This window comes from Poecile atricapillus, chromosome 20 (assembly GCF_030490865.1).
Source record: "Poecile atricapillus isolate bPoeAtr1 chromosome 20, bPoeAtr1.hap1, whole genome shotgun sequence".
NCBI lineage: Eukaryota > Metazoa > Chordata > Aves > Passeriformes > Paridae > Poecile > Poecile atricapillus.
Window position 1 is genome coordinate 840367 of NC_081268.1, and position 137272 is coordinate 977638.

At 47.2% G+C, this 137272-nt stretch overlaps 1 protein-coding gene across 1 annotated transcript; it reads right to left on the minus strand.

The window, feature by feature from the left end:
• Positions 1-6993: 6993 nt before the first annotated feature.
• On the minus strand, positions 6994-90955 carry LMX1B (LIM homeobox transcription factor 1 beta). Its single transcript, XM_058853988.1, has 8 exons — positions 90400-90955; positions 89914-90100; positions 14006-14238; positions 11260-11438; positions 10806-10883; positions 10342-10408; positions 9320-9481; positions 6994-7636 (listed from the first exon to the last, which is right to left on the minus strand). Exons 1-8 carry the CDS (start codon positions 90536-90538, stop codon positions 7479-7481), a joined length of 1203 nt encoding a protein of 400 aa, XP_058709971.1. The 5' UTR covers positions 90539-90955; the 3' UTR covers positions 6994-7478.
• Between the last annotated feature and the right edge of the window lie 46317 nt (positions 90956-137272).

The following is a 137272-nucleotide window of genomic DNA, read 5'->3' on the forward strand; positions in this document are numbered from 1 at the left end:
GCACATAAATCAGTCTCCATTCTGTCTCACTGACACCAAAGAGAAACAGAACACAAACAATACACAACACCAAGCCCCAAATGTATTCATCTTTTTTTTTTTTTTCCTCCCTTTTTTTGTGATCCCTTTCACTTATTTTTGGGGGGAGATTCAAAAATGGCTATGGGCAACTCTAATTCTTCCTTCATGAATATTAGATGCACACAGAACATGAATATTTGAGTAGCTAATTCTGACTTAGGTGAATCCGATTGCTAATGGCAATTCATTTTTCCTCAGTGACATTCCACCAATAACCAGTGTGAGCGGGATCGGATGATGCAGTTTGGAGCTGGAAAGCAAAAGGGAATGAACCAAGGTGCAAAAATGCTTTATTGATCTAGTCCTCAGGTGGGACTTGGGGCTGTGCCTCCTCCCTTACCTTGCGGAGAGTTTGAGCAGGGAGATCTGTGCTCAGCAGTTACGTGATCTTTAAGAACAAAGTAGGGGGAAAAACTTTTAAACTGATTTTTTTATGTTGCTGAGATACTGCCTCTGAATATGTTGTGCTGTTTGTGGTGTGACCCTCATGGTGTGCAAACTGCAGTGGGAGAGACTCGGTGGGTGCCAGCAGCCTGGCCCTGGGGTGCAGCATGTCCTGGCTGCCGGGCAAGGCCTGCTGGGGCTGGGCAGCGGCCCCTTTCTCCAGGCAGGTGAACCCACCTTGCTGCACAAGGGCTACAGGGATGTGCTGAAAAGGCATGAGGGGTGGAAACAGGACTGTCCCCTTTGGTGATACTAGGTTATCTGTAAAACTGCATGCTTTGATTTTTATTAAAAAATATAAATTGTGACTTGATGTCCAAGGCATAGAAAAGAAACGTGGTGTTTCTGGACCTAGGGAATGGCAATGAGTAACCAGATGTGACCAGACCAAACCTCAGCTGAGGTTCCATGTTTATGTTTACATGGCCCAAGAGATACAGCAAGTACCTATCATTTTATATTAGTCTTGACTTTTCCTTGATTAGATGGATACTTTATAATCCATTGCTAATACTTACACACTTTTTTCTCCTTTAGCATGAGGCTGCCCTTGCATGCACTTTGCATAGGAAAGATCCCACTGGGTCTCTGAAATCAGCATGGAGCAGCTCCTCTGCCAGGGCTGGGTTTGGGCTTTGTGTCTGGCCAGCCAGCCAGAGCAGCCAGGATGTGTAACAATCTGTCACCATCCCTACAGACCAGCTCTCAACTGCAGAGGCCAAAAACCAGCGCAGAAGGAGCCTCTGCCATCACCCTTGCTGTGTCCCTCCACCAGACAGCCTGGGATCCAGTTCCACAACACTAAAACCACTGAGGCAGAGCTCAGCTGGCCCTGTCCCTGGGTTCTCCCACCTGTGAGAGCACTGGTGCCAGCCCCAGGACACAGAGAACACACTCTCAGTCTGCAAAAGCAAAGAAAGAACTGCACACTGAGAGAAAGTCCTGCTTAGTTTACAGGTTGCTTTTATTTACAAATATACTGAAGTGTAATCTCTCTCCTTTTTATCTTTTTCTGTTTTTGTTTAGACTCTGTGTGTGTGTGTGTCTGTGTCTGTGTGTATGCACGTGCACATGCACGTGGGAAGGAACATGATACATGAGAAACTCATGGATCTCAGCTGCCAGCAATGGTGGCAGGAAAAAAATTGAAGTGAAATGAAATTTAAAAACACTAATAAATAATTTAATAATGACAAATAATTAAATTAAAAAAAAAAATCCAATCTACATACATTATGGTGGTTTGTTTCCAACAGGGAGGGAAAGGAGCAGCGAATCTACAGTGAAAGGAGCTGGTTAAGTATGAGAGAGCACAGTCATTTTTTACAAGTTAAACAAATTGTAACAGACAGCTACAAAATACTACATTTCAATAACATAAATACAGAATATATAAATATACAAGTAATACAGCCATACACAGCTAAAAAATAGGGTGTTCACCTAAAAACAGAGTTCCCAATGCAAAGTATCTGGCAGCCCCTTCCCAGCTGCTGCCAAACAGAACCAGAGTGCACCAAGCCAAAGTGATCCAGGCTGAAGCTGCCAGGAGGGAAACAGCCGTCAGCGTAGTCAGATTGGCCCCAGAGAAGCAAGACCACGTTGAAAGCCCACCAAAGCCAAAAGACTTCAGGCAAGCAAATGCCCAAGCATATCCCTAAGCAAGGAGTACAGGGGCCTGAAGCCTTGGCCTCGTGGCTGCCCTGTGCCCCTAGGCCACAGAAGGGGGCTGTGGAAAGACTGCATGCTAGGGAGCAGCTGCTGGGCACAAGTTCGTGGGGTGAGCTGGGCGTGGGGTTGTGTAAAACATGGTCCAAAGGACTGAGACTCCAGGTACTGTGGCTCCAGCTCCCACAGCCGTGTTGTGCTTCAGCTGCCTTTGTCCTGTCACGGCTGTGACCCAGCTCCAGCTTGTGAGAATCCTGCCCTTCCTCATGATTCTGCTGTTCATTTCTAGTGACTTTCAGGGAGAACCAGAATTCTTATGACAGGGTTCATAGAGGTGCTCTTGTAAACCCCAGCTTGCAGCATCCCAGAGCTGGGTTCACTGGGGTACCTGGGGCAGTGACTTAGGATGTACCTCTGACCCTTAGGGAAACTGGAAAGGAGTCCTGAGCACAGTAGGAAGAGGGAAGTGGGTTCACATCATCTCTGAAAGGCTTGCTGGCATGAAGGACCTTCCCCATGACATGATGCACAGCAAGGTGGCTGAGTAATGACCCCTCAAAGGACCTGGTAATGATCATCTGAGTTCTGCAGGGTGGATTTGAAAAATCCACTCAGCAGCCATTGTGCGACTAACGTGAGCCACATCTCAGGCACGGTTAGCTGTGACTGGGCCAAGTGATCTGGATGTTTTTGATGACAAAGTTTAAAGACAAAAAGGAGACCAAAATGCCCAGGATGATGTTTCAATATAAATGAGTGCAGCCACCACCATTTATTTACAGCAACTTAATTGTCATCAATATTGTGACTGTGAAACATCTGCCACCAGCCCCAGGGTTTACCCCCCAGTGCAGTGACAGGGAGGGTCTGTGAGCAGCAATGCACAGCCACAGTCATCCCCTTGGCAGTGAGCCGTGCCAAGGGAAGGTGCTGCTGCCTGTCCCAGAGCCCAGCTGGGACCCAGCACCAGGCAGCTCAGTCTCCCTTCGTGGGTGCTGGGAACTCTCTGCCACCGTCACTGACCTGCAGCTGCACAAGAACCTCTGAGCTCGTACCCAGCATATTCATTCTGATCTCACAATCACCTTTTTTATACATTATTGAGCACACTGAAACCTAATCAATCATCTTTTACTTAATTGCATCTTGTCACCACTTTAGCTGCACACGTATTCCTTGATTAGCCAAAACAATATGATGGAAACACCATGAAGAGCTTACTTGATGCATTTGTGTTAGAGAGGGGTTAATATCCTAGGGAAAATGATCAGTGTAAGGTGCATGTAATAAACTGCTGTCATGACCTCTAACCTTTGAACTCCCATATGAGCAATCATTGTTTGTGGTTTCCGTGGAAGTGCCAGATGCTAAGAATTTTTGGCAAGAGTTTATCAATTTGACTCAATATAAGATATTACTGTGATATGGCCCATTAAACATTCTGCTTTCACCTGACTGGGGACATTCCCTTGACAGCAGAAGAGTAAAGCAGAAATCAAAGAGGTCAGAGGTTGCTGTATAAACTTTTACTGCAAGGTCCCAGGTTAAAACCACAATGATCACACTCCAGTAGGATAATTTATTCCACAAAAAGAAAGTGACATTTATTTTGCTTTAATGAACTTTGGCCTTTGCCAGCTATTGCAAGCCCACTGGAAATCCTGCCTATGCACTTTCCCTGGATCAGCAGCAGCCCAGCTGGCATGGAAAATGTTACACATGCCAAGGGCCTGAATGTCTGTGTGTATGTGGCTCCAAAGGTGGCATAACATGGGGCAACAAACAGCTAAGGCATCATCATATGACACACCAAGGGAGAGGAGATAATATGTACAAGCATGAAAAAAAAGGTGGCAAACAGTAATCAAAAAATCAGCAAAGAATTATACTTCAGCTATAAAATGGGATGTCTGATTTTTTTCCCTTGGAGATGGATTATTTTTCAACATCCATCCCAGATGTGGAGGTAGAGTTGGGACAAGGCAGTTCTCCAAACTGTAGGTCAGGTTATAGTTCTCATATAAGTCCCTGTAAACACCAAAAATGCCATTTTGATCCTGCCAGTAATGAGATATGAAGCAAGGCTGTGCCTGTGTGAGGAATCTACAAACTGGTACATCTGAGAGGCTTTTCTATGACTGTAAAGTAGAACAGCAGAGGGGAGAGGAGGGAAACAATGAATCCATCGAGATTGGTGGTGCCAAATGACAAATGTCTACATGTGCCATATGAAACCTGCTTGCTTCTGCCCTGCAAGCAGTGAGGATCACCTGAGTTCTTTATAGATGTTGGCTATCATGCAGAGAGAAAGGAAATTGTTATTTATTTTGATACACAAGGAAAGGAAAAAATACTTGAACAGGATGGTTAAGAAAAGAAAATCCTTTAAATTTCAAAATGTATCCAGGGGCTCACAATGCTTAGTTGAAACCACATCCTTGCCAGAAAGCAGGAAATGGTCATTAGGCAAAGCATATGGACACAGCAGACCCACGTTCCTGGGGATGGCAGCAATCAGAACCTACACTGACAGGGACAGGGACAGCAATGTCCCCTGGAACCCTCACAGAGCCACCAGCCCCTTCCCTGATCAAGGCTGTGTGTGGCACTCAGGGGCTGCTCTGCAATTCAGCAGTGGGGGGTGGCCCTTGGACTGTGCTCTGCCCCCCGCACCATGGGCACACAGACAGACAGACACATGGACACACATCTATGTGGACACACACACACACACACAGACACATGGACACACACAGACAGACAGACACATGGACACACACACACACACACACAGACACATGGACACAGACAGACACATGGACACACACACAGACAGACACATGGACACACACAGACAGACACATGGACACACATCTATGTGGACACACACACACAGACAGACACATGGACACACACACACACACACAGACACATGGACACACATCTATGTGGACACACACACAGACAGACACACAGACACACATGGACACATGGACACACACACAGACACATACGCACACGTATGTAGACACACACAGACAGGCACACACAGAGAGACACATGGACATACACAGACACACATGGACACACAGACACACAGACACACACACACACACATGGACACACATGGATACATGGACACACACAGACACACAGACTCATGGACACACAGACAGACACATGGATACACATGGACACACACTTGGACACATGGACACACACACAGACACACACAGACTCACGGACACACAGACACATGGACACACACACGGACACACACACACGGACACACCCATGTACACACATATATGCACACACACACAGAGCCTCATCCACGGTGCTCTTGTCATCTCTGGAGCGAAACCTATGCACTTACCCTGCAGATAAGACTTGGCTTTCTCAAGAAACCTCCAACATGCTCAGTGCACACTTCCATGCTGGGGGAAATGGTATTTTTCCCCTTGGACCCATCATCCAGTCCTTCCCACGGTGCCTCTGGAACACCAGGAGGACCTCTTGCAGCAGCTGATGGGGGCTCCTGGCAGGGCTCCCGTGGCTGAGCTGCCAGCTCCAGTGGGGCTGCTCCCTCCCTGGGTGCTGGGGCTGCATGGGTCCCTCTCTGGCCTCCCCCTCCATGGGACACCCACGTTCCCACAGAAGATGCCAAGCCCCACAGGGACACTGCGATTCTGGCCTGGTACCAGTCCTCAGCCTGGAGGAGTTAGATTAACCAAAGCTTTGGACTTGTTTTTCATCTATTATGGTCAATATATTAAAGGTATTTATTTAAGAAAGTGCCTATCCTGCCAATCTTTCCCCATGAGCTCTATTTTGAACACACCCTATAATTACTGGTATTACCCTGGCAAATATTCCCCATGAAGTTTTCTCCAGTGAGAGCCATGACTGTACTTGTCTGCTTCTCCACATTATAATTATCACCAGGCAATATTTATAGCTATACTATTATTATTTATGGTATTTTATGCCCTACGAAAATCTATATGACATACGCTCAAACTTCAGCGCCAGAGACAGACTTCACTGGGCCATCCCCTTCTGTCGGTGCCTGTTCTTGGCAGCGCTTGCATGGATCCAGCAGCTGGCACCGCAGCCAGGAGTCCTGGCAGTGAGGGGATTTGCAGGCCAGGTAAAATTTCAGCTCAACATACCTGAACTTCCCATCGCAATTTCTTTCATAGTTTCCTGTTCCTGGCTGGTGCACATTTCAGGACTCCTGGTGTTTCAGGCTAGAACTGTGTATCCTTGGTTCTTGCTGAGGCAAGGTAACTAAAGGAGTGCTTGATTATTCCAGATGGACAATAGAGAACCGCACATTTATGCCTCATGCAAAACAAATAAACAGAACAGAATGAAAAACACTTGTTTGCCAGTCATGGTCTAGACTTGAAATTTGGCACTGCAATACTTACAAACAAATGTAAATATTTTAATTCACACTCAGAAAAAATTAAATAAATCTGTCTCGTAAGCACCTTTAGTTTTAATTATTTAAGATCAATACTAACCTATATTCCTCTGCCCCTAACATGCATCTCCTCTCCAGGATCATAGACTTTTCTTACTCTGAAATCACTGGCTTTCTCCACAAATACTGTTAACCAGTTTCCCCAGTATCATATGCATAAGGGATATAAACTAATGAGCAGATCTAGGTTATGTAGAAAAGTGTAGAAAGGAAACAAATGTTGAACGTCACATTTACATTAACTTCTCACAGTTCAAATGGCAATTTATCCACAACATAGTATGAATCATGCAGTAAGAAAAGGAGGAATCTCCAGTTTCTTTGATTTATTTGTCATATGGTTGACTGATGTCAGTATCAGTGGCTTAAAAAAAAAAAGTTTAGACATCCAAAAGAAAGGAGGAGAGAGAGGAGGAAAAGGTCTAACTTTCCACAAAATCCATTTCCTTTAAGATGATGAGCTCAAACCAAACCAGATCAAAGGCTGAGGACGAGCAGGTTCTTCTGTTCCTTCCGTGCTTGTCTCGTGGTCTGGCGCCAGCTGGGAATCAAGGGTATGGGACGGGTGGATGTGTTTTGTATCTCTATATATGTATGTATGTATGTAGGTATTAAAATATATATACATACATACACATATATATGCAAACAGGGATAGTCTTCCTAAAAAAATGCTCTTTGCAGTCCAGAGGCAGCAGAGTCACTGTGAAGGAAGAGCTGGGCAACATATGGCTGTAGAGTCTGCACTGGAAAAGTCACTGGCTAAACAGACGCCGGCTGTTAGTTCTCTTTATTTTCATGAGGCGAAATAGGAGCTCTGCATAGAGTACAGCCTGTCAATGGGATTTCCTACTCTAGCCTGCATGGAGTTAACTTCGGAAGAGGCAAGAAAACAGTCGCTCAAGCTAGTTAAAGAGGTATCACTGTCGATATCATGAAAAATGGAGTCGTTTCCTGCAAATGAAATGTACACGTTAAGCGGGATGCTGCACAGCCGGGGAGGCACAGTACACACGGGCGCTCGCGTGCTGCGCCACAGCAAACGGGAACGCTCCTGCTTCTGCGGCCACGTGTTAACCTACTTTGGCTCTGAGGGTCTGCCCTACGTGGAGGAGGGTTTGAAATCAACCACAGGGGCCAGCTGGCAGCAATGCGCCCAAACCCGCCAGGGTTTCATTTCAATTTCAGTCAGCAGCACAAAACAGAGTCTTGGCTGACAACGAGAGCAAACGGTGCTGGGGAGGAGCAGGGACCCAGCTTCTCCAGGGCTCCGGCACTCATGGGAGCACCGGCACTGTCAAGAAAGTTGGGACCAGATATCGAATGCCCATGACAGGGATGCATGGTCTAAGAGCCATAATCATACTGGTCTTCATAGACATACAAGGTGAAAGTTCTACCAGTGTGACAGGACCCAGCAAGAGACCCAGCTTCCCTGGCCTCAAGTGAGCTACAGCTGTAAACATGCTCTCCTTTTAGAAAATTCCACTCTTTTAGGGCTGGTTTGGAATTACTTCCCTTAGTAACTAAGATTTCAGCTTACTTCAACACTGAAGGTACCAGAAAAAGCTCTAGCTGAAGTCCTGGGGGCTCTGAAAAAGTGTTAGTCTGGTTCTTTTTCCTCACACACTGATTCAAAAGGGCTTTGTGCCATCCCCTGCATCCCTTTTGGATCACAGAACCTGCTTCCCAAGGAGTTTTACTCAGAAAGCCAAGCAAACCAACAAAATCACAAGCCACCTAATGCTCGAGGGCATTTCATATGTCCTCAGCTCCTTACAGGACCTCCCAAACTTCCCGGTGTGCACCATGGACTTGTCTCAGTGGCAAAAGTATTGACACAGACCCAAAGCAGATTTCCTGTTGGCCTGTGCACGCTGTGCTCAGGACAGTGATGCGCATGTGAGCCTCTACAGTGAAGTGCTCCTGGTCAGCAGAAAGGAGTCAGAAACAGGCCCTTGTGGGCTACCGCAAGGCCGAGAATCACAGTCTGAAAAATCCTCTGAAATTCTTTTTAAATGCCACACTGCAATTGTCCAGAATCAATAATTGAGCATTTAGTGCTTGTAATGCGTTTGATGTGTGGTCAAGCAATCGTGAAAGCAAACCGTCATCTTGATTTGGGACAGAGAATAAAACTATGCAGGAGAAATGTCCTGTGGTAACCCATCTCTTAGTAGCTCAAGAACTGTTCTTTAACAAATCCACGCATCCAATCTGAGTGGTCTTACAGGGCTGCTTATTCATTTTGTAATGAATAGATTACTTCTCTTTATTGAAGGCACTTTTTCCTCAAAGCTTCTAAGAAAAAAGGAAAAATTTGTGAGGGAGCTAGAATTTGGTAGTGTTTATTTTTCAGTGTCTTGGACAATGGTTTAAAAAAGTGGAGCTAGGAGAGGTAATGTTGCTTGCTTATAATTTATCAGAATTATACTGTGAAATAGTTTTGAAAGGTGTCCAGAGCTTGGGATGAGCTCTGTTCTACCCCTTTATGTGTACAAGAAAATACACAAATAAAACTGACTGGTACAAATCCCAGAAAAAATATTCTAAAAGCCAGTAAAGCTGCTGCCCCTGTGTGTGATCCAGTACATGGATCCAGCTACTTGGGATGTGGCAGAATGAGGCATGCCTTACCATAGGGGTTCATGTGGTCGCCTGGCATTTGTGGAGGGGTAAGACCCTGCTGAAATGGGTCTGTGCCATAACTGCTTTGCTCCATTGCTACAATCTGCTGCTGTGGTGGTGCAAGTGGTGTGTAAGATGTCATCATCCCTTCCATTCGGTTGGACATTACTTCTGCAAAGCAAAGAGGAGGCACAGTTACTGCTGGGGAAAGGGCAGAATCAGTGACAGCAATGAACCCTAGCAAACACAGCTAGGGTATCCTGTCAGTCAGAGAAACTTTCCAAATTTTGTCTGAGGACAGAACCCTGAGCAATGAGCTTGTAAATGTAAATGTGAATGTAAATGTAAATGTAAATTTTAAATGTGAATTGTAAATGTAAAGACTTGTAATTTCTGACTACATAATTTCTGGAGCTCCTAGGTCCTGGCCCCTATCCTCCCAAAGTCTTTATACTCTGTATGAGTGAGCCCAGTTATCCTCTAACTTCTGCTGGTCCCAGTTTTTCTGCTCTGGGTAAAATGGAGGATTTGAGGCTGAAAGGTCTTGGGAACTGGAGATACTCAAGAGTACCTCCAGAGCAGCAGAGCAAGTCCCAGTGCCTTTGTGCAGTCCGACACTTGTGGGGGCACGGGGGGCTCTCCATGCCTTGGCTGGGGCAGTAACACTGACACCTGTGCAGATTCCCAGCTGAGCACTGTGCCCCTTACTGCAGAAGAGAACAAACTGGAGGATCTGTCTGGAGCAAGCCTCCTGGAGATTTCCTCCAGTGCAAACACCTCCCCGTGGCACATTTCTACTAGAAACCAGGTAACAGCTTCTGTGTGAGCACCTCTGGGATCTGATCCCACCAGGAGAACTTGGGGTAAGCTGGCGTGGGCACTCGGACCTCTGTGTCCTTCCACTGCTGATGGCACATGTCACCCACAGACCTGCACGCGCCCTGGATTGCTGTATTAAAGTATCATGTGGGAATAGCACTTCCAGACAGTTGCAGATTCTTTCTCACTTTGCTTTTTCACAAATCCCCTACCTTGTCCTAGTCGCTGCGAGTTCTGTTGCTCCTGCTGCTGTTGGTGCCTTCGTGCTAGCTTTTTCATCTAAAAAAAGCAGAAGAACAGAACAATCTTATAGCTCCAAATGCAACAATTTTGTTTCTTTATAAAACTGTCTGCAAACATGTTATCAGTTAACACAGACCATTTATACTTATGCACACATTGTTGTGGGTTCAGTTTCAATTCTAAGCTTAAACATTTCAGTTTCCAGTTCAGATTTGCATGCAAAATTTACTCCCGACCCTGAGCTGCTTTGAGCATATTTAATTTAATGTCTGTATTTGGAAGTCGCCTTTCTAGTGTGGATGTGGAGAGCAGAGCAGGCAGAACACGTAGAGCTCAGCCAAGGGGCTTCTGCAGTGTGAGCTGCATCCAGGGCAAGAGCCCATGTTGAGGCACAGCCTGCATTTGACTTTTGAGAATGTGACAAACAGCCTACCTTTGCTCTTTGGTTTTGAAACCAGACCTGGACGACTCGCACGCTGAGCCCTGTTTCAGCTGCCAATGTTTCTCTGACCTGCAGGAGGAAATGCTTAATGATGCAATTTTTCATAAGTTAAAAAAAATCCCAAAAAACACTAATCCGTTTTGTTAGGAGGAACATTTGTACTTACAGTAAAAATTGAATGTATGGAATTACTTTTAAAAATTCATCATATTTTTGCATAGTCTCGTCAGGTTCTGCCCCTGATAGAGCTACCAGCTCTGTAACTACTGAACAAAGAGTGTGAGCTAAGGAAAATGACACTAAATTTTACCCATAAAAGACTTCTGTGCAAAAAGAGTGCTCTGCTCTCACTCCAGGAGAACTGCTATTGCCCCAGGAAGGGGCAGGGCTGTCTAGGGCTGTGGCCTGCTGTCAGAGATGACTTGGTCCCTGGTGAAGCACCTACCTTTCTGCAGGGCTTAGAAGACACTTCAAAGGATGCTTTGAATGCTCGTCTCTGCTGTGTAGTAAGTATAGTCCTTGGTCGTTTAGGTCTTCTTGGGTCCTTCCCATCATCGCTTCCTTTTCCTTGGGTTACTTGGCCTTTGGTGGGCTTAACATCTCCATCTTCATCGTCACTTTTGACTGGTGAAAAAAGCATATATAGTTGCAATTGTTCCACCAAGAAAACAGAATGTTTGAGAACTGTTCTTCAGTCAACAGGCTCAACTATTGTCCCATGGTTATTTGAATGCCTAAAGCAGCTGCAGGCAGGAAGAGACCAGCTTTGATCTGTGTGCTCTGCCTAAATCAAATGCCACAAAAGCATAAAAATGTTTTCAGTTTTTAACTGAGGACATGGGACTGATCAGGGGATGGAAATTCATAATATGCTTCAGTATTTTCAGGAATTGGGCACAGAGAGACTTTGCCCTTCCAGCACCTCTTGGTCCCGTGTGTTCACCTGCTCCGATCTCACCTTTAAACACCTTCACCTTCACAGCTAAACTCCAGCTTCTCCTGGAGCATTATCTGCAGACAGGTACTGCTGCCTGCACTGCTACAGCAGCACAACAGCATAAAGCAAGTATCACACAAATATCTCAAAGCCCATCTAACTAAATATAGTGCAGATTCCAGTTATTGAATACTGTTCTGAATGTTTTGAAGCTCCAGAGATAATATGAAATATAATCTTTGTCATCTCATTTATTCTTCCCACAGAAAACATCAGTAATCTTCCTCTGTGCATTAAAATGTGTCTGAATGTACAAGCACAAACTTCCCTTTCTCAGTAAATACATACAAGTATCTATGTGTTTGTGTAGACCAAAGAGATTCTTTATATTTTCTATAATTAAATTCTGAATACTTGTAAAATCTGGTGATATTACACGTGTTAGTGTACTGTCCTGGAAAATCTCAAGCACAGTGGCAAAGGTTGAGGGGTAAATACACATTTTGTTGTGAAAATCATCTTTTTAACTCAGCATATTTTATTTGACCAGACTACAGATTTTTCTTTCAGAAAACACTATCACAACATTATTATAGGGACTTCAACCTGAAGAAACACACTGAATTTTTTATGTACTGAAAGACTACATTGGGGGAATCAACAAATTAGACTTAATTCATTTTAGGGTGTGATTATTATGCACCTAGCAGTCTAATCACCTTTTACTTTAATGAGCATCTTTGGCCTAATGATTAAAGGGAAGTTCAGTCATTTTAATAACCATGACATTATTAACTTTCCAGCATGCCATTTCTAAGGAAAGGTGTATGAGGATTAATACTGCTCATTGGAGAGTTACTTTTGTGTCCAGTGTTTGATTGAAGCAGGACACATTCTCTGCCAGGGCTTTGCAGATTGTGTGCTCTCACACAGACCCCTGGGAGATCAGTGTTTTCACTGTGTTAGACAATGGGAGACAAACAACTTGTTTAATTTGCCAGCTTGTTTTTCAGGTTTGGGTTTGGCTAACAGAGAATAATGAGGAAAAAAAAGCATCTCCAGGAGTAAGAAACTCCCCTTTGTGCCAAAGGGAAATGAAATTGAAACCAAGACTGGTTTGTGCTACTGTGGTAGTTCCTCACTGCAGATCACAAGCCAGATCTGGTCCCGAAGAGGAGCCCACCCCTGCTGAAAGCTGATGCCAAACGCAGCTGCCAGCACCAGTTTGTGAGTGGGACAGCGGTGGGGGAAGGTGCCTGTGACCAGCCCCAATGTGGGGACAGCCTCGCGTGGACAGCTGGTCAAGGGCACTTGGTGGACACCAGGCAGGTGCACAGTGGGTCGCTGGAGCTGGTGGGGGGCAAGGTATGCTGAAAGTCAGGGGGGGAACTCCCACACCTCAGGCACGTTCACCAAAAGCCCAGAGCCAGTACTCAAGGCCCTGCAAACGCAGCGTGACAATAACTAAAACACTGCTCCAAGAGTGGCTGGTCCCACACATTGCCAAGTCTTTGTCTTGAGGCATTCCTGATGTGGAAATACAAATTTTAGCCATGTGGAGACTATGACTCTCAGATTATAGATTAAGGATAATTTCTGCTCCCAGTTAAAATGGAGTAACACATTTTCCTATAAACCACAGGCAAACATATCATTTGTAATGGAATGGTAGCTGTTGATTTTCTTAAGTATTTTCTTGGGAAACAAGTGTGCAATTATGATGGCACAAACCCACATCTCAGTTACTTTCAGATTCTCTTCAGTACTTCTGTGTTGCACTTGCAATCTTTCTTAAAGGTACTATTTGTAATTTGCAGTGAGATTCCCCCTAGAAAATCATATTACTGCTGCGCCCATTTTCCCAGTTTAGTGCTGAAATGGTATGTGCAGAAGATCCCCTGAAAACTATGTTAGGAGGATGGAAGAATGTCTATGGAGAACATCATACTGATGCCTCACTTGAGTGAGGCCTCAGGTAGCTAAAGTCAGCCTGATTCATGCTTTATGGTCTTGCAGAAAAAAACTTTGATGGAAACAAAAAGATTTTGTCTTTTACTAAGCAGGAAGTTAAGGAAGGGAGTCAGGTTAGGGAAAGCAGACTGCCAGTAGGAATGTTTTCAGCTGTGCCTGCAAATTTGCATAGGTGCCACATGCATATAGATGAAGTGGATGTGAAAATGGATGCATTTTTCTATAAGAAAGCTCACAGACTCATGCAGTTTTTCCAGTCAGAGCAGGTGTGGGAAAAGCTCACCTGAGTCTGAGTCGTCTGGGCTGACCGAGCTCAACAAGTCTTTCTCTTTCTCATAGTCACTTTTGCAGAGCAGCTGCCCTTCCTTGAGGACAAACTCGTCCCCTTTCCTCAGCTGGCGCTCGCACACGCAGCAGCAGAAGCAGCTCAGGTGGTACACGCACTCCAGGGCGCGCATCACGAACTCTGTCGGAGCGATCTTCTCCATGCAGCCGCTGCACTTCGCAGCAAACAGCCTGCAAGGAAGAAGCAGCACAGTCAAGGGGAACGTCAGATCATACCCTGCGTGGATCTAAATCCAACAATGTCTGCACAGATCAGCCTGGCTCACGCTTCTGCACACTGCAAGGTTTGCATCCTTAGGCTTGGAAACATTGTCAGTGTGCAATTTTTTCAAATCTCAATCCCTTTGGTCTCGAGACAACCTAAACTACCTTTCCTTAGTATACAAAGCCCACAAAGATCTGTCCTTATCTCAGTGGTTTTTTTCTTTTCAAAATGAGAAACAAAAGGGAGCTCCCAAAGTTGGACAATTGCTTAAACCCAAATGTATTTTAATTCACCTTTTGGAGGAAGGACCAGCTCATGCATTGTTTTATGCAGGGCCTCTGGCTTCAGCACTTAAGCCCTATTCTGAACAGATTTCATTACTCTCCATTTTTGGTATTGTCTGTCTCTGAGGAGACTGATAAACACAGAAATGAGCATGAAAGCTATGCTTTTGCTGAGGCAGAGCACGTGCACGTACACTCATGATTGTACACATGCAATCAATAAAGAGAGGAGTGAAATAACACAGCTTTTCTTTGGATGTTGAGTTATTCCAAACAACCTGTCTCTGAAGGAAGTACTGTGCATTTTAAATGGTGTGAAACATCCTTTGGCAGAGATAGGCAGTGATACAATCTGTCAAATTACCAGTATAATCACAAACCCTAGAACACACACTGTATCCAGACTAGTTCTTATTAATGCTCTATAAACCCTTTCTTTCATCCATCATTAATTTTCTAGGTTTAAGTTAGAATTATTTAGATTAATTTTATTTTGCTTTTCTAAGGGCAGCTGGGAATGACCCTAAGTGAGATTTCAGAAAAGGGCTGTCTCAAATAAAGAAGAATTGCTGTTACATCCCTGTGTCACATGGTGTGCTGGTGATTTGAAATTCAGTGTCTTTTATGGCAATACATCACAGTGCAAGGTGCATGAACATTTACATTTCAGAAAGGAAGCGAACACCACTGCACCAGTATGCTCACAGAAAAAAAAAAAAAAATTAGATTCTGCCTTTTAACATGGGGTATGCTGACTTTTTCCTATCATCAAAATTATAATTTTTCACAAAAAAGGCAATTCTCTCTGATTTTAGAAGGCTAAGGCTGTGGTAGTTATTAATTCCTCCAGAGCCTCCATTTTGTCTGAGCTGAGAAGTGCAGGAAAATGGCAGTGCGAGCCCTCAGCAAAGGGCTGGAGTCAGAGTGGGCAGGAGGGAAAAGCAAATGTCAATATGGTTGCACACAGCATCCAGAACACAGCTGAGGGATGGGAGCTGGGAGTGACTGCGCCGGGAGCCTGGCTGGCTCAGTGCACACCTTTGCACAACCTCAAGGTAGCTGCCATGCAGGGTGGGCTGAGTGGCTCTTTTCCAGGTATGTAATGAATGAAATCCATCAAAAGGAAACTGTTGCCACACAGGACCCTGGGTACTGCCATGAACAGGATGGCTTATTCCATACACTCAGTTTGCTTTGTCCGCAAGGTTTTCCTTACAATGCTTTAGCCAGCAAATTCCTAGAGCAGAAAATATTTTTATCTCTACACGATTTTATAGCTGAAAGGATTAACACACAGAGGGGAAAAAAAAAAAAAAAAAAAAAAAAAAAAAAAAAAAAAAGGTGCACTGAAAAACCGGGAACGGTTTTTATTATTTAACTGCTTTACCTTATTTGACTCATTTAACCAAGCCTGGCCTCTCTGTCCGAGGCACACCTGGAGAGCTCAGGAGCGGCAGAACCGGTGCGAAGACTCTGTGCCCCATCCACCCCCACTCCCCGTCCCCGCCGGCCGCGGCAGGGACGGCTCGGCCCCGGGATACACCGGGATCGTGCCGGGGTGTACCGGGATGTACCGGGGTGTACCGGGATGTACCGGGATCATACCGGGATGTATCGGGACCGTACCGGGATGTACCGGGGTGTACCGGGATGTGCCGGGATCATACCGGGACCGTACCGGGATGTACTGGGATGTACCGGGATGTACCGGGATGTCTCGGGACCGTACCGGGATGTACCGGGATCATACCGGGACGTACCGGGATGTCTCGGGACCGTACCGGGATGTCTCGGGACCGTACCGGGATGTACCGGGACCGTACCGGGATGTACCGGGCCCGTACCGGGATGTACCGGGATGTACCGGGCCCGTACCGGGATGCACCGGGAGCGCGGGGCCCCGCTGCCCATGGCGTGTCCGGGCACAGCGCGGCTGGACTGGGAGCGCTCGCTCACGGCTCCAGGGCCCCGCTCGGCGCGGGGAGGTCGCGGAGCTCTCCCCGGGGAGCGGCCGCGCAGCGGAGCCGGCGGCTCCCGTCCCTCACCCATAAAAGTGCGGCGGGGCCGCTCCAGGGTAGGCTGCGGCTGCCTCCCGTAGTCTCCCAAGCAAACCACACGATACGCCACCGTCAAGTGGCAGTGAAAACACAAATGGAACACAGATTACAGGTAATTCCAAGAAGAGAAGCCCAGGAAAGCACAAATCCCCTGCACCTTCCCTCAAACAGGTACACGAAGATAACTTCCTTGTCCGGTGGAACGTGTTGTTTTGCTGACTTGCACCTTTGCTGTCACACTGCCTTAGTGTCTTTTTACTTTTCTTTGTAAAATGTTTTTACTTTTTCTTTGAAATAAATATATCTAATGTGAACAGAAAATACTTTCTGTTATTTACTGACAACCAGCTATTCCCGTAAAGATGGTGCTTTTGCAACAGCGCTTCCCAAGGCAGCCTTTTAGCTACAACGAATTACACTGTCATCAGAGTCATTCAAATGAACATTAAATTGGCCTGACTGCACGGACTTCATATCCTGAATTTAATTCTTGTCAAGAAAATTCCCTCCCCTGTACACAGGTACTTTGTATTAGAACATCCATTCACACAAATACACACACACAGAGCAGTATGTTGGGTTGAATTCTGAGATTATAAAATCTTCATTAAACCTATCTTATAGGGTGTTTATAGGTATTTTTTCAGCTTCCCAAGAGGAACACAAGGTTATGCACTCTTTTTGCACAAGGCAATCTCACAACAGGAAACTAATCTTGACAAATGACCAGACTTTGATAGCTGTGATCTAAACCACTGCTCGTTAGACTGTTCATTTTATAAATGAATGGTAATAAACCTGTTGGGAAGTGTAGGATAGCAGGAATACTTTACAGATCACCCCTTTACAGGTTTCAATCAAAGCCATAAATTTGAAGGGGAGCACACAGATATTCTGTGCTGAGACAAAGACTGTCCCACACCAACCACATTTAAAGGAATATTTTAATTTTTTTTTTCTTTCTATACATTTTACAAATAATTTGCATAACTCTGGCTTTTTAGCCCCATGGCTGATTATCTCCAGCTCTCTTACGCTAATGTCAAACCTCAAAATCCTTGGATGTGTTAAAGTATGTGGAGAGTAGAAATCAAATGCCTTTATTAGAAGCCGCAGGAAATCTCCGACTCCTAAGCACAACGAAAACATTCCAGAGAAAACAGTTCAAAGAGGACAAAGAAGAAAAGCAGAACAAGAAAACCTTGTTTTGAATCAATGATTGCAGAGTTTTATAAATAAATTCTGTTGCCTGGACAATTTTGAAAGACAACTCAATAGGTTTAGGGGTTTTTAAGTGTGTTTGCCTCTATGCCTGGAACACTTGGGGGACTCAGCCAAGCTAAAGCTCAGAACAATGGCCTGTCTGTCCATCAGACTATTTACAATAAATGCTGTGAAGCAACTTTACAGTACTAGATAATCAAAAAGCCTTTACCAGCTAAAACTGTGTGAACTTAAATTAATTTTGCATATGTGTCAGGGGCAATGCAAATGCTAAGACATGTCCTGACTTTAACCAGTAGATGAAAAAGTTCGCCAGCGGAAGAGGCCATAAAGATTTTATTTGTTAGGATATCCCTGTGAAGGCAGGCTGAATCAGTAATCCTTAGAAACAACCACAGTTACATGATCCACTGTGCCTTCCTGCATGGCACAGCCATCTGGAGTGCAATACGAACCCCTGATTTATTATATCCCGTGCAGTTATCTCACAGTAAGTTTGACCCTGCTTTGCTCCTGAGAATCACAGCTCTGCTGTTTACTCTCCTGGTGCCCTGACAACCCACCCTTTACCTTTCTGTGGCTCAGCCAGGTCCTTCATTTCCTCCTGTCTGTGGACAAATAGATTTTAATTGTTTTATTATAACTAATTTAATCTGTGCTGAGAGATGTCCATGTGCAGTGTGAAATTTGCCATTCACATTAAGCATGGTTCAAGAGGTTTGTTATACAGGACAAAGGTAGAAAAATAGACTAATTCAGTCAGGTTGTTTATTTACTGGGCCTCTGCCATGAAGCAGTAAATAGGAAGTTATTAAGCTGTGTTTGATGTATGCAAGAGGACAGATGCTGCTTCCTACCTATCAGAGACCTTCAGTCATTTCCCTTTCTGCATTATTTTGACATTATGTGTTGCAACAACCACAGCAGATACCTGGCTTTTCTTTATTTGATAAACATGCAAAGGCAGTGGTCACAGCTTTTGTAAGCACTCTTGGTGCAGTCTCTAAGTGCGATGCTTTTCCCTCTGCTCACAGCCTGGACCCCTGCTGGCCTGCTCTGATGCTGGGAGTTCATTCTACACTCCTGCGCTATGAAACAGGGTAGATCTAGTGTAAAATATAGTATGTTTTCCACACAACTGAGTTTTATTAAGAGAAGAAATTAAATTACTAATGAAAGACATCTGTTCCTGGTTCTTTGGGATAAATTTTGATACTTCTTTCTTCATATGACGTAGGATTGCAAAAACAGTATGCATGGGGCTTTTCTACTGCAGGATTTGAATGTATTTTGTAGTGTCTTACAGCTCATCGGCACTTATAAAGTGGAAAAACTGTTGTTTGGTTGCACTCAATTAGGAATATACAAAACATCCTGAATGCAGTAAAGCAGAACAGGAATATTACAAATTTATCATTTGAAACCCCCACCCGCTTAAAAAAGAAATAATCCATTTAAATTATTTTCCCTGCAGAATAAATAATGACATTGTTTATTAAAGCAAATTTCATAGCTGAAACTTCAGTATGAGAAAGATAATTCCCTTTCACCAAGTAGTAATAAAATGTGCAAAATTTAAAAGTTTCTAGGAAAAAAACTGTAATATTTAGAGAGAAACTAAAACAAAGAAACCTTTTTCTTCTTCAGGGAGAACTGAAGAAAATATTTATTAACCCTCTATCCACAGGTGCTGTAGTATGAGCACCAGGCACTGGTGAAAGCTTGTATTAAATCTGCACTTCACAACGTGGATTTAGACTCACAAATTACATATTGCCTATCTTGGTAATGAGTGACTTTTTCTTCATGTAAATATTTTACCTGTATTTCCATGAGGAGTACTGTACTCCCCTGCCACGACAAGCTGATGGCTGAAATAGTGATAGGGACCACATCTTATCCCAGCCAAATCTTGCTCTGAAGCTGGTGGGACGTTGACCATGGGCACTGTCAGAGGCACCAGCACCCACTGTCATGGTGCCCACCAGCCCTTGCTGGCCACCTCAGACCTGTGGGCACCAGCAGCTCTGGGGTGGAACTGGGATGCTTTGACAAAAGCACAAAAACACACAGAATTTAAAGCTTACAGCCTAATGCAACTTGCTCAAGTGGGACCAGAATGACCTAAATAGTTACATCTCCCTTAACTATAAAGTACAACATAAAATGCAAAGTGCAGAGCAGTTTCTCGCTTTGAGCAGAATGTGACAGAATGAATTCTTCTCTTTGCTTAATTTTCATCCCCTAATTGACCACTTTGTTCAACTGTCTTCCATCACTGCCATGCTGTTCTATTTTATAGCATTTTTCCATACAACACTTTGATGGAAAAATTTATGAAGAATAGAATTATTGCTGTTAGAAGGGAATTAAAACAATTTTTCATTTACAAAGTCACTGATATTGCTCTACTGTGCTCCACCTTTGGGAATCCAATTGCTCTTCTCAGCTACTCCCATTCCTCTTTATAGCCCGGCAATTGCACTGTACAGATTATGGCTGCAATTTTCTCCTAATCTTTTCTGTAGAACAGAAACTGTTATAAAAGTTAAGGGCACCAATTGAATTGATAAAGCTGGGGCTGCAATTAAGAAGACTTAATGAATTAACAAAACATGATGATTTTGTTAGAATTACATTTCTAGGCAGTGCAAACATTTGTGAAATAATGTTATTTTTGTCCATGAGTTTCAAAGAGGCTAAATAGGCTTCTGCTGCCGTGTTTTTTGCATTCTCCAAATCCCACTGATGCGCTATAAAAGCATCTTATTTGTCGTGGCTTTTGTGCTTCTGCCGCAGCTCTACCTAGCTGGGGGGCAGTGGTCACCAAAACAAACCAGGAACTCCCTTTTTTACCTTTGGGTTTTTATTCAGTTATTTAGACAAATTATATTAAATCCACCTTCATCTTCTCCCTTTGTGCCCTTGCCAGTATCCAGTGGGTGAAGTGGCCTGTGCAGGGGTGCCGTGGAACAGCCCCGCTCGGGGCCAGGATGCCAGCTCCAGCCTCTGCTCTGACAGACATTTCATCCTTCTTCTTCTCTAAATGGCACACTGAATTTACATCACCAACAACACAGGGAAAGTCTGCTAATGCAATTTTTATACCAGATTTCACCCTAAAGGCCCCATAAGCAGGGAAATTGTACTGCTGTGATTCAGTGGCCCAGTCTTCACTTTTACAGAAAAAAATAATCATGTCAAAGCAATTCAAATGTAATTTCTAAGTTATTTCTTGGCGGGCAAGAATGACTTAGGGAAAGAATTTACACAAGGCTTTCCTCGCAACTAAGAACATTGAAAGAAAGAAATGTTATTTGCCAGTATAAAACAAAATCACTTCCTGTGCCTGCTGCAGTGATGCTGGTGAAGAGCTTGTGCCCAAACTCATCAGCACAGCCAATTTAGCAACTGATTTGCAAGGGAAAGATACCTTAGTCCTGTGGTGTTAATGTCTTTGCAGTGGGGGGTCTATTGCCAGCTTCTCCAAACTCATCAACACAATCTATTATTAATACCCAGAAAGGCTTTATAGTATCTTTATAGCACAAGGCAATGAAAGCTCTGTGGTGTAATATGTTATCTATATTGCAAAAACATGTGAAATAAAACAAAACATAGACACTTCATAAACAAAATGTTTCATCTATTATATCTCTCTGCCTCCCCTGTATATAAAGCAGTGGGGTGCAGGAAAGGCATTCAGAGAGATTTGCTGTTAGATGTGGTACTGGCTCCTTTTAAAATTCTATTTGTATTGTGACAAATTTTCCACTGAATGAAAATTTCTGCTTCTTTCACTGAGATGGAAATATTCAAATATTTGCAAAATTAGGCTGTGTATTGTCAGTAGAGCAAAGGGGATTAGGAGCAAAATACAGCTTCTAAACTCCTACAGGAAAACTTTGACACAGGGATGAGCTGGCTGAGCCAAAGTGAGGAGTCAGCTGCAGCAGGGCGAGGAGGGGGCACGGCCTGCAGCACGGCCAGGTGGAGGTGTCAGGGCATTGCCATGGCATCAGCTAAAGAATTTGTCTCCAGTAAGCAGCAGCAAAACCCAGTGCCCACTGGAGGAAGTTATTTCCCTGGAAAGCATTCAAGAACAGAATCTGAGCAGAGTTGGATCTTTTCCTCTACTGTTGATACGCATGACAATATTTAATATTGAAAAGCCCAAAATTACCCTACCTTAAGTCCCTAGGAACAGACACAGTTAGAGACATAATTTAACAGCTAATAAATAAACACGCAGTTTAAAACCCAAGAAGGTTTTATTTCAAATAAACAGCTTGTGGCAAAGGTGGAACTGAGAGGGAGGCATGAAGCAGTTTTGTGTACTTGGTGCATGTATGTTCGCAATACAGTACGAACCAAAAAAAGTCCTCAACAGAGGGCTGTGTCTTATTTCCCAGATGCCTTTTTATGTTCTTTGCCTGTTGAAAATAAATTGTTCTTTTGTAGTGTTTGTCTTTTCAGTCCAACTGTCAGCTATTATTTTTCTATTTCCTCTTTTTGTCACTTAGCATTATTTTTGGTGCTGTAATTCCCATTTGTTCCCACTCCTATCTTCCTCTCTCCCATTGTTCCATTTTTTAATCCCCAGTTTTACTCTTCTTTGGCTCTTTTTTGGCCCATTCTCAGTAGGGTTTGAGAGAATACCCAGGCGTGACTCCCTGCTATAGCAACCACACCTCCCCAGGAAAGCCACAACAATCTCTTTGGGAGGAGGAAAGTCTTTCACAAGCTGGCAGCAAAAGTAAATCCTTCTTCAAGGAACAAGAAGGATTAGCAGGGAGCAGTGGGCTGCAGACTTAACCCTACCCTTCATTTCTTTAAAGCACCAGTCACTCAGAACCCTGCTGTGATGTACAATTAAACAGAACCCAAAAAAATCCTGAATGACACAAGAGCAGGATTGTGTAAAGGTTTAATTCCACTTTAATACCTTTCCAAGTTCAGAACTCAAAGATAGCAATTTAACCCAAGAATCCCCATCTGAGCATGAAAAGTTGCTGCTTGTCTTACAAAGTTCCAGCTATATTCTGCTCAAAATCGTGCTCTTTTAGGCTGACCCTTAATGGATCAGATTTTTTTTCCTCCAATCATCTCACATGGTTTCTCTTTATAGTCCTTCTTTCACAAACTTTGTTCTTCTGATAAAAACAAAAGACTCTTACCAGAGGCATAGAGCTTTGTAAAAAGGACCATTGAAAAAGGAGAAGGAACACTAGAAAACCCCTACTCAAACCCCCAAAACTCAGGTAACTAAATGTGTCTGCTGCAATGCCTAAGAAAGGTAATTTATTCTTGTAATGTGAAGTGACTCTGATTAAGCTTATGTCAATTACTTACTATTAATATTAGGATGGAAAATAAATACTCCTCTTAATACAGTGTTTTTTTAAGACTTGAAACATCTGATTCATCTTCTTTAAATTAAAGAACAGATGAGTCTGGTTGTTCTAGTATGGATGACTACTAAAGTTGCTCTATAAACTGAATTTTTAAGATTAGACACAGAACTATGAAAACATCCTGGCTTCTGTAAGGCTGAATATGGTTGACAGAGTCCTAAAACTCAGCTATCAGCATCTGTGTTTGTATTCAGGCTTTAGTAACTAGATGCTCTAAACCCAAACAAAGAGATTTATCAGTAAGCAGGGCCCTACAGCACACCCAGACCCTCCTCCTGCCTCAAATGCCTGCACAGGTTTTAAGTTATTCCAGCAGTCAAACATTTATAACACAGGACACTTCCACATGTGTGAAAATGAAATCCCATTAGACACCAACAACATTATTAGGCATGCAAAGAGGATTACTCCTTTAAGCTCACGAGACTGAAAGGTTTGTCTAAACATTTTATTAACTTTTTCACATTTATTTTTAATTAAATGAAAGTTGTAAGTAGGTCAAAGCTGAAATACTTAAATACTACTTAACTTTTGGTTAAGTGTATGCATATATACTATACACACACAGAGAAAAAATAGAGATGCCTGTTAGAGAAAAAGTGTACAAAATCCCCTCATATCTTATCAGCACATACCTTTCTTTCAGCAAGAAAATTTGTATGGCTTGGAATTGTTCTATAAAAGCACCAAAATGCTACATGGTGTTGATCAGAGTTCCATATATGTTTCCAAAAATGAGATGCCTCGTTGAGTATCTGATTGAAAAGAAATCCTGCTCTGGTTGCACTGTCCTTTCTACAGAGTTGACAAAGCCCTTTTTTCCAAAACGCAATATTTGCTGAAATGCATCAAAGTTTGCTCACCAAGAGCTCTGATGTTACTAAGATCATCTGTTAAAGGAAAACAAGGGAGGAGAAGCTGTGTCAGCTTTTGCTCCAAGTATGTGAGATGCAAAACTCCTTAGGAAGCATCAGGAACAGGATTGGGTCCTCTTTCACAGAGACCATGACTTTAGAAACATCAGCTCCATCGTCAGTTTGGTCCTACATTTTGGCATTTAAGGGGTGTTCACAGTATCTCAATTGGTTATTGGAAGGAAAGCCATTGTCTCTGGATCGCACACCAACACACATCCCGAGTCAGAGAGCAGCCTGCCCTGGGAACGTGAGGGCAGTAGGCAAGATGCAGCACACGCTTGTCCGTGCTGGTCACAGTGTTCCGACAGGCAGGACTGACCTCCACATTGCTCTTGTCACTTCCCTGACAATAGGCGTTAAAATATTTAAGATTTGCTTCTAGCACTGCATGGAACAGGCAGGAAATGTAGAAGCTTGGGTGTACAAGTTAATGAAATATGGTTGGGTGAACATAAGCTCTTAATTTAGACAATAACAGTTACCGCCACAGTGTCTTTGTGCCCGCTTTATGAAAGTCATAAACTCTCCAAAGAAAAGCAGGAGCTATTTCACCCTGATGGTCTTTGACTCCCTCTCACTACCTGCTGGCACAGTTAGAAAGTATCAACTGCCTTTGAACAGATTAGGACCAAGTTAAAGTGTGACAACATCTTAAGCTTTCTCCACATGTTGCCAATGATTTCCAGCTAAAGATGTTACCCTCATCACTTCTGCCACAATGATAAGAATCTATAGCCGGCTCACTTGAGGAGATAAAGGCAGTTTAGCAGGAAGTATAAAGTACTCCAACTTGCTAAGCTAAGTGACTGGTTGTCCCAAACTAGCTGAATTTTTTCCTCTACAAAGCACAAAATCCTTATCATTAGGGACTTAAGCTGCTTTTTATTTTGAGACAAAAAGAATACTGTTTATTGGCATCCAACTCAAACCAGCTGTAAACAGTTGCTTTGATGAAGAAGCAGCTACAACTTCAGTGTGCCCGAAGGCACAAACCCACCGAATGTCAATCATTAAGGGAAGAATGTAAGGTGTATATAGGGTCAAAAGAAGGCCAAGGGACATTTGCAACCTCAGGGATCTTGGATAGCTCACTTTGCCTTTAGAACCAGAAGAGGAATTGAAGCTATTCTGCTGTGTGACCTCTATCTCCAGTGGCAGCTCTGGGCTCGGCTCAGAGTTCACCCACAGGAGCAGCAGACCTGCAGTGTAAGGCTTCTCTCCCTAGCACGACTGTGGGAGCCACATCATGGATTTTGATTTGACAGAGCCTGAATGGCTCCAGGATGCTGAACTCATGGCACCCATGCAGGACCCACACAGAAGGCTCTGGCAGCAGGAGTCCTGTGTCATTTGAATCACTGATGTGCAGGTAATTTTAATTCTTCTTGTAACTTACTTCTTTCATCTAGAAACAGTTTACTGGTTGCAACAGCTATTTAAATTCAGATGTCCCACCAACATTTGTGGTGCTGCAGCCAGACTGATGTGGACCCTTACAAAGTTAAATGCCAGCTGCTCTGGGCAGCCCAGGAGGGTGGACTGGCATCCACTGCTGGCCCTCCTGCCATCTTTCTTCCTCCTCACCCCTCTGCCTGGTAGATACTGATGTCTCTCAGTTGTTCCAGGCTTCCTCCCACTCCCCATCCCTGGCACGGCATCAAAGCTTTCCCAGAAAGAGCAGCAGCACAAAGGGTTTCAGCACAGAATGGCAGTGCTGGCTAGTGGGGCATGGGGTTCCTGGTCCTTTGTAAGATCAGAGTGGCTTTTCAGTGGGAATTCAAAAGCCAGGTTGCACATGCAAACCAGCTCTCACTCATGCCACATGAGCTGGGATGTTTTATAGGAACATGTTGTTTCTGCAGAAGGCCCTGGTGCCACTAGAGCTGTGGCTCCTCCAGGTACAGGCTCAGCCGCTCTTCCTCCTCCCGATGCTGAGCAGATACACACCAACATTACCAGTTCCTCTGGCAGAACCCGGGTGCATCTCCCTGCCCACATCCTCACAGACACCACAAACAGTACCTTTGGGGGACTCAGTTCAAAGCTGCTGCTTGGGTGTGGAGCCCTCTCCCTGGCCCCATCTGCACCAGCAGGCAGAACTCTGCTGCCCAGCCACACTGGGAGCCAGGCTGCCACTGCTGCCCAGCCACACTGGGAGCCAGGCTGCCACTGCTGCCCCACCTCTTCACCCACCGCAGCCTGGGTGACACCTCCGGCCCCTGCTGGTCCCTGCCTGCCTTCAGCTCCGGGCATTGCAGTGCAGCGGCTCCTCCCAAGTACTCCAACATAACTGGAATTGCAGGTATTATTTCGGGCTCACATGACAAGCGAAAGGCAGTAGAAGGTTTGCAGTGCTGTTAGATTATACAACATTACATACATAATACAAAAAGAGTAAGTCTTTGTAATTTATTCTGTTAAGAAATTTTCCTATATAAAATCCCAGAATTATTTTTTTTAAAGAGACAGTGGTTCATCTTTATTGTCACATTGATATCTTTATAAACTTACTCTAGTGATCTACAAGAAAAGCAAACCAGACAGCGCTGTATTTATGAGCATATTTTAAAAGCCTCTTATATTTAACAACTGCATTTAGCTGTGTTAACTGTGAGTTGCAGTAATAAAGGCTCTGCACACTTCGATGCTAAATTAAAAAAAGTTCTGCTGTTCAATAATACATAGATGCTGGTTTTTTCATTACTCTTTAATATCATTTCCATTTAGTTTATAAATAATTGTAGCTAGCTAATGAAACGAAATAAAACCTGCCTCCAACCCATTCCCTAGAGCAAACTAAACTCCTCTTTTTAAAGCTTCTTAATCACCGCCCAGTTCTTACAAAATTAGCATAGTAATGGGCTTTAAATTGAGCCTCTTTGTTTTTTAATTAAGCTCCCAGCAGGTAAAAATAAAACAGATTATTGAAGAATATGCCAACCCTAATAGCCTGCAACTCTTTTGACAATTAAAAAGATCCCACGTTAACCCTTTTGAGGAACCCTGCATGCTAATTAGTCACTCTGAGGCCCAAATCCATCAATATTCCATCCAGACACCTTGTAAAGTTGAGATGGCTTGTCTGTGTCCATACCTGCCCCATTCCCCACAGAAGGTGAGGAACCAGCCCTTGGTGGTGGCCACATGCCATGGGCAGCTGTGTGCCAGGACAGGATGGCAGGAGCAGCTGGAGCTGCCACCTCCTCACGCTGGCCAGTGCCCACTGAGCTCCCAACCCTGGGCTGCAGTTTGGGGCTGCCCCAGAGTTCGCCTCGTGCCCAAAGAGCTCTTCTCCCACCCTGGAAACTCCGGCACAATCTGGCAGTGCCTCCTTGGAGCCTCTGCCTCGTTTGAACAAAGGGGCAGAGCAGCCCCCAGTCTAGTCCCGGGGCTGGTTTGAGTGTGCACAGCAGCACCAGTGCCCCAAACATGCCAGACACACAGTGATCGTGTTTTGCTTAGCAACATTGAGCTGCCTCAAAGGCAAAGGTAAATCCTGAGCAGAACCAGGGGGTTAAGAAAGTGCAATGTTGGAGCCATGTTGAAGACAGCAGCGATTCTCTGGGAAAATTTACTAGACACTGCTGGCAGCCTAGAAATAGGAATAGTGCCGTGCTTCCCTGGCAGTTCTCTGTCAAATATTTGGAAAGCTCTGTCTGAGTCCCACGCTTTATCTTCAGTGTCTGCTCTGAGCATCAGTGCAAAGGGCTGGCTGCCCTCCACTTGCATGCAGCCAGGATGATGAATTGCCACGGCTGGAGTGTTGTGTCCATCCAGAAATGAAATCATCAGCATGAAAAGCCCATTCATTTCCACAGACACTGGCCATTTTGCCTCCTTCAGAGACTCCCAACAAATGGGGCTGAATGCCCTTGTGTGCCCAGAAGGGCCCTGGCACATCCCAGCAGCTGCAGAACTACTGTCAGTTGCTGCTTTATGTTCTACCTTAGAGAGCAGGGGTCACCATGATGGAGTTAGGGGCCCACAGAGAATGGGATCAGATTTAAGGGCAGACTCCAGCCATGAATATATGCTGCCTTCCTTCACTGAAGCATTTGGGAGCCTCTACATGTACTGACATTGTGCTTTCAAAGATAAATGACGTTTGTTGTGTCTCTCAACTGATACCAGTAAATTTGGAGAAAGAAGGATGCACCTTGCTTAAAATGAATAGAAATTAATTAGGCAAAGACCTTCATTTACCCTTTTCACAGGGACAGGCCTTACTTACTTTACAGAGCCCCTCTGGACCATGCCCTGTTACAAATAAAAATTGCCAGCAGAATCATTCAACACAATGTAGATCCACCACAACAGAATTCCCTTCCCCTGAGCTATGCTGGAGGAGATCACAGACAATGTACATCAGAACTGGGGAGGCTGGACTGTGAGATGGTGATGGTGACTTGAAGTTTCTCAGGTGGGATCCTCAGTCCCACAGCCCCCACCACTCACTGCTCCCACTGTCTGCTGGACAGACAGCTGATATGTACAAAGATGCCAATTCCTCCTGTGACCATTTCAATGATGGGAGCCTCTCCAAGAATATATTTGTTTTAAAGCAAAAAGCTGTGATGCTCAGAATAAGCTTGCAATATTCCCATCACAACTTGTTGAGAACAGCTGGAGAGGCAATACTGGGTACAAACTTCTCTATTCCTGGCTTGAGGTTTGTCAGCTGTTGGTGGGGCTGCAAAGTGGCTGCAGAAGAGCAGCAACTTGTGAGGCATGTGTTTCCCAAATTCCAAAAAACTGACTTTAGAGAATGCAGTATCCCCTGCACCAAACAATTGCTCTCCCACCATTTCATGCTGGAAAGCATTCCATCAAACTGAAGACAAAAATTCCCTGTGCATATGAGATTCATATGACAGATTCCAAGCTGAAAAGCATGCTTTTACATTGTGTGTTACATACACCATGCTATGTCACATGAAACAATATTCTACTGAACTCTTCTGCCAAAACCTCTTTGGAAACATGCATTCACACCAATATATCTTGGGAATACAGAATGGTGCATTTAAAAATGCTTCTGCCTTTTTTTAAGATTTTTACCAAGCTCAAAGACATCCCTTACTCTGTGAGGAGCTCCTTCTCTACCGTAGCATCAGTCAAAATGGAAGAAAATTTTTTCCATGCCTGATCCTGACTGGTTTTCAGCTGTGACTGCAGAAGGAGCTAAAACGAGCCCACCACCTTCTGCTCTGTGTGCACAGGCTGTTATCTCCACCAGCTCTGACCTTTTGCAAATGTGATCCAAAGTGACCTTTTAGTATTATTGCAGCACTAAATGCAGTTTTTCAAGTAATCCTCAATGGAGCATGTTCTACATCAGTAGTTGGTATGCACTGGAAAATCCAACCTTTCTGCTGTGTTGGGTTTATTATTGTGGCCATGTCTATGGAGGTGTATGATTTTATATGAACCTGGCATTTGTACTGCCAAGCCATTGGCAAGCAACACCTTTGAATGGGCAGTGCAGCTGTCCAAACAGTGCCTGGTGTACCTGGACAGCATAGAGGTACTTGTTTACTCTCTTCCAGAATACACAGAGGTAATTCTTCTGGATTTCATCACTGTCCATTGTTTTATGCTTTATATTCAACCTCTCAGGAAATCAGAGGAAGATATTATTTCCTAACAAAAATATCTGTCATCTGATTGCAGCTGGCAGCCTCTGCACCCCAAATGTGGGCTTTGGTTTAATGTCTCCTTGTCAGGAGTGTGTTTTATACTGGCACAGTGTGATATGATTTCTTTTGCATAAAGGAAGCATCAGTGACAAAACTGCTTTCACCCACCCTTGTGGGTGAGGACAATCACACTTCCAGGGGGCTAGGGGGCTTTGAGAAGCAGTTTCCAGGTATGTGCTTGCTGCAGCCATTTGCACTGTTCATACAGGTAAGCAGATGAGAGCAATCCTGCACCATTAACAACTCCACTTCATGCTTTCTTACCAAAAAATAAATGTAACTTGACAGCAGCAAGGAGAGGGACAGGTCAGGTGTCAATTCTTTTGGTCATGAAAACCTATGTTTGCTAATGCGATTAAATTTTACCATTGACCAAATTTATAAGCTTAACTGAAATCTGATGCTTTCACATGAGTAAATCAATACAAACAAAATCATTTGGCACAAAAATGCTAAGAACAAACACAATCAGTTCCCCTTCCACTTTAAGACACACCTCTAAGTGAGATGACCAGTGGGTTGAACCACTGGAGTTGCAATCTCATTTGGAAAATATACATTAATTTTTATTTCCAAATTCTGTCAGAACTGGAAGAAAGACCGTGCAGGTTTCACAGTTAATGGCAAAGCAGAAATCAGCATTTTCCAAACACAAGATGAGCCAGATGTTGAAATATCAAGAGAGTGTGTAATAGTCATCAGGAAGAAACTTCCAGACTGGTCAAGAAAAGTTCATGTCTCTGTGAGTCAGTGCAGGAGGAGCTGCCCCACGGCCATGCCCCATCTCAGGCACTCAGAACCCCTGGCTTTGCCTTGCTTGGCAAGAGCTGCTTTGGTCATCAGCTGCCAAAGGGCAGAACCCGCACAGAACACAAATACCCAGGGCCCAGCAGCGAGCCCAGGGGTGTCATTTACTTTGGTGGCTTCTCCTGCTCTCCGCATTCCAGGCTCTGACGCCTCACAGAATGCGTTGGCCACGACTATCACAGAACTCCAGTAATAAATGAGCCCTTGGATAAGGGCAAACTCTGGCTCTGGTCATTTCAGCTGAATCCAACTTGGAGAAAACCAACTACATTTCAAGCTGTCGTTTCTCATAGTGTGACCATTTCTGCCTGCCCATGAAGCACACACGCTACATCCTCTAAAGTCCATCTTCCACCTCACCCACATCTTGGAATTCCAGCAGTTTTTGTGATTCCCATGAAAAAAATGAAACTCTGCACAGTTTTGTGCATAAGGCAGTAACTTTGCAAATAATTCTGTAACCTGAAAAATATAATTAAGTTAAAATCAGGAAAATATTTGCAGGCACTGTCTTCAAATTTTTCCTCTTATTTTTAAGCAGTATTTTCCAATTTAATTTTTGTCTATTTTAAATTGTTTGAAAGTGAGAGAAGCTAATATGAATATTTTATTAGGCTTGGTGTTATGCAAATTAGAGGAGTTTGGATTTAACCGTAAATTACCTCTCAGCCCCCAGAGCACTGTTTCCATGATTTCCCACCTACTGAACACTGACCCTCAGCATTCTTCTGCTCTGGAGAATCTCAGTGCAATTCCTGATTTCACCCTGTATAGATAAAGTGAGGTAGGTTGGGACTTTAGGAGCCAGCCTGGAGAGCAGAACTCCTGTGGCTGCTAATAGAAGTGCAATTGTTTTTAAAAACCTTCCAGTGTAAGTGACAAACAGCAAAGAGGCAGAAACACTCTTTGTACAAATCCCACACTCTAAAGCAGTGCTTTTAATTGGGCTCATAACACTGTAGTATTTCAGTAATTCCCACCACTCATCTCACAAATAGTAGGGAAATCCATATTTAAAGGCCTATTGAAATGCTGAATTCCAACTTTTTGGACTCATCTGTTCCTCCCCTGCAATGTAGAATGTGAATTAGAGCAGCACCCATGTGCAAGCACAGCCCCACAGTAACCAGCAGCCTCCTGATCCAAAAAGTGGAAGGAAACAGAAAGGCATTTCTTAGGGAAATGATCACTACATATAATGCACAGTTTATTTGCAACTACCAAATACCCCAGGCTGGATGAATCTCCAAGCTCTTATTTTTGTAACACCCCAGAATTAGAAGTATTATATGCTTAATTTAAACCACATTTCTCCAACCTCTAAGTGCTCCAACAGAGCTGAAAAGTTAATTTTCCCAAGAAAACATTTTTATGTCATTTTTCTATCAAGAAATTCACAAGCACTAATAAAGAAACTGAAAACTAGGTTATGAATGCATTTGTACCAGTGTATATATTCTTCCTTTCACCCATGTTTTCCTGAGCTCACAGCAGACTTTGTAACAGCAGACTGCAGCATAGCAAGATGCATTTTGCTACAGGTATGTAACTTAAAACTGTTTGTAAGAAACATCCTAAACATGTCCCTTGCTGTAAATGTGACATCTTTACAGCATATGCTTAGTAAATGAAAGCTCTGGGAAAAGTAGGAAAGTCAGGATACCTCCCATATAACTGATTGTAAATTCTTGGGCACCAGGTTTATATTCTTAATAACCTACTAGTTAGACTTAGTGTGTCTGTTCCATCTAAGTCAATTTAAATGAGGTGTACCAGATACAGTACATAAAGTGTTTCATACTTGTGGAGATATGTTTAAGTATTGTTTCTTTAGGAAAATCTAATAGCTAGCTCCAGTTAATCACTGTCAGATGTTCTACATACTGCAAGTGGTAACTTCCTTGACACAAACTGCTTTTAATCAGGAATCTCCAGCATATCTTGCACACATCTCAGACTGACTTTAGCAATACATTAAAAAGCCTTTATAGCATTTAGTTTTTGTTCATGTTACCCTGGTCTACCCTTTTCTTTACTGTGTAGGAAACCCCCTACAAGATAACTTCTTTCCTTGGAAAAGGAGATGAATTCCACAGGGTTTCATAAAAATTAAACCACAAATGCAACCCCCCTGCCTCCCCCTCCAATGGTGCTCACCACACGTAGCTGGAGTCAGGGTTATACAACCAACCCTGTGAAAGCAGTGCCAAGCCCAGCCGTGGGCCCAGGGCAGCATTCCTGCTTCCCCCACCCCCTTCCCAACCCTTGTTTGTAAACATATCTTGGCTGAGAGCACGCGGATGGAGCACTGATAATAAGAACCTTCAAACTATGTTCTTTAACTTCTCTGACTCTAAAAAGGCAATCAAAGCTACCCCGTAATGTGTGATTAAATATACGCAGGGGATAATCTCTCCTTCGAAAAGCTGGAGAAAAGGTGGTGTTGAGACTGGTTTGAAGTGGTCTCCTTAATAGAAAAGGACGGTCCCTTTCTGCGTACATCATGATTTGCTTTGGGATTTCTGTTGTGCCCCGTAAGCCTACAGGATATTACAGCAGCTTTTGTGTCGCTGGTGACCCAGCTGTTCATTATTGAAAAATTCCACTGCTTGATGCTAAGGGCAGGAAGGCTGACCCCTCATCTTATGGACGTTACTATCTTTCAAAAGATACAGGATTAAAGGGCCGAGCAAAATCTGGAGGAAAGCTATGTCTGGTTTTCTGTGTTTTCATTGTCTTTTGCTATATTGGCCCAGAGAGGGATGTTTGTACAGGATTTAATTAGTTGGAATCAGGCTGAGATTATTGTTGAGACTATTTACTCAGCAAATCTCCAGTCTGAGCTGGAGCTTGAAATGAGTCTGAATAAGAAAATCGAGGAGTGCTCAGCCTTACTGCTCATATTCTGTAAGGAGCAGCAAGACAGACATGAAGGGTCTGCTTATGTGAGGTGCTGAATGCCCTTCATTCCCACTGGGATCAATAAACTGTGGGGGGAACTATCATTATATCACATGATTGAGCCCTAATCGACTATACATAGCAGGAGAGAGGATCACAGAGGCCACCAAGGTTTAAGAACTTTTCCTACATTCTCTTAAGGAGGTACTGCACCAGTGCATGATGCAGGACAGGAAGCAAAAATAGGCATGTTGCTATCACTACTGCAGTTGTGGAGTTCCACAATTTTATACAGAACAAATTTTGTAATAAAAAGGTTAGAAATAGATTTTTTTTACATACTTTTTGTTTTTAAATGAAAGCATCAAGATTTGGACATAAGACTTGACCTATCAGCTTCAGTGGAAAAGAAGACACCGCATCTGATAGGTACAAGTAAGGCAGCTAGAAGAGCCATCAGTAAGGAAGAAAGCAAGTTCTGTGTTCTGTGGCAGGACATGACATCTCTGGGAACACAACACATTCACTGCCTCCCCTAGTTCCAGGAAAAAAAACTCTGGCAGGAGGTTCCCTGGGATTCATACCCTAAACTCCTCAGTAATTCCAGGCCCTTTGCTCTCTGCACTTCAAAGGGTAGGCAGTAATTCTTAGAAAAGATTTGTACAGGTCATTAAGCTGCTGTTCGTACTTTGTACAATTGAAACTGGTACTTCAGGCCAGTGTGCAAATGCGGCAATACTGACCAGGGTACTTCTGGAGCTCTGGAGCAAGAGTGGCTCCTCCATCTGCTCTTGCAGTAGTGCTCTTCTGTGCAGTGCTCAGGTGATATAAAGTCCCACATCTTCATTCCCTTGTAGGAGGACCTCTACCAAAATCATGAATAGCTGCCTGCAGACACAAGCAGTCACTGTCCAGTGATTAGAGGAGGCATTAAGATTGCTGAGAGAAGAAAAAATGTGTGCGGTCAGCTCCCCTTACATAGGTACAACTCATCAAAAAGTTGCCCCTTCTGATTTATTATGCTTGAAAACTTCATGATGAGCTAGTCACCAGGACGTATCTTGAACACTAAACCAGCCAACAGTATTGCTGCAGCAGCATGCCAGGGCTAGCTAGAGTGTACAGGGAGCAGAGGGCTCCAGGTGAGGGTGTTTCAGGTGAGGTGGCATTGCTCAGCTTGCACCGGGTACTGAGCCTCAGGCCTGGGCTCTGCAGGCATTTTGGGCTGCAGATGTTACATTCACAAAGCTGCCCTCAGCAGAGGGGGGAAGCTCTTCCTGCAGGCCAGAGGCCCCTTGTTGCCTGGCTGTGCTATTTCAGTCCAAATAATATTGTTTTAAACTTTCTAAATTGAAGAGTAAGTGATAGAAAGAGCAAACATAGAACCACAGCAGATTCTCACGTCAGACACCAGTGACCTCCTGCTCCAAAGGACAAAAGCAGGTTCTTACCCAGCCTCAGAACAGGAGACAGGAGGCATACTCAACATCTTCTCAGCCCCATAAAATTAAGATTAAGCAAGAAAGTAGAATTCAGTGCTGCTCTTAGGTCCCAGCTGTGACTTTTTACCAGGTTTGAGCAAATTCTTGGCACTAGCTCAAAAGGCTTTTTGTGAGCAAGCATGTTGTCAGCATTTTTCCTTAAAAGACATATAACCTAAGGTAAAAGAATAAAGCCAGACTGAGATTTATGCTGCAGCTTTCTTCCCCCCCTGCCCCCGACTTTGGTAAATTACTGATGTTGCTGCATCAGTCAGCTCTGAGAGCTGGGGGCACGTGACTTCAAAGGCAGAGGTTTTCCCTTCCAGGAGAGGGGATGGGATGAACCTTTCCAGCGCCAGGGGTGTGGATCCTGCAGCTGACCAAGGCAGAAAGGCATCTTATCTGTAGCTGCTGTGTAGCAGTGGGAACTTCCCAGGCCCTTGCCAACTGCTCTCAACATGCCTGATGGATCACAGGGCCTAAGGAAATCATTGCCATGTTTATATTACATGGTTATATTATCTGCTTGCAGAAACCACAGCCCCTTTGTGCACTCAGACTCTTACCACTAAAGAAAGGAAGAAAATTTGAATAGAATAGAGTATGAATAGCAGGGAGATGCAGCAGACAATGAGCACAAAACCCTCTTTCAAATATTTTGCTGGTGATTTTGTATGAAACAGCAAGTCTGCATTCCTCCCTAAAATGCGCTGTGAGCTTTCATAAACAAGGATTTTTCCGAAAGTTCAGATTTTATAAAATTCATAGTAAAGAGGAAGAGCTGCCCGGCCCAGCTCCCAACCAGCGCTTGGGGAAACCCAGCTCTGTAGCCGGGGGGATTAGGCTTCAGGAAAGAGATGGCAGGCCTGAGCTTTGCAAGTGTTGAATAGAGATCCCATCTTGTAAAAGTGGGAAAACTGTTCATCTCCTCCAAGAGGAAAATCATATCTACTCACAGATTTATTGAGGAATTAACTAGAAAAGCCTCTTTGGTTTTTTAAGTAGTGGAAAAAAAGGTTATTTTAAACAAGCAAAGGCCCTGCAAGGACTGACTCCTTTAAAGCAGCCATGCCTCAGAGGCTTTCCTAAGTGTGAGCTGCAGTGAAACTCAAACCCTTTTGTTTTAAACCTCCAGAGTGTAGCAGAAACTATGTGGCCTGTGAGCATGTCTGCAGGAAGCACTGGACTGCCAGCACAGGCACTGGCTGGACACAGCACCACTGGAAAATGACCTGAGAGAAGGTTTGGGGATGGGATACCTGGGGATTTAATGTGCTTTGCAAGACACAGGTTGATCATTGACTCGCTGCAGTACCTCAAGGGCAAACCATTTGAGTTCTGTACTAGTGATGCAAATACTGAGATGCCGCTAAGCATTCTTGGAGCACCACAGCTCCATCTCCAGTCACAGGCTAAGGAGCACCAGACCTTCACAGTCCCTCGGACAGTCAAACCACCCCACAGGACCAGCAGCATCAGGATGGGACCCCTGGCAGCTTTGGGATCCCCTTCCCTGGACAGCCAGGTTCTTTGTGCACATGCCAGTGCTGAGGACCAGGGCTGTGTGGCATGGAGGAAGGACAAAGGACAGACAACGGTTCTCAGCATGGCACCAGCCCCTGGTTCAGCAGAGCACCCACAGCACTTCAGCAATGAGGATGCAGCAGCTTGGCTGCAGAAGGACTTCCATGCAGGCTGTGGATTCTGCATCGTGTGTGTCTACCCATAAGATGACAAGAAAAGCACTGCAGCTAAGGTTTGTTTGGCTCTGCAGCTACTGTCCTTTCTTGAGAGACAGCCACAGAAGCCCAGTGCCAGGCACAGGCACAGGCACAGGTACAGGCACAGCCCAGTGCCAGGCACAGCCAGACAGCCACACACAGAGCACCATGAACCAGATCTGTGGAAGCCCTTCCCCCTCTCCCCCCTGTCCCCTTCTTTTCACAAAGGGCGGGTGGATGGTTAAAAAGCCTTGATCTGATAGCTCTGTCCAGGCTGTGTCTTGAGAGAATGGACATCCAACCTGCTGACAGCCCTATCAGCTCATCCTCCCATGGACAGCAATCAGGGCCAACACTTCTGGTGATTCATAAAGAAAACTGTTGTCACAGACACAACGTGAAAGACACAAGCTCTAGATTACCACCAAGATTAGCATGCAAAAATGTATTTGAATTTCTGATCAGCAGGAGGCTTCAAAGGGCCCAGGCTCAGATTAGCAGGTGTTACGTGAAAAAGGAGAGAGAGCTTTTGTGCTACAAAGTTGCACCAGCAAAACAAATATGTCTTTCACTTTGAAGAGCTGGGGAGGAATTTGTGGCCATTGCCATGGAAACTCAACAGGCCTTACACTGCAAAGCCAGATTTTAGACACAGAACTGCTCTTATGTCTGTATGCTGCTGAATACAACGTGTCTTTATCAGAAGGAGGCTGAGAAAAACGAAATGACAATGTGACACCATTATAACACCTTTGTTTGGTTCAGATGAATTTCCATTTTTTGGAAAAGGAAAGAGCACAACAGGCACTTGCTTTCAACAGGGGATCCCTTGAAACTATGTTATTTAGAAAAAAAAAAAAATACATAGAATTCAGAGGGTCTTGATTATCACTAACATCTAAATAAATTTTCTGGGACAGTATAGTCCAGCCCAAAACCAGTGTAGGAACAGTCTTTGGTTGTATGATTTAAAATTCTTTTTCCACTCCTTTTTTCATTCATCCTATCTCTGCATCATAAGTGAATGGCCTTCACCTGAAGCACAAGACCCTGGCTAGATACCAGTGACCTCCAACCAAACCAAAGCAGGCTGGAGAGGATGCTGCTGCTGTTCTCAACAGCCTCAGTGACCTCACTTGAGCTGTGACAAGCCCACCTCCTCGAGCCCTCCAAACGGTGCTGTGCTACACAGCTGGCCATATGGACTGGTGACTTCACAGGGCTGTCCTCACCCACCGGGCCCTGGGGCCATGAGCAGTTGAAATGTCCCCAAAAGGACATTTGGGGAAACAAAGCCTCCTCAGGGTAGCAGGGAACAGGAGCAAAGGGCCATGCAGCAAAGGCAGGAGGCAGTGGAAAATGTCCTCTCCAAGGGATGGTAGCACTGCAGGCTCTGGAGCTGCTCCTGCCTGTGTGTTTGCCTTTGGCTGCCCAGTGTACCTGACCTGGTTACAGGTATTGTTTTATAAACAGAACATATCCACAATTAACCAGTTAGTCCACACTAATTCATCACCATCAGCACGGTTAGAACACACAATTAAATAACTGATGCCAAGATATTACACTGAAAGGTCACAGTATCTCCCCTCTCCCTCTTCAGTTCAGCCCTGGCTCATCTGGCAGCGTGGCAGGGCAAAGACGAGGTCCCTGCCCCAAACCCCACCTGGGGGGCACAGACCCACACGGCCACAGCCCTGAAGCTGAGGGGCACAGGGTCTCTGTCCCTGGAGGGCACCCAGCTGAGGCCTGCAGCCACAGGAGGTCTCCTCACATCTGCTGCCAAAGAAGGAGCCAATGAAGGCAGAGGTTTCCTGCAGGGAAAGGCACGGCTGCTGGCACTGCCACGTGTGCCTGCCCCCACAGCTGGGGAGGAGTGACTGCTCCGAGCACCTGGAAGCACTTCACATAGGGTGCAACTCATGAAGGCAAAGAAAACTGTGGAAGACTCAGCCCCAGCCCCAGGCCAGGGTCAGCGGGATCATGGCAGAGGGTTCTGTCTCCAGGCACCTCTGAAGGTGTCCAAGGTGCTGGGCAATCCTCCCAAAGGACAGGTTCCCCAAGGACTTTTGAGCTTTAGGGTGCTGAAGGGCAGGCACAGGGCAATAATTCTTAGCCTTGCTCCACTTGCACCTGGCCTTTCTAGAACACCTCAGGCAGAAGGATCCTGGCATCACATCAGACATGGAGCCATCTCCAAAAGCCCTGCTCACACTGGGCAATGCTGCTTTTTTTGCTGTCAGACAGGAGTGTCAGAAAATACTTCTTGGATGTACAAGGTTTTGGTTAGTCTCTTCCTGTTGAAAATCTGAATTGTTATTTAAAAATATTAATCCACTGATATCTAAGTGAGCCTCATACAAAACTTAAAAGGCCCTGCTGCATTAAATAAGAGCACATCCAGTGAGAGGCGATGCAGCAGCACTGTCCAGATATTAAGATATTAACTACCAGTGAAAAAAAACATGTAACAATAGTGTAATGAGTGTAACGAAGAAACTGGGAGCACTTGAAGCCCAGTATACTTGCTAGAACATGTATTCACTGTCTTAGATCTCATTTTTAGCTTCCACAACTCCTTGCATAAGAATACCAACTTCCTCTCCAGCCTGCCACACCTTCGCAGGCTTCATTCACATTTGCAAGAATGCATTTTGCCCCAAGAAATCTGGCAGAAAATGGAACTCCTGTCCTTCTCTCCTTGCTGGCTACTTATGAAAAGACTTACCGTATTGAAAGCTAAAGAACTGGTTCCACAGAATTCCGCAGAGATAAACACACAATTTGGTGCAGATACCACCTGAATTTCAGTGCCATTTGCATTCAGCTAAGAGGGAGCAAAGACTTCTGCTCTTCATCACTAACCAGTCACATCCCTGCATACACAAAGTAAAAGGCAAACAACACTTGCACATGAAAAAAGAAGCATGCTTTAAAATATCCATCCTTGAAGCAAACTTCATATGGGCCAAGCACTTCTACACTAATTAGGTACATCTAGGTATTTTTTTGAAAGCTGGTAAGGCAATATTTAGATCTTCCTCCATAGCATGGGTTTAGGAAAAAGTATTTCTTCAAGTGTAAACATAAAAGAAATATGCAAAGACATATTTTATCTAAATGAAATAATAAATCAAAAAATGAAATCCTTACATTTATAGCCTGTTTACATTTCTAGTTAAAAATATTTAAATGAATATTTAAGTCAAAGATATATATGACACAATAAATATAATCAAAACAAACTAAATTAAAAAAATTTCAATGTATGAGTTGTATATGCTCAAAGATTATTCTGAATGAAGAAAGAAATTTTATGATAGAGATCTAGAAGCTGAGGGAATAACTTACAATCAAATGCCAAGGTTTTACACTGTCAGTTATGTAAAACAGCATAAGACAAGGCAGCTGAATTTGTAACTCACAAAACCCTGACAAGTGTGGTCAACCTCCTGAAAGCAGTAATTTATTATCAGAAATGTCACGCCTACACAATAGCCTTATTGTTGATTCATTAGGTAATTTCCCTTGAAGACCAGCTGTTTCTAGTGTGGTGGGATGAATAATGAGAAAGATATTTAATGTTCAGGGTACAAATGACAGACATAAGGAGGTTCTAACACCACCAGCGTCTCACTGCCTACGGCACCAGCTCTGTTCCAGGGGGTAAAGGTCCTACACCTCCCACTTGCACAGAAAACCTCCCAGGTGTCAGATATGCTCAGAGGGCAGGTTGCTGCGCAATACCTTCAATAGAATCAGGAGACCCATGTGATATGGCCAAGCAGGCCTTGGGCTCATTGTCACCTTCTATTTTCATTGACATGCCCCAGGGGTAGATACTTTCCCCTCCCAGCAGACTCAATTTATTCCCAGGTGCTTCGCTGAATGTCTCGCCACCAGTGCAGCTTGCAAAAGACAGTCCCCATGGCTGTGCTCCAGGCAAGCTTTCATCCTGTTTTCCAGAAGTGCCTCTTTTTTAACCTTAAGCCAAGTACAATCTATGTAATAATTATTAAACTATAATTTACTACAGCTAGTAGTACTATCTCCTAGTTGTTTGGTTTATTTTTTTTAATTTTACACAAATATATTATTTGTCCCTCAAATGATCCCTCTGAGGGCTACTTCTCCATCATGTTAAGTAACACTGCAATTAAAGTGAGTTAAATTCACCAATAAGCAGACAAGCACCATGTGCTGTATGGCTGGTGTTCATTATGCTCAGTACATTAATGCCAACAGTTTGTCACTGCTTCTCCTGTTACAGCCACCTAAACTGCAAGAACCAGGGAAAAAAAAAAAAAAAAAAAAAGGAAAATTTGTCTAAAGGCTGCAATTGATCAGCCCTTTAATGTGATCCTGGGATACAAGAATCAGGTGGAACCATTTCTTTGCCTTTCAGAATGTATTGGTTTGGAAATACACTGCATGCCAAGCTGGACCACAGTGCTGCCCAGAGCAGGCTCCGAGGGGAAGCGCTGTGGCTTTGGTTGTGCTCCCAGAGGCTGCAGCAGGACCGAGCCTGGATGTTGACACGCTGGCAGCCACCTCACAGCCGAGCCAGGAAACATAACAGTGTGCTGGTACAGGGCCCAAAACTTTCACTGAAATGTCAATAGAAAGGAAAATAACCCTGCTCTACCTTGTCTAGTGACAGCTTAAGCTTTGAGATGATGGAAGGACAATTCAAGTTCTAAAGGCCTGTCACTTGCAAGTGTCCCTATTCCTCCTACATTTTGCCTTAAGTTGCAATTATATCAACACTTTCAATTGTATGTGGCTTTTGGAAAACGAGCAGAAACCCCAGACAGTAAATACACCTTCAGTATTTCTTTCTAAGGCCAGCTGCACTGACATGGCACTTCAAACATGATTGTTTTTCAGTGACAGCACTATATAAGGTAAATAATTTAGTAAATATCTTCCTCTCAGATCTTACTTGTGCTGCAGCTGAGATCAAAATCAAGTTATTGTCCTTCTCTACCTATGGGGGAGTGTAATAAAAACCTGGATTTACAGTTAATCAGATCTGCTGACTTTGTGACTTCTGTCTGCATTTTAGTACTGCACCACTGCTGAGTAGCTCTGTATCCTCTGACACCAGAGGAGGTGTTCTCTGTCATCTCAACCACACTAGTAATTCTGTTGCTTTTAAAACTGTTCCCCTAAATGCTTTAATATAAATCATATTCAATATTTTTATTATCAGAAGGAAATATCTCTGAAGATCTTGTTCCCCTCACACTTGCCCTTAGTGCAAGCTCCCCACTCTCAAGTTCTATATCTCTTCCCACAGAAAGGTGCCCATTGATTTGGGTGTTCAGGCCTCCCTTGGCAAGCTTGAAACCTTCCTCCATGTTTGAAATCTCCTAATTTCAAGAAGGGTTCCCATGATCCTTAAAACCCTGGCATAAGTCACAGCCTGATGCTATTCTCCATAGTAGGGGTTTCAATTTGAAGTTACTAATTATCTAAATGTAAATAGAGCTGAGAGAACTGTTTTGGATTTATATTGCAGAACCTTGCCTTCATATTCCCTTCAGCATGCCTCTTTAAAACCTGGATACAGATCCTGGTTTCCTTCAGTCACTGGGAAAAGCCCAGGCACTGGTGAGAGGGGGGCACCGCAGCTCAGTTCTCCATGCCCTCCGCCCCAGGGAGGATGGGAATGCAGTGCTCCAGAGGCATCATGTGCTCAGTGCTGTGGACAGTGGTCACTCTCATCTCCATATAATCTTATTGCAACTAGCAATATGTATTAGCAGTCATGTACTTCTTTCTATCAGACATTTGTGATCACCAAAATCCCAACCCAAGGGACCTGTCTGCCCTTCTGAGAACCTCCCATGGCAGAAGCATCCCTTCCATCTTGGTGCAAGGCTCCTTTCCGTGGAGGATGGAGCACGCTGCATCAGGATCTGTACACATTAGGAACCCACAAGAGCTGAGGAACATGTCCCTTGGCTCAACAGTCCTACAGGGACACAAGCCATGATGCCAGCTGCTGTCATCTCACTATGTTTGAAGGAGGGGACGAGACCTCTTTTCCTATTTTTTGGCCCATTAGACTTTCAAGTGCAAACATGGAGATGCGCTCAGTGCAATTTCTTCATAAGGAAATTCATAAACTGTGCCCCATGACAGAGTTCTGCCAACAGAAGAGGTTTCACAATTAGCAAAACCTTGTTCACTGCTCTGTTTTAGAATCTGATTATTGTTCTACATCTATCTTACGCAAAGTGGCTGACAAATAACTGCAAAATAATGTGATAAAAACCATTTATAATGCCAGGTTATTCCAGGTCTTTCTCCCTAACTATTTATGACAAGGTAATAATGCTGGTTATGCATTTGTCTGTCTTTAAATTGGTTACTAACAGCCATGATGGATGAGGGGAAGGATCGCCTTATTCGGAAAAGCAGCTCCTGATTTCTGATCTCATTCTTGCAGGTAATGAATTATATCTAATTAGTAGGTTCCAAATCTAATCAAGAGGTTGTGATGTTGACCCAGAGCAGCAAAAGAGGGCGAGGAAGCCTTCTTCCATGTTTTTTGCTTATCTTAAATAAAGAATACTTCCCAAATACAGTTTTCTGTAGAGCACTGATGACACTGGCTAAAGATGGAATCAATTCTAAAGTCACTGTTTCAGTTAACAGTTTAATGAAACTCATCTCCACAGATGTATTCTTTCCATTAGGAATGTAAACTCCTTATTCCCCATTATGGTCTATTTATTTTATTATTGAGGAAAAATATGAGAAATTGTGGTTGTGAGCAAAGCAAGCTCCAAGTGAAATAAATTATTTTTCATATTATGAAAAAATTCTGTGAGTTAAGAAAAATTTCCATCAGAATTCTTGAGAAATAGACAATAATTAAAAAAAAAGAAAGTATAAAGGAGCTGGAGTGGAAAAAATAGCACAAGGAATGGACAAATTAAAAAAATGTTTTTCAGTTTTACATCTTAATAGCTGCAAAGCAAACAGAGCTCCACTCTTAATCACATTTTGGTCTTATAAGCATAATTTTCCCCACCTGAGACACCAAACAGAATACAGGAGGAAAAAAATCTACTCTGCAATTCAGTCAATGAGTCATGTTTGTTACTCTTTGGCTTCACACTTGACCTAAGCCCACTATTTAACACCTAAACAGGTTCAAAGGTACCTTGCAATGTTAATACCTATGCTGCAATTAATCACTTGCCCAGCTCTGCTTCTAACAGTGATGGGCCTGCAAGAGGATCCATGGCCACTGCCTTGAGCCCTGAAATGCAGAAGGACCTTTCACAGCTTCTCTTATTTTCCTTTTACGATTATTTTTATATTCTCTCTTCAGATCTTTCAAGAAGCCTCAGTTATGAAAAGAAAATGAGCATTTAAAAGACAAATATCTTCTGAATTAGTAATCCAGATGTATACTGTATGGTTTATGTTCATAAAAAAGGACAATATTTTATAGAAGTCCTTGAGATGCTGTAGCTAAAGCTAAAATAAATCTCTGTTTTAACTGAAGTCCTAAATAGGACTACAATTTTCCTAAATATTGATCCAGTCCTTCTACCTTAAACTTACACGAGTCTTCAGTCTAGCAATAAAACTTAGTCTAAAAAGGGCAAAATCCTAACCCCTTATTTATAATTTGTGGATTTATGCCTATCCACAGCAAGCTCCAGCTGAATATGACCACAAGGGAATCCCAGCCAGCCAGCCCAGGGGCACGCAGGCAGGGCCACCTTTGGCCATGAAGTCTGCTGGGGGAGAGCTGACAAAGTCAGGGCAGAAAGTAATGTCCAGAAAGGACAGTGGCATCAGGAAATGCCCTGAGTGCTGAGCTGAGCCTGATCCTTCCACGGGTCAGACAAACTGCCTGGTGTGGGGGAAGGTGCTTCCCTGGGACCGAGCCCTGGGCACAGCAGCCCACCCTGTCCGGGCTGGCACAGCCTCTGCCAGGCTGGGCTACAGGGCTGGGCCGGCTCCTTCCATGGGGCAGGGAGCAGGAGAACCTTTAGGTCCTTCTGGAGTCACAGCTTCTGCTGCATGTGCCAGGGGTGGCTTGGCTTCACTCAGTTAGGACCTCTTGCTCTGTGGATAAAATTATTCCCCAGAGAAGGATTTTGAGTGCTGCAACTACACTTCCCCAAGTGTCAGTCAAGACTGATAAAAGGACAAAACCCAAAGTGCAGCTCCACACACGATGGGCTGTGCTGTAGCTGCAGTGAGTGCTTTGGGGTACCGAGCTTTCCTAGGGTGACTCCTAAACCAGGACACAAGCCATCAGGTCCCCCTGCTTAGAAGGGATCACAGGATGCTCAAAGAGAGAGCTGAGGCAAAGAGCTTCTGATTCATTACAGCGTAACTTTCTACAGCAATATAGCAAACCTTAAGGCATACTGAGGGGGTGTGAATCCCTGTGTTTGTGTGGTTACACTGTGGGCACAGAGCAGCTCATGGGAGCAGCTCAGAGGACACACACTCCCTCCCTGGCCCGGGCAGCTGGAGTGCACCAGTCTCAGGACTGCTGGCTCACCTTTGCTTTCCCAGGAACAAGCAGAATTTGACGTGATCCATTACAAGTTAAATAATCAGAAGTCTTCTGGTATTTTTACCTGCCAGAGTCACTATGTAACCCTTACTTCTTGTTTTGATGCTAATTTGAGAATCTCTTCAGTGCACATGGTGTTCAGATCACTTCCCTCTTCAAGGATACTTTTTGTGCCAAGCCACAAACCAGCTTTGTGCAGGCAAACAACACAATGAGACATTTAAAACCCCTAATGATTGCAAAGGGAGAGCTGAACAGAGTCAACTAGAGCCATCCAGTGCCCTGCTTATGTTTAACACTGCTAAGACAATCCTACAGCTTGATTAGCATGTTACCAAGAGGAGCAGGGCTTTATTGTTTCATAATGTGGCACCCATGCTCCCAGGTATTATGTCTGCCCAGCTCACCTTGTTCCAGGGCACTGCAAACAGTGTTGTTTGGGAAGAGGAGCATTTACTTGCCAGGCAGACTAGTAAAATGATGGATTTATAGTGCTCTGTCTTTCATCTAATGAGGTTAAGTGACCAGTTCCAACTACGCCTGCTTCTCAGGCAATACCAGTTTTAAGAGCTCATTTTTAAAGCCAGACAACTCTACTTCGTGTATTTACTTATTTATTTATGCATTTCCGAAGATCACCACAATATATACTCTGTTATTAAACTCTGTGTCAGGCACTAATGGCCTGTAATTATCTTTGAAATTGGATTTGATGTTGCAAAGTTACATAGTATAGACAAGTGTCCTACTGATGTCAGTTTCATCATGAGAAACTGTTCTGATGCTGCAATTTACTTAGAAAACACACCTGCCATGCAGCGCATATGAAAACAGATCAACAATGAGCCTGACTTAAAAGCTAAACTGGAGCCCAAATATCCCAAATTTGTATGTCAATCCACTTCAAAATGGCCAGAAAAAAACAGTCACCCATGCTCATATTCTACTACTTGTACCTCCCTGCACAAACATATTACTACTTTTTCTTATTTAACAAAATAGTTCACAACATAATTCCACAAAATTAGCATAAAAACAAACGTTTGTGAGTGGTATTTTCTTTGTTCCCTTGAGCCTGGCCGAACTAGCATATTCTATGTCATTCTTTCTTGTGAACAAATGGCTGAGAGCTATCGCCTCCAATTCCCCATTAAAGCCCTCGCCCTCACTCATTCTGTCTGCAGAGAGAGCAGAACCCCCCCAGCTGCAGAACCCGCTGCCATTAATTCAGTTACCCAGGGAATTTCACACCTTTGCCAGGCCCTTTACGGTTCTCATTTTAGTACAACCTAATCTCCAATGGATTCAGAAAGCTGTGAAGAAGGGCAGCTCAAGCTGAAGGCAGCAATTAAATGATAATTAGGGATTTACTTCATCTTGTGATTGATAGAGGTTCACTGGACCCAAACTGCATCTTGTCATGTGCTAATAGGCCTGGCAAGATACTCCACTGCATCTGAAGGATTTTGCCTTATCTCAGGAGAGATAATCTACTCAACAAGTAATCTTCTGCCTGTGGTAAAGTGCCACTGTATATTTACCAGGCCAGTATTCTTCATGGTTGAGCTCTGAACAAGCCCTAGGACTTCCTTGGGAGCAAGGAAGCCAAGGCTGTCCTTCCCTGTTTTCAGGCTTCTGGGTGCCGAGGTCTTGGGTCTCCCAGTACAGCTGCTCCGTCTCCCTTAAGTGCATCCCTCACCAGCACAGACCCTCGCTGGAGCCACCACCTTGGGATCTCAGCCATGGAAAACTTTTGAGCCATTTTTAGTCCATTTGCTGTTCCTGAGGAAGTGACCTGTCCTGCGGTTCTGAGCCAGGCGTGTGGCGAGCGGGAGGCAGGAGCCAATGCCCACGGTCCAGGGCTGCAGCTCCAGTACTCCTCTGTGTCTTTTGGGCCTTTGTCAGCCCAATTACTTATTATAAACAATACAGTTTATCTTTATCAGAATCATTATCTAAATTGGCTACATGACACATGCTGTTCTCCTAACTGCACTCCCGGGAAAATGTGCTATAAAATCTGTGATTTTGTACTTTGTAATTATCCCTCTATGGGCTATAAAGCATTACTCTGGTGTTTAAAATAGGTATAGCTAGCATTTTCCACTCCTCTGAGTGGAACATTTATTCCACCTCAGAAAATAAAATGCAGCACAATATTTGGTGCAATCAAGCAGAGGATTGCTGCAGCCGTGTCCTGACTGCTGAGCTGACTGCACACACAAAGGAGTTTCTCATGACGTGTTCCATTTTATTATGGAGTTTCTTTTTCTCTGGGTAAGACAAAGATGACCTAAGATAGTGTGAAGTGAAACATGGCCTTAGCTGGCATTTTAGTCTGGAAATGATGAGGTGTCAACAATAATGGTTAACAGGATCATACTCCCAGTGCCATTAATTTTCTCTTTTCAGTATCCTCCACATTTCCTGTGGTAAAAATGCTGGCCCATTCTTCCCTGTTGCTGACTTTTGTTTTTCTTACTGTTTTGAGAAATTCCTCCTTCCTCAGGATTTCTAAATCTATTTCACACAGTGCCAAGCCAGCAGCTCTCCCCATGATTAAAACAAAACACTTTAGTTCTAAAGAGCAAAGACCTCACCTCCCATCTTGCACAACATGAGGTGTCCCTGGCCTCCCTTTTTAGCTGATTCTGCTTGCTTGATGCACTTTCAGAAGTTCAGTAACTAGCAGTGGAGGGGTCATGTTTGCCCTCAAGTTGCTGCTTTTCATGCTTGACATGTTTTTCTACTGTCCAGTCCCTTAGCTGCATCAGGGTCAAGAGGATGGAGGGAAGGGTGGGGGTTACAGAAAGAGTATTGTATTACACAAACCCCAAAAGGTTTCGGTTACAGAACGTATATTGTCCATGTCTGTTGGGCTTGTGAAGAAGTATCAAGTTCACCACATTCTCATTTAGGGACTTTGATCCTTTCAGTTAAAAAGAAGCTGCTGAGAATTACTCTGCAGAGCAAAGAAATGAATCAGTTGTACTCTCTCACCCAGCACTGAGGAATGCCAATATTTCTGTTAGCCAGCCCAATCCTAGGGAGATTTACCCAGCTGCAGAGAGGCTGGAAAGGGCTTAAGTCTATCAACACAACCATAGGCTCCCCCTCCTTTCAGAAGGGCTCAAGCACCTCTTATGCTGCCTTTCAGTGGTGTGGAGCCCATTCTCTGGGTTTGAACATTTTTATGCTCCTTCTGCAGCTAAAGCAGCCATGGGAACAGCAGCCACATCTCATGTCTTCTCTCCCCATCTCTCCTTCTCGAGCTGATCCACCATTACCCAGGTATTCCTACCTGGGTAATTTATTCGTCAGATTAAAATAATTTCTGCTGCTCTTTCCTGTTTCCCTGAGAAAGGCTGACGTGTCTCAATGACATTTCATTCTCCCAGAAAGTATGAAATCTGTAATTGTCTTTTCCCATAGGAGTCCCTGTATTTTTTGCCTGGAACTTATTTATGTGTATACTGTGCACACTGGCATTGCTAAATCAGGGAGTCCTTACCTATATATGGGGGTTTCATCTGCAGGTACTAAAATAAGGGAGACTCAGAGCCACCAGGTGTTTCAGGATCCATGGCTGAGCATTATCCTGAAGACAGAACCTACTGATGACCTAGACAGGGACTCAGAACCTGCCATAATACAGAGCATGGGAGTGTTAGAAACTGGCTTTCCTTTTGCTGTGAAACAGTCTGTTTCCTCTGGGCTCCCCCTGACCAGGACACAGGTCTGAGTTTTGCTGAGGAGCTGCAGGGGCAGCGTTTGGGCTCAGTTTCAGAGATACCTTTCAGTATTCCAGGATCCCAGGGAGCAGCCACATGGAGCTCAACTCTTCTGTGTGAAGTGATGCTCCCATGAACGGGGTCAGAAAGGACCCAGAAAGACATCATGAGGCCTTAGCTGATTTTTCAAGGGGCTCTGTTCTGTTGCATTAACAATTTTCTACAGCATTAAGCCGTTTCATGGTACATTGTACAGCACTGCCTGAGATGGGACATAGACTATTTTCAGCCCAGAGAGGTGACAGATCATGCTGGGAGAACAGCAGACATCTGCCATAAGCTTCCACCAGACCTGGTCTCCCTTCTCAGACCTGCAGCGCCATCAGAGCCCCACTCCAGACTTTGGCAAGTTGCTGCCTCAGTGCCTGGGAAATTCCACATCTTCATTAATCACTACCTGGGCCTGTCTAGCCTGTTCTCTCACCTTGCTCCTTTCCTTCATCCTTTCCCTTCTTTCTTCCTTCTTACCTTTTCTCTTTAAACAGTCTTCATCTTCTTTTCTATTATCCAGAGATATTAATAACAAATAGAACAGCTTAGATATTTGTACGGTCAAGAGCTTTCCTTTTATATGACAAATATATGTATTTCAAGAACTATTTCCAGTTAAATTTAGATTTCCACTTGTCTCTTGAGTCCTGTCACTGGTCATGAGAGCAAAGAGATTGGTACCTGCCCCTCGCTTCCCCTCATGAGGATGCTAAAGCCCACAACCAGGTCTGACCTCATCCTCCTTCTCCAAACAAAGTGTCCTCATCTGGTCCTCTCTGATTTGAGATGTGTCTGCAGGGCCTTCTGCCCTCAAGGGAGTTGGCTGTTCCTCCCAATTTAGTGTCATCACCAAATTTAGTATTGTTTTTGAGTCCTGTGTCCAGGCCATTAATGAAGATGTTGAAGAGCCAAGGATGGAGCCCCACAGAACCCCTCCAGTGATGTCAGCCTCGTGTCATCCCAGGCACTGTAACTCTGTACTTGATCCATGAGCCAGTTGCTCACCCATCACATCACATGGTTATCCAGCTGTGAGATGGACAGTTTGTCCAGAAGCATAATATGAGAGTATCAAACCTTTGCTGAGGTCCCAACAGATTACATCTGCTGGCTTCCCCTGGTCATCTAGGTGGGCTATCCTGTTGTAGAAGGAAATCAAGTTTGACAAGCAGGACTTTCCCCTCATGAAGCTGTGCTAGCTATGACTGATGACTGCATTTTACTCCATGTGTTTTTCAATACCTTCCATAATAATCTTTGCCATGATTTTACCAGTAAATGTTACGTTCCTTGCTGCCTTCTAGAAAACAACTTGACTAAATGGAACTCACCAAATCCAAACTTCCCTCCCAGAACAGTAGAAGGTTGCTTTCTTTGCTAATCTACAAAAATTTTCATGAACTGTCAAAGGACATAACAGGCAGCCCTCCCTTCTCAGCCAGATAAAATCTGAATAAAAGAACACATTAAAAATCATAGAAAAGCATATGTATGAAGGAAGAGCTATTCACTGGAAAGGAACACAGATAAAAAATCCCTGGAAATGTCATCATGCCCTGTTTGTAGGTACAGCTGTATCCCTATCTCTAAATTACAAGTGATAATGAGGTGTAAAGATTTTATCAGATACCTGGCCAGCTCGAAAGACCTTTGTGTGCTGGCTGGTGTAGTCTCATATTAGGTGGTAGGAATTCTGTTTTCTTTTCTAAGTGGAACATCAGATTACACAGGTCTTATTTCACTGTTGATTGCAGTCATCCACTTAACATCTTGACAGATATTCAAGAATGGAGCAAAGCTGGTGGTGCTGCTGAGTGAGGTGCACATCCATCCATCATCTGCTAGCAGATCACTTGGAGGGCCAGGCCTCATGTCATTAGCCTGCAGCACACCACAACTTGGTGGCTTTTTTTTTTTTTAACTCCTGCTAACTAGGTTTCTCAACAGTTTTGGGAGGGCCTGTTAGCCGTCATTCCTGCAAACAGAAGCATCAGCTGAAACATCCTAGGCCAGAGCTTGAGTAACACCGTGGAGGTTTGATATATTTTCTGGAGATCACACAGTTGTATGATGGTTTAGCCTGTTTCCAGTGAGCTATTTAGCCTAGTCTTTTTTTTAGCCCACTTGCCACTGCACAGTCTGTGTATCACCAAGTAGTCTCCAAATGCTTTGTTTCCTTTTTACAGCAGCAGGACTCCTGTCACCTAGTGCGCCATCTCCTGCGCTCCCCTCCCTCTGCACCTCCTGTGGCAGAAGATGGGCTCCCAGTTGAGCCTGTGACTGTCATGGGAGGCCACAGCAGAGACGAGGGCAGGACTGTGCTCCCAGCAGCCACAGTCCCCTGCTGAGGTCATGCCCCTGCTCTCATCTGCACTTCAGTGCCCCAAAAAGAGTTGCTGCCTGTGATCTGATCCCCTCCAACCCTTGAGTGGCCTTCCTGCAAAGCAGCTTTCCAGAAGGGTCCGGCCGAGGATCTCTCTGACTCCAGGTCACCTCCACACCACCTCTCCTGGCACAAGCAAACCAAGTGCCCAACAGTGCTTCAAACAAGTACAAGCCAAACAAGGACCAGAGAAGGGCTTTTTCCCCATTGGAAGAAATATGGCAGTTGACACTTTCTCCTCTAGATGATCACCTGTGCTCTTGTCACTCAAGAAGTTCAGAGAAAAATTGAGGGTTTTTTTCAAGCAAAATTTATTTTGGGGAAAGTTCTGAGATAAGTTACAAATTAAATCAATGTTTCCAGTACCTCTCACTGCACAAGTGGAGGGAGCACCCCTGTTACCTTGCTGTGAGAGATACTGGAAACCTCTACATCAGCAGATGTAAGAAATCATCCAGAAAGCAAACAGGCCAGTCAGCCCAACACTGCAAAACACCCAGCTGAATGTTCTATATTTATTTATTACTGCTTTTGGCACCTCATTTGCTCCTTTGTGACTCCTTTTTTTTATCATCTTTTCTACTTGGTTACATTAAAAGAACTCTCTTCAACTTCTTTTAATGTTCTTAAACTCATAAACCACAAAGCATATTCTAGTTCTGTCAGCCTGTAAGATGTATTACACAAACTGGACTTGTGTTCACCTCTGTTGAAAGACAGAAACAAATTCTTCAGCACTCAAGAAAAAGAATCATTTCTTGTCAACATGCCACTGTGTAGTTTGACTTCACTGGACGTCAGAGGAGACTGACATTTCTCTCTAACACTGTTCTCTGTGAAACAGTCTCTAACAACAAGGAATGAATTCATATACTACCTGCCCAAGTGAAATGGTTATCACGCTGTCTTCTTTCATCTAACAGTGAAAAAGCGTGTTTGCTTCTATTTGGGAAACATTCAGGGAAATCATTAAAAACCATGGATGAAACCATATCAAATAGATTTGTATTTTCTTGTCCCAGAATACTTGACATAACAAAGGGCATATACTCCTTAATGTAAATAGATCACACTTGCCCAACACTATTCTAAATAAATCTGGGGCTAATGTAGTTTATGAGATACACTGAGGAGGTTAAATTGTTTCTGAGTAGGTGGTTAATTAAAGGATTTATTTTGCAGTTGCAGAGGACCCATAACTCATGAGTTACTGCACAATAAAAGTGTTGTAGATGTGTAAAATAACACCATGATTAACTCCTCCAAGCAACTCAGCCCCACACAGTTTTGTGTGCCCCTTCATTCTGCCAACAGCCCCGACCCAAAACTCAACCACACTGTGGCTTGGGATTGGTGGTGGTGGTGGTGGGTTTGGGTTTTGTTTTGGTTTTGGTTTTTTTTTTTAGTGAAATAGATGCATCTACTCAAGTGGTTGGCTCAGGACTTCTGTGAGCTACAAAAGAGGAAAAAATATACATGGAGGATTAATTATCAATCACAAGTAGTCTGGAACAGAAGTGAGAAACTGCCAGGAAAGACTTTTTAATCTAATAGCTCTCATTCTGTTTCTCTCTCACAAGGCTGCTGAGGAGCTGTGAGCTGTGTGGTGAAGGTTCCAAAATGCAACACGGTGCACTTGTGTTTTGTTTGGTAAGGTCAAGCATCTGTTTCACCATTTCCTCAAAGTAATCTTAATATTTAATGGAAAGTGACAAAGAGGAAGTGTGAAAAAATACAACATGGTTTTCCTTTTAGTTAAAACTCTGTTCATTTTGGTCCATATTAAAAAAATTACTTTCCTATATATTTAGCCCTCTAAAATCCATGCCATTCAGCTACCAGCATTAATGATGTTAGGATGAATTATACAGAGAAATCAAATTTTCCGTAGCATTTGAACGCCATTAAAATGCCAAACAATAAACTACCAGACTGCAAATTAGATCACTGGAAATATCAAACACATTGCGGTATAAAATCCATAATTGCATTTAGCGCTTTGGCTCCCAGGGGACAGGCTGCTAAAGATCATCACCGTGCCACATATGAGAAGCTATTGACAGAACGATAAAAATCGACAGGCTAACCAAATAAACACTGCAGGCTTCATTAAATATTCAGCAACTGAAATTTGACTATCATGTGCCTTTTTTCCCACTAGATGTGTCGTGCTGCAGCGCTCAGGATTTCACCGTGGCAGCGACGTGGGCGGCTGTGCCCCTCAGGGCTCGCGGCCGTGCGGCGCAGGGCATGGGCAGCACCAGCAGGTCCTGGCGCCATCAATAAACACACTGCAGCCCAGACAGGGTGATTATTCTCCTGAATACATTATTAGTCTTGGCCCCAGGAATACCTCCAAAGACTTTAATTAGAGGAAGCATAATATCTACAGAAGTTTAACACTCCTGCTAGGAGAACAGGGACATTTTGTCCCTAGTGAAGCTGAGCACTAAATGGCCTCCTGTGTAGCCCCTTCTGCAGGTGGGTGCCCCAGCAGCTGTGGGACCCTGCACACCCTGAGACACAGGCATGCCCAGCTGCTCAGGCTGGCCAGGACTCCAGTGGGCACCTGTGTCTGAGGAGCACAGGGCACGGTGCCCACCCCAACAGCCTGACCCTCAGAAGGCACCCACGGGCACAGCCTCTGGGGTGCTCATCTCTGCCTAGCTCTGACCTGGAGAAGGGTAATCTGCTTTGTGTAGCTCTGTCTGTTACATGATAAGAGGGACGCAATAGAAATGAGTGTCCCTGGCAGAAGACAGGATGGTGCTAATTTTAAATTTCACTAACCACTTATTGTCTGTTGTTTTCTTGGATCACTTGCTGGCAGGAAGAGCACTTTTGTGGCTTAAACACTCATTCTTTCTGATGACAGTAAAAGAAATAGAGCTACAGGACAGTTGGTATAGGCAGAGGGCACAGAGCCTTGCCATGTGCTTGTGGAAGAAAAAGGAATCTAAGCAAACCCAGTGTGCTTCAAGGAGTTCTAGAGCCCAGCAGTACTTGCTGTTTGTAGACCCAGTCTGGTGAGACTGTAGACCAAATGGTGAGAGACTGGGACCTGGAACAGAGCTTGCCTACTACACTGTTTAAAATATTTAAAATATACTGTTGTATTTCTTGAAATTACATTGAACACTTCAGATCCTGGAATTAATTCCCACAACCCTGTCAAGACACACTTTTGCCTGCTTGCATGCTCACACATGCAGAGTGTCACACTTACTGCTGCAAGAGAAAAGAAAACAACAAAAAGGTTGCATGTTTCCTCACTCTATTCCTACAGGCCTTGAGTCTGAAATTAGAACAAATAAAATGTATAATGCATGCTCTGGAAGCACCCAATAGGGTTATAAGCAACCATTCCCTCTTCATGGAGAAAAAGTTTATGTAAATGACTGATGACAGTGTTATTGTGTGAGGAATATCAATGGAGTAATTACAGTTACATAGCTTGCTGCTGCACTGCTGCTCTAAGCCTGTGTTAATTTTTCACACCACTCCCCTGGGAAGGATCGCAGTGTGCTCCTAAGAGCAGAGCTAATAATCGGAGCTCTGAGCCACTGCCGCTGAAACTAGCCCCAAGGTCTTTCTGAGCAGACTGCTAAACACTGCCTGTCTCCCCAGAGAGAAGAGAACAGAGATAAAATGATTAAAAACTGCCAAATTGGACTGGCAATCACTTGGCTATACTGTCAGCCCAAGACAAGACAAATCTCAGTTATTTCTCCTTTTGTGAGTTGGAGAACAAGGCCAGCACAAAGCAGCACGACTGCTAGCAGAGCAGTGGGCTGACCATGTTCCAGGTCCTCACCACTTCTGTGTCAACATCTACAGACTCAAATGATACATTAGTGATTTTATTTACCACCAGCACAAATCCAGAATCTGAGAAAACCAAGTTCTATTTAGGCCTACGGGGACACGTACTAGAAGTCAATTCCACTTGTTTGATCCCAGGAATAATTTCAGCACTGAGCAGATCACATACCCAATAACTACATCTTCTTCCATATGAGCAGTTCTTTGAGGTTGGATAACATTTGTCCTGAAGTTCTAGACAAATGACATATTCCTTCCAGCTCTACACAGTGAGGTGTAGTACAACTATTAAGAGACAGAATACATGTCAAATGTGTAAATTAAAGTAAATGCACTTTTAAAGACTCAAGTGAGGTATCTACACCTCAGCTGTGTGAACACTGTGAGACAGTCTTAAGCCACAGCTGATGATCAGTAACACAAGGCATCACTTCCTACAGGCTTGCAAGAAATACTTCACACCAAAAAAGAAAAGTGGCCACAATTAGCCTATCAACTGGAAACCAGCAGCCCGCATAAAGCAAGCTTGCAGTCCTGACAAAAACCACCTCACATCGGTGCATACACCTTTCTCGGTGAGGGGACAGGCAAGAACAACAGCCAGAATGGCTGTGGAGAATCCCATTGACCTTATGCATGGCTGGTCCATAAGCCCCATGCCAGCTAAATTTCCTGCGCAAAACCTTTCAAAATTGGTCAACATCGCTTCATCCCTGTCAAGGGGCAAAAGCTAGGGACCTCTTCTACTGCCCATCACAGCATTTTATTTTGAGTTCACTGCATGAAATCATAAGTGTGGGTTATTTGTGTAATTACCTAGCCAGATCCTTTTCCAGAGTCCAAATGTCAAGTGGCTCATGCATATTAATGACAAAAGTTACACCAGTCTGAACCTGGGGCTCCCCGACCCCCTCCTATCTATCCACAGAGAGGGGAATGACACAGGGGCTTTTCTCCTATACCTCACAAATTTCTCAAACATTTGTTTGTGATTAAACCATTTGTTTGTTATTAAAAATACTTCAGCTAATACCCTTTTGAAGCAAGAGGAAGAAATCTGGCAAGATTGAACACTAGCAGCTGGCTGGGATAAACGGGCTACAGAAGGCAACTTGCTCTGATAAATCCTCCAATTTTTCTAGTTTTCACTGAAACATCAATTGCCAGGCCTGCTCCCCAAATATCTTGTTTACAGGACAACATTGGAGTTTCACAGGGATTAAAATGACCTCTCACCTCTGTTTCTCTATAGGCCTTTGGCAGTGCCCCCGGGGCAGGGCTGCCAGGGCATGCACATGTGCCTGGGCACCCCAGCCCTGCACCTGGGGCTCTGCCTGCCTCAAAACCCTGCCTGGAGCTGTGCCCAAAATAAGTCTCATGCACAAGCAAACCAAGGTTTGGTCCTCCATGTACCAAAAGAGATTTGGAAACAGGACATTAAAAATCTGCAGGTGAAGGAGGGAGAGAAGAGAGCACTCCCAGCCTGGGAATTATTTTACTCTGTTTCCATTTCACAACAGTCCTGTTAAAATGTTTTTGCTTCCATCTCTCCATCATGTCTGGGGTTGGTAGATGGGGATTCATGACAACCCAAGGGGTTCACAAGGGGAATGCCTGAAGCAAGCCCTCCTTATTCCATCCCAGAGGGAGTGAGTGAGAGTCATGCCCCAAGAGCTGCCTGAGCTGGGGGCACTAGGGACCCCTCCCCACCGGGGCTCAGTGGTGCTGCTGAGCTGGGCAGCCTCTCCCCCAGGAGGGCAGCATGCCGTGGGCTGGACCCCACACTGGTAAATCAAAACCACATCTGAGCAAGTATTCTCAGTTATTAAATAGGTTTTAGTTTATTTCACTGATAGCTCATTTTTAGCTGATTGTTTTTGACCTATCTCAGTGTCTCGTCTGACATGCCTTGTACTTCTACCATGGCTCACTCTGGCTCTGTTGAAATAGCCCCATCCCTCTGTACAGCTTCGGTTTTCATCAGACTAAGATAAACTGAATCCTTTTCACCTATTCCAAAACTGATCTTGCACAGAGACCAGACAACATGACACCAAAGTCTGCAAAATCACATTTATTACCTCCCAGTTATCTATCAGTTAAAGAGAACATTTCCTCTGTAAAAGAAGCTGTTGGGGAAAGTCTCTAAAGTACAGTCAGGAATGATATGACCACATCTACAACCCCTTTACACTCAGCTGGACACACTGCTATTCAATTAAAGAGAAACTATTCAATTAAGCGAATCTAAAAAGGCATGCACTTGCAGCCTGGAAAAGTTTAAGTTGCTGGAGGTGTCTGCAGGGCATTTGTGGAGTGGAAATGCTTTAGGCTGCTGCAGTTCAAGGATAGTGAGGATGTCTTTGTGGATGTGACACAGCCTGGATGGACATCCCTCACCTCCTTGTCTTCAATGTAACACAACCTTGCAGTCAGCTAACAGACATTTTCCAGTGTTAACAACATGGGCTTGCTTACTGTGTTTGTTTCTTCATTTCCAATCCTAAAAAAACAAAAAAAATCACTATAACTTTAACTTTGGTGCACAAAAATACATGTTTTTCACACACTAAATACATAGCCAATGCACACCAGAGGCATTTCACGTAGTTATTGTGAGCAGAGAGTCATATTGTAAACAGAAAAACAACTTTCTACTTCAGCTGCTCTAGATCCAGATGCTTTCTCTGTTCTGCAACACTCCAGACACTTATGATTAAACAGAACATACCAGGTATTACAACTATTAAACTGTTAGATACAATTTACAATGGCAATAACCCCCTTGTCGTTGGTCCTTCCTAAAGTTAACCAGAAGTTTGACAGATATTTAACAGCTCATGGAGCAAACTGAGTTTGTGACTTGTTTCACAGAAGTTTGGTCAGTTATTTCTTAAAATCATCAGCTTTTGGTTTAACTCAGCTTGTTCGAAAAGGCAGCAGACTGGCCTGAGTGAGGTACTTCCCTGGCCTCTAACTGCACCAGGAGATGCAGAGCACAGCTTTGGCATACAGTAAGGTGGACAAGGGTGGTAGGACTAGCCAAAAGACAGGAGGAAAACAAGCATCCAGTGGTGTCCTCATTTTATAAGAAAATTAATAACTTTACTACTTTACAAACCAGGAAAGCTGACAGGGCTCATACACTGAAAGTAATGAGGTTTGACAGATTTTTCTCAAGGATCACAGGTTATAGGCTCCCCTACTCATCAGAAGCAAGATGTTGTCAGGGTGGGTGTCTATCTTCCCCAGAAAATACGAACAATTTAAACATGTGAGAGCATGTTGAAAGTCATCATACAGTTACTGTCATTTGTGTCCCTGCTAGGGTGAGCACTGCAAATGCAAACCAGCCTGACCTCAGGACACCCACCAGCATCATGCAGCCCTGGGAAGGGTCAGCAAAAGCTGAAGATGAGAAAATGATCAGATTAACATTTTCTCACTACATGTCCCCAAGCTGAGTGTCTTGCCTGCCACCTCTGGCTAAGTTCACCCAGAATTTAGCCCCAAGCTTTCTTGGATTTTCAGTTTAGCAAAGGATCCCTGGGCTTAGTAACTCCACCAGATGATAAGAGCAGTTTACAAAATGTCTTAGCTTTTCTATTTCTGGAGAGCTGATAATTTAGGGCTTGACACCACGTGCGAGTCTTGCCTGAGCAGGAGCCCTGTGTGGTGTAATCGCTTCCTGCTGCACGGGCACAGTGTTTGGAACAAGGCTCACAGCTGACATCAGGCACCTCTCCATGCCTCGGCACACTCCTGAAACCATTCCTCGCCAGCCAGCTTCCTCTTTCAGTGGCACAAGTGGTGTTAGTGTATGAGCTGAATATTTTGATTTTGGAATGATCTGGGAGGTGCAGATTTTATTATGCTAATGAAATAAGAGCACAATAGTCCTCTGAAACATGCAAGCCAGAGGCCAGGGCCAGCGCTAAAAACTTCTCCCACAGGAAAAACAGATACAAGGCTGGCTTTGAGAGTGGGCGTCTTCTACACTAACCACTGCATTGTCAGAAACCACAGCTGTCCACCACATGAGCGAGCTCAGACAGGCCTGCCTTGGGCGTGCTGACAGGTCAGTGCCTGCAGCGTGGTGCTCCCCTGGAACACAGGGCAGCTCCTCAGGCTCTCAGCTGGCAGCCTTGCAGCCCAGCACCCCTGAGGACACGTAGGGCACCAAGCTGAGCTGTGCCCGAGTTGCCCCGTCTTCCTAAAGGCAAGGGGCTGGATGGCCTCCCTGGGCATTTCAGACACAGACATTTACACACACACACTGCTGTCTGGCACTGTTACACGTGGCAGGTTTTACTGCTCTGTGTCCCGCAGCACAGCATCCATGTGAGGCTGCAGATCAAATCTTCAGCTGAGCACCTGCACAACCCCTGGCTGGCCCAGCTTCTGCGGTGCTGTGCATGGTCCTTCTCTCGATCCCTTCTTTGCCCTGTCATGCTCGTACAGCACATGCAGAACAGCTTGGGTCTTCCACGAGAAAAAATGCACAACAAGCCATTATTAAAATTAGTTTAGTAAACAATAATCAGAGGAATAGTTAATAAGCACAGCTTTGCTGTGTTAAGTAGGAAATTAGATCCACTGCCCCATTACTATTTTGAGTGAGAAAGCAATGATGCCTTTAATTATGCATAGTCTGCTTTATTTGAACTGTGTTGGCTGTTGTGAAGGAAATAATCAATGTAAACGCCTCCTGAGGTCGCTCCTGAGGCAGCCGTGAAATGAACTAAGTGAGAAGAGCAGTGCTATAATCATATCAAGCAAATCCCCAGGTACCAGCTTGAGAAACACACACATATGATTTATACACTCTCCACAACTCAACACTGACACCCCGAGCCATTTTAACAGCAGAGCCTGCACATTGCTCTGAATTCTTACCTACACGTGACAAGTCAAATTTTTGAAGCTGGAATTAATCCTGTTCATTTTAAAATTAACACAGCCTACCCTGAACACTGTGGGAACCCTACTTGATTAGAGATTGTGGAACACAACTCCTGCTTAAAACCAGTTGGTATACTAGGGACCTTAAGCAGAACTCCCCAAAGAATTTCTGCACACTAAAGTTAATCTTCAGAAGTTCAACATAAAATAAAGTTTAGAACCAAACTCTGCTGTAGTGAGAGGGGCAAGATTCAGGCTGGAGGAATTATCTTTTAATTTCTGTATTCATTTAATAGCAAACTTTTACTTTAAATTTGTTTACAAAGCTAATCAAATTTTTATTTGCTGTTTTTCACATTTTTGAGTTCACGCAAACATTTTAATTACAAATATCCATCTTTAGAGGTAATTGGCAGAACTTGTGTTATACCATGAAGGAGAGAACGCAACACCCAAACAACACTTTCTGTGTAGGTTCCTTCACCAGCCACCTTTCGGTGACTGTGCTGCCGTGGTAGTGTCACACCTAACCCCACCCCTGCCCACATTTCACTTCTGTGGAAATGCTGCAACGAGAAACTTACTTAAAAAAAGAAAAAAAAACTAAAAACAAACAAACAGGAGAAGGGGAAATTGTGCTGTGATTCTGAGGATCACAGCTTGTAGGGAAATGACGGTGTGCATCACGCCCTGGAACAGCAGCTGGAGCCCCTTGCTGTGCTGCAGAGAGCAGCACAGAGGGGTCTGCAGTGCTCACAGACCTGCACAGAGCCAGGGGTCTCTGTCCTGCAGATGCTCCCCCTCTGAGCCACTGCGTCCTCACCCGTCTCGGTCTCTGCTGAGCTTTCACACTGCTGCTCCCCCCACAGAATAAAGTTTCTCAGCTGTCTCATGCGAGGCCTCCTGCCCCAAGAAGCCCAGAGGGAAGGTTTTTTCCTCGCAGTTGAAGTGGCACAGAGTTTGTTCAGCACAGTTCCCTGACACCTTGTCGCTGCCAGGCAGGAACCATGTCACAGCACCACGGAGCTTTCCCAGGACACGTTTGATGTGCACAGACATCTGCTCCACACACGGGATCTCTGCAGGTCCCTCACTTGCGCTGGAGGGAGTTTGGGCTTTCACTGAGACATGCACTGGCGTGAACTTCACCCTAAGGAGTTAAATCAGCTTTTGCTATGGAAATTCACATAAAAAAAAATAGATCCTCCTGCTCTACAGGATCTGTAATGTGTGTGATTTAAGGGCCCTTACTGAAACCCTGTGCACTTTGTTTTTGTTGCATAAAAATCATATTTGTCAAAAATTCCTTTCTCTCCCCAAGATTCATTTGAGTAGGTGATGCTGTATGGGCCTCAGAGGGAAAATGCAGCCTTTTTTTCCCAAATGTAAAATGCTTCTTAGCATTTTGTCAAAAAATAAAAGTTTTAAGGAGTAAAAGCATATGGTCGTTCATAATTTTTGTATAACCCATCCCTAAGCATGCTAACATAAATCTTAACAGTAAGTCTGAATAGAGGTATCCAAGATCATAAAGCAGTATTTTGTGTGACTTCAGACTTTTCAAGTCTACAAACAAAACAGCTATGTCCAAAACATGCCAAAAATTTCCAACAGGAGACTAGGGGCTATTGTTTGCATTCTTTGATGGATTTAGCTATTTAATCTCTTAAAATTGAAATGCTATAATGGTGATTCTAAAAAAATATATTCACCCTCATGATTTCTGAGAGCTGGGTAGACACAGAGTTGTGTATCAGGACCTTTTTTCAAGATTAATTGAAATATTGTTGATTGATTTTAGTTTTAAAGGTTGTTTTGAAGAGGGCTGTTCTGGTCATCTGAAAAGGCACATCTAGTCACTACAGGCAGGAAAAAAGCAACTGGCATGAGCTCTGAGAGAGGCTCAAGGCAATGATAGATGGACTGTCACCTTAATACCTGCCCAAGCAGCACTGTGCATTGAGGATATGACATTTTTGAATGAGGTAGAGCATTTCTCATCCCAACCTATTGCTTCACCCTTCTGTAACATGTACAAGACATAAAAGCCCTCTCTCAGCAGTTTCTGAGCACCATGGAATGTTGCTCTGGTCACCGTGGTGCTCGTGCTGGCCTGCCAGCAGGACTGGGACCATGGGCACTGCCAGTGTGTGCAGCCACAGAGCCAGAGCTGCTTCAGCAGCCTTGGATGGATTTTTGTGCCACACACAGAGCTGGAACAACCTGGAACTGCTGTCCCCTCTCTTGAAACCATAAGGGCAGATGTGAACAAGATTCCCAGAGTGGGGTCTGCCTGCAGGACCACTGTCACAGCACTGCCACCCCCTTCACCTGTGGGGCTGCACTGCCCCGGGGGCAGTCCCACAGACCTCCCCTCCAGGCAGAACTTGGGGATCACACAGCCATGCACACATGTGCATGCTAACACATCTGCACACACTCACATTTTCCAGCCCCTTAAAGAAAATAAATCGCATGAGCGTCGTGCATATTTTAAACTGATACCCTGGGGGATTTTCAGACCAAAAATGCTTTAACCAGAAAACTTCATGTTTTCCTTGCTCTCAAAAACTCAGAAGAATTCATATACAAACGATGACAAATGCTTCATTCAAACAGACAGTTACTCCCAGAGCAGAGGGAATACGGCCAGCTCAAGTAGTTCGGATGGCTGCATGCAGCTAGGCCCTTTGCTTCAAGACCACAGGAATTGTTTATCACTGAGACTCTCCCAAGCTAATTGAAACCAGCCCTGACTTTTGAACCTGCCAGCACTAAAGAAACTTTAAGTGTTTTCTCCTACTGAGATTTGGCCTATGGGGACTGCTCACTGCTCACCCCTCAGTCATTTTCAGTTCTTTTTATTTTCACCTTGAATGAATCCTTGGACTAAAAGATGCTTAAGCAATTCTCTGGAAAAACACTTCATTTATATGACAATTAAATTTTGAGACCGTGTTGCTCATTTTGCATCTTTAAGGACATTGAAACCAAGTTTAGATTCATCATTAAGAACTCCTATTATAAAACAGTTTCAACAGTTTGGGGTTTTTTGTGGTTTACAACTTACAAATGTGACTTATGCAAATGGCATTTGCAGCATACAGCATGCTCTCACTTAGGATTTTCACAAGCTCTTGGTAGCAAAAATTTAAGTAAGGAGTTGGAAAAACAGTCCAGTTAAACTGAAGTTGGTTTAACATTTTCTAAAAATGTTAAACTGAAAAACATTTCTATCTGAGGGCAGACCAGCCTGGTATGTGCTGCACTGGACAGGTATGCTGGCCTGCCCTACACAAATGGGGAATCAATTTTATCCAGTATGTATCTTCATTAGGATGCTATTTTAACAGGAACACCAGAGTCTAATGCTGCCTTCCAAAAAAACACTTGGGAAAACATTGCAACCATGATGCTCTACTGCTAGCATGCAATCCACAGCCTTATCATCGACAGAGAAACAGATACAGGTCACAGCACCAGATTCTGGCAGCCTGACATCCCAAGCTTTCTTCCAGCCTTCCTAATTCCCCCAGGACACTGTTTGGTGCATCACAGATTAAGTCAGGACAAGCAGGCAGGCAGCAGCACATTTATCTTCTCTGCAAACATCAGTTCCAAGAGAGATTCCACAGATAAGACAAGTTCATTCAAATTCATTCATCTGAGAATAGAAACCTAAGCCAAAACTAACACGCATTTTATGCTTATTTACAGACCACCAGAGACTAAAGGATTCACCAAGAAACTCACAGGTACCTTGTCTGCAGCAGCAGCAAAATGCCACAACTCATTCTCCTGGGAGGTTTCACCACACACCAGCCTGAGGTTCAGCCTTTCCCCACAGTTCTTCTCCTCCTGTGGTCCTGCTCCTGGTCCCGAGCTGACCTTGGTCCAAGCAGCAACAAGGAGGGCACTCTATGCCTGGTGGTGTCTGAACAGATAATCTACCTTGGTACCACAGCAGTCGAACAACTTCAAGCCCACAGGCCCTGAGAAACACTTGCAATGGGATCACAAAAATAACTTCTCTGCACTCTTAGACTTAAGCACATTTATCTGCCCAGAAACTCAGGGTGCCCTGAAGAGCAGCACCACTCTTATGCCTACAGCCAGTCCAGCCCTGCAGCCCAGCCCCAGGAAACAGCCAGGGTGGAGTTGCCATTTTCAAACTTCTGGGGAACTTGGCAGCAGGTGAGTCCAGTAACAAGGAGCTATTGCCCTCACCTGTGCCTCTTGGGAGGAGAGGCACAGAGGCTCAGGGAAGAGTAATGAAACGGTTAAGTGCTGTCCCCAGGATGGTTCCAAGATGCACTCATGATGCTCCACTGGATCCCTTGTTTAAAGTCCCTGCAAAGATCAGCTCCATTCCTTCCACTTTCTGTATGTGGTACATTCATTGCTTTGGTATATGGAATACAACTGATGGCTTGCAAAAAAGAGGTAAATAGTTTCATCTTTTGTTTAGGTTGTGTCCAGAGGAAGTCTGTGCCCACATGTTGCCAATTTATAAACAGTCAGTATCCAGGTCGTGTCATAAATGAGTAAGATAGTGATGATGTCAATGAACAAGAGAGAAGAAAGCATTTTCTCAGTGAACACATCATTATCTTCTGCAGAGAAAAGGAAAATGCAGTGCTCTTTTTCCTGTTATGTACCTTTTCCCAAACTTGTCTCTTGAATGTGTAGCTGATAGTCTGAGGACTTCATCAAAGAGGACACAGCAACCTTACCTGTCCTGATGGGAAGGACAGAGTAGAGTAAACAGCATATGACAGATGGCAGCCACAGAGCTGACACACCGTGAGATGATGTTTGGCTCCAGAGATTCTAAGCACTGAGACATTTACCTGCTACCATCAGGAAGGTGAGAGGACTATGTGCCTTTGAACTCCATATGTGCTGAGACTCAGCCATCGCAGCAAGGGACTGCTGGAGCAGGAGCTGGGGACACAAAGCTGTCCACAGGTGCAACAGGGCTCCAGAGAAAAGGGCTGCATGGGCTGGAGCGTGTGGATGCATGGACATGAACCAATATAAGCCCCATATTCACAGTCGGGGTCCTGTTCACACAGCTCATGGACACCAGCACACAGGTTCAGACGAGGAGGCTCTTGGCTATCCCCCTGCTCACCTTGTGAGCACCTCTCCAACAGGCTGCCAGCAGTGTTGGTGCACATCAGCAGGAATTACAACTTCCAGGAGCTCTCCAGACCACAGAACCAGTATTTTCCACACATGCCAATACTTTCCAACTGTGGGTACTCCTTCTTGACAGGATTTGGGAATGCTTGGGGGCTTTGGATTCACTCCTGGAGCTGGAACAGCCGTGTCAGCACGGCACTGTGCCCAGACTGAGAAATGTGGGGGTGTAAGAGTCAAGTTTATCTGGAAGTGGGACAGGGGGTACAACAGCTTGGGAAATGCTGACAGAGGCTGTTTGACACTCAACCTGTCCTGAGGAAGCTTCAGGAATCCTGCTCAGTATCATGCAGGGATCAGCCTGGCAGGCTCACACGTGCACACCAGTTATTTCCCCCAGGACTGTAGCAGCAGCAGCAGCAGCATCCCATCAGCTCGTGTGTGGGAGCAGTCCCGGTGCCAGTGTTGATCCAGGTGGAGAGTCACCCCCAGCTGGCACCAGGCCATCCTGCTGAATCGTCTCCTCACCCCACGCATCCTCAGCCTTTAGGAAGGGAAGAGCTTTACACTGCACTCCTGCTCTGGTTCCGCTGCGGGCAGGGCCGCGTGTGTGACATCTCACAGCGTGCAGCACACAGCCCTTCCTCTGCCAAGGGGATGGCACCTTCACACCACGTGTGGACAGCTCCACACAGAGCTGAGAACAGTGCAAAGGGGCTGCTCACTCCTTCTTGGTAGGACACTCATTAATGTATGTTATCTTACAACACTGCAAAGAGTAATTAGGGCTCAATTGCGTGGTCCTATGGAGAGGCCTTTGCCTGCAGCCTGCAAAAATGACATTTGTGGACTGCAAGTTTGTGGGTTAAGGATGTGGGAGGCATTAGCTCTCCCCTCCCCTTCAGAGATTCACACCTTTCACCAGCCTGGAGAACACCTTCACCTGCGAGCTAGGGGGTGACAGGTCCCATCTTCACCCTCCACCAGCCAGATGAGTCCCCGGGGGCTGCTGTGATCGGGGTGGGCAGCAGCGAGGACACTCATCCACCCAGGGCTACAGGTGCTCCAGCCTGCCCAGCGCCGTGCCCAGGCTGCTGCCAAGGGTAGGAGGAGGAGGACACCACCGGCTCCTCCTCCGGCAGTGCTTTAAGAGAAGATTTTGGCTGCCGCTGCATTTTATGCGAAACCTGATCTTGTCAGCGCGCACGGTGAGCTCCTGCATGCCTACCGCGGCGTCGAGCCCCGCGGGCCCGGGCGCAGCAGCAGCAGCAGCAGCAGCAGCAGCAGCAGCAGCAGCAGCAGCAGCAGCAGCAGCAGCAGCAGCAGCAGCAGCAGCAGCAGCAGCAGCAGCAGCAGCAGCAGCTCCCCTTGGCGAGCGCTCAGCTGGGAGCGGGCCAGCTCCTCGGAGCGCCCGATAGCCCCGGCACCGGCGGGGTGCTGGGCTGGCACACACGGGGTGCTGCCCTGGCACACACAGAGCACTGCCCTGGCACACACGGGGTGCTGTCCTGGCACACACCGGGTGCTGCCCTGGCACACACAGAGTCCTGCCCTGGCACATACAGGGCGCTGCCCTGGCACACACAGAGTCCTGCCCCAGCACCTGTAGATCGCTGCACCAGAGCACAGTCCCAGGCTCTGGCACAAGGGACCTGTGCCCAGAACTTGCTGCCTCTGGAACCAACTTGACAACTTTGGATCAGCGCTGATTTGGGCCAAACTGCTCACCACCACCAAAACCTGTTTCTATTCAGTTAAAACTATAAGACATCTTAATTATAGCTATTAAATGCTACTCTATATTTATACTTAATAAAAGCACCTTTACTGGGGGCTTGAGAGTTCACACTCATCTGACAGCCCTGTTCTGGAAGGTCTGAGCTAGAGGAAGTTGCATAAACTTTGCACTAGTTTTGCTCTGCATCAGTCAAAGTATTTTAGATTTACACTACTGCCAGAAAAAATTCAGATGTAAAAATAGGAAATTACAAATCCAGCCTCTACAAATCCTACCGTAACACAAGCTGAATCCCTGTGTCCTGACACAAAATATTTTCTTTTAAAAATCCTTACATTTTTAAGCAGGAATCCATTCCAGCCCATGTGACTCTCGCTGGCAGCCAGCTTAGCACTGCTCCCTACTGTCAGTCCCAAACCCAACAGGAATTTACAGCCTTTCTTCCACTCAACATTGTCACCGAGCAAATTGCTGAAAATGAACAGTATTCCTCACCACAATTACTCTGTCTCTTTTTTGCACATTTTCCATGTTCTAACCCTAGTATTTGTACTCTGGTCATTATCCACCATCAGCCACCTCACCCTGCATCCTTGTGTTGCTTTAGACAACCTCTATTCCCAGCCATTCCAGCATTACTAAATGCACATCGTGAGATTAATTTGGAAGAACAAACAACAGTTTATTTGTTTTGCTTTTCACAAACACTTGTACAAGTAAAGCTTAATGGTCAGTCCACTTCAGAAACAGGATGCAAAAGCATATTGAAAACAACTGCTTTAAAATAAAAAGCCAAGGGAAATGTTCCCCCTGTTTCCCATTCACAGGACACAGGGAGTGCTGCCCTAATGTCCCTCAGCAAGGAAGTCAGGATCATGTCCCTGCCTCTGGCCACTTGCTTCCTTACACTGCAAGTTTGTGACCTGTTTAGAGGAGCAGAGATGGTAAGAAAAAGAGAGAAAACTGCACCTAAGGTGACACAGAACAGCTAAATGCTCACATCTGCCTGCTGAGCATCACTGACACAGAGGATGCACACGGATTCACTCCAAGGGGAGATTCAATTAGTTCCCACCTCTTGGTACAGCAACTGGCTAAATGTGACATCAGCCTGCACCTACCTAAGTTCTGCAGATCAGCTAACAGGAGAGTGTACCCTTTGGGCAGGAAACAGGGCATCAACATTTTCTTTTTTATTTTTCACCTCTGCAGCACCACAATTTGGGTGTTTCAGCAGCGTTCCAGCCCCTGTTCCCTACCCAGTCATCTTGGCAGGAATGCTAGCAGAGCTAAAACACAACAGCACTGATGCTGGGCTGTGACTGACCCCAACTTGACAGTGCCATTTTTTTCACAGAGGATTAATTCATAAAAGATTCCACAGCTCCACCTAAAGCTCCTTCCTCTCTGAATTTCCTCATGATGCAATCCATTGAAGTTTCAGGATGGCCTTTATTACAGCATATGCTGAGGCTTCAAATGTAAAGCAACATTTTGAAAAGGCAGCATCTGTCTGCAGGCAGGAAACCTCTTTTGTTGCCATATTGAACTCTTAGACATAGAGAGGGATGCAGTGCAAGCAGTAAACTCTTGATCTTCTCTCGAAAGTCTCTACTTTCACTTATCAGCCTGACATCTCACAGTGGGGCCACCTGAGCAGACGATGGGGCTGGCTCCAGGGCTCGCAGACTGGAACCAGACCTCTGAGGGATGGAGGTGGCCAGCTCCCTGGGACCCTCCAACACAGTTCAAAGTGACATGTTTCAAACAGCCCTCTCCTCCATACCCCATGGCCTTCAAAGCACAAACAGCTTTATTGCCTGGAGCACGTTGAGGAGCTGCTCGGGGGTGTGTGGCAGTCGCTGAGCGAGGACAGAGAGCGGCTCGGCGGGGACCTTTGCATCCTGCGCTCCCAGGGCTGTTTGTAAACCAGTTTAAAGCGACTCCACTCTTTGATTTCTGACATCCTATTTCTGCCAGATCTTTGCAGTTCTCTGTCAGAGCTCACACACAAAGAATTTTAAGCAGAAATACAGCAAACCCCCACATTTTTTTAAAAAAAAATTGAATAAGTAGATAAATAAGTAAAAGCTTCCCAGCAATTGGACTCTGAAGTTCAAGGTAAAACTTCTCTGAAGTAGAAAATGAGTTAACACATAATTAGGGGTTTTCCCAAAGAGACTGAATAATTTATGGAAGGTTACCGACATGTTCCTGACATGTTTGGTCCAGTTACATCTTTGCACAATATTAGGCTGTGACATCACAGCACCAAAAGACAATGCTTAAAAAAAATTTTTTTAAAAATCAGTTATTATTAAGTAAACAGAACAGAAGCTACAGAAACTGCTAAACTTAGACCCTTTTCCTAAATCACTGTTTTATAAAAGGAAAACATTCCTAGCTGTGTGCAATGTGTGCAGAAGTCACAGGATCCCACTTGTAACAACTTTCCTTCCCCTTGTCACAGCTCAAATTAATGGCACTTGGGAGGCACTGAAGTGCTCTGCCCAGCTCTTCCAGCAATTTCTTACATGAACTGTTCCTAGAGCAGAGGCTTACTCACCACTGGCCAAAGAATCACTCTATATCCAAACAGACAAATTTTCCAATACTGATAAATGGATTAATGGACCATGCATTTTGCAGAGACCTTCAGGAAAAAAACTGTCCCCAGACAATGTGAGGGTGCAGCTCTGTGTGAAGACACAGACACTGTTTATCTAATGGCTGGAAAGTTTACAAGAAAACAGCAAACTTCGTGCTGTGGTTGTTGAACTGAAGTAGTACTTTACTAGAACCAGGTTTTTTCGGTAATTTTGCGGTTGTAACAACTATTTTCTTTACATACTGCTATAGAAAAGGGACTCTTTTTAATTTAATTGAAGACACTATCAAGAATAAATATACTGGAGCTTTTAATAAAAACAGTATGAGGGGAACATTCAAAGCTAAATAATCAGAAGCAATTTGTGTTCATGAGTAGAATGATGTGTCATTTTTTTTCCTTGCACTGCTCTGTACTGGATCAGTTTTGAGACTGTGGCAAACTTTAAACCTATCTTAAAATAATGAACAGCAGTGAGGGTTGAAGATAGTTTGAAAAATACACTGGAAAGAGAAAACATATGCCACAGAGTGTGGTGCAAAAGTCATATTTCATGCATGACTTTAGAGAATGTTAATAAGGATTAGAACCATACTTCAGCAGAATAACAATCGGTCAGAGAAGTGTAATTAATTTTTCTTTAGATCTCTGTTAGACAAAAATACAGGAGAGATAGTAAAGTTGCCTGTAGATTTTGATCCAGTTAAGAAATACAGCCCTTAAATACTTGTTGCAATTGTACACTGTAACTGCAGTGCAGTACATGACTCATCTGCTTTATAGTTGTTGATTTTATAATATTATGAATCCAAAAATATTTTAAAATTCAAGGGTTTTTTTTGCTTTGGCCAATAAATATGATTAAGATAATACATCCAAAAACACATGTAAGCTGTGTTTGTGAGACATATGGAAAGCAGATGTGTTCTTAATTTACATATGACCTAAAAAAATCAGCTGATTACCAGAGATGGTACTTTGTGGAGCTGTTTTGGAGGCAGAAGCTTTGTTGCTAGCTCAGCACCATTTTAAAGTAGGCAGCTTGCTTCTCTTGTGCCTGAAAACCCAAAGTCAATGCAGCAGATTGCATCCCTGGAACAATGATCATTTGGCTTCACACAGACCAGCCCAGAAATGGAAAACCAAGGTCATTTGTTTCTAAACATGATTGTTATTGAAAACCTCTTTTTAATATCTTAAGCGTATGTTCCAGCATATGCTTACAAAACTCCAGTTGTGCCTGTAACAATGCTCCTTCAACCATAATGACAATAAAGGCCATGCTCAGATTCCATCGTAAGCCCAGTGCTGAGTGCCAAAGTCAAAAGGCAAAACTGTGTCTGTCCCACTGGTGGGGAACCACACTGAGGTGGCAGCCACCTCTTCAAAATCACAAAGTAAATTTTATCACAATCACAGATCACAAATACGGCTTTTCAATTAAACCCCCTGTGACAGAAGTTCTCTGGGAGCGAAGTTCTGGTTTCATTTTTTTTAGCTATAGCCAATAAGAAAACAGTAACCAGCTGTAACCATCAGCTACAAAAGGCCAGAAACACTTGCCTCTCGATAGCAAACACAAGAAGGCATGTTCCCATTCCAGTTAGCATCAGAAGTCAAAGCTGGGCTGCAAAAGGGAGCACCAGCAATAGGCAGTTCCTACACTTTTTTAAAGCAAAATATTATCTAGTGTTTTCCTCAGCAGAGGTGGTTCAAATGGCGAGGGAGACTGTCGGAGCAATGAGACAGCTTTTCCAAAGCTCAGGCTAATTGAACTCACCACTGATAAATAAACACACATTTTTTTCAGGCAGGCATTTGTCACAGTTAGGAAATTCTCACTCTTCTGCCAGGCTCCAGCTTGGCAGCATCCACGGGAATAGTTCCAGCCAGAGTCCCCTTGGCAGCAGTGCCAAGATGCAAACCTGCTGCTGCTGCCTTGCCCTGGCAGCCGTGGTGCTCCAGCCCTGCCTGTCAGGGGCTGGGCAGGGTCAGGTGCCAGCACCGACCCCACTGCAGCCCCTTCCCCATCCCCTCCTGCAGCGGGTGCAGGGCACACCCTCCTCCCAGCAAGGCAGATGTCAGGAAGGCCTTGAAGAGCCTCTGCACTCCCCCAGGCCAACAGTTGGCAGTTGGCTTTTTTTTAAACAAACAAACAAACAAACAAACAAGCACACAAATAAACAAACAAACCCCCAATATTTTAAGTTCTGTATCCTATTTTCTCACTGCAGATGTAATTCGAGATTTGCTGCTGCAGCAGTGGCTGCAGGACACCCAGTGCGGTGAGCCCAGGCCCAGCCCCACTGCCCACATACTCTGGCAGCAGCACAGGATGGGACTTTCCTCCATGGAATCAGGAAAAGGTGCCCACCGTCACTTCCAGCTGTGTTGGGACTGACTGGTGAGAGCATGAGGTGCTTGCACCCATGCCTACCTTGGTGCTCAGGCTGCTCTCTTAGGTCTCTGAGGCATCTCACTGTGATTTCTGTCTGGGAATAAAGCCATCCTCAAGCCCCACAGGGCCTCTGGTGCCTCAGCCCTACTGAGCTTGGTATGGGCATGGTCTCTGACCAGCAGAGATAACAGCAGGCACAGCAGGACTGGTGGCTGCTGTTTCTCATCTATTATTAGAACAGAGAGAATCAGGGTTTGTTTCTCCAGCTTGGGCTACAAAGTCTGTGCTGTTCTCCTGGTGCTTGAACACATGTTCAGTACAGAATTCTGGCCTACTTTTCCACCAACCTGGGTGTCAGACTTAAATGCCTCTTTGGCCCAGCAGCAATGCTGAGGGATGCTTTGCCCTGGATGCAATGCAGGTTCAAATACCTGTGCTGGGGCCTGGTCCCAGAGCTCCTGTCCACAGGGTGGGTGCTCCCCCACTGGTCCTTCTCTACTCCCCCCAAGGGCAGGAGCACCAAGATCAACAGGCTGGGACTGAACAGAGCCAATATGGCAAGTGGTTGGTGCCTAGATGTTTAGCAGACCTACTGCTGGATTGTGAATGATTTATCCTCCTCCTTCTCCTCCTCCATCAGTATTTTACTTTCCTTGTTCCAGACCTTTCCTCCTTCCAGAAAATCTCTGTCTATATCAGGAAAGACAATGGGACATGCCATCATTGTTGGACTCTTGTCTGAAAACTCTTGCTCTTCTGGCTCACCTCCATTCAGCCAGCTCTCCATGGGCCGCTGTCAGGGCTGGCAACACACACAGCCCAGCCCCATCACCACTGCTCTGGGTGCCCCTGCCACCACCCAAGGAGCAGAGCAGTAACTCACTTCCCAGTGGGAAATTAAAATCCCACCCTGCTCATCAAAATTACCTAATGCAAAAAGCATCAAGACTTTTCCATGATAAATCCTAAAAATGTAATCCTGTGAGATATGACAACATTATACCAAGGAAAAAGGGCAGCAGAGAAGACCCCAGCCCAGAGGCTGTTAGGGGCATTTTTCTATCATCCTCAGAGACCTCATGATCTGAAACATCTGCATTGTCTTACACTGGTCATCAAACCCACTGTCCCTCTGAACTCCAAATGTTTCCCTTCTCTGCTGCTTGATGACTCCCTGGGTCACAGGACCTGGCTCACAAATCATTTCAGTCTTCAGAGTGGGCTGAGAGTAAGGCAGGGAGGCTCTGAAATTCAATCCCCAAAGGGGGGGTTTTGTTGGGGGTTTTTTGGGTTTTCTTTTTTTTTTTTTGGTCCAAACGAATGTTATTTTTCTTTCAATGAGAATGCTGAAGCATCAAGTGCTGCTGATGCAGGAACACCAGCCCAGACGCACTGTGGGTGGATGTTTTTTCTCTGTTTATTGAGCCTCTTGCTCAGAGAAGGGCAGGACACATCAAGGAAAGCAAGAGGAGCTGTTCTGTGTAGTGTCAGGGCACACAGTGAGGCTTGGTTCCCTCTGGAAGATGCAGAATATGCTTTATTTCCTGCACCTTTCTGCAACAGACATGTTCAGTGTTAGGGCAGGACACTCCATACTGGCACCATGGCTGGCAGAGCTCCGAGGGGAGGGGTAAACAGCCTTCAGGTTCAAACCCGGGATACTAACACGATCTCAGCTGCTTCCTGAGGTCCCCTTCTCTGACATATACACAGCCTCATATCACATTGCTTCTGCTTGCATTTAACACTTCATATCTGTTCAACACTCCAGTATTTCAGTACAGCTTTTGCCAATATTATGATTCCCTTCACAGTTTTACTGAACCTTCTCCCCAAGCTCACCCTGACATCAGACTGCCTGCTCAATTCATCTATCAGTTAATTGACCTAAGAAGTTTACAGACATGCATGGATTATACCAGCCTCGTGGACTTCCAGGGCACATAATGCTCTGTTCAGCAGAGCACCTCCAGCCTGTGCATGCTGCGGAGGCCACAGCAAACTGACACCAGATTGCACTCCCAGGTTCCCAGCAGAGCTGGCTGTTCAAAGCAAACATGCTCTGCTGCAGGAAAGCCGCAGCCTTGCAGGTTCCTTTGTGTGCTGTTTTTTAAAAGTAAGATCCTGTGTATACTCCCTTTTGCACTTCATGTTGGCAGCTGCTGGTGCTTGCAGCGGAAAAACAAACACAGGCAGAGCAGCAGCGAACGGCTCCGCACACCCCAGACATGGGAACGTTCCCATCCTGGCTCCTGGGGCAGCCTGGTCCTAAGAAGACATGGGAAGAAATTGTGTGTCCCAGGGATAAACATGCCTGGGACAGGCCCCAGCCTGCAGGAACCCCAGGCAGGTCGCTCTGCAAAGGACTTTGACATCTGCTGGAGGAAAGCGCCACAAGAGAGGCAGCATCTGCCCAGGATGGGACGTGAGCACCCACCGGGGAGCACAAGGTCGCCAGGAGCTGGGGCGGGGGACAGGGGGAATTCCTGAAGGATGACTTCTTAAAACATTTAATTAGCACTGACTTTTTGCATCTAAAATTACTTTAAAAATGTGCACAGAGATGAAAAATATGGAGGAGCTGGACATGCCTTCTCAAACGGGGACTGGTGAGTAGTGCTGACAGAACCAGCTTGTAGCAGTTGAGTTGGAGGAAGTTTGATGCAGTTTTTCTGCCAGTGGTGCCAGGCTGGATGAAAAGAAAAAAATCTGAAAATTTTCCCATTACATTGCTTTTGATTGCAGCTTGAAAAAATACTTCATGCAAGGAAAAAAGTAATTAATTGAACTATGCCCCAGAATGCAGCATTCTTTCAAAATTTCCCAGACCTCTGTTTCAAAAATTACAGCAACCATTATAAACTTCACAAATCCACTGAGGAGGCAACTCTTCAAATAGCTGCGGTTTCCCACATTTTCCAAGGAAAACAAAAAGATTTATAGTTTCTCATGTTAAATCTGAGGGGCTAAACTTTGAAAGATGTAGTTGCCCACCTGCTGCACATGTATTAGTTCTAGCTGAAAAGAAGTCAATAAAAATGGAGAAAGAAGAATTTGCAGAGCTGGTTAAGGTAATAAGATTTGTTTCAGAGCATCTGATCTTTAGACTAACAGACTTCCAAACAGTTGGACAAGTAAATAAAGCACCACAGGGAACCGCTATTTGCAATAGGTTACCGCAGGGATACGCACAAAGGAATTCCTACAACTAAGAAAGGGCTGGAGCTATGAAACTTATAATACCAGCACTGGGATCGATTGCTGACTTCTACAACATTGATCCTATGCTTCTGAAAAGATAGGGGTTTAGTTCCACTTACTCTTTTGCCTGGGTGCAAAGTTTGAAGAAGCTCAGTGAGACATTTCACTACATGATCTTCCAGACACAGCACAAGAGGAAGTATTCCCTTTAAAGGTCTTCTGCTCTTCAAAGAAATAAAACTAGAATATAAACAAAATCAGATAGCCTGTAAATCATCCTACTGACTCTCAGGGATTCTCCTGCCCTGCAGCCACAGTTTGCCCAGGCAGCAGCTGTGCATGGTGCAGGGCAGTGCTGGGCAGGACACGCCAGCGCCAGGCCCAGGAGCAGGGCTGCGGTGCTGTGGGCAGGAGCACGGCACAGCCAGAGAACAAAGCGTTCCATGTCCCATGTCCATCCAGCACCAAGGGGGTGGAGGTGACACTGTTGTAAGATGCCATCTGATCAGAACTTCTTTTCTGTGCCTGACATGAATAAGGGGATTAGGACGGAGAGTTTCCGTGAGCTCACTCTATCGGACAAAAGGCCCCGAGGTTTAGTGTCACACTGCCTGATAAAAGTACAGGAGGCTGTCAATCACAGGCTCCTAGGTACTTGTGTCAGTGACATAATCTTATTAGAAGATAAACCAGTGAAATCCTTTTCATGATGAAAAGTTACATTTAATTGCTCCTTGGCTTTTCTACTTTTTCTCTTATTCATTTGTCCCTTTAACTTTCTTAATGTTTGCTATTACAAGAATATAAGAGCGTATGGATGCCAGCCATCCCCATCACAGCCACGCTTCAAGAACAACCGAGGGCATTGAGGGATGGTGGTGTCTGGGCAGGAACAGCACCAGTTGGGATCTTTTAAACACAAGGTCAAAAGAGTTACTGAATTAATTAGCACAAGTGCTCATGCACAGGGATAAAGTTAAATGTTTTGTCACTTGATTTAATACCAAAGAAAGCTGACAAAAACACTAAAACATGGTAAAGCTCAATATCTGTACAACAAAGGGACTTTTAACATCCTCTTAAGGGAGCAAATCCATATTAGCTTCAGTAATGCAACTGTTTCACATTCAGATTGCTTCTTTTCAGTTTCACAAACAGGCAACTGATGCTGAGAGCATGAATCACCTGAGAATGAATCAGGAGAAACTTCACGGAGCCAGGAGGGGCAGTTGAGGGAGGATTGGCATCTGCATCCCTGTGTGCCTTCTGCAGCCTCTGGGCCCCCCATGCTGCTCTCTGGGCTCAGCCAGGAGGGTCAGGGTCAGCCTGCATGGCACAGGCAGCACCGTGCTCTCCTGCCTGAGGAAGGCTTGAGAGGACACACACAAGGTCTGCACAGGACTCACTTCTAGGACAGAGGAGGACAGGACAGGACAGGACAGGACAGGACAGGACAGGACAGGACAGAAACCTCGAAGCCTGGTGCAGAGGAGGAGGGGGCTACACTGCTGCTGTTCCTGGGCACAGCAGCTGGGTCACCTGCATGGCTGCGCAGCCACTGTGAGAGCCTGCACGTGTATCTGCCCTGGACAACAGGCAGGGACTAATGGATATGAAGTTCCACCTGACTGTAAGAAGAGCTTCTTTATTGCATGGGTGACCACGCACTAGAGCAGATTGTCCAGGCAGAGTGTAGGGTCTCCCTCACTGAGGATATTCCAGAGCTATCTGGATGCAATCCTGCACCGTGTGCTCTGGGATGACCCTGCTTGAGAGAGGAGGTTGTACCAGGCAACCCACCGTGGTCCCTTCCTGCCTTACCCATCCTGTGATCCTGTGAACAGCCAGCCCCTGCCAGTGCAGGTTACTGTGCTCAGACTGTCCCAGAAAATGCCCCTGGGAAGTAAGTGATCACTTACTACACAGCCCAGGCACCTGAAGGCACCCAGTCCTTCAACCAGCTGTGTGTGTAACTCTGCCTTGTTGCACTCAAGGAGATTGAGTAAAATTAGCCAATTTCTAAATGTGGGAGCACAGCCCAAGCCAGAAGCTTTAATTCTCAAAATAAAGATTTTTAAAGCATCATATAATTGTTACAATTAATAAACTACAAACATATTCTCAGCAAACAACTAGTGCCATTTAGTGTTATGGAGTGCCGCTAAAATCAGCTTTATACAAAGCACCTGAGTGTCCATGTTATCCAAACAATTTAGATCCACAAATGTGAAATGTTCAAAGAAAAATGAATTCCATTCATTTTATACATACTGTTCTTTATTTTATCCAAGTGTCTGTTGAACTGAAAACAAACTAGCACTGGGAGCTGAACTGCTTTGAGAAATTAAATGTGTAACTCTCTCCCACAATTCAGATGATCTTAAAGGAAATAAGTCCTCCAGAGTTCTAGAAAAGCACATTTTCATTTAAGGACTAAAAAAAAATATCTGACAAATGCCTTAATACTTTGCTTGTTTAGTGAAAGTTCACATGAAAAATTGTAAGAGAAGGATCAGAGTGGCTGATGGAAGAACAAAAACAGCTGAAAATGTGATTTAACATTGTTTAAATCAGTGGTAGTTGGTGATTTAGTGAAGAAACAATTGTTGCCTTACTGTGGTACTGGTCACATGCCACTGACATTCCACAAACACTTTTCCAGTAGAAATCCAACTCCAGCCTTTGGCAGAGCAATTTCAAAACAGTGTAACATATTACAAATTAATTCTCTTACTCACTATTTTCTCCCAAAACAACGGTTTCCATATCACAGATATTTACAAAGTCTTTTGTAACATTTTTGAATATTTAATCACACTTTGTATCTGTCAGTTCTCTGTTTGACTCCAGAGACTCCCATTAGTACACCCAAAATCCTGACAAAGGTATTTGCGTGCAGGTTATTTGCTTGGCACCCTAATTCCTCTGACATTTCTTCTGAAATCAAAAGGAGATGTGGGACAAGTCCAGCCCCACTCAGCCCCTGTCCTGGTCACCCCCATCTCAAGGCTGCAGGGTGAGACGTGGAATCGAACTCCTACAAATGAGCATTTCAAAGGTTTTGAAGCGGTGGTGAGGAAAGAACGATGGGTGAGCTCAGTACAGAAATTTATTTTTACTGATTGAACTTAAGCAAATCCAAGGAACAATTAGGAAGTGCTGTCAACTAAAGCCTGAAATCTAAGCAAGTCACCATTCACAGCACAGTAGGCCCTTATAAACAGTTAATCCACGCAGCTGCAGTAGTTAAAGCAAACACACTGCCCTTCACTGCGCCATCAATTACACCTTCCCAGAAAAAATTACACAAACTTTGCAGGATTTTGCAGAGAGAAGATGGATTCTTTTGGAGACTTGAGGTCAAGGCTGGACTGTTTAAAGTATATTATTAACAAATAAACATTTATTGCAAAAAAACCCTATAGGCCTTTGGGGAGGAAAATTGTGTTATTTTTGGCATCAAATGACACAAACCATTTATGACATGAATGGCTATCACCAACAAACTGATGAAATGGCAAATGTCTCCCACTTAACTTCCCTTAGCTTCCTGAATAAACTTTTTCAAACACTTTTTTCCTTCTGAAATGGCAATAAACTCCATGTAATTTTGGTTTTCTCTCTGTTATAGCTATTTCAAGATCTGTAGGTGGAAAGGGTTGAAGGTACTTCCAGATGGAAGCTGAAGACTCCCCAAAGACTGGTAAGGTGATGAAAATCACATTGTTGGGATCCGGGGCCATGGATTGCCCTTGTTTGTGTGTTTTACTGCCTGAGTGACAATGTCCAATTAGCTTTCCCATGGTTGGGTGAAAAACCTGAGGTTTAATTGTGGCATCCAACAAATTGAACGTTATAACTCTCATCATTGAACGTATCCGCTGCGCAGACAAACCCCTGCCAAAGCATGAGCTGAAATTTTTAAAGAAAAAAGCCACAAACGGGACAGGCTTCAATTACTCAAGACAACCAGTGTTCAAGGCACATGAATGAAGCCAAGGCAGTGCACTTGCCTTGGGCCTGTTTTCTAGCCTTTCTGTAGGGCACATCAGCCGAGCAAGCTGCACTGCTGCTGCCGCTCAGTCCTGGCACGCTGGGACAGCCGTGGAGTGCAGTGGGACCACAGACCACCCTGTGCTGGCTTTGCCACAAAGGATGCTGCAGCTACCAGCACTGCATCACCCAGCCCTCCTGCCCCCTCTTGCTGCCCTCTGTGGGGAACAGCAGCAGGATGGGAAGGACGCTGCACTGGGCAAGACTGCACTCCCTGTAATTGCTCTGGAATCCCTGGGGATTCTCCCACATAAAATTAATGCAGGCGCCATTATGGCTAATTTATTCTACACTCACAAAACCATGCTGGGAACTAGCCCAGCACGGGCTGCGAGGTGAGGTGAGATCGAAGGACCTGGTGGGAGCCTCACATCCCAGAGAGTGCTGGCTCCCTGCAGCTCAGGACACCCCCCACAAGTTCAGCAACCCCACAAAGGTCATGCGTGCCCCTGCAACCCCAGTGCAAGACATGAAGGAAAGCTGCTGCTGAAATACAAACTCTGCCTCCTCCCTGGAACTTTGTTCCACAGCAGCTCCGGCCAGGAGCAGCCAGGGCGCAGCGGGAATCCCTGGTAGTAGGATCCGCCTGTTCCTCCATTACCAAAGGAGCTGTCAATGCTATTAACACTTTCTGCTCCCAGCAGCTGAATCACTTATTTGTTGCAGCTCCAAGAAGAGAGCCTGGCAGGTTCAAATGAATAATGCCATGCAGAGATAGTGTTGCTGCAAGATTATTATGCTGCCATTTCTTCCATCAAATTGTTTTCCTCCATTTGTATTTTTGCACTGTTTGCACACTTAACAATAAACAGCCTCACTGCCAGTGCTAACGCTCATGTAGGGTCCCACCACACTTTCTGTATCAACTCCAGTGTGAGTGGAACCTCACCCCATGGGGTCAAACTCCATAGGGGAAAGTTTTCTTATTGCCAGATATGCCAAGATCCAACTGTGAAAACAACTCATGGTGTTAAACTGCAACTTCTGCTTAAGGGGGATGAAAAGCTTAGGCCTATGAAAAGCCACATCCCCAAAAGCTGCAGTGAGCAGCTCCACTGAGCCTTCATTAGACACTTGCTGTCAGGTAAACTGACCTTGCATGACACTGCAAGCTGCTGCACGCCAGGGCAATTGGCTTCACTGGCACTGCTGGGATTTGCTGGCTCAAGTGCCTGCCCGGGGCCTGTGGAGGGGCAGTGCCAGCCCCTCTGCACAGGGAATGTCCCTGGCTGCTGAGGGCTGCTGGAGAATGCCCTGCCAGCCCCACAAGCACCCTTCCCCGTCTCTCACACTGCATCGAGCGGGGCTCGGCAGGGATGGCAGGGGCTGACTCAGGCTTGCATGTACAAACATTCATGGAACAGATATTTAGTCTGCAAACCATGATTATTAACAGTGAGGTGGAGGAGGGGGGAGGGTCAGGTCTTCCTCTTCTGGAAAGCCAGAAATGCTGGAATACCAGCAGACCCACCTGTACAGGTAATCTGCATGAGCCCACCCAGGCAGGGAGCAGCAGCTTCCTCCCCGTGCCAGGTGCCATCCATCCACCACAGCACGTGGCTTTGGACCCTTGGGAGCTACCAGCCACAGCACTGCAGCTCCAGTATCCTGAACACATCATTCTGCCAGGATCTCACAGGTTGGATACAGCTGCTCTGGGGGTCAGTGTTGTAGGAGAGCTTGGCCTTTCTCACTAAAGAGCTTTGGCAGGTATCGTGCCACAGCCCCAGTCCCAGGGTCCAGTTCCACAGAGCTGCCAGATCTTGGCTCCAGCTGCTCAAGCAGAGCCCAGCACCCTGCCCAGCTCCTCTGCTGAGGACTGGAGAGCTGTCCCCATCAAACTGACCCCATCCACAGGATGCAGCACACGTGCTCCTTGCTAATACACAAGGAATGCACCAGTGCCAGCCTCCAAAGAGCAGTGGTGCTTCTCTCTATCAAAGCAATCCCTGGATGCAACCAAAACTGTTTTAAAATAATATTCATAGTTTCTTCTGCAAATTCAAGCTTGCTTGCTTCCTATCATAATACTAGCATGATGAAAGTAACAACTGAAAAAAAAAAAAAAAGTAGACAATTATTCTTTGTTTGGTTTTGTTTTGTTTTTGTCATCAGTGAATGGTGATTCAGGTTACACCAAGGAACAAGCATGTGAAAGTAAACTTCCTGACAGCTACCAGAGGATTTGGTCCTCAGCATGTGCACATAAATCCCATCAGCTCTTACTGGGAGAGTGCACGTGCACTCTTGTACATTATAAATAAAACACTGATTGCAGTAAAATCAAGAGCCAAATTCCCTCCTTGGAGAAGCGAGAATGGCTCTCACTGAAGCCAGTAGGAATTGCATGTTCACAAGTTTGTGTCAGTGTCTGCAGAGGAAAATTTGGTGCATATTACAGAAAATATTATTTTCTTTTTTTCTTTATTATTTTCTTTGTTTTGGAAGCAAAGAGATGACCTTCACGACAAACGTTCTATTTGCCTGTTACAGGAGAATCAGACAAACACTCATCAAGTCCCGAAGAAATGTGCTATACCTTATTTATGCTGATATCAAGGGCATTTAATCAATTTGTGCTGCAGCAGTTCTCCTGTATCTGTGAGGAAGATCACTGTAAAATTTCAAACCCAAGAAAATAATGAACTGAAATTAGTCATATTAACAATCCCTTTACTGTAATACAATCTCAGAAAAGTCTACTTGTTCGCTGCCCACAGGCAAATAGTTTTTGAAAGGCAAATCCCCCATTCTGTGAGAGCGAGGTGATGAGCCATGCACAGGTGGGCTGGGCCACTGGGCCGCTGGTGCAACCAGAGCCTGAGTGCCACTAGGCAGTGCTGACCTCAACACTGCACCCTCCTGAGACAGCAGACACTTCCCTTTAAGGGTTTTGCTTCCAAATGATCTGCATTAGAATGGCACGGCATAGCACGCGTGGTGTTTCTACTTATGAGGTGTATTCAGCACACGAGAAAGGGCCATGGCAGCACATCTGTTCGGGGTACGTGTTGCTCATATAAGAGGAGAAAACAGTTACCAGTCATTTGTTTTTTAACAACCATTTCGCAAAATGTCTGTTTTGACAGCAGCCTGTTGAGGCCCAGGGGCAGGAGCCCTCATCCTCCCACCCTGCTCCTGGCAGGGCCGCTGGGGCCAGGGGCTGTGTCTGGGCTCAGGGCTGCTGGACACGGCTCTCCCAGCGTGGCCAGAGCAGCTGCAGGTATGCCGGAGAGCAAGGCAAGAAGAAGACAGAAATGCATTTCAGAAATATAAGTCTAGCTACAGCAAGTCCAGAATGTAAAGTAAACGTAAGGTTGATATGTAAAAGCAATTTTTTAAAAAGAAGGAAAAAAGTCAAGTATCTGTCTCAATCTTGTATTGAATTTAAAGAGGCTTCTAAAACCAGTGAATAATTTGCCTGAACAAAGCACTGAAGATTCAGATCTACATTAGCATGCATGTTAGAAACACTAACCCTGCATTTCAAACAAAAACTCAAGCTCATTTTACCTTATGAGTATTTTCATCTTTTTTCTCTTTTATAATTTATTCTCTCAGACTCAGAAATCTAGCTTGACTTTCAAAATTTATTTTAAGTTAGATGTGAAGCTGTTAATGTATTTTTTTTTTTACTTAGTGACTAATGGAGAAAAGTGATGTCTCCTTCCCAAATGTAACCAGTGCTGTTAAGGCTCCACTGCTGCAAAATGAGGTTATCTCCCTGTTACATTTTATAAAACACCATAACTCAGAAAATATCTCCGCTTTCTAAATAAATTCTAATACTTTTTTATCAAAAAGATCAGTTTTCATTCATAGCTTTGGCTATACCAAACCACAACTACAGTCTGCAAGGTGGATATTCAATAAAAACTTCCTGCCCACTTCATTTAGTTATTTCAATTCACCTGGAGAAAGGAAAATTCTGTTCCTAATTGTACCCATTTATCTCAAGACTCCTCTAGTTCCCTCATTTGGCTGCTGCAGACTCAGTTGTTGTGGCCCACAACACATTGTTACTTATAACTAATCTTGTCCTTTGTTTCAAAACAAATGTGGAAATTTTATGTTCTGCAATGAACAAGAAACTGTCATTTCATTATGAGTCAATCTTTGCCTTGTGAGTAATGTAATCATCCCAAATCATGCCAAAACCCCTTCCTACCACACCAAACCAACCCAGAGCAATACCTGGTTTGTTTACCTTTACTGGAGATTGCTGATCAAGTCACTTCATCGTTTAATTTATCTATTTGCTTGTTTCTTACCTCACTTGAGCATTAACACAACTTATTGTGTGGGGAAAAAACTGTGGGCAAAGAGAAGAATTTTTCTGTTTTTTGCAAGTCTGTCATTTGCCCTTGTACACCTTCTAGAGAGGACACGGCGACGGCCTTTGTCCATCCTTCTGGGGTTCCAAATCCACAGTCTTTCTCTGACTCTACATTTCATGCAACTTGTGGCACGGTCCAAGCTGGTCCAAGCAGTGCAGAATCCTTTTCTAATTTTGCCCTGAAATGTCGTTGTTATATTTACCCTCCCCATTCTTCCCAAGCTGCCACGGGCCCTGCGGAGCGCAGGGGGCTCCGTGCACGGCAGGCAGGCGCGGCCTCAGCTCTCAGCCTGGCAGTGACAACAAACACGAAGCGGTCACTGAACCCTCTGTCCTGCCCCGAAATCGCCGCACGAGTCACAGCAGCAGCCACTCGTGGGGGCTCGGGTGCGGCTGTGGCCGCACGGCCCCGGAGAGCGCTCCCCGCAGCCGGGAGGGCCCAGCTGCTCCTCGAGCCGGAGCCTCCCCGAGCTCCCAAAGCTCCTCAAGCTGACCCGAGCTCCCAAAGCTCCCCGAGCTCCCAAAGCTCCCCGAGCTGACCCGAGCTCCCAAAGCTCCCAAAGCTCCCCGAGTTCCCCGAGCTCCCAAAGCTCCCCGAGCTCCCCGAGCTCACCCGAGCTCCCAAAGCTCCTCAAGCTGACCCGAGCTCCCAAAGCTCCCAAAGCTCCCCGAGTTCCCCGAGCTCCCCGAGCTGACCCGAGCTCCCAAAGCTCCCAAAGCTCCCCGAGCTCCCCGAGCTGACCCGAGCTTCTCAAGCTCCCAAAGCTCCCCGAGCTCCCCGAGCTCCCCGAGCTCCTCAAGCTCCCAAAACTCCCCAAGCTCCCCGGGCTCCCAAAGTTCCCAAAGCTCCCCGAGCTCCCCAAGCTCCCGCTGGCCTCCACACGGAACGCGCAGGGGGCTCAGATCTCCTCTAATCAATCCCTTTATCTGCTGCGCTCGCCGTTCCAGAAGAAAGAGATATTAAATAAAATTGAATCAATTCCTGTTACTGCAAGAAACAGAAGATTTAGTATCAATCCAAATTTTGTCTGGAATGGGGGGGGGGTGGGGAACCCAAAGCCACAGCTGCCTTAGGAAAAGCATTCTCCTTTTTCTCCCGAATATTTCTGCCCAGATATCTGAATGCAGCCGCTGGCTAAATCTCCCCCCCCCCCCCCCCCATCCACTTTCAGGTTCACCAGAGCAGTGAGGACTTTTTTAGAGATACCAGGCTTTACAGGCTGCTCCAAAACGGAGGGAAGTGACAGGGGTGTGTATTTACCATTGAAACACACTAATAACATAATTAGTTTAAAAAGAGACATTATAATCCAGCTGTTTTATCATGATATATTACTGATAGTTGGAGAGGGGATGTATGCCTTTGAACTACCTCAAAAATTTAGACCAAAAAATAACAGCCTCAGTTTCTAAACAGAATGCAAAATATTTCTTCTTGTTCTAATAAGTGAAGAAATTTTTGCAATGTATTTCACATCTATGATTATTTTTTTTCCTCAGTTTAGAAGTAAAGCATTATAAATTACACTGCTGTTAATTTAACTGCATATTGCCTATACTGCACAAAGATTTTCCCTATTTTTTCTTTCACGGATCAGCGCAAATCGCGTTTTCCATTGCAATTATTTTGTCCAACGTTATAGCAATTGCAGCAGCAAACCAAAATGTCTCCCCAAATGCTCCAAACGCGTTCCATGGCAGACCCCCGCCTCGCACGGCTCGGGCCCGGGTGGCCGCGGCGGGGCCGGAGCTCGGCGGGCAGCGGGACCCGCGGGGCCAGCGCGGCCACCCCCTGACGTCAGCGGCTGAAACAACAGGCACATTTCCTCCGGGCTCCCGCCCTGGGGACTGCTTCGAGATGCCACAAAATCTCATCGTACGCAGCTTTTGGGGGGGGGGGGGGGGCGATGAGACCGACGGTGCAAGGCTGGTGGGATTTTCAGAAAAATGCCAGAGTATTCCAGTGACTTGGAAAAGCATTTTTAGTGGATGACATAACTTCAATCATTGCTCCATGTCCCGGGCATGTGCTTAGGCTGCTCCTAAGTTTCACCTGGTTTCTGTGTTGTTCCCTAGTGAGGCGCACACAAGGACCAGCGCCCGTCCAGCACAGGGCGAAGGCAGCTGGAGAGATCCCCGGAGCCACACGGCTCTGCCGAGCTCACAGTGCACCCGTGAGCCGAACGGCTCCTCCGTTAAAAATAAAACAGGAACGCTGGAAACACATCAAATCCTGCCCTTAGCAGATTGCTATTGCCCACTGTGCACGCAGCAGAATCCGAGAGCTCTGCTCCCTCCTGCACCGGGCTCTTGCCACATTCCACAGCCCGTGCTCTGCGAGAAATAACAGCCACAAAACCGAGAGACACTCACTGGCGGCAAGCTCTTGTTATATTTTGGATCAAAAACGCAACTGAACTGAGAAACATCAGCCTCAGTGTTACGCTGGCGTGAAAGCATTCCCAAAATCTGGAGAGGGCAAGGCTTCCCCGCAGCACCGAGGCTCCATGGGGTTTCCTTTCCTTCCTGCGAAGAACGTGTTACTCCGAGCTGCCTGCACAGCAAAACTGAGCCCAGCCACCGACAAGAAAAGACTCAAAAATTAAGAACAGAAATAAAAATAGTGGGTCTTTTTTAATAGCATCCAAAAGTGATACTAAAACAATACCTGACACATCTAAAAGAACAAAAGCCTGAATATTTCTCTTTCTCACCCTAAGCAAAACTTAGAACGCATTAATGAAAAATTAGGAAATAGCAGCTGTGGGTGTTTGCTATCTGGTCCCTTGAATACAAACCTCTTTTAGAGCCTTTATTTCCAAAACTAAAACAGGAATACAGATCTTTCTATAAATTATATTAATTGCTTACATATGAAATACATATCCTGGAACAGTTATTTGTCATAACATATATATTTTTTTTTTTTACTATCAGCAAGAACTAGGGCAAATTGTTATATAACACTGAGCAGTGAGAGAAATACAAACCAGAAAAGCACAGTCACATGAAAAAAAAAAAGTAAATACACAAATGGAAAAGAAATGTAGCATTTCAAAATACTAAGGTTTTGTAGTAGAAAGCACTGTTATCAGTGATACAGTAAGTAAATTCACTTAAGCAAAGAACCAAAATACAACTACCACAAGCCTTCTATTTTTGAAAAAAAACAAAACATTAATTCTGAAGGTTTTACTTTGTCAGAAAGAAAACTTCATTTAAAGAAAAAAACCCCACAGTGTAAGGTTCCAAAAGTGCGCCAATCTGGCAACGTTCTAATTAAAATTCAAAGAGATTCTGATTAACTGGGGTTTGTGAAAGTCAGCCTTCCCTGATGCCACTGCTCTGGGATTTTTTTTTCTTAAAATCCTTGCCATCAAATGCACCTGACCCTCAAAATCCTAAATTTTAGCAAAATAAGTACTTTGCATTAACTTAAAACATCAGAATGTACTCATGGCAAGAATGTGTTGAATTCCTTTTTTAAAAAGAGACCAAAATACATGCCCAGCTTATCCCACTGACCTACTGATGATATTTTTGTGATAAATTACATTTATCAGGCACCTCTGAGTACTTCAAACTGGGCTTGGGCTACTAATCCACCTCCCCCAGGACTTGCTGTAACATTCCAAGCATAAGGGTAGCTTCACACAGCCAACGTTTTTCTTAAAAAAAGAAAAAGAAATAAGAAAAAGAAAAACTGCTTTCACCCTTCCCCCTAATGTGAAATGCCCTCACCCAAAGATGGGCAGCAATCATTCCTGACCCAGGGAAAGGTGTAAGGTCTGATATCTGACCCATCAGAAGCTTGCTTTCATTAGAAAGATGAGACACCATTTTCCCAAAGATATATACACAGCACTTGATTATAGTCCTGGGAGTTCTGGAGAAATCTGACCTTTAAAATTACATTACTACGTACAGAAAAATCTATTTAGGGCAAATTTCAGGAACTGAGATATTTAAGTAAACTTTAGTCTCCTTTTTTTAAAAAAAAAAAATTAATTATTTTTTCCCAGATATCTGTGAATAGGACTCAGGATAACAAAAAGCATCTGATATTACTGATCCCTGTCTTCATCCGTACCGGTTCTGTTCCATCTCACTAGCCCAAGGCATTCTCACTGAGCACACAGGCATTTCCCATGCCGGTGTTCCAGCACTGGCTGTGTCCCCTCGCTGGAGCTGTCTCTCACAGCTCGCTCATGGCTTCACTGCCCACGGTCTGATGGATAAAACTGACCCTCTGTGCTGCACAGCCCAGGGCCACTTGCACGGACACACAGCTATTTTTATCCTCTAGCTACCATAAACGAGTATTTCTCCAGCTCTGAAAGGACACACAATCCGTGTCAGCACAGTTTCACATGTTTGCTCTTTTGGGCTAATAAAATCTCAGAGAAAACAATTTTTGATTTAGCGTGTCTCCCCTCCCCTTCCCGTGAGCCGCTGCCGCTGTCAGTCCTCGGGGGCACACACAGCAGGGCACCATGTCATGTCACACTAGGTGCTGGGATTCAACAAAGGCCAACATGTTGATATCTTTTTATTGCTCGGCAGCCTGGTTACCCCATTTTCCCCCTCAACAATTGGAGGCTTTTGGAAACACGGGAAGTTCTGAAGCAGTAACAATTCTGTTTTCAGTCAGAAAAGTATTTTTGTTTTACAAAGCGATAGTGTCTGACCTTGCTTTTTAGGTCCCTGAGTACAATTCTTTATTTTACAGAAACTAAAGCTGGGGAAGTAGAAAGTACATTTATTTGAAATGAATGTAAATATTTACATTGCCAAATAATGGGGTTTTTAGGTAGCCTGAAGACTATTCGATATTCTTTACTCATTAACAAAAAAATATATAAGGTGTTACTACCTACAAAAAAGGAAGTTTCATCAATTTACAACCACGGGTACCATAGGGTGGTTTATTTTGTGTAAAAATGAAAAGCAAAGCCCGTGGACGGGCTCCCTAAACCGGGCACGAGAAAACCCTAAAGGTGCCGCAGCCCCACAAGGGCGGGACGGCGGCAGCCCACGGGCAAGCCTTGAATTATTCGCATGCACCGTGCCCGGGCTATGGAGGACTCTCTGGGAGCTAGTGAGAGCTGCAGCATGAAATAACATGTTTTGTTGTAATTCCTAAACAGGGGGACATTTATCTGGGCCATTTATACAAGAGTTATAACCCTCACAATATTTATACTCAGCATGTCATGTTAGCATTTACTACCCGTTTCCATGGAGATGGATTTTCATGCTGTAGCTATGAAATGCACATTGTTGCCACTAAGCCACTTCAGGCCTTTCTGGATGCCTGCTGAATGCCTGACAAAAGTTGATGCAAACCAATAGTTGTTGTTCTTTGTTTGTTGCCAGACTTCTAGCAGAGCCATATTATGTCCTAGTGATTGAAATGCCCATGTTCGCCCCCCTCCCGGCACAAAAAGGATCCTCAATTTAGGTGACAAGCATGAAGTGGGCTTCTGCAGGGGAGGGCGGCCCGGCGCGGGGCCGGGCTCCGTCCCTGCCGCGGCGGGGGCCGCTCCCAACAGCGCCTGACATTTGGGGATAAAGCCGGAATAAGAGAGAGCGCGGGCAACGGCGGGGCCGGGGCCGTGGCCAGGCTCAGAGCCGGGCTTCTCCCGCCGCTGCCCCGCTCCCTCGGCCGGGCCCCGCCGCGCCCGACGGCCGCTCCACCGGGCCGGGCCGGCCCGCAGCCCCGGCGAGCCCCGGCCCCGCCACCGGGCAGCGGCATCGGCCGTTCTGCGGGCCGGCCGGCGCTGGGGCTGCCCTCGGGCCTCTCGGAGCGGCTCCGGGGCAGCGGGCGGCGGCGAGACGGGACTTGCGGCGGGCAGGAGAGTGCCGCGGGACGGCTCTGAGTGCGGCTCCGCCTGAGCAGCCCGGGCCGGGCCGCCCCATCACCGTCCCGTCCGACAGCGCCGCACGGTACCGGACCGCGGCGGGCCCGGGGCGGGGGGCAGCGCCCTGCCTGGTCGGACGCCGCGGCTCGGTGTCTTCGGTCCCGTTCGTGCCCGCCGCGCAGCCTACTTCGGGGTCCCCTCTCACCAGGGCCGCCACCCGTAGCGGTGAGCCCGGTGCCGGGCTGCCCCGCTCCGCCGGGCACGGGGTGCGGCCCAATCGGGAGCACGCCCGGCGTCCGCCGCTCGCCCCGGGCCGGGCCGGGTCGCCCCGGCGGGACCCCCGCCGCCCCCCGCGCCCTTACTGTTGGTAGTCCTGCTTGCAGTAGAGCTTGCGGTCCCGGAAGTAGCAGCTGGTGGTGAGCGCCTGCTGGCACGCGGCGCACTGTAGGCACTCCTCATGCCAGGAGGACTCGTTCACCCGCATCAGGAACCGGTCCGAGATGGGCCGCTGGCAGCCCTCGCAGACGGCCTGGTGCTGGCACTCCGACCCTGCAACGGCAGACGGCGGCGTCAGGCGCCGGCCCTGGCCCCACCTGGCCCCGCTCCCAGCCCCGACACGACCCGGCCCCGCTATCCGGTCCCCGTCCCGGGCAGCGCAAGCCCGCCCGGCCCAGCCGGTTGGTAACACCGAGCTCGACGGCTACCGCCGGTCCCGCGCCCCGCACCGGTCAGGGGCTGAGCGGCCGCATCCCGCATCGCACTGGCCGGGCCCCTCGGCGCGCAGCTTCGGGCACCGAGCGGTGCGCGGGGTCGCTTTCGGCGTAGTCGAGAAGCGACCGGCAACTCACCCAGCAGCACTCCCAGCGTGGCCGGCCCCGAGCGCAAGGGGTGGTCTTCCATTTTAATGCCGTCCAGCATCTTGGCGCAGTCCGGTGGGCCTCGCGGGAAGCACCTCTCCAAGGATTCGGGAGCCGTCGCGATGTCCATGAGCGGCGGCGCGGCCCGGCGCTCCGGGCGGCGGGAAGAGGCGCTGCCGGGCGGCGGGGCCAGCTCAGCCCCGCGTCGGGCCGGGCACGGGGACACTCTGCGGCCGGGAGGAAGGAGTCGCTTTTATTTTTATCTGGAAGACATGAGGAGCGTTTCCTGCCCGGGCTTCCAGAGACGGGGGGCAGAGGCAGGAGCCGGCGCCGCCGCCCATGGGGCCGCCCCGCTACACGGACGCGCACATGCCGCGCACACGGCGCCGGGCAGCCGCGGTGTCACCTGCTCGCCGGCAGCGCCGGACCCACGCCCTGCTTGGCGCGGAGGGCCCTCCCGGGGCGGGCCGTGCCGGGCGGAGCGCGGGCGCGGCGGGCCGGGCGGGGCACGGGGCTCCCGGCGCTCCCAGCCCCTGAGCCGTGCGGCGGCCCGAGGAGCCGCGCCGTTTAGAGCAGGGGCCGCGGCGGAGGAACACACCCCCCGGCGCCTCACCCCTCCTCAAACTTGCTGACATTTGAACTCCATTGGTGCGCGGCGTATCGCTGCGCCGCGGTGATCCGTCTCCTCGACGTCAAATAGTGCCCTGGCCCCGCCGGGCCCCCGCGGCCCCTGAAGCGCGGCGGCGCCCGGGGCGGCCGGCTCCGTGCACCCCGGGGCAGCCGAGCGGTGCGGGCAGCGCGGGCCCGGGTCGCGCCCCCGCGAGCCGCGGACGGGGACAGAGATCTTGGCTACTGAGGGTGGCGCATGAGCGGGGCCCCGGCTGCTCGGCTCCCCGGTCCGCGCCCCGCGCCGCTCCCGGCCCGACGGCGGCTCTTGGCTCCTGCCCTGTCCGGGGTAGGTAGCAGCGCGCGTCCAGCGCCGGGCCGCGGGCAGGTGGAGGCAGGAGCCTCCCTCGGGCCGCCCGGCACCGGCGGGGATGCGGGCCTGTCCCGCGGGCGGGCACGCGGGACGGGGCACCGAGGACTGCACCGCGAACGCCCTTGTTTCGAGGGACGGCTCCGAACCGTCAGGCCGGGGCTGCCAGCGGCAAAGCTCGGGCGGAGCAGCGCCCGAGGGCTGCGGCTGCTTCTGTGGCGGCGGAGCCCGTGGGCGCTCCGCAGCAGCGCTGCCCGCTCGCGTTGCTCGCTGGCGCTTCTGAACGTGCAGGGCTCGGTGCGGTGTGCGGCACGTGCGTGTGCGGGACAGCCCCGTCCAAGCTCACCGCACCGGGATTCCCTCTGAGGGAAAAACCCACGGGAAAGGCGATCCTGCATGGAGCGCCGGACCCCGCGCAGCCGGCTACCCTTTTGTGATTTTTATATTTGTTCGATTTTGTTTGTATCTTTGCTTGCTTTTTTTCAACCGATACCGTTAAAAATCTAAATATGAGGAAAGGAAAATCCAGGAAAGATTCTCCGCAAAGATTCTTAATGTGACCCGTGATGTGCCATGACCCTGCCAAAAGAAAGAGTTTATTTTGTAATGCTCCCAAAATATTGATACTTAATAAGCAGGACGAGTGTTAACTTGAATTACTTAATGCTTCTATTTTGTGGGTCTTAAGATAAAACTTATTTTTATGCCGTTTTCCTACGGAAAAAATATTTGAAATAAATTCGTCACTGTGTTTTAGTAAATTATTTTGGAAAAGGTTTTCAGTAATAGAGCTCCTTTGTTTTTGTTCTAGACAGTAGAAATCGGAAAATCTTTGTCGTTAATATAGAAAAAATAATATATGGTTATTTAATTCTGAGATCAAGATAAAGGCTGCTAAGATTTCACAGTTCAATCAGTGGCGCAAAAGCTGCTCGTTCACATTAATTTTTTGTGTCCCCTTCCTATTTTCACGTAAGGATTGGGAGTTCTTCATCACACAAGGCTTCCGTCAAATAATCTTCAATAATTATCTTCTACAAAAAAGCCCCTGTTCCGCAGGAGTTTTCATAAATTCTCGCTATAAAAAAAAAAAAAAAAAAACAACCCAACGAAAAAAAAACCAAAACAACACCACAACTCCTCAAAACCCAACGAAAAGGCGGCTCTGAGCAGCGGGACTGGGAAGCAGAGAGAAAGTCTCTAGCCCTGCACCCGCAGCAGTGATTCCAGCTTTGTTCGTGGGCTTTTACTCGCAAATATCACACTAAAGGTTTGTTGCTTCTCTCCGTGTGTGTATACGAGCACTGCGCCGGGTAATTGTTATTCTCGCTCCTGCCCCGAAAACAATTCGATGAGGTGTTATATAGGTTTATATAATGCTTTTAACGAAAAACGAAATGCAATTAAAACACCCACGCGCAAAACCATCACAGAAATAAACCCAAACCAGACTAAGCAGCCCCACCTCCCCGCGGCTTCCTTCGAATTGTCCTTTTATTTGCAAGGCAAGTCTCTTTGTTGTGAGTTAAATTTGAGAGTCGAACAAGAAACGCAGCCGGTCCCAATCCTTCTCAAACGAGGCAGGAGGAAGGAACCATCGGGATAACTAAAAACGGCCGAGCCCTCTGCACCGACTCCCGCACCGGCCCGTCGGTCCCGCTCGGTGCGCACGCCCGCGGTCACCGGAGCTGCGGGGAGCGGGAGCGGGACAGAACCGAGCGGATCCCGGGAGGACCGCGGGCGTCTCCGCACGAGGGAACGGGGACGCCGGGCTTTCTCCGCATAAGCGGGCGGTGCCGGCGGACGCGTGGGTGTCCGCGCAGTCTGTCTGTGCACATTCCCGGCTGCCTGGACGCGTATTTTCCCCAGTACCGACGGGCCCCGCCCGCTCCCTTGCTGAGGTGGGCACGACCATTGGGGTGCCCGGATCCCCGCAGGCTGCGGTTTGCTGCGGGCCGTACGGTCCGGTCGTACGGCGAGTGTTGTCCCGTGAAGTGTGCGGCCGGGGCCGTGCGGGCAGGGCTGCCAGGGGCGGGGGGCGCGGCCCGGCCGGGCTGACCCCGGCTCGCCGGGCCCGGTGCCCGGTGCGGCGGGGCTCGGGCGCAGCCTGCCCTCTGCCGGCGCACGGCGGCACGGCACGGCACGGCACGGCTCCGCGGCCGCGGGGTCAGCCGGGGAGATCGGCGGAGCCAGGGAGCGCTGGGCCGGCTGCACCGGGTGCTGTGCAGAGCGCAGACGGCGGCGCTTCCCACCCTGCGGGGGCCGGACAGGCCTCCAGCCCAGTGATGCGCGGTCACCGGCCCCAGCTCTGCAGCACCACGGCAGCGGGGCGTGGGGGGAGCCCCTGGGCAGCCGCGTGCCACCGCCTCACTCTATCCTGTTTTTCTCCACCCACAGTCGGACTCTGCAACTCGTTCCCCGCCGAGCCCCGGCCTTTCACACTCGCCAGCGGCCGATGTCGGTGCACAGAAAATCGCCCGTGGCGGGAGCGTTCGGGGAGCCGGGGAACCAGGCTGCCGGCACAGCGACAGCTGCCCAGCTTCGATCCCGGCACAGAGACCGGCGACCGCCCCTCGGGTGCCCTCGCTGCCGGTTGTCCACGGAGCTCTCTATGCTTCCCACAGCAGGGCGCTCCCCAGACCGGCTCTGCAAGCCCGCAGCTCCAACCAAGCCCCCGGCGGCGGCTCCCGGCGCCCCCTGCCTCCACGTCTCCGGGCCTCTCCCCCGGCCGCCGACGTGCGGAACAGTCCCAGGAGCTGGCCGCGTTGGCTCGGTAGCCCTAGCGGAGCGGCCGCGGCCCGGGAGGAGCCGCCGCCGCCGGCTCACGACGGTGACTGATTCAGCCCGCGCTCCCCCCTCGGAAGGATGGATGTGAACGAGCTACTAAGTGTAGTTACTAATAACAATAACAATAAATTATCGGACTGTTGCTCAGTAATGCAAACAAATGTTTCGTGAACCGCGTGGAGTTTCCCGGTGCCTCGCAGCAGCCCCACCGGGACCGGCCCGTCTGACGAGCGGCTGTTCCCCGGCCCAGGGAAACGACCCTGTTCGCCCGGCAGCCTCACGGACCAGGTGACAGGGCCACTGATCAGGGACGGGGCCAGCCAGGATGGCCGATAGGGAGGTGGTGCCGGAGGTAGCCGGCAGAATGCGGTCAGAGGCCGCGCCGCGTGAAAAGCGGCGAGTACCGAGCCGGTATTTTAATTAAGCAGGGCCTCTTTGATATAGGCCGCTTGATGCTATCTATCTCTGCGCTCTGTTCCCGTCACGACAGCATTTGGGTAGGAAAATTGCTGAGCGAGGCGGGTCAGGCAGGGCGTCGGGGCCGCGCCGGGAAGCCGGAAAGCCCCGGGGAGCGGCGGGTGCTGCGCCGCGCTGGGATCCCAGCCCCGCCGCGGTGCGGTGCCGCCGTGTGCCTTTTCGGGGGGCCTGGAGGAACGGGAGCCAATTTACCATGATTAAAGGCACAGGCGAGGAGGCGCCATGCATTTGCATGCGCCTTCATCTTCCCTAAGTGGATTTTTGAGGGCAGCGCGGCAGACAAGCTCGGGCTCCGCGTTCCCTCCGCCGGTGGAGCGCCCGTCCGAACGGCCTCGTGGAATGGAGGGCTCGGGCCCCCGCCCGCCCCAAGGAGCCGCGGGACCGGGTTCGGCACCGAGGCCCGACGCGGAGCAGCTCCACCACCAGGCCCCTCCTGCGGCCGCCTGCGGCTCCGCGCTGTGCCCGCGACTAATCCGGCACCGGGCATGACTCGCAAGGGCTGCGCTCGAGCCAGAGGCGGCTCCTCAGCCTCGTTAGGTCCCCGGCCCCCGCTGGCCGCTCGCACAGCTCTAGCTCGGGCCGTGTGACTCTGGCAGCGCTGTCCCTCACCCGCCCAGAGCGGGCCGGCCGGGCGGCCGAGGCCCCGTACAGCAGTGGCGGGCGCCGGGCTCGGGTCCCGCTAGCGCCGAACGCGAGCGGCCTGTCCGGCCTCTCGCTGGGGGTAGCGACCCGACGGGGCGGGCCTGACGAGCCCGGCTGGCAGCAGCGTGTCGTGCACATGTGCCCCCGCGGCGACCGATGCCAGGTGCGAGGCTGGGGGCAGAGTTTACGGCCGGTCTCTGACGGCTCCGCGGGTTTCCCAGCCCAGGGGGTGTGGGAGGGGTCCTTTCCCAGTTCAGGGCAAATACCTTAGTTTCACTGGGAAATTCAACCTCTCCTTGGAGCTGGATCCATTATACGGGTTTAATATCCGCTCTTTTACAGCTCAGTGTTGTAAAAGGCAGCAGCCAGGTCTGTGAACTCTGACATGTGCACCGGGGAGGGTTGGGGGGGGGGGGGGGGGGGCGACAGGACCTGACGGGGAACGCCTGCGAGCGCTGCCTTTCATCTGCGTAGCCTCTGCACCGGCCCCGCCGGCCGGAGCGGGATGGGGCTGCGGCCCCCGCCCCCCCGTGCTGCCCGCCAGGGCCCTCGGGGCCCCTCCGCGGCCGCCGGGTTCGGCAGCTTCCGAGGCGCTTCCGAGGGTCTGGCGGTGCCCCACTGCCCCCGGGAAGCGGGCTGGGCCGGAGAGGCAGAGGCCGTGCCCGCACCGGTGGCGTTCCCCTCACAGACACTCGGCAGGTGCCCCAGGAGAGCGGGCGGCAGCCGAGAGGAGCAGCGAGCCCGCCCCGCACTGCCCGGCCCGGGACTGTCCCTGTCGGCGGGACGAGCTCCCGCAGAGACACGCTCGGCAGAGCCGCATCTCCCGAGCTGGCGTGAGCGGGGCAGTGGGACGGGAAAGGACGAGGCCTCCCCAATCTTCTGCTTTTTCTCCCGAGAATTTCCAGGTGCGTGGAGTAGCCCGGGCGGGGGCACCGGGCTGTCCGTGGGGCACGGCGGGCGCTCGGCGCCTGCCGGGCGATGTCGAGAACGGGGCGGGATCCCGCTCCGCCGGTTCGGCAGCTGCGCCGGGCTGTCCGGCAGGATCCCGGCTCCGCGGGACCAGCCGCCCCCCGAGCAGTATCCAGGGTTCCCGATGCAGGAGGGCTGCCCGTGCCGAGTGGCGCTGGGAGCCGTCGGGCCGGGGCGGAGGCGAGAGCACCCACTCGGCTGCCGAGCGCGGCGGGACCGCTCGCCGCGGGCTCTCATCAGAGGGCCAGCTGCTCAGAGAAGGAGGGAGCTGGCCGCTCCTCTGCTTTTCCGAGGTGCTACGGGACCGTTTCTGTAGGTTTAATTGATGAACCTAAATATAGCTCGATTTTCAGCGGAGAAAAAAATAGCAGCAACGAGAAATCGTTTCCTTTTGGCTCTGGGGGGCCTCTCCTCTATGACTAACGTTTCCCCCCGCCGTGCCGACGGGAGCGCGGGCCGCGGCCGCCCCGAGCCGCTCTCCTTCTCCCACCGGGGCCGGCCGGAGCTCCGCGTAGAGCCAATGGAGCTCGTGGGCCAGGCAGGACAGCGCACACATCGCTTCGCCGCCGCGCTCTCTGCGCACCACTGCCCCGGCTCTTCTTGAAAAGAGACATGAAAAAACGCGCTGGGGAGGAAGAGGAGAAGAGAAGAGAGGACTCTGCCTGCAGAGGACGTCGCTTTTACGTAAAGATATGAACAGTGGGAGCTGCAGTCAGGGGTGACGGCGCTGCAGCGGCTCCCAGGGCTCTCCGGAGCTGCCTTTGTCAGTCGAAAACGATCACGTACAACGGGAAATATCAGAAGCCGCGCGAATAAGCGGCACTGCCCTGAGCGGAACGCTCCGCTCTGGTTTGTATTAGCGATTATTGTGCTGTCATTAAGGAATGCAGCGGTGGAAGGATTTGCTTCGGTACTCGAAACACACGCTGTTCAAGAGAGAAGCAAAACGCTGCAACCTGTGTGCCACACAGAAAGCGGGGATAACGCTGAGCAAGCCTCGAGAGAGGCTAAGGGGCAGCCGGGGGACACCGTCCCTCCTAAACCCCAAGCCGAGCCCGGTCCCGGGGGCTGCTCCTGCCCCGCTGCCCTCAGACCCTCCTGCTCTCAGCACTTCGCGCCTGGCAGCTCGTCGGGCCGAGCGGGGCGTGATGCAATTCCCAGCGTGGGATTCCTCACCTGCTGCCAGCTGATCGCTAGGAAGACGCACGTGAGGCTGCAGGCGCTTCTGGCAGCGTTTCCTTGTCCTCTCTCCTTTTCTCGCATATCTGAGTTACCTGACATGCTAGGTGCTGGCATGGCGAAACCTGGAGCGGTTCTTGGAGCGCTCCGGGGCCGGAGGGCTGCCGTCACCCCAGACGGCGGGCATGGAGGAACACGGTGAATTTTTCCTCCCATTATCAATAAGCCCAGCTTATTGCTTACTATTTCTATTCATCTCTAGGCGTAAATTTATGTAAACTCAGCTGTGGCATCGAATTGTTGAGAAATCCCTTTTTCCAAGGTCTTTTCCTGAAAGAACCGCTCTGATCCTGTGGCTAAAAATTTATCATGGACAATAAATACCCTCAGCCTCAGTTAGTCAAGGACAGATGAGTCCGTATGACTGCCCTTCCCGCAACACAGACTCGCTCATCTCAAAACGAGGGACCTGCATATTTTTCGTTGAAGTCGTGGTGACCAATTCTGCCTTAACCGAGGCATTTTGGTATTTCGGGGTCCGTATGTGAAAACGGGGAGAAAGAGCCAGGGCGATGGAGCAGGGTCCCCGTTCCTAGACTAGTTTGGGCTTTGCTCTTTCCATAGGCATTCCCTGGGTATTTCTGAAGTTCAGTATTTGCGTAACGGACGGGGGAAGATGTTCCCCAGGAACAGAGAGTTTATGTGACACACGTGTGCCCGAACAGTCTCATTTACTACAGATTGGAGCATCCTTCCAACCTGGGTGAAAGGGACTATGAAAAGAGAACTGAAAGACCGGATCGAGAACTCCAAAGTGAGATTTTCGATGTGGTCCCTGTGGATATGATCGCATTCACATTTTCAGTCGCAGTCACCTGAAAGCTCGGTCGGGGTCAGCATCCCACCCCCGCGGGAATGATCTTATGCTTTAGACGAAGCGAGTTCTGTTGCAAAAACTCTGATTTGTTCAACCACTTGCCCACATAGAACAGTTCCGTGAGCACTCAATTTCTCATCGTTGCTTATGCCCGATTTAGAAAACAAAAACCCCCAACCCCTCAGTCCCAAGCAGCCCATCAAATAAAGTGATCGATAGACGCGTTTGCTCTCGTGCCTCTGGCTGCGGCAGTGCGACTGAGGCAGAGTGGCACACAGCAGAGCACAGGCTGCGCTCTCCGGCCGCGGACGAGCCCCGCAGCGGATCCAGCCCCGCTCCGCGTGGTTTCGCCCGGGGCTCAGGGGGTTCAGAAGGAGAATTAACAGCGGGACAGGCAGGAGAGAGCTGGTCTGCCCCGCTGCCGGTGCGGTTCCGCACCTTCCCCCAGTGGCGGCTCCCGGCGTGCGGAGCCCCGGGCAGAGGTTCGGGACCCCGGGCAGAGGTGCGGGACCCCCGGCAGAGGTTCGGGACCCCGGGTAGAGGTGCGGGACCCCGGGCAGAGGAGCCAGCATGTGCTGGGACAGACACCGAGATCAGATTTTTAAGTACCAACAGCACATGAGCTCCTGGGTCTTAATTTTTATAAGTGTCAAGGAATAAACCCATTGCTCATAAACGCAGGGGCAGAGCGAGTGTGTGGCTGGTTTAGTGTGTGAGGGTTAGAAGATCACTCCGGGGCCAATGGGACCCGCTAGAGCGGCCCCCAAGCCCCGCTGTCCTCAGCGGTGGAAGTTGCTGAAGGGGAAGATGCGGGGGGATCAGTCAGGCTCTGTCGCACGGGGGAATCTCGCTGCAGAGCGCAGGGCACGGTTCCCCCCCGAGCCGGCTCCCAGCCGCAGCACACACAGAGCCTGCTGCGCCTTCAGAATTCGTTTCTGACACCTTTTACCCTAGAGAATCCTTTTCCTACCTTTGTGTGGGAAGCAGGAGTTGCAGTCAAAAATGCTAAGAAAAATTGCAGTTAATTAATAAAATAATACATTTAAATAAGACATGAATGAGATACATTAAGTTATTGGTAAGATATTAAAATGCTACTGTTAAATGGGAAAAAACAGGTGTGAAGTTTGCAAGATTTTGAATTTTCAAGCTCAGTTCCACAAAGAAGACAGAGAAACATTGCACATTATCATTTTGTTGAGGAGTCCTAAAGCATCTCTGCTGCCAGAGGAGGAGGTATAGAGGGCAAAACACGGTACGAATAACGAGGAATTTTCAGGGTAACATTCTGTTTCCTTGTGGCAGGTGAAAGACATACAGAAAAGTTACTATTGGTGGTTAAACAGAGTTTTCAGCACTGTGAGATAGGGAGCTGAAAGCATCGTATCCTCAAGCAAGAATGTATGCTTCTAAAATATAATCACATTGGAAAAAATGGCATTTTAATTTCAATTACCATTGTTCTACGAGAGACAGATGTGGACTGCTAAAATGTTTATAATGTCGCTCAACAATAAAAAAAGAGATATTAAATAAATATGTATCACTGATGGGATTTGATTGACATGCTGTATTAATTACAAGACTTTCACCTCTGCGACTGCTGTTCCAATCCCGACAGTGTCCAGGGAAAACAATTTAAAGTTTGTTCATATATTCTAAAATTATATAAAAATCAAGTAGGTATCTGAAAAAATAAAAAAAAGAAAAAAATATTAATTTCACAACAGTGAAACACTTAAAAAGGAGCAGCTGCTAACACGTACATTTTGGTCAGAATCCTACAACACCAATCTGGAATATTAACAGTTGCTACTACACACAAATTGTATCTGTTGGATCTGTAATTTGGAATGAAGTGAAAGGTGTTACCCAAATTTCTCTCACATGACACACCGAGACCTGCATGTTTCCAGCAGGTGGAGGCAGGAATGCTGCTCATTGTTAGTGAATTAATAGAAATAAATAATCAGCAAGGGGAAGCCATTCCAGCAGCACTAAGCCAAGGTGCTCAAAATCCATCCCTTAGCCTTAGAGAGCGTATAAGAGCAGTTTAAAAGCATGGGATCTTAAGCTACCCTGTATTTTCATTCCTAGTAGCTAAAGCAGAGGGTCCTTTTTGGTCACATTTGTAAGTTTCCCTTGCATCCAGAAAAAGAATTTTCTTAACCTTAAGTCATTGCTCGGGATGTGCCTGCGTGCAGGGAAAAGCCAAATTTCTCCCCACTGAGCATCTCAAATGTATTCTGCACAGACTGAGCAGAGACATCCCTAACCACAGAACCAACATTAATACCTGCATTTCCAGGACAGCCTTCTGGCTTTAGCAGGGGCCCCGTGCCCTGCAGCCATGGGCACCTCCCATCCCAGCACAGCCAGAGGCAGGGAGATGCCAGGACCTTCTCCTCTCTGTGCTGGGAAGAGCACACACTGCTCTGCCAGGCTCCGGCAGCACCCACAGACCGCGGGAGAGGAGAGCTGAGCTCTGCTGAGGGGAGAGCATTCAAACTCTTTCCAGAAGTAAAAGATGGAAACAAGGAGAGGATAACCCATTTATTTAGAGCCTGAAGACCTTCAGTCAAAGAACCTCTTTGGCCCTGAAGCTTCCACCAATTGTTAAGGCAGTGTCTTGCACAGGAGCGGAGCAGAATGCAGCGGCACTCCCAGGCAGAAGCGCAGGGATGACAAGGCAGCACAGGCAGCCCCAGCCCACAGGCAGCCCCTCCCCAAGGCTCGAGCCTGAGTGTGCTGGGGCTGCACCAACACCGTGAGAGGTCACATCAGCTGCCTGCTGAGGAACCCTGAGTGACATCGCAAGGGCTCTGCTCCACCCGTGCGCTGATTTAGGTAAATGAAGACGATCATTTTGCAAAGAACAAAGGTGTGTTTGCAGTAGAAACACCAACATTTGAAGCACCACCTCGATGTAAGAAACAGGCCCCATGTCAAAATGGGAGTGGTAATAAATAAATCTGCACTAGGATATTTTGAATCATAACCCCCATTTTAGTCTGTTCTACATGTTCTATGGTTAGGCATTTTATGTGATTTGGATACAACTCCGCTGGTACATTAAAGTTTATTGGCCTTGAAAACAATGGCTGCATCACTACTGATAGAAGACTTGGTGTTACACTGTCAGTGCATATTTTATTTGATCTCAGTCTTAAATAAAACTCAGACCTTTGGACTCCATACTGAGTTGGACTTTAGCCTTTTCCTGTAATTATCTTGTGTCTTGTTAACATTTTATGAGCACATCTGCTTAAATAAACTTATTTGATGTGCATTTGTTTTGGCTGTAGCCTAATACATAGAATGGATGTGCTTTTCTCTTTGTCTTTTAAAAGAAATCAAAATAAAGCAAAACAATGGGACTGCAAGGGGAATAAATTTAAATATAGTGTTTGTTTCATTTAACAACATTACAATACAGTTGAAATTAAATAGATCTGACAACATTATTTATGATAATTTAATATTTATGTGCTAAGTGTAGAATATTTTGGTAATTACAAATCTAAAACATTGTTTTGTTTGCCAGTTGCATTGACTGATTGACATTGGAGCACCACGGGCACAATGTGTTTGTAGAAATGGACTGTTGAAAATGCTGGAGTTTTAAATCTTTTAAAAACTATGTTTCTATGCTTTTTATTCATTTTCTGAATGCTTTTAGAGGAACAGAATATTTTCATATTTTTTCCTTGTTTGCATGAAAAGAACTTACTCATTTGTTTCTATCTCTACCTGGTGACAGCACATGGAGAAGTGACATGGGAAGGAGGCCTGGCCAGCCCTTCCCAGACACCTGCCCAGGAGTCTGTGACAGGAGAACACACTTCAGTCCTCCTGCTGCCACAGTTCTCCTCCCCCAGATCTCCTGCAACCAAGGGGTCCCACATACCCCCCCTCAAATACTCCTTCAAGTATTAAACTGTGCAGATTGAGTGCCCTCTGTACCTCTTTAAAGCATCTGATTAATCTCCTTTGGATCTGTTGGCACCTTTGGATATGTACAAAAAGTGTTGTGTGAGCATCCAGAGCTGCCTGCCAGGCTCTGCCTCCAGTGCCCTGCCTGCAGAGCGATGCTGGCCTTGTCACACCCAGTGCAGCCCCGGGAGGGGAGAGACAGCTAAGAGCAGAGGAAGAGGGGAATAATCTTAAGTGATTTGTCTTTCTCAATTCTTCCCATACAAAGTATTCCTGGCAAGGATTTAAACCTCAGATGCTGAAAGTGAAACAAATGCAGAAACAGAAAGAACTGGACTAGATTACATCTTGTCTTTTTCCATCTCACCTTTCTCCATGTGATGTTTAATAAATTGGAGCACACAGAGATGTATTCATTGACCACAAACAGCATCTTCATACAGCAACATTCAGCATGAGTTAAACACAACTGAAAACATTAAACAAGGGAATGGTTTATGAGAATTGCAGGGAGGGTTCAATGTAGTCTCAGATCCAGTAACTGCCCCGTAACAACTGCTTGAGCTGCTCAAGGCGTGCAGGTGCCAGCTGTCCCCGCCCTGCTCTGACCAGCCATCCCCTGCTCCCAGGGCCAAGACAAATCCCACCTGGCACAGGGTCACTGGGACACTGGGTAAATGCTCTCCTTGGTTTTGCTGAGCTCTCACCAGGACATTCCCCCACCTCAGTACCAGAGCTCCCGAGCTGGCTGAGACAGAGCAGCCAGCACAAGATGGGACAGCCCTGGGTGGGGGCAGCTCTGCCCCCTCAGTGAGGCACAGCCCAAGCAGCACAATTCTGAGGAGCCATCAGCTCAGCTGGTAACTATCCTGCACCAAAATCAGATTGTAAGCATTTGACTTGAGGCTTTTTCCATTTCTCCTGGGTAGCAAAGTGTTTTCCCCCAAAACACAGATATAAACCACCTTACACCAAGCCAGCACATATTCTAGAATGTGCCTTGAACAAAATGTTATTGTTCCAACATCCATTGCAGCAGAGCTTGCTGAGCATACACCGCCTCCACAGCTGGGGGAACTGTGTGGCCCGTGGTTAGAGAGGGCAGCTTTACAGCCATGGTTTGTTCAGAGCAGAGGGCCTCAGAACAGGCTTGTGCCAGCTCACAACAGAGCGTAAATGTCACCTTCCATGTACCTGCTGCTGCTGCTGCTGACAAGAGGGCAGTTCTCTGGGGAAGCTCTGGACAATGAGTGGTGGCACCAATGCTGCACCCACTCTGAACCTGCTGCCCAGTACCAACATTCTGAGTCCCTCCTTGGGCATGCTGGGGACAACTCCTGCCCAGCTGAGTAACTTTCAGGAGTCACAGAAGAGGAAGGAATATTTCAGTGCTCAAAACCCTATTGTCACCCTCCCAGATTACTCTCCTCATCTCTCAACTTCCCAAGAAAATAATACAACTCTCTTCTCTCCCTTCTGCTATATACTTCATCCCTCAAGATAAACTGCCTCCAACTTGTTATTTTTCCAAAAGTCACTGTTTTCCACTGGGTATTGTGCTGGCGGAGCTACACATAATTATTCCCTGTATTACCTTCAAAGTATCAGGAACTAAATGAAAATTTTTTCTTAATCGAGTTAAGTCAAGCGCTAAACCTGCACCGTGGGAGAAATGCTGCAGTGCTCAAACCTTTCCTCTCTCGCTTGGCTCCATCTACTGCTGCCATCGCAGATTGCACACAGCTGAGGCACGGGCGCTGCTCTGCTTGCCACCAAGAATCCTTTAAAGGCTAATTCTTCAAGAGATTAGGAAAAAAACCTGCTATGAAGGAAAAGACAAGTGCTTGTGTGTGTTTACCCCGCGGGGTTTTTACATCAGAAGTGTGAAGTAGGATAATCCAGTGGAAAGTGAGCTGCTTCTCGCTGAAAAGCATTTTGGAGCCAGTTTAATAACCCACTATGAGACCACACATCAAAATTGTATTTATTTAGGGAGCTAATTGAAACGGAGCCTGTAAGGAGGAGCCGACATCAGAAGCGAGATGCAGTGAAGATCAGAGGCAGGCGATGTTCGTGGGCAGAAGGAGTGAACAGTGAGGCCAGGGCTGGTAGCCCTCAGCCAGGCAGTGCTCCCACTGGGTGGGGTGGGCTGCCATCAGGAGCTGCTTTGTCAGGGGAAGGTTTGTTTGCTCAAGCCTCTGGGTAATTTCCCTGAGCAGTGATACAGGTCTGCTCCCAGCAGCGCTGGCACTCAATCTGCTCCGGCTTTCCCTGCTGCGCCAAGAGCGTGGCTGGAGAGCCGGGCTGTGCCCCCTCCCAGCACCACCGAGCACAGCCGTGGTGGCACTTCACCCTCGGCTGGACTGAACAAAGGATTGGAATCGTTTGATTGATATTTTTTGGTCTGTGCTGGAGGACATTGTGAGATTGATTTTAGCAAAGGGAAAAAAAAAAAAAGAATGGTAGATTGGAAAAACCTGTCATCACGTAAACTTCAACAAGCATTTTTGGGCAAAATGCTGAAATTCTTATTCAGCAAAAAGCTTCAAGCCAGGTTCTTAAAATCCACTCAGAGGGCTTAAAACCATTAATGTAAATAAATAAACTTTGAGTTCCTCCTGCCTTTAGAGCAGCACAAGGGGTACTGTCAGCTCTAGCTGTGAGTGCAAGGACTGGAATCTCAATGCAGGGAACCTCACTGAGGGTTCCTGGAGTGGCAGTTCTAAAGGTTAGATTGAATGCCATGATGCCTGTGATAAAACCCCAGGACTGTATATAGGGGGGTCATAGTCACATTTAAGAAAAGGCTGAGTAAAAGTGCCCTGAGACAAAAAGCTGTGTTTTGCCTTTTATTTTCACTTTAGAAAGGACTTTGAGGCTCATATTTTGGAGAATTCAGTTAAAAACCTTTGAAGTGAAGCAGCCAGTGTCAATCAGTTCCCTCCACTATGGTCCCCTCCTCCCAGCATGGGGCAGATACTCCAAGGTAAAACTTGCTCTACTTATGTTAAACTGATAGTGCAAGTAGAGAAGTCTTTTCCCTTTTGGTTTAAATGAATCCTTGCCACTTAAGTTCATGTTTATTTTTATAATGTGGACTCTCTGTCATTTATTGCTCCCAAAGCGACTCCAAATACCATGCTGGTTATGAGTGAACCTGGGAATATATTCCTGAATTGCTTGTGATTTATCCTGGTTCTGATGCATATAATAACACAGCTCTTCTGAAGCCTCTTCAAGGCTATTAATTATTAATTTCTGTACTTTGTGCTGCACCACGTGACAGTTATTGGGGCTGTGGGTAGGAATTACTGTCTGTGCTCCCCAGTAACAGCACTGTCATTGGGAATTTCATATTTCAGGTTAACTGCTGAATGGCTTTGGAAGAACTTTAACCTGTCCCCAGCAAGTGGATCCATGCCATTCAAAACAAGATCCTTTAGTAGGATCAGGATGCTGGGAAATGTAGAGCCCAGGAGGGAAGGTGAGATCCACAGCAGCTGTGAGAACATGCAGCAGAAGCAGATGCAATGTGCTCTGCACGCTTTCACCTTCCCAGGGGCCTCAGACCTCACTGTACCTCTTGCTAAGGACAGCACAAGAAGAGGAAATCCTACATACAAGCCATTTTTCACTCCTTAGTGCCAGTTGCCAACAGCTTTAACCTCATGTACCTCCTTGGAGAAGCCAAGAGATCCAAACAGTCTGAGGGTGTTCGTGCGCCCACCTGTGCTGGTGAGATCTCCCCCAGCACTGGACAAGCAGTGCCACCAGACAGCCCTGGTCCTCCCCAGCAGCACAGAGCCCTTGCTGTGGCAGAGTCTGCATTTCCCCACATGCTAAAACAGGTCTGTGGCTCTGTCCTGCTCTGCCTTGTGCAGCCAGGTTCCCTTGGGAGAGCCAGAGATTTTCCCACCCTGGATGTGCATTCTGCCAGGTGCCATTCTGGATGTGCATTCTGCCAAGAATGCTGCAGATGTGTGTCCATGCACAGGACCCTCAGCAGTGACCAGGGGAGAGCCTTCCCTCCCCCCTTCCTCCTCAGTTACTAAATCTGTTTAAACTAGGGGAGAGGGGTGAGGAAGTGAGACCTTTTGGAGAAGTCACATAGAGTTTGTTTTCCTTGGGGGTTTATATCAACACCGGTCTTGACATTTTGCCTCTTATTATGTGTGGCTCTTTAAAAGGTGAAATAATATTTTCTTTTGCTTGCGAAAAGGACAAAGTTCAGACAAGGCTCTCAACCCCAAATAATTTTCTTCTTTCCCAACAGTTTACACATTGTCTATGCTATGGTTCTGCATAAAGCCCTGCTCTGCAAGCAGGAGAGTGGCAGGGAGACCCGTCTGCCGAGGTCCACCCAGCCCACCTGTGCCTGGCCCCTACACTGCTCCGTGGGCAGGGGACACAGCTCAAACCTAGCCCAGAGCACAGGTGACTGATTCCAGCAGGTTTCAGAGTGCCTGTCCATGGAACCTGACCTCAGTGGGCAGAGGTGCCAGCCCAGAGCTCCAGCTGTGCACCTCACCCAGCCAGAGCCCCCTCTGCCTTTCTGGGCCCCAGCAGGGCAGCAGCAGCAGAGACAGAGTCAGGTATGAAATTACCACTCCTGAAAAGGAGTCCCAGGATCAGGAAGAAGCCTACCTCACCCGTACTGATGTTTAATCAGGGTCAGTCTAATTCACATGAGTCTTTCTGGGTTTTTAGTGTATCGCATCTTCTAAACCCACTGGAAACTCATCAGTGCTGGTGCTTGGAAAAATAATGTGGTTTCTACTTGGAAAATTTGGGTTGATTCTTAGTAGTGCAAAGTTGTAGTTCATTTTTGGATTAGACAAAGTTTGCCACTTCTACTGCCCTTTGCAGTATTTTTATGTATATTTAATGAAAGATGAGAGGATTTGAGATTGGTTACATTCAGTAGAAATTAAATATAATACTTAAGTTGTAACATACTAATTGGTATAGACACAGTTTAAGCACAGTAAATCACTCATTTGCAGAATTATTTTACCCTAATATTTAACTGTAACCTAATAAATCTGTAACGTGTAAAATCAAGTGAAAACAGACCTAAATAATAATCTGCAAACTTTTGGTAGTAAAATGGGATGCTTCTGTAACACATGCATTTCTATTTTAGAGAGGTTTTTTCAGTGTTCTCTTTAGAAATACATTTTACAGACAATATTCAAGCAATATTAGCGCATGAAACACGTATCAACAAAAAGTTTGCAAATGTCTTCCGGAGTCACACAACTGTTGGTGATAAGGAATCCACACTGAGCCACACCGAGCTCTTGAGGTGGGCTGGAGAGGTCGCCCACAGAGCTGTAACCTGGCTCTGAGGCACTGACGCGCTACCATTACCTCAAACCAGCTGTTCAAATGCTGTAGGACATGCCATGGACCTCTGACCCACAGGTGAAGAGGGAATGAATGCAAATCACAATTCCCCGATTATTTGGAGGTGAAATGTGACACTGGAGTTAGTGCTCACCAATCAGGTTAACAAGTTAGCTGAAACTTTATCTTTCTGTACTTAAATTACTGGGAAATGATCTTGCTGCCTTGATGGAGGAGAAGCGGATTGTGCCCTGCTCTCCCAAGGGCTGCAGGGAGACAGGGCACAATCCTGGCTGGGCACTGGCCAGGAGCAGACAGTGGCCAGGAACAGACAGACAGTGGCCAGGACAGACAGACAGTGGCCAGGACAGACAGTGGCCAGGACAGACAGACAGTGGCCAGGAACAGACAGACAGTGGCCAGGAACAAACAGTGGCCAGGACAGACAGACAGTGGCCAGGAACAGACAGACAGTGGCCAGGAACAGACAGACAGTGGCCAGGACAGACAGACAGTGGCCAGGAACAAACAGTGGCCAGGACAGACAGACAGTGGCCAGGACAGACAGACAGTGGCCAGGACAGACACTGCAGCTGTGGATGCACGGTCCTGGCTGCCCTCAGCCCTCAGCCCTGGCACAGCTCGAGCCTGGCAGCTCCTGCCTCGCCCACCTGGGGCTGCAGCAGGCAGCGCCCCTCTGCTCTCCAAGCCACCTCAGCCATCGTGGCTGCCACACATCTACACACAGCACGTAGCCATGTGCTGCCAAGGGAGAGGCTGATGAGGTCAGGAGCTCTCCACATCCCCAGCGCCCCCGGGCTGCTGGTGCAGCAGGGCCAGCAGTGCTCAGGAATGGCCAGCAGTGCTCAGAAAAGGCCAGCAGTGCTCAGGAAGGGCCAGCTGTGCTCAGAAAAGGGCAGCAGTGCTCAGGAAGGGCCAGCAGTGCTCAGAAAGGGCCAGCAGTGCTCAGGAAGGGCCAATAGTGCTCAGGAATGGCCAGCTGTGCTCAGAAAAGGCCAGCAGTGCTCAGGAAGGGCCAGCAGTGCTCAGAAAAGGCCAGCAGTGCTCAGGAAGGGCCAGCAGTGCTCAGGAAGGGCCAGCAGTGCTCAGAAAGGGCCAGCAGTGCTCAGGAAGGGCCAGCAGTGCTCAGGAATGGCCAGCTGTGCTCAGAAAAGGCCAGCAGTGCTCAGAAAGGGCCAGCAGTGCTCAGGAAGGGCCAGCAGTGCTCAGGAAGGGCCAGCAGTGCTCAGAAAAGGGCAGCAGTGCTCAGGAAGGGCCAGCAGTGCTCAGGAATGGCCAGCAGTGCTCAGGAAGGGCCAGCAGTGCTCAGGAAGGGCCAGAAGTGCTCAGGAAGGGCAGGTGAGACCTGGGTGCTGCCTCAGAGTGTTCAGCAGCAGCTGCAGCTCTGCCAGGGCCCGGAGCTGCCGCAGACCCCGCAGACCTGGTGGGCACAGCACAGAGCTGGGCAGAGCTGCCCTGGCACACCACGCTGCTCCCAGCATCTGCAGAGATTGCTCTGCCCCCAGAAGCTGCTCAGGAACTCGGGGCCCTGCTACAGCACTGATGGTATTCCGGTGGAAGGCTGATGTCTCTCTTGAGTTTAACAACTTATGCTGTCAGGGCAAGATTTATCCTTTCCTTTCATTCTACCAGCTGTCAAACATGTTTGATTTTTCTCAAGCTTTGAGTGTTGCAGGAATTTAGCCAATAAGTACAACTGATGATGATTTTCACTTTAGTTTCAAGCATCTGTCATTCATAATGAAGCCTGATTAAAACTGTAAGAAGAGTATTTTTAGTTTTAAATTGTGTCAGTCTTGCTGCAAAAGATGGTGTAAGGCACGAGTAATTAACTTTTCTAAAAATCAAGGTATATCAAACTCCATAAAGCAAATGTGGGAATCCTCCCCAGAGCTCTGCCTTGGCTGTGATGTAGCCAGTGTGCAGAGCACGGTGTCACAGCTGTGCTGCTTGCAGGACAGCCAAGTCCTTGGCTCTCATTGAACTTCTGTGCTTTTATTGTGTCTTACTGGCAAGTGAGTTACAAGTAAGTGACTCCCTGCCCTGTGAATGACTTCAGCATAGGGTCAGAGCCTACACATCCTTCAGAAAGCAGTGGGCAAAATGCAGGAGTAGCTCTCCAGGTGGTGGCAGGAGTAGACAGGACTACTGAAATTCAGTTTTCTCTCTCTCCACGAGGTTTGGTGGCTGTGTGTGTGGAGAGTGGCTGCCATTCCTGCTCAGCTGGGGCTGTGGAGATGCAACTTTTGCATGGCATAACACGTGTCAGCATCACACACACACACAGCCAGTGTGCTCCCAGGGGAAACCTTCCCTGAGCCCTGCTGGCACCTCCCTGCAGCAATACTGGGGCCCACAGATGTGTCCCCCCAGCTCCATGTGCACAGGGTAGGTGTTAAAAAGGGCTTTTCCAGAAACTGCAGCAGGTAGGAAGCTGTGTCACGGAGCTGGGACTGACTCTCTATCTTGCCATCTGTGCCAGAAGCCAGTGGGCAGCCCTGTGCAGTGGGCATCCCATGAGGGGACACAGGAGATGCTGAGACATGACAGAGGGAGGTGACGAAACTGCAGGCCTGAAGCTGGTGGTGGCTGCTCTTGTGCCTGTCTTACTGTTAGCTCCTGAGCATTCAGTGTATGGAGATGCAGACAAGGAGGATCAGTGGTTTTAGGAATTCACTTGCTTTTACCCACATTAACCACCTCTAATCTCTTGGAGGGAATTGACATCAACAGGACTGAATTATCTGATAATAAATTTATCAAGATATTAATGATCATCAGCTTCTCTGTGTACTACTTGGCAATATCACTGCAGGTCTTCCTATTAGTTGGAACTGCTATCCATTTAGAGCTTGCTTTGAAATTTTATCTTTCCATCTTGTTTTCTGTTTCCTCCTTCCCCCCCCCCCCCTTTTTTTTTTCAGAGACCTCATCTGTTTGCCAGCATTCTCTGATCAACATCTCTCATGTGTTTCCCATTAGGGCTATGATGTGTCTAGCCATTTTACTTCTCCTGCCCTTTTAAGTGGTGTCAGTCTTTATGCTTTGCTACTAGTTGCCTTTTATCTCTGCAGTCTCCAATTCTCAGCGCACATCATTACCTAACTCTTGAACTATCTTTTTCTTACTTGCCATGACAAATCTTGGAGGCCAGTGGCAAGCCCTTGCAGGATGTAGATAATGATGCCTGACTGGCTGTCAGGAGAGGTGGCTTTCCATGAAAAAATGAAATACCTGGTTTTGTGGCCTCCTGGATGGGCTGCAGTTATGCCTCCCACACACCTGTGCTGTCACTGCCATTCCCAGCTTCAAGAGACCCAAGAAACCTCCTCTGCAAGCATCTGGAACACCCCACCCACTTGCCATCTCACCTCCCTGCCCACATCCCCCTCAGGGGCTCACCAGGATCATGCTTTAGGACGCACAAACCCTAAAGTGGCAGCTGGAGTGAAGGCACAGAGCTGCTCTTTTTCTGGCTGGGAGAAAATCTACTCACCAATCCTCGACAAAAGCCAAAGCTTTCTGTTTTTGTAAGAACAAGAGTAAGTGAAGCAGAAGGCAGCAGACAGTCTCTTTGCATGGCTGTCCTTAGTGGGCAAGTGCTCCTGAGTGTGCCATGCCTCTGGCATTCCTCACAAAATACCATGGGAAGGGCTGCACAGTGACACCAACAACACAAGAAATCACAGGACAGTCCTCATTTTTCAAGTGCAAAGTGAGTGATAACTGTTTAAGAATTCAGCCTCGTATGCTGAACCAGAAAGGTGTTCCAGCTCAGTTTTCCAGGGGGTATGAAAAGGATTTCCTGTAGTGTGGTTCATTCAACTCACTTTTCATAAGCTAGTTTTCAACAACATCATCCAAAAGCCATTAGTTTCATTGTATGTATCATACAGGGTTATTTAGTGGGTCAAGAGGAAAATTTAAATGGACAGGTGCTTTAAATTACAAGATGGTGGAGGTGGTTAATAAAAAAATACTAGAAAACATTGGTAACCTTATTTCGGGCTTGAAGTGGGTTCTGTAACTGATGGGAAAATGGCTTGTAGAAACACTGAGACCTGTCAGAAGTGGTAGTTTCAAAATGCATTCAGGAAATCAAGCTGCTCCCCAGAGATCAGTGCACGCTTCCCAGACATTATGCACCTTTAAAACTATTTATTTCCTCTTGGATATTTGCACTGCGGGTGCAATTAATTATATCGTGCAAATGTCCTATATGTGTGACACAGAGAAACCTCAGAACACTTGTATTTGTTGTCACAGCCTGAAAGGTGTGAGAACCACGATGGGCTGACTCCAGGTAGGCTGCAACAGACCTGGGGAGAGGCTGAGACCTCCTGCACCTCTGTGCCTTGGGCTGCACAGACAAAAAGAGGGAGGGGGAGACTGTCCAGGGCTTGGGGTACTTTGGCTGTAGCCTGAAGGCCACCTCTGCATGCTTGGAGTGCCCACCTTGTACCGAGGCTGTGCAATGGGTCCCCCCATGCAGAACCAAGCAAGAGGCTTCTGGCAGCCGGGCACCTGCAGTGTGTGCTGGCCACAGTGTCACCCAGACCCTGGGGACCCTCAGCAGCTGCTGAGCACCCTGCTGCCAGCCTGGAGGCTTCACAGGCAGGTACAGCCGAGGGTACAGACACAGCACCCCGGGAACAGACACAGCACCCAGGGAACAGACACAGCACCCAGGGTACGGACACAGCACCCCGGGAACAGACACAGCACCCAGGGAACAGACACAGTGCCCAGGGAACAGACACAGTGTTCAGGGTACAGACACAGTGTTCAGGGAACAGACACAGTGTTCAGGGTACAGACACAGTGTTCAGGGTACAGACACAGTGCCCAGGGAACAGACACAGTGTTCAGGGTACAGACACAGTGTTCAGGGAACAGACACAGTGCCCAGGGAACAGACACAGTGTTCAGGGTACAGACACAGTGTTCAGGGTACAGACACAGTGCCCAGGGAACAGACACAGTGCCCAGGGAACAGACACAGCACCCAGGGTACGGACACAGCACCCAGGGTACGGACACAGCACCCAGGGAACAGACACAGCACCCAGGGTACGGACACAGCACCCCGGGAACAGACACAGCACCCAGGGTACAGACACAGTGCCCAGGGTACAGACACAGTGCCCAGGGTACAGACACAGTGTTCAGGGTACAGACACAGTGCCCAGGGTACAGACACAGTGTTCAGGGAACAGACACAGTGCCCAGGGTACAGACACAGTGTTCAGAGTACAGACACAGTGCCCAGGGTACAGACACAGTGCCCAGGGTACAGACACAGTGTTCAGGGAACAGACACAGTGTTCAGGGTACAGACACAGTGTTCAGAGAACAGACACAGTGTTCAGGGTACAGACACAGCACCCAGGGAACAGACACAGTGTTCAGGGAAAAAACACAGTGCCCAGGGTACAGACACAGTGCCCAGGGTACAGACACAGTGTTCAGAGTACAGACACAGTGTTCAGGGTACAGACACAGTGCCCAGGGAACAGACACAGTGCCCAGGGTACAGACACAGTGTTCAGGGTACAGACACAGTGCCCAGGGAACAGACACAGTGCCCAGGGTACAGACACAGTGCCCAGGGTACAGACACAGTGTTCAGGGAACAGACACAGTGTTCAGGGTACAGACACAGTGTTCAGGGAACAGACACAGTGTTCAGGGTACAGACACAGTGCCCAGGGAACAGACACAGTGCCCAGGGTACAGACACAGTGCCCAGGGTACAGACACAGTGCCCAGGGTACAGACACAGTGTTCAGGGAACAGACACAGTGTTCAGGGTACAGACACAGTGCCCAGGGAACAGACACAGTGCCCAGGGTACAGACACAGTGTTCAGGGAACAGACACAGTGCCCAGGGAACAGACACAGTGTTCAGAGTACAGACACAGTGCCCAGGGTACAGACACAGTGTTCAGGGAACAGACACAGTGCCCAGGGTACAGACACAGCACCCAGGGTACAGACACAGTGTTCAGAGTACAGACACAGTGCCCAGGGAACAGACACAGTGCCCAGGGTACAGACACAGCACCCAGGGAACAGACACAGTGTTCAGGGAACAGACACAGTGCCCAGGGTACAGACACAGTGTTCAGAGTACAGACACAGTGTTCAGGGTACAGACACAGTGCCCAGGGAACAGACACAGTGCCCAGGGTACAGACACAGTGTTCAGGGAACAGACACAGTGCCCAGGGTACAGACACAGTGCCCAGGGTACAGACACAGTGTTCAGGGAACAGACACAGTGCCCAGGGTACAGACACAGTGCCCAGGGAACAGACACAGTGCCCAGGGTACAGACACAGTGTTCAGGGTACAGACACAGTGCCCAGGGAACAGACACAGTGCCCAGGGTACAGACACAGTGTTCAGAGTACAGACACAGTGTTCAGGGTACAGACACAGTGTTCAGGGAACAGACACAGTGCCCAGGGTACAGACACAGTGCCCAGGGAACAGACACAGTGTTCAGGGAACAGACACAGTGCCCAGGGTACAGACACAGTGCCCAGGGTACAGACACAGTGCCCAGGGAACAGACACAGTGCCCAGGGTACAGACACAGCACCCCGGGAACAGACACAGTGCCCAGGGAACAGACACAGTGCCCAGGGAACAGACACAGTGTTCAGGGTACAGACACAGTGTTCAGGGAACAGACACAGTGCCCAGGGTACAGACACAGTGTTCAGGGTACAGACACAGTGCCCAGGGAACAGACACAGTGTTCAGGGAACAGACACAGTGCCCAGGGTACAGACACAGTGCCCAGGGTACAGACACAGTGCCCAGGGAACAGACACAGTGCCCAGGGTACAGACACAGCACCCCGGGAACAGACACAGTGCCCAGGGAACAGACACAGTGCCCAGGGAACAGACACAGTGTTCAGGGAACAGACACAGTGCCCAGGGTACAGACACAGTGTTCAGGGAACAGACACAGTGTTCAGGGAACAGACACAGTGCCCAGGGTACAGACACAGTGTTCAGGGTACAGACACAGTGTTCAGGGAACAGACACAGTGCCCAGGGTACAGACACAGTGCCCAGGGAACAGACACAGTGTTCTGGGTACAGACACAGTGCCCAGGGAACAGACACAGTGTTCTGGGTACAGACACAGTGCCCAGGGTACAGACACAGTGTTCAGGGAACAGACACAGTGTTCAGGGAACAGACACAGTGCCCAGGGTACAGACACAGTGCCCAGGGTACAGACACAGTGTTCAGAGTACAGACACAGTGTTCAGGGTACAGACACAGTGTTCAGGGTACAGACACAGTGCCCAGGGTACAGACACAGTGTTCAGGGAACAGACACAGTGCCCAGGGTACAGACACAGTGCCCAGGGAACAGACACAGTGCCCAGGGAACAGACACAGTGCCCAGGGAACAGACACAGCACCCAGGGTACGGACACAGTGTTCAGGGAACAGACACAGTGTTCAGGGAACAGACACAGTGCCCAGGGAACAGACACAGTGCCCAGGGTACAGACACAGTGTTCAGGGAACAGACACAGTGCCCAGGGTACAGACACAGTGTTCAGGGAACAGACACAGTGCCCAGGGTACAGACACAGTGTTCAGGGTACAGACACAGTGTTCAGGGAACAGATACAGCATCCAGGGTACAATACAGTGCACAGAGCACAGCCTGGGCTCTCCAAGGACTCCAGGGTTACAGCTGGTACTGCTGCCCACCAGGCCCTGGCTCAGAGACACCCAGCACTGTGCAAAGGCTGAGGAGGATGATGATACAGCCCAGGGGACATGGGCACACCCAATCTCACCACATGCAAGAAGAATTGCCATCACTCAGAAGTTCTGCTGGTGTCAGCAAGAGAGCTCAGAAGGAAAGGAATAGCACAGTGGAGAAAAAACACAAGGATTTAACAGGGAGATGAGGAGGATTTAATTATTTTATACATTAGAGGCTATTTATCGAGATGTCTGCTGAAAGATGAGTGCTGTAATGGATTCATGGATGCAGCATGTGAGAACGGTGAGTCTGGTTTGTATAAACATTCCCCAATATCACCACGTCTTATCTGATTTCTTTGACTCGGAGATCAGGCAGGAAATCTAATGGGAGTCAACTGCTTTCCAAGATGCTTGATACTTCTTAATTATTCCAGGTTGGAAACATGTCAGCAGCTAGAGCAGAGAAGCTTTGCTATCTATTAATTTCTGGCCAAGATCAGACTCTTCCTCTGTTCCTGGAGCTCAGGGCACAGGAGGAAGTAGGAAGGCAATGAAGCTGCAGGAAAAACCTTCTCTGTGCAGAGGGCAGTAACAGGGAACAGGCAAACACCGAGGCCATGACTGGCAGCCAGAACAGCAAAGGCTTTGGCTGCCTCTCCTTCCCAGCCTGCCCAGGACAGCACAGGGCCACAGGAGTGCCTGTGCTGGAGGCAGGAGCTCCCAAGCTGTTCTCAGGCCTCAGAGGTGACTCCCTCCTGGAAGTTTGTCTCTGCCTAAAATTTGCTTTACCATACCACAGGGAGGGGAGCATTTGTAACTGGTTTGATTTATGCTGCTCCAGCACAACTGAATTGGGCCCTTTGGCCACCTGAGACCTGTTAGGATCCAAACACGAGACTGGAGAAAGACAAAATGCACAAGGCCACAGAGAAGGGAACAACAGGAAATAGAAGGAGCAAATCCCCCAAGTTTTTCTGCTGTGGATGCCATGCTGATGCAGCCTCAGGTGATGTTGTGCAGCCAATAATTGGACAAGAGGATGGGGTGACTGTGGGAGCCCCAGAAAAGGTTGCCTGCTCTGTGCTTCATTAGATCACTCATCCTCTGAGACTGCTTTGGGCAACATTACTTGCAGCCCATGGAAATTCCAAGCTTTTTTCTTTTTCCTCAGCATCTTTCCCCATGTGAATAGTTTGCATGCCAGGGGATGAGCTGCTCTACCCAGATGCTTTCCTGATGGTTTGGCTCCCGGACATGAAGAGATTGAACAGTACGTACCAGTGCACAATGAGATCCCAAGAACAGACTACTGCAGGAACAGGTGGTGCTTTGGACCTTGGTCTGCAAAATACACATGTTTTACTCTGGAACAGCACATCTAGTGTGCTTTCCTTTCAGCAAGGAATGATGGAAGAATCTGTGGGGTACCTTTGTTCCCTGCAGTGCATACTCATGCCATGATGCAGCAGCATGTAAGTTGGAAACTGATTTTACACACTGTCAAAATAGTGTGTAAAATACACCTTTTGTATCCAGGAAGGAAACAAGTCAATTATGGTGGGCCAGATCCCTCTATTGCCTGGTCATTTGAGGCCTGGGGGCACTGGGGAATCTGTTTGAAATCTGAACATGCAGTCAAATTTGAGAAGTGCTGTGATAGGATGAGTGGGAGATAACTGTCATTGAGGGTTGTATGATTTGTATAGTAAAACACACTTTAGAAACCAAACTTTGCTTATTTTATCCATAATAAAAACCCACTGAGAAAGCTGTGATATTAAATAGTTGAGATTGGCTGAGTTTGGCCTGGAATATGGATTTTATGTCAGAGGTATTTAAGGCTGGAGGCACAGATGCAATTCCAGCCTTAGGCCACCCTCTGAGTGCCAGCTGCAGGGCACATGCTGGCCACCACCCCCAGAGCCTGGGCTGCGTGAGGACACGAGGGGTGTGGAACCCCAGCAGCCCCTGGCCATGGGCTGTGGCTACCAGGACCTCAACGTTTCCTTGAAGCTGAGTGCCCAGGAGTAAAACCCATGGGCACAGAAAGTGCCCTGAGCAGCATCCTGACATGCTTCAACTGAGACTAAACCAACATGGGGTCATACATGTGCTTTGAATGCTTTTGGCATTTCTTTAGCATGGTTACACTGTTTGTACTACTAAACCACAGCTTCCTTCTCTGAGGAAATAAGAATATCGGATATTTCTCTGACTGAACACAAGCACAAAAAAAAAAAGTTCTCCCTTTCCACTCTAGCAAAGTAGCCTAAAATAGGAGGAAAGACATGAAACAGCAGCTGCTATTTACCTGATTGTTGAAAGCAAACAATCAACAGAAAATTACTTTTTTTACCATACAGTTTTCTTTATGAAAAGAGGAAAGGCACAAGAAATAGTCCTCCTTCCATTTTCTCTTTGTCTCCAGAGCCCCTTGGCCTGGGAAAGTGTCTTTCTGCACAGGGTGCAGGGGCAGGTGCCTCTGAAGAACAAGAAGGAAGGCCAGCAGCCAGACCAGGCAAACAGGCACCTGTTCAGCTGAGAGCACTTTGTTACCCAAGAAAGCAGCTTTTGTACACGACACCACCTTGTCCCTCTTATTCCAGAAGTTAAAAATCATGCCTATGAAATGTCACATTAAATGGATTAAGAGGAATTTACTTCAGTAAAACCTGATGAGGGCAAATCTTGCAGTGTTGTGGTGTTTAGGTATGAATTTCCTGTTCTCTTGATGACTTTTACTTGTTTGCAACCAGAGCTCAGGCCTGTGCTGAGCTGATACAGGACAGTGAAGAAATGTCACCTGCCTGGTGTGGCTGGGTGCAGAAGCCAACTTGAGGCAGCTCGAGCCAGCAGAAAACATCACAAATTCTCCAGGGAGAAACAGCCTAATTCTCAAATCTGGCTCTCAATCTACCTTCTTCAAGACAGCCCCAGACAGACAAATTGAGGGCCCTTGGGTTTGGTTTTGTGTTTCAAGTAAACAAAGCTCCAAAATTACAAAGAAGGGTCAGGTGAGATCAGCAAATTTTGCCTGTTTGTCGTCCAGCCACTTGGGTCATACCAAACCTCACACAGGTTCACCAAGAGCTCACCTGGCTTCCAGTTTCATTATAAATGTTCTGCATAGCTTTACAGGAATCCAAATTAAATCCAGAGGGAATCCCTTGTGAAGCCCAAGGTATAGTACTTCTACATTCTGCCTTTTTTATGCTTATACCCAAACAACTGCCAAATGGAGGCATCTATGAGTATTGGAACCACTTCAATTATTTAAGGGTACACACACAGTGGAGAGTCAATTAAAATCACTGACATGTTTTTTTTTTGGAGCTGTGTTTCCATTTGGAAATAATTCAGCCCAAATTCTAGCAAAGCCCTTCAGAACATATTGAACTGATTTAAGGAGTTTGCATCCAAAAAAATTTGAAATTTAAACAATGAAAAAAAGAGGTTAAAAGGTGCATTAAGGGTTGTTTATAAATCATGCCCTCAAATGTTAAGCAAACATGCTGCCTTCCTTGTTGGCAGGAGGGGAGAAAAGGGCCAGCAGGGATGGGTGTGGGCAGGGACCAGGTGAGCATTCCCTGGTGCTGTGGTGAAGTTCCCCAGCCAGAGCTGGTGGTCTGCAGGGACAGGGAGGGGCTGGCAGCTCAGCACGGGCAGCAGCTCCCAGTGAGCCAGTGCTTGGCACTCACTGCCCACCAGAGGGGCCAGACCTTGCCATGGTCACCACGGCCAGCCCAGGACAGCCCAGAGCCCTGCTGTGCCCTCAGCCTGCAGGGACCCATTCACAGGGGATACTTCTTTACAAACAAAACGTTTCTGCTATTCTTTAACATTTCATTTCCAGACTAGCTCCAAGCCAGCTCCACGGAGACCGAGCCTGGACCCAAGGGATAACATCAGCACACCTGAGCAGCACTTTGTTCCTTGCGTGCACTAACAAAAAATTAAAGGGATCTGCTTTCATCTGTCTGAAAGCAACAATTTCCTATGAAACATCTTTAGCCCTGAGGGTGCTGTGTGTGTCTATCCCCCTCCCCATCAATATTCTTTTGCCTGCACAAATGGAAAAAATTGAGGCAGCCCCTAGGCAAGTAATACTTCTCCAAAGGTTTCTCTCAAAATAAAACAAAAAACAAAAGTATAAAAAAAAATCCCTAGTGACTGCTGCAGACTATATGCAAAATCCATGGACCTCCCAGAATTACTTCAAATTCAAAATTCCCGGGGGAAATGGGCCTCGTTTTGTAACAAGTGTAGGAGCTGGTGACTCCAAAGGGGTGGAGGCACAGAAGGAAGCTGGTGTTGGGGGAATTCACCCACAGGCTGTGGTGGGGGGAGGAAAGCTGTAACAGACCTGCTCCAGAACCTGTGCCCATGGTCATACCGCTCCTCCTCCCCACAGACACTATCCCTGCAGCTCCCAGAGCTGTGCCAACATGTGGGCAGAGGGCCTGAGCAGGCTTGGGGGCAGAGTCCACGCTGAGGGATTTTTGTGATGAATTTCCAGGGAAAAAGTCGTACAGTTACAACACGAGATGCCTGAGCCAAGCACCAAAGCCCTGTGACAGCTGCGACCACAGTGCTGGGGACACTTCTGCCCAGGAGCCAGGACCATCCCTGCCGTGTGGGAGCAGCCTGTGCTGCCTGTCCCCACTCTAACCCATCTCAGCACTCAGCCCTTTAATCTGCTCCCTCACTCCTCACTGTTATTTACAGCTGCTTAAAGCACCTATTGAGCCTTGCCTGTAAAAGGCCTGGGTGCTTTTTGATCATGCCATGAATCTTTTCCTCGCAGACTTCTGGACCTACACAGTTTTCCTGAAGAGCCGCTCACACTCCTGTTCCTTTCAGAGGAGGAATGAGGATTATGGAGCTATAAAAGCGGAAGGAGGCTGCTTGGCAGAGCATTCCTTGAGATTTGCCAGCCTAAGCACACAGATGTTTCTCAGATGGGTGAATTTGGAGATGAAGATCTACGTGGCATCTGTCAAAGGGCTGTTGTTTCTGATCTGTGACAAACACTGTGCAGGATTCTGCCTGTTCTGCCAGGCGAAGGCTGCACACAGCAGATCTACCCATCACTGATGCTAATCCCCAGTAATTTATGAACTTTCTTGTGCACACTCGTTTGTACCTCATAATTCTCTTGTCCATAATGAAAAATTGTCTCTGGTTGCAGTTGTCCTTCCAGAGCCAAGGAGAGCTGCAACTGCACCCCAATGCTTTTCAGATGGAGCACCGCTCGTTAGCCACGTTTGCCCAGCAGCCCCCAGACAAACCAACAAACCCTGTGGACAGAGGTCTTCCTGTAGCTGCAAGAGCTTGCTTTCCAATTATTTTCTTCCAGAAGTTGATGGGAGCAACAGTGAGCAGCTGCTCCATCTGACACCAGCACGGGGCAAGATGCTGGCATCATGCCCTGGTGCAGCTGCTACGGAGGAGGGAGCTTTTTAGTCTCCAACCAATCCCAAAATGCATTCCTCGTGAGGCCTTTTAGCGAGGCTCACACTTGAGACTCACACCTACCCCTGCTCAGGGCTGCCTAGGCACTCAGGCTCTTTATTCCACCACTGCCACGAGATCACAGAATTGTTTAGGTTGGAAAAGCCCTCTAAGACCATCGTGTCTAATCGTTCCCCCAGCACTGCCAAGGCCACCACTGACCCATGTCCCCAGTGCCACATCTATATGGCCTTTAAATTCCTCCAGGGATGGGGATTCCACCACTGCCCTGGGCAGCTTGTGCCTGATGATCCACCCTTTCTGTGAAGATATTTTTCCTCTTATCTAACCCAAGTCTCGGCCGGAAGGTCCCGCAAGCCCAGCTGCCTGCTTGGTGCAATGTGCAAGGGGCTCCCAGCTGTGCCCAGAGCTGGCCTGGGTGCACCCAGAGCTCAGCCCCACACAGCCCAGCCCAGCACTCACCCTGCAGATACAGGGGCTTCCTGCTCTGAGCAGGGCCAGGCTGGGCACACGGGAGATGAAAAGGCTTTTCCTGTTGTGTATCCCAAACCATAACTCTTCACTTCGGAGTTTCTAATAAAAATCCAACTGCAAAGTGCTTACAGTCTGTGTAAAAATCTGTAAATCACAAAAGAAAGAGAAAAGAACTGGGCTAGGTTTCTAAGGAGTCATGAGTAATGGATTGTCAGCCTCAGTTCAGACCAGTGCTAAAAATCTTTTTAACTAATGCATTAACTCTTTCACTGCTCCTGCAGATAAAAGCATTGGGGTCACAAGATGTTATAATTTCAACATCCTGCTCCAATTCATCCAGAAATACTGTAGGTGCTTGTGGGACCCCTTCTGCAGAGTGAGATTTTACATTCAAAGTTGCTGAGAACATTAATTGTTAGAGTGTTGAAGAAGACACAGATAACTCGTGTGCCTATGTAAAAAAGACATAAAATAAAGAAGACAATGATCAAGGGAAAGGAATTACTTGTAATTTCTCATAACAAAACTCACAGCCTGGCAAAATGTAGCACTTGCACAGAGGCTAAAAAAAAAGTCATTTATGACCACAATTCAATGCTTTTTGCTTAAACGGTGATGTCACAGGACTCCTCGAGCTCCTGCAGTACTCTCCAAGGTGTCTTTAAATGCGTTACTGGGATAAATGAGCACAAGTGAGAGAATCCTAAGTGCTGCCCACCATCCCACAGCCTGCAGGACCCAGCACTAATGTGGCCCCCCACAATGGAGCTGGGCCACAGCCAGAGCAGAGCTCACCTCCAGAGCTCTGAGTGTTCTCCAGGCTGCAGCAGGACAGAGAGCACCCCATGAATGCCCCAACAGCGTCCTCTGCCCCGCTGCTCACCCAGATTCATCTCATGGGCTTCTGGTGGGAATCAGAGTTGCGTATCTGTCCCTAGTGCTAATTCTTTTATAATTTGTACTTCTGCAGAGCACTGGTGCTGCTGTTGGACAGATGGGTGCAGAGGCAGCTGCTCAGGGCCAGCCCATGAGGGCAGGGTGACTCCTCACCTGCCACCCGCAGCCTGCAGTGCCACGGGCCCGGCACACAGCGGTTCTGAAAGGGAAGAGAACGACCCCGTCCCTCCCGCTGCCAGCAACAGCTACCCCGGCATGGTTCGGCTCGGTACCGGGCAGCTGCAGCAGCTATATCCCGGCATGGTTCGGCTCGGTACCGGGCAGCTGCAGCAGCTATATCCCGGCATGGTTCGGCTCGGTACCGGGCAGCTGCAGCAGCTATATCCCGGCATGGTTCTGCTCGGTACCGGGCAGCTGCAGCAGCTATATCCCGGCATGGTTCGGCTCGGTACCGGCTGGGCGTCATCGCCCGAGCGCAGCTCGCGCCCCCGCCCGCCCCCTTGCGACCGCGCCGGGACACGGCACGGAGGGAACGGAGCGGCTCGGCTCGGCTCGGCTCGGCTCGGCTCGGCTCGGCACGGCACGGAGGGAACGGAGCGGCTCGGCTCGGCTCGGCTCGGCTCGGCTCGGCTCGGCACGGCACGGCTCGGCACGGAGGGAACGGAGCGGCTCGGCTCGGCTCGGCACGGAGGGAACGGAGCGGCTCGGCTCGGCACGGCTCGGCTCGGCACGGCTCGGCTCGGCACGGAGGGAACGGAGCGGCTCGGCTCGGCTCGGCTCGGCTCGGCTCGGCTCGGCACGGAGGGAACGGAGCGGCTCGGCTCGGCACGGCTCGGCTCGGCACGGCTCGGCAAGGCTCGGGAGTGGCACAGACAGAGTGGCACAGCTCGGCACAGCACGGCATGGAGGGACACGGAGGGACACGGAGGGACACGGAGGGACACGGAGGGACACGGAGGGACACAGAGGGACACGGAGTGGCACAGCACAGCACAGCTCGGCTCGGCACAGCTCAGCACAGCACGGAGCAGCACGGCACGGAGCAGCACCCCGCTCCCCGCGGGGAAGGGCCGGCACAGGCTTTGGCCAGGCAGACCGTGCCCCTCAGCGTCACTCGCAAGCAGGCAATGAGAAGAACCATCAATGGGCAGCAGAGATGATGACGATGACGATAAGGATCATGATTAGGTGCACGTGTGCAGCCTTAAAGATAAGTAGAAGGCAACACCTTGACGCGGCAGTTTGCAAGTGTAGAGTTGTAGTGAGAATTCCCACAGCTCCTGCAGAAGTGAGAATGTTATCCCTGCAGCATCGCTGCCATCCTGCTGCAGCTGTGCTACTTATCCCTAGGTACAGAAGCGTTCCAAGCCATTATTTGCCACAAATCCGTCTGCTAGGAGGCACCCAGGAACACATCCCTGAGGTCACCAGAGTTCAGTGGCGCTGTGATCCTGAGGTCTGGCCAGGATCACTGTGGGCTGCTCACGACTGGCTGGTCCAATATCTCATGATGGTCAAGGCCTCCCCCACTGTCTGTATAAGTTTATCAGAGGTGATATTTCAGATTGGAAGCCAACAGCTAACACAGGACTGCCAGAACATCAGACATGCATACCCAAAGTGATTAAATATTCCAAAATAAACTCTGCAAGTGTCAGGAGCTGCTGGTGTAGAGTCTGACCCACCCTGGTTTTTCCTCTCCCAGTGATGCATTGGTCATTCTGATTTGTTGTGATGTTCATTAGTATCTGGGGAATTCATTGCTAAACACACACAGCTCACCTCCACTGCAGCTACTGGAGGAAACAGGCACTTCTGTACACAGTCACACCTTTTACAGCTGTAATGACATCAGTAAGAGGCATATTTGAATCAGACTTAAAACTGAAAAGTCCAGGCAAGCTCAGATGCTGCAGTTGTGAGGAACTTTCACAAAATACCTTTGGCAGAGCTGGATATTAAAACCTGTGAGCTTGTTTGGTCAGTCAAGTCATAAACCACAATGTTCAATCACATTGGAATGCGAGGGCTGCAGCGAGCGGCAATGCCTCTGCACTGCCGTGCCCCTTCCAACAGCTGCTGAACACAAACCCGCGGCAAAAAGGCTGAAGAAAAAGTAAATTCTGATGCAGAGAAAACAAAACAATATTGCAAAGGGCAGCAATGACCAAAAACTAATCATCATGACACTTCAGCCTGTATGACCAAAGAACAAGGGACCTGTTGCTGAGAGGCAAAGGGCAGCTGGGCTAAATTAGCCAAGCAAGTTTGAGTCTGGATAGTGTCATTAGGAGAAAAGCAGAACTATGCCATAAACTCTAATGAATGCATTAATGGATGGCTTGTGCCTCTCAAAAGGGGAAAAAACGGTTTAAATAAAGTTATTAACACAGCCCACCTGTGTTTGGCTCTTGGACTATGTTGCTTAAATAGGCCATTAACTCTTGGAGTAACTAATCTTGAAAGTGAATATGGCCTTTCTGAAGTAGACATTTAACTACATTCATATAATTCAATTAGATGGAGCATTCTCAGTCCAAAGCAGTGCTCCTGCTTTCATCTCTAATAATGGTAAAGAGCAAACTTCATTAATATGGTGCTAAAAAAAAAAAAGAATGGCAACCAAAAATAAATTCCTGGGACTGAATCCTAAAGTGTAACATGCAATTTCAGCAATATGAGTTAGCGTTAATATAACACAGAATTTTTATATTGCATTTAATTCTAAAATCAGTATTGAAAGAAAGATTTGAGTTTTAGGGCCCTGCCTTAAACCCACAAAGGAAAATAATTAATTTTTTAAAAAAAATCTTATTCACCCGAAGTTTGTTTTTAGAGCACCAGAGCTCACGTAATTTCATATACAATGCCTTCTGCTTGGGTTTTGGGAAGGGATGAGGAAGAAAAAAACCCAAATTGCAGCCTGTATAAGTTCATCCAGTTAATAAATAGTTAAAACAAATTCATTAGGAAACAGGAATTTTATAGATTTAGTTAAAGGTTTCTTCCTATTTATGTCACTGAGAAATGATAAAATTCCTTTTATCACTCTACAACTTGTTAATGTTTTACCCCAGGACCACTTCATCTGTAATAAACATCTTAACAAAATATGCATCCCTAGGGAGGAACCGTTAATTTCCTTAAGGCCTCACACATGTAATAGGATTTTATTGCATGCAGGTGCTTTGTGAAATTGCATCGACTTGCAATAAACGTCCAGTAAAGAGCAGGTAGCACCTAAAAGGGGGAAGTGTTTGTGCACCTGTCTGAGGAGAGGCTGAGCACACCCTAATCCTCCACGGGCTTCTTCGACGGCGCCCAGACACAGCTCCGAGCCTCCCATCTAGGGCACCGCTGCCTCTAGGCACAGCAAGGTAAATGCTCCTGTTTCTAGTTGTGTTTAACCAGCTTAATCCAAAAATGTGAGATGAATTGAAGATATAGATTCAAATAGATTTACTGCTGTTTTGGCTAAAACTGCGGCGTGAATTGCAATGAATGAAAAGCCTGTGAAAGGACAGGGAACGGAGCATGGCATCTCCTGTTCCTCAGCAGGGAGTTAGCTGGGTAAGACATGTCATGGAATTAATATATGTTATTAATCTGTTTAGAATTAAGTAAAAAAAAAAAAGTTTAACTTAATTCTTATCAGTAATAACATACCTTAATTTTTTCAATGAGGATAGCTTTGAAAATGATATTTTTAAAGCCACCTGAACAGAGCTATATCTATGGTTTCCCAAGGATGCTGATTGCAGAGGACTTTTCTGCTCATCACAGCAATAAACACGAGTGAAACCTCCACATCCAGCAGCAGCATCGCGGGTGCTGCAGCTGTTTGTTGTTCCAGAATTGCTTCTGCCTGTTCCCTGTGTTGTCTCAGGAGCTGGGAGTTCATGTTCTGTGCTGCTATTCATGGCAATACAACAGAGTTTGTGTCTTTGAGGAATTTCTGAGTTAATTTCAAAATTCAGAACTTACACAAGTTCTTCAGTAAAATCTCTTTGTATTTCCTTCCTTTCCCCCACACAATTTTTTTTCTTTTTTCCCCTTTCCCTCCCCCCCCCCCCCCCCCCCTTTCTAAATGTGATTTTCCAGCAAAGGAGTATCAGGGCAAAATTGCAGCCAGAAACCAAAGAAACAGTTCTGGATACCTCAAGCAGCTTAGATTAGAAATCTCCAAAATGAGATTGTATCAAATTGGTCTGAAACCCCTCAGTGTCTCTTCTGCAGGCACCAGGAGCAGCTGAGAAGGGCAGCACCACATCCCCTCAATGAGCCTCTGGGTCAAACACTGCATAAACTGTTTCAAAAACTCCTGTGACATTTGAAAGTTTAGTTAAATTTTTGACCCAAGTGCATAGGGGACCTCTTGATCTTTAACGAGCCTATCACTAAAACACCCAAGATGCTTTTTCATTTCAAATTTGGGCATTTTAAAAAAATTGTAGCTTCATGCGAAACTAAGAACTTAAATCTTTTGCCCAGCTCAGACTGAAGGATATGCACACAATCTAGAGCATTACCTGAAATATTTATTAATGGCTGTTGGAATCTGAGATGTATTTTCGTGCATGTTCAGTTAAAAAACCCCCTGCCTTTCCCCCAACACTTTCCTGAGTTGGTTACATAATGTAAAAAAATTCAGCTGTGATGTTATTGAAGTCAAGAATTATAGCAAACTAAATACTGAAATGAATACTGACTTCTTGTGGGGCGAGTCATACACTGATTACGGAGAAAGAAAACTATTCCTATCAAAGTGTGTGAAAGAGAAATTTAGAATCCTATGAGGATAAATAATATGTATTAGGTGGAAAAGTGAACAAAACGCCAATTTAAGAGCAAAGACTGAAATGGTGAATTCTAAAGAAAATCTCCCCGACTTTTAAAAGCAGAGTTAAAAACCACAATAAGTAACCTCACACCTGAGCTAAGATGGCAAAGAAATAAATAGCCCCGCGAAAGTCAGGAAAGCATTTAAGGACATCAGTCACCCATTAGGCTCAGAGGCTGCGCTCTCCGCGCTCTGACCCTGCCGGAACAGCGGCCCGGGGGCTGATGGATGGCACAGGGCACCCAGGGGATCACTGGGGGCTTCCACGGGGCTGGGGGCACCGCGCCCATCCCGGGCCCTCCGGCCCCTTGCACCGGGGCCAGGAGCTCCCCGAGCGGCCGGGGAACGGCGGGAGGGACGGGCTGGGGGCACCCGGGGATAGCGGGGATGGGGAAGGGCAGGAGGGACGGGCTGGGGGCACACGGGGATAGCGGGGATGGGGAAGGGCAGGAGGGACGGGCTGGGGGCACACGGGGATAGCGGGGATGGGGAAGGGCAGGAGGGACGGGCTGGGGGCACACGGGGATAGCGGGGATGGGGAAGGGCAGGAGGGACGGGCTGGGGGCACACGGGGATAGCGGGGATGGGGAAGGGCAGGAGGGACGGGCTGGGGGCACACGGGGATAGCGGGGATGGGGAAGGGCAGGAGGGGCTAAAGGGGATGGGGAAGGGCAGGAGGGATACCCAGCCCCACCAGGGACCGCAGGGGTGCTGGGGCTGTGCTGGGGACCCTGCTGGCTCCTGTGGGGGAGACGGGAGAGAAGCTGCCGGGGCTGCAATCACGGCCAGCAGGTGCTGGGCACACCGAGACACGGACAAGGACCCCGGGCAGGGGTGGAACACAAGGTGATGAGCGGCAGAGCCCACTGCCCTCCTCTTCCTCGCAGGCTGTGAGGGGCCCAGCTCAGCCCGAGCCGGTGCTGACACGGGCAGCAGGATTTCATAGACGGGAAAAGCTGATGTTTGTCAGCAGGCAGCGTGTGAGCAACTTGTCCCCCAAAACAGCCACGGCGTGTCTGTGGTGTGCTGGGGCCCAGGCAGAGCCAGTGCAGGCAGGGACATCCTTCTGCTGCTGCTACAACACCCAGTGCCTCCCTGAGAGCACTGAACATAGAGCTGCCGCTGCAAACACACCCTCAGAAAATCTCCATGCAGTGTGTTGATTTTCCAAAGGGAGGAAACAAACACAAACCAAGACAAACAGCCCCTCTGTGCTGAGGGAAATACAGACGGGAGTCAGAGAGGCAAATGTAATTAGGAAACATATGAGAAGATTCAAAAAAGTTCAAAAGAATATGAGAAATGAAATGTATAAAAAGTAAATAAAACACATTGTTTAAAAATGTTTCATATTAGACTTCCCCTATAAACATTTTACTTTTTATTTTATAGATTTCATGCTATTCTAATCAACTTTATTTTTGTAACTTCACAACTGAAACTGCAAAACTTACAGGCTGTTTTCACATTTCTGGGGTGTCCTGTCAGTCTTTTATATCTCTCTAGATGGGGGAAAAATAAAGTCAATGAAGTGAGCCAAGAAATTCTAATTTCAAAACTTTTATAGAAAATTCTGCTGAAGAATTTCAGGCACCACATCATGGAAAGACCATAAAGGTTTGGTGAAAACAGTTCCAACTCCCAGACAAATCAAAGCCTAAATAGTTTACTGTTGCTTACCAAGAGTTTGTAAACTTGTAAAGGATATTAATGAAGGTGTAAACTCTTACTGCAGAAAACCAAATCCTTGCTGTAGAGGACTGGGGTATTAAAATCAAGCAAACACAACACCTCATCTATCCTAAACCACACCAGAACCTCAGAACTGGAGCAGCCATGTAATCTGAAAAACAATTTTGAGCTGCAAGGCTTTGCTGGCCGCAGTCATCTGGAGGAAGGTCCCATCTCATCTTTACAATCAAAGAGTTAACTCTGATGTCCCAGCACACAAATAAGTAAATGTGGGATAATTAGGAAACAAATTCTGCAAACATCTTGAAAGGGGCTGGAGACCTTTGATCTTTATAGAAAAGAAAACATTACAATACAGTCCAGCTTTTGGGGTCTGCACACGTTTTATACCAAGGCAGAGGATGGTATCTTTCTTAAAAATCAAGTAACACCTAATTCCATCATACCCTAATTATCTTAACTGATTTCATATGTCTAAAGGTATTTCACCAAAAGATTAGAGTAGAAAGAGGGACTGACAAAATAATTAAATATGCAATTTGCCAAGCTTGGACAATATGGCTTTGAAATCACCTTTTCAGGAAGTTTTACAGCTTGTTCATTGACATATATATTGCAGCCTTCAGATTCTTATTTAAGCTCTTTTGATTACTTTAATGGATTAATACCCGAGTACCATCCATGTAAAGTCTAATACTCAAGCCTGTTTCTAATTTGTCCAAAGCTGCACTACTTTCCTTTTGGTGTTATGCTTTGAAAAAATACTCTATCTTGATTTTTTTTTATAAAAACATTTTTTTCTTCCAAAAGAGTTCTGTAAGCACAGAAATAAAGCCTGTATCTAGTATCCTTTTTGGTTACACAAAGTGCTTCCATGTTTTCTAAAGTTTTGGTGACTCAACAAACAAACCTGCACCCCTCCAGCACCATGTTAGGCTGGATTTTACCAGAAGAGTGCACAAGGGCTGCTTTAACCCTTTCAGATTTTTTTTGTGAACATGCTTGTGATGAATTCATGCCTGGACCCTTCCCCACTGCCCTGTTTTTGGGGGGCATGGCAGCACTTCCCTGGTGCTCCCAGCAGAGGTGTCTGGCCCCAGCTCCCTGCAGCAGCACAGGGAGAGCTCTCAGGACAGGCACGGCCTCCCCACGCTCCCAGGGCTGCTGTCCAGGCAGATGAAGGCTCAGCAGAGAAAGGGCAGCCAACTCCTCACACTGGAGGCAGCAGAGCCCAATTCACCCACAGATTCTTGCTCTGCCCTGTGCAGAGACTGCCAACCATTCAAAACTCCTTAGGAAACAAACTTCCTCTTCCTAACATTTTTGACAACCCCTCTTGGGCTGCTCAAGCCCTGCTGTGCACACGGTCAGTGCTTGTAGAGCCACGGCCACTTCAAACCGGGCTGACCCAGCTTCTGCTTCCATAGCCTGTGGCACCCCTCCAGCTCAGTTCAAGTTTTATGAAAACAAAAGCAAAGACAATATTTAAATATTTAAATATAAAAGAAACTCATATTTAGAACTGCACAAGACTCAGAATACTAGAGAGGAGAAGGTCTCAGCCATTCCTCTGGAAACCAGCACACATTCTTTAATGAAGAACAGTTTTTCCTCAAAATTTAACAAAACAATCTAACCCAAACCAGCACAGCCTTTGCCTCTGCCTGAAGAATTCTAACCTAATTATAAACTTCCTCTGAAAGATGAAAAAATATAGCTGATGCTCACAGTTTGGGAGAAGAGGCAGGCAGCAGCAGCTCAGAGGCAGAGCTGGTGATGGACCCCAGATCTGAGGGTAATGATGAGAAAGGGCTACTGCACAGGTGCTTCCTTTGATCATTAGCTGGGATCTGACCATGCAGCATGACTGCTTCACCTGGTCACACTGGCTTCAGTGTGACTCCCAGGCACCTTGGGTGTCAGTGCCCTTCATCCTCCCCGCAGCAGACCCAGTTCTAGACTGTTGTCTGATCCAGTGGGAGTTGTTTCCCACTGACTTTTTTCAGGTTTATTATTTCTCTGTTCCATGTTATCATTTAAAATTCCCCAGGATTGTGAAAGGGTGCTTGCAGACAACAAACCTGATCAGAAAGGTTATGGGTTCTCTGGAGGCCTTGAGCAGGGTGTGCTTGAGCACCAGAAGTGCTGGTGGTGCTGGTGAACCTGGGCTTGGCTGCCCCTGGGATGCTGCTCTCCCTGTGGGGAAAGCAGTGGATGCTGAGCCGATGTCTCCCCTTCCAGAGCACAGCCCTGCCCTCACTGCCCACAGCAGGGGAAGAATGTCCTTCTTTGTTGCTGAGATGTAGTTCAGGGCCTTTTTGTGTATTAGTGTCCATAAAGTTTTGCCAAGTGACACAAGTTAGGGTTAAAAATATCGGTAGTGCTGCAAATGTTCCCTGGAAGCCACAGTTCAGCAGACACCTTTAAAAATAACTAATTGAACCACAACAGAGAGACACCAAACTGACCCCATCCTTCCAGTCTGTTAAACTATGTACATGCACAATATTTCAGGGTCAATTTGTCACAACATGCCCCCTCCTCACTGATGCATAGCAAAAGGGAGAGCATGGACATATTTATAGCAGGCCCTGCTTATCAGATGGTGTAAATATGTCTGTGCTGGAATAAATCATGGCATGGGTGTGAGCTCAGCGATCCACAGTGAGGAGGAAGTGTTGCTGAGTACCCAGGAGTCCCCCTTGGGTATGGGGTAGGCTGCCCACAACCACACAAGGCTGATGCCTGTGGGAGGGACTGCAGGACATGGGACCTGGGGCCTCACCTTTGTGTTCTTCCCACTTGCACCAAGGAGCAGATGGAGAGAATTAAAAGGGCCTTCTCTGTATTCTCCTCTGATCACTCCTTGGCAGCTGTTTGCCTGTTGGCAATTTGGATATAATGAAGCTCCTCAAGACAAGGGTTCTTCAGCTTGTTCTTGGACCTATCTCAGGGGAGTGATTAGTGGTGGCACCATTAAGGCATGTCATGCTCCTCTGCTCCTGTAGGAATAATAGATGCTTTCTTTCAAACTTCTGGCTAATATCAATACCACTGGTGTCCCAATTCTAAATGTCTCTGCAGGTGGAAAACCCCAAGTAGACTTCCAGATTGTATGGGATTAAGAGAAAAGCCAACAAAGTGAGATCCCCATTAGCCACTGCTACTAGGAGAACAGTATCTAGAGGGTCTGCAGGTAGAGGGACAGGCTCAGAGTGAGGGAGGACACAGTAAGGTGCAGGGAGATGTATAATTCAGGATATTTCTGGCTCACTTGTACAACTGGTGTTTCCTGCAGCCTCAGGAAACTTCTAGGATTTAACATTTGCAAAACTGCAAATACAAATATACTGTTTGGAAAATCAGTTTAACTTTCAAACAGTAAAACCTAATAATTCACAAAGCATCTGGAGTCCTGGGGCAGAGCTGTGGGTAATGCTGCACAGAATGTTCACAAAGGAATTGCAGAAGGTGCACGGAAAAGTTAAGGAGACCAAGGGAGCAAAATGCCAGAAAACCCCACCAAGAGCTGCTGTGTTCTTGGGGGATCGTTTAAGATAATGTCCACTCATGTTCACAGGCAGTTAGGGGCTTCTAAGAATAAACTGATTAAAGAACATTTTGCAACCTATAAACTTGGTGCAGTTTAAATGAAGTCTTTTAACCTTGGAGGTCTTATTTTCCTTATTAAGAAGCAGGGAAAGCCCTTGCCTTCCCCAGTTTGATCAGCTCATTAACAGACTGACAATATCTCGGGAGCTGCTGATGCTCAATGCTTTAATAATAACATCTGCTGACTTCCTCAGGGCCCATTTCAGAAGAAATTAGGTACAGGTTTGCATGCCAAAGCGAGCAGGGATGTCATGAATCTGCATCCAGCTGAGAGAAGCAGACAGGCTGTGGGATGGCTGCTGCCAGCACCACTGCCCAGCCAACCCCAGCTGAAGGAGGCAGGGTCTGTTACCAGCCCCCTCCCCTTCCCAAAGAGCACAAACCCAGCTGCCTGTGCCCCAGCACCCCCTGACCATCGCCCTGCGCGGGACTGAGGCAGGCGTGCCACCAGAGGGGCTGGTAACTGCTGTGGGATTTTTTTAATCTAGTTTCCTATGAAAACAAGGTTCCTGTGATCCCTGTGTGCTTGTCTGTCTGCCTGTCCTGCCCAATAACTTTGAACTCTTTTCTTTACTGATTTAAACCAGATTTCACAGAGAGGTAGAAGTCTCAAGGATAATTAAGTTCCTAAAAGGTTCATATGAGTAGGAATTTGGACAGAAAAAGGAATTTAGAGTTAGAACAGGGAATATGCTTGCATAAAGGGCTTTGAGTCCATTGACTGGCTTCTGCCACCCATGACAGGTCATTTCTGGGGACTGTGGGAATAGGGTTATGTGTTGGTGGGAAAAGCAGAAAGTCTCTGTATAATTCAGAGCACACTCAGTCACAGGAAGCCACCTCTGTGGCCTCCAGAGCTCGTGAAACTGATCCTCACCTATCTCCCAGTTTGTACTCCTTGGGTTTTGCCAGCCCTTGGCCCAGTCCATGGACATGACAGCTTTCCCCTGACCAGTGGAGAACTTTGTCAGTGCACAATAGTCACCACCACCATCTCTGGCACTATGCTGGTCACTCCTGCTCTCCCTCTCTCCTCACTCTGCTCATCCCATGCCCTCTGCTCTTGGCCTGATGCATCCCAATCACCCCCTGCCATGCTCCTTGGGACACCCATAGGGAATAACCACCACGGGCTTCTTGCCTTGTTTTTGAATAAGGACCATGTTCAAACACTCCTGGAGCATTCCCCTGCCAGGGAATTGAACAGAAGTGACCTTACAGCATGATGGCTTCCTGGGCTCCCTGTTTTCTTGACACTTCAGTAGCTTTGGAGTCCCCCAGCAAACCCAAACAACCCAAATCCCAAGCCTTTGCCATGACTGTGGGAACAGTCCCTGGTGTGCTCTGTGAGGAAGGACAGAGCCACAGGACCCACCCCCTGACACTGCTGAGGTTCAGCCTCACCTCCCCCTCCCAACACATATTTGGCAAAGACTGATGGAGACTGTCCAACCTCCCACGCCTCACCTGCTTCCCCTTTAGGAAATTTTCTTAACATCCAGTGTGAATTTTCCTTATTACTCTTTAAAGCCCCATTTTGATGCTTCTGTCTTAGTGGGGGACCAGCAGAGGGCCATGGGTCCATTGCTGGGGACTGAGTCCAGCCAGAGCCCCCAGACCAGCAATGTGGAACTTGTGCAAACCCACCCAAACCTCGCCCAAGCCCTCTGCTTGGAAACTATTTGCTCAAGATTTTTAAAGTTGAAATTCAGATTTTGTTTCTTTGTCCATTGACAGGGTTGTTCAATTTGGTGAGAAAAATATGTTTGGGACAAATTAGGATTTTTGTTGTTCCACACCAGATTAAATGATAAATTATAAATCACAAAAACTGTAAAATATAAGCAAACCAGTGAGCAGACTTACTTGCTTGGCATAGGTGTGAAAACTCCCCCGAGAGAAGAGCACAGCCCTGTCCTTTCTCCACCAGTTTCTCCAGTTGAGAAATAACCAGTTTACTGATATTTTCAGTGACAACTGACATTGCCATTCCCTCCCCAGGGGAGTACCTGCCCTGCTCTGCAGCACCTGGAGCTCTGGGCTTCAGGTGAGGACATCTGCTATTTGATTTCAGGTTTCTTCACCCAGAGGAACCTCCAAGGATCTGCTTTGATCCTGTTGGACAATGGACATTAAATTTGGACCTTAAAATCTGTAACTGGAGGCAACCTTTACAAGCAACATTCAGTGGAGCAGAGCGCATTTACAGCCCCAGTCCCATCAGAGGCCGTCAGAGAGATGCCCGGGTGCTTGGGCTGTGTTGGCTGGAGCAGCAGCACTCCTTCCCCCTACAGGTACAGCTCAGGAAGCTGCAGCACAGAACGGTCTCCAATGCATGAGCTGCTGGGAAGATTGTGAAATAAATCCTGGCAGATCAGCTGGATGAATACTCAGTTTAATTTAAGATCGAACACTCGCAAGTCCAACTACAAAGTGGCCTCACTTGGGGCATTCTTGTAGCTTTTGCTTTAATCGAGTAAAATTCTAGAGGTCGAATTTCACCCTCAGTAGAAGGATGTGACAAGATTTCCAGCATTTCTGGTGGAAAAAACCCAGCCTAGAGCCCCATTTGCTCTGAGAATCGCATGATGGTTCATTCGGGCTTTTTCTCCTCAACATGTTGCCCATTTTATTAACTTCTGCTTTGCTTTTAAAAGAGGCATCTACCATTTTGCTTCCCTAAAGAAGCTCATGTTATAATTCAAGTGTCAGGACAGATTAAGTTAAATGTGCTGTGTGATTCCCAAAGGAAAACAAACTTCCAAACATCCTCTGTTTGCCTTGTTCCATGTCATGGATTGCATTAGAGCCGAACATGTAATTCTGTCGCCTAATGTGTTAAAGTTGGCAGGAATTTTACTCTCTGTGCAAGGTGAGAAATTACTGAGCTAACAAAACATTTCGTTTCCCCCTCCTTGCGTTCCTTCTTTATGAGATTCTGAATGTGACATTTTCACAAAAAATCCCTACACTTATTTGTGAAAAATGTATATTAAAACCAAAACACATCAAATGGAAAGAAATCGCAGATGGTTTTATTCACAAGCAGCAGAATTAATGGCCTTCCCTACTCTTTATAAATATTGGAAGCAGATGAGTTCATTACTATTTCACTCTAATAAAGAAAACCTGCTTGATTTTGACAAGACATCTACTTATCTAGTGTTTCTACTGAATAATAAATCCATTTTCCTTGAAAAATAAAAGTTATCAATAAACAAAAACCTGCATGGAAAACCTGCTGATCAAAAAAACCCCAAACATCTTAATTTTGGATAGTGCTGAAATGGAATTTAAGGGATTTTGAAAATGTCACTAATTTTCAGAATAGAAAGTTTTGAAATGTTTATTTTGTGGTTGTCTTAAATTTTTACATCTTTCAACAAAGCAAGCAGAAAAGTGAAAACATCTGAAAAGGCTTTTGAAAAGAAAAGAGTCAGCACAAGCTGGATGAAGCTGTGGGCTCCTTTATCTTCCAGAAATCCACACACATGGAGCAGAGTTTATGAGGGTTTTTTTAACCTGGCATTCAAACACTTCCCAGTTCACAATCCTGGCTCCATCACATTTGCCTGAGCTTCAAAGTGCTGTTGGCAGCTTTTCCTGCACTGGGATAAAGCATCTTAGCCAGGGGAAGCAAAAGCTGAGTCATTTTTAACCCCAAACAACATTCACTGATGTGGTCATCTTGTTAGTCATGGAAATCCCGTGTTAGCTCTGTTTGTGCTTCTTTCAACACTTATTAACCAAGGAGCGAGGAGGTTTTATTTTAAACTGCAGAAGATGTTTATCCTCCCTGAGGCCATGACAATCAGTTACATGGCTTATCCATCATTCCAGAGAAAGGAAAGGATTTTGAGAAACTCCCCAGGCAAGTTAATTTTTAAAGCTGTAGGAGGGAGAGGAGAAAAGAAAACAAAACACCACCAAAGCCACAGCACACAAAGCCCAAAAGAACCTCTGATGACACATGGACAGTGCCAGCCGCCTCCAGCCCCTGTGCCTGCTGCTCCCCTCAGGCACTGGGGGGATTTCCTCGGGGCAGGAATGGTTACAAGACACCTCTCCAGAGAAAAACGGCTGCTCCCACGTCTCAAAGCACTAAGCAGAGCAGAAGAAATTAGAAATTTTCCTTAGAAACCAAATTCCGTGAATGATGGATGTAAGCCAGCTCCAGTCCCAGCCCAGTGCTGGGGGGATGAGGGTTCTCCTGGCCAGGCCTGGAAGCTCAGCTGCATTCCCAGGCACTGGGTGTGCTGTGCCACAGTGGCAGCAGGTGACAGAGCTGCTGGCAGGCCCCACCAGCTCCTCGCCTGCCTGGGAAGCCGTGGGATGGACCCACTCTGGTTTATGTCCTCCCCACACCACCTCCTCCCCAGCCAGGACATTCAATCAGGTGCCAGTGACAGCTCCCACGGCAGCCACAAGATGCTGCTTCTGAGTTTTTTGTGGAACAAGTGGTACTGCTTTCAAAAGGTTATAAAAACATATGCCTGAAGAGAATGTCGGGAACTTGGGTATTAATCTCCCTTAATTCAAAGAGCACTCAAAATAAGCGAGACAGAAATACTGTCTGGGGTGAGAAGATGCCGGAGGTCAGATTGTGCACCATTAGTTTGGGTCAAGTTCAGAAGAATAATAATTTAACACAAAGAAAAACAATTTCCAGTGTGATGCAGTATTAGCCTCCCCCTGGCAGAGCAGCCCTGTCCGCTCAGGGCTCACTGCCCCCAGCCCCCAGGTAGTGCCCACAGTGCTGCCAGGGTGGCCACTGCAGCCTCAGCCTGTGGCCACTGCAGCCTCAGCCTGTGGCCACTGCCGAGCCCGGGTGGCAAGTGCTGCCCCGAGACAGCGCTGCCCCCACTGCTGCCAGCGCCAGCGCTGTGCTGAGCATCGCTCCTGCCGGCCTTCGCCACATCCCGCCTGG

Excerpts from the sequence above, each read along its gene's own strand:
- LMX1B (XM_058853988.1), bottom strand. The coding sequence starts at position 90,538 with ATGGACATCGCGACGGCTCCCGAATCCTTGGAGAGGTGCTTCCCGCGA. Across the intron at positions 9,482-10,341 it reads CTCGCAGCGACTAGGACAAG|AAGTAATGTCCAACCGAATG; the intron begins GTAGGGGATTTG and ends TTTGCTTTGCAG. Across the intron at positions 7,637-9,319 it reads CGACCACATGAACCCCTATG|GAAACGACTCCATTTTTCAT; the intron begins GTAAGGCATGCC and ends TTTCATTTGCAG.